This window comes from Pipistrellus kuhlii, unplaced genomic scaffold (assembly GCF_014108245.1).
Source record: "Pipistrellus kuhlii isolate mPipKuh1 unplaced genomic scaffold, mPipKuh1.p scaffold_m20_p_2, whole genome shotgun sequence".
NCBI classification, from domain to species: domain Eukaryota; kingdom Metazoa; phylum Chordata; class Mammalia; order Chiroptera; family Vespertilionidae; genus Pipistrellus; species Pipistrellus kuhlii.
The window spans coordinates 161,323,639-161,467,817 of record NW_023425515.1 but is presented as its reverse complement, the minus strand read 5'-3'; the positions used below and the strand labels follow the sequence as shown (position 1 = coordinate 161,467,817).

At 41.6% G+C, this 144,179-nt stretch overlaps 3 protein-coding genes across 9 annotated transcripts in view; 2 read left to right on the top strand and 1 right to left on the bottom strand.

The window, feature by feature from the left end:
- AGBL4 (AGBL carboxypeptidase 4) overlaps positions 1 to 21,104 on the top strand; it is a 915,072-nt gene extending 893,968 nt beyond the window's left edge. The window contains exons 12-13 of one of the 2 annotated variants that reach the window (XM_045584580.1): positions 9,893 to 9,989; positions 20,887 to 21,104. In XM_045584580.1, coding sequence (XP_045440536.1) covers positions 9,893 to 9,989; positions 20,887 to 20,968 — 179 coding nt within the window. In that variant the 3' untranslated portion in view covers positions 20,969 to 21,104. Of the gene's footprint in view, positions 1 to 9,892; positions 9,990 to 14,724; positions 16,376 to 20,886 lie in introns of those variants that run through there. The other variant, XM_036445875.2, reaches the window with a different exon arrangement.
- A 21,112-nt stretch (positions 21,105 to 42,216) lies between these two features.
- SPATA6 (spermatogenesis associated 6) lies at positions 42,217 to 98,481 on the top strand. Of its 5 annotated transcripts, none has more exons than XM_036444813.2 (14): positions 42,217 to 42,468; positions 49,733 to 49,870; positions 51,424 to 51,472; positions 59,005 to 59,046; positions 60,192 to 60,316; positions 66,088 to 66,168; positions 71,317 to 71,610; positions 75,739 to 75,826; positions 79,118 to 79,158; positions 83,101 to 83,288; positions 86,681 to 86,732; positions 92,524 to 92,615; positions 95,137 to 96,124; positions 96,363 to 98,481. In XM_036444813.2, the coding sequence occupies exons 1-13, from the start codon at positions 42,418 to 42,420 to the stop codon at positions 95,315 to 95,317; spliced, it is 1,422 nt and encodes a 473-aa protein (XP_036300706.1). In that variant the 5' UTR covers positions 42,217 to 42,417; the 3' UTR covers positions 95,318 to 96,124; positions 96,363 to 98,481. The 5 variants fall into 5 exon arrangements, with proteins under 5 accessions (XP_036300706.1, XP_036300703.1, XP_036300707.1 ...); XM_036444810.2 differs by having other exon boundaries at positions 42,218 to 42,468; positions 86,681 to 86,780; XM_036444814.2 differs by having other exon boundaries at positions 42,219 to 42,468; positions 83,104 to 83,288.
- A 20,306-nt stretch (positions 98,482 to 118,787) lies between these two features.
- On the bottom strand, positions 118,788 to 143,002 carry SLC5A9 (solute carrier family 5 member 9). 2 transcript variants are annotated; one of them, XM_036444808.2, is made up of 15 exons: positions 142,686 to 142,992; positions 137,819 to 138,039; positions 136,137 to 136,208; positions 135,043 to 135,147; positions 134,581 to 134,745; positions 133,822 to 133,927; positions 132,981 to 133,061; positions 132,500 to 132,705; positions 132,200 to 132,335; positions 131,333 to 131,440; positions 129,207 to 129,357; positions 127,288 to 127,456; positions 123,067 to 123,282; positions 121,378 to 121,543; positions 118,788 to 119,269 (listed from the first exon to the last, which is right to left on the bottom strand). In XM_036444808.2, exons 2-15 carry the CDS (start codon positions 137,972 to 137,974, stop codon positions 119,061 to 119,063), a joined length of 2,046 nt encoding a protein of 681 aa, XP_036300701.1. In that variant the 5' UTR covers positions 137,975 to 138,039; positions 142,686 to 142,992; the 3' UTR covers positions 118,788 to 119,060. The 2 variants fall into 2 exon arrangements, with proteins under 2 accessions (XP_036300701.1, XP_036300702.1); XM_036444809.2 differs by lacking the exon at positions 123,067 to 123,282 and having other exon boundaries at positions 142,686 to 143,002.
- Positions 143,003 to 144,179: the final 1,177 nt, after the last annotated feature.

Below are 144,179 nucleotides of genomic sequence, written 5' to 3'. Positions count from 1 at the left end.
ACTTTACAGATCAGAATAGTAGGCTTCCCCAATGATCAGCTCCTCTCCCAAAGCCACTGGTGATCATATCTTTGTTGTCATATCTTTCTGTATTTTAAAAAAATTATTTTTCTCAGTGTCTATATGATTGTTGTTTGTTTATCATTCTCTCTCTCTCTCTCTCTCTCTCTCTCTCTCTCTCTCTCTCTCTTTTGTGTGTATGTATGTCTCTGAGAGCTTCTGTCTTTATGTGTTATTTTTCTTTGTGTGCCTCTCTCTCTGCCTTTCCCTCTTTTTCTAATTCACTCTCCCCACCCCAATTCTGTCTCTTTATCTCCAGTTCTGATTAGACAAATGACTCAGGGATGAGGCCAGTCTCTGCCCGGTGGCGAGGCTAATTGATGACTGCCATAGAATTGCCTAAGTGCGGGACTCTGGTCATTAGCAAGAGATGAGCTGCCTTGGTCTACAACTAGGAAACCTTTGAAATTCTGCATCTAAATCACTATTCTTCTAACTGCTGCTGGTGATGCTAATTAGCCGTGTTAATTGGATGTTTTGATATTTGAAGAGCAAAGCATTCCAACTTCTTTCTCCAGAAGCCAAAATTATTCATGAACTTGGCATCAGCCTTAGCTCTCTTTCCACAGTGGGCACAGCCAAGGGTAAGGGGTAGGGGAAGTGGTTATTCTGAGGAGTGTCTTGCCTGTTCCTGCAGGGAGGGAAGTCTTGGTAGCTGGCTGTGGTGAAATCACATGGTGGACATGATTCCCCTTTTCATAATGTCTACTAGACTATGAGCCCATGAGAGGAGCTAATCATATCCAATTTATCTCTGTATCTTCAAGACTAAGCACAGTGCCAGGAACACAGTAGGTATTCATAATTGTTGAATAAAATTGAGATGGCTAATCTAATACCAAGAAGGGGTAAATGACTTGTTTAACATCACTGAGAAACCTGGTGGCAGAGATGAGTCTGACCCCAGGCCAGAGCTTCTGTAGGCATATTTGTAAATCATATATCTCTGGGCACCAAATTGCAGCTGATTGAGGGTTTTTAGGTTTCAGTGCATCCTGTGTGATATAATGTAGGGGCAGGGCTACTTCCAGATCTCTGCCTCTAATACTATGCCCTTTCCCTCAGAAAGCCCAGGGGCATGTGTGCTCAACCTCAAGAAGCTCATTGGCCTTCTGCAATCTCACAAGAGTCACCAATGTCCCAGCCCAGATGTCTTTTTTTTTTTTTTTTTTTTTTGGCAACCCATTGCTATTATCAGATATTGAAAGATAACCTATCATGGCCTTAGGCCTGGAGTATAGAAAGGTGAGGCATATCAAATGCTGTGCTCAAGGATGACAGATTGAGACACAGATCCAGTCAGATGCCTCTCAATGTCCATGATGGCCAACGTGCGCTGACTAAAGGAGTTGGTTGAATGACTGAGTGGAGGAACTTGGGGAAATAGAGGCGTAAAGATACCCAGGCCCTGGGTAGTGTAGCTCAGCATTTTAGCATCAACCCAGGAACCAAGAGGCCACCTGTTTGATTCCTGATCAAGGTATATGCCCACGGTATATGCTGCAAAGGCAGCTGACCAATGATGTTTCTTTATCATTGATGTTTCTATCTATCTCCCTTTCCCTCTCTAAAAATTTAATAAAAACATTTTTTTAAAAAAAGATACCTATGCAATCTTATATTACAAGGTAGAAAGCTGCAGGTATCACGAAAGAGGAATGGAATTCAGAAAAAGAGGAGCGTGGTCAAGGAACAGGTTTCAAAAATATCCTAAAGGAGGTGGAGATGCCCAGGCTGAGCCTTGAAGGATGACCAGGACTGAGGCCAAGGTGGTGAGAGAGCACAGCACAAACTAAGGGTACAGGCTCTGTCAACAGTTATACAGCAAATGTCCACTCAGCATCCACTGGGTGATAGTGCCAGGGACAGTGAGGGGCTGTTGGGATACTGAGCTGCCTGCCCAGATAGAAAAAAGGCAGAAAGGAGTGTGTGTGTGTGTGTGTGTGTGTGTGTGTGTGTGTGTGTGTATTGGGATAAATGGGAGAGGACAGCTATAGGATAAGGAGAGGGGTCAGGAAGAGACTATTAAGTTGGTTAGGCCTCGTCCAGAATATTCAAGGATCTAAGCTCTTAGATCACGTTAGGACTTTCTTCTCTCCCCGCTATAAAAGCTGTTTGATGTGGAAGGAAGGAGAACGAGCAGTGCTTTCCCATAACGTTCTTATTTAATCTTCTCAACCACTTTGAAGTAGGTCTGTGTATCCTAGTTTTACAAATAAGTAGGCCAAGTTTAAGTAACTTTAGTGGTGGATCTTTGTGACTCAAAAGTCCTTGATTTTTTTTTAATGCTATACCATGCTGACCAGACAGTTTGCACCTTCTACACTTCGTGCCCTGGTTTGTGTGTGTGTGTGTGTGTGTGTGTGTGTGTGTGTGTGTGCGCGCGTGTATGCATACATGTGCCTACTAACATTGGCCTGCATGCAGGTACCAACTGGGGGCCAAATGAGATGCTGATTACTTCCGTCCAATTAATGCTCTGTTCATTTTTGCTGTCTCCTTGTGATTAGAATTAATTGCTGCTGATTACAGTGTGTGGAAGAGAAGGACGGTCATCAGCAGTTTCACTTGGTGGATAGAAACATTATAATGCAAAACAAAACTGGTTCCTGAGGACCTGAATTAAGAAATTCTCTCTGTTGGGGAAAGATTAGGCATTCTGTGACCAAAATCAATATCCTATGACCCTGTCCAGGTAGAGGACAACCTGTCCCTGTTCTGTTCCTCAGAAAAGAGAAAGAAATGAGGCAATATATTTATTTTGAAAGCTGATTGTGTATCGTTACTTTATGCCTTCGCAAATCTCTCCTTCATCTGTAAAATTAGGATGTTTCAATTTCTCTGGTTGCAAGTGACAGAAAAACCAACTCAAACTGACTTAAGCAAAAGAGGGATTAACTAGTTGACATAATTTTAAAGTCCAAATGAATACTGGTGAAAGGCATGCCTGGATCAAGAGAATCAAAATGTGTCATTAGGACTTGGTCTCTAGCTGCCTCCTAAGTTTTGGGTCCTTTTTCTGACAGTCTCTTCCTCCACCCCAACCCCAGGAAAGAAAAAAGGCAGCCAGAAGCCCCTGGTGGATGGATATCCCATTCTCCACACAAGTTCCAAGACTGAGTCTCACTGGGCTCTGGCCATACCCTACAACTCCTTGTGGCAAGGAGAATTCAGTGCTCTGATTGGCCAGGATAAGGTCCAACTCTATCCCCATCCAAACCTTGGGTGGGGTCAGCTCCTTCTGAACCACAGGGACTGGGATTGGGGCTCACTATGGGAAAAGTGGAGTGTTGGGAAAGGGGAATAGATTAAGAATGGGAAACAAAACAGGTGTCTATTGTTGGTCCCTTCCTGCTCAGATATTTTAGGACTTTCTAGGCCAGCAGTTCTCAACCTTTCTAATGCTTTGACCCTTTAATACAGTTCCTCATGTTGTGGTGACCCCCATAAAATTATTTTTGTTGCCACTTCATAACTGGAATTTTGTTACTGTTAATGAATCATAATGTAAATATCTGTGTTATCCGATGGTTTTAGGCGACCCTGCTAGCGGTTCTCACCACCCTCTCAGTCAAGCTCTCAGCCACCTCTCCTGTTTCACCTTCTTCCCCTCCACCAGATACTGGGTATCTGCTAGACACTGGTGCTCCCCCCCACCCTGGAATGTTTGGAAATGTCTATAGGCACTTTTGATTGTCACACTAGGTGGGTGGTTCTGCTGGCATCTAGTTGGAAGATGCCAGGATGCTATTAAACATCATCCAATGTCAGCAGTGTTTGGACTATCAGCATCTTGAGGGCATAGCTGGCCTGGGGTGTTTTTCCCCCCACTCTATATACCCAATGTACATATTCTATATAACTATTACATGGCCTAACATATATAAAGTGCTTGCTAAGTGCCTATTGAATAAATAAGTGAATAACAAATAATGAATGAATGACAATAACCTGCCTAATGTGGTCTGGAGTCTAAAACTCCCCCAAGGTCAACCCATCCAGACACAGGCATGTTATACCTGAGGCCAGGTCTCTATCTGTTCTAGCCCAGTGAGTCCCCAACCTGATTTTCCTTTCAAATACCCCATGAGTGATAGGCACCACCTTCATGCCTGTTAAAGCTGCCCATCTTTGGCATGGTTGGAAAAGCTCTGCTCTGCTCCAGGGAAACTTCTGGGGAAGAGTAGAGCAAGAGTGAGAGTGAGAGCAGGAGACGGGGGGAGGGAGAGAATTAGAACTAGAGATCACTTAGGTCAACCACAGTCAATTTTACAGGAGCAGAAACTGAGTCACACAGCCTGGAAGGGACCTGCAAGGCCTTATCCCTGAGCATCCAGAAAACAGAATTTTAAAAACAATTTCTTCATCTTCCCTCCATTTCTCCCTCTGCTCCTCTCTTTCTCCCTTCTTCCCTTATCTTTCCCCCACTCCCACCTGCCTGATTGATTTGTTTGTTCTCTCTGTGCCCTCTGTTCATAATCCTAACATGTGCTAAATGGTGCTGGAAATAAGTTTGAATAACTGGCACACGCTTGTCCTTGAAAAGGTCATGTTTTGTTGGAAATGACAGGTTCATAAATAACAATGATAATAAAAAGAGCTGCTGCTCGCCAGCACTGTGCTTTGGATACATAATTTCTGATCAACACAATTTCTGTGAGGTAGGCATCATTATCCATTTCAGAGATGAAAACACTGAGGCTCAGAGAAGATAAGTAGCTTGTCCAGAGTCACACAGCTAATCATGCAGGCCTTGTTCATGCTCACCACCATGAGTATGTACACACTCATTTCTGGGCTTCTTTCTGAAAGCCCCTACCCCTTTTGAGCTACACGTCACATGTCAAAGAGGAGGTCTCCCTCCGGTCAGTCTGTCTCTCCCTTCCTCTGTCTGTCCTCTCTGCCTCTCCCTGTTGCTGTCTCTATTTTAGCTTGCTGCAGCTCATATACTGTCTGTCCTCTCTCCCTAAGTTTCCCTGCTTTTTTTTTCTTTTCCCTTTCTGTCTCATCCTCTGCCTTTCTCTCTTTCTCTCCTCTCTTTCCCCCCCTCCCCCTGCCTACATTTGTATCTTCCTCTCTCACTGCAGTTTGATTCTCTGTTATTCACTTCCTATGTTTATCTCTGTCCCTCACTCCATTTCTCTCCAGTTTTCAAGTCTAAGTTTCTCTCAGCCATTCTGATTATTTTTCTCTCCTTATCTTTCTGCTGCACCCTGATCACTCTCTCTTTGTGTCTTCCTGGCTGTTTGCATCTCTTTCTCTTTTGGTCTCTGCCTCTGCCTATCTCATTTGGTCTCTCTCTCTCTCTCTCTCTCTCTCTCTCTCTCTCTCTCTCTCTCTCTCTCTCTCTCTCTCTCTCCTCACCTCGAGGGCATCTCAGGACTTGCCTGCAACTGGAAAGGACTCCACAACTCCATCTGCAGCCTCCACACCTCCACACCACACTCGAGGGAAAGATTCATCTGTTTAATCATGCACCTGTCCAACACCGTGGGAGGATGAGTAAGGGAGGCAGAGACAAAAGATATTTCACTGTCGCATTGTTCTTCAGGCGAGAGGCTCCTACACAGGTGCCTCTTAATATTCCAGCAGTGCCATCAGCCTTACCAAAGAGAAATCACTTCTTCTCGGCCTACCCCTCTGCAGAGCTAATCAATCTCCGTTAATAATGATCGTCTGTTGCTGGCACAGGGAGGAATGTGAACAGAGAAAGAATTCTAGGTGGGGGTCTCCAAACAGGGAGCAGGTAGGAGTTAACATTTTTTTTTTTATATGGAGGCAGGATAATGGCAAGGAAAGACCTACATGAAGACAGAGACTGTCCATTTTTTCTCTTCATGTATCCCAGCTCTTAGAACCTTGTGTGGTGTATAGAAGACACATACTAAATATATGAATGAATTAATAAATTGGGCAAATGAACGAATGAATGAATTGGTTTCAATTTTCCTTGTGCCAATACTTGCTGTGTTTCAGTGCACAAGTCAGTTTTGATTTCTCACCTGCAAAACGGGGATAATAACCATGTCCGCCCTCAGCACCCAATGTGGGAGAGAGGAGAGTCCCAGCAGAGCCCCCCTGCTTCCCTGATTCAAGGGCCCTGATCCCGCCTGACATCCTTGCCTGCCATCTGCAAAAAGCAGATCAGGAGCTACATGGGAATCTGAGGAGGCTGACATATCCCGCTCACAGGCCATCCTGAGATTTTTCTTGGCCATGAAGAGTTGGGAGTTTCCACCCCAATTTTTTTCTGGCTTAATTCTGCAGTATATTGAAAGGGTTCCAGCCAAGAGAGTTATTGTCTTCTCTTTGCCTGGATCTTAAATCTTTGTTGAAAGACAGCTTGTTTAAATTGGAAGTATTCCATCACTCTCTCCCTATCTCCCACTCACATCCCATTTCTTGACTCAGATCGGGCCATTGCAGTAAATAACCTGGAGTGAGGCCCTCAGGGGTTGAGGAATACGTAATGTGGATGGTGAGAGAAAGAAGTCTGACTCAAGCAACTCCCACCTTCAAAACACTGTCCTTTAAACTGGGCTTATTGAAAATGACCAGTGCCCCACAAAGGGATGGAGCAGCCCGGCTCCTTTTCTTTTCTTTCTTTCTTTTTTTTTTTTTTTTAAGAGTTGACTTAAAAAAAAATATATATATATAGATATATATATTATTGATGTTTTTATAGAGAGGAGGAGAGAGCAATAGAGAGCTAGAAACGTCGATGAGAGAGAAACATCAACCAGCTGCCTCTTGCACACCCCCCACCCGGGATGTGCCCACAACCAATGTACATGTCCCTGATTGGAATAGAACCTGGGACCTCTCAGTCCGCAGACCGACGCTCTACCACTGGGCCAAACCAGTTTCAGCCCAGCTCCTTCTCTTGTGGAGCTCAAGAGGACTTGTTTACACGGTGCCTTCCATGGTGGCTTCAGGTCTGTCTGTCACTGTGGGCTGGGGCGGAAAGGTCAGGCTTACCTCTTCCCCATTCATTTTTTTATTCCGTCAACACCCATATGTTAGTCTCACACTTCATCACAACAGCCTTGTGAGGCAGGCATCACTGTTTCCCTTTACAGATGAGTAAACTGAGGCTCAGGAGATTGGCTCGCTTATGTGAGGTCCCACAGTGCTCTAGTTCCCCTAGACTTAGTGTTTAAAACAAAAGCTATTCTCTTGTGTTGTCTGTGGCTCAGAAATTTTGGAAGGACTCAGCTGAGTGGTTCCAGCTTGGAGCCTTTGGTAGAAATGCCGTTAGACAATGTCTGGAGCTCAAAGAGCAGAGTGCTGCTGGAACTATGGACATATTTCTATCATAGTCTCTCACATAGCCTCAGGGCCTCTTCCTGCAGGCCCACCTTGGGATTGGGCTTCCTCACAGCATGGCAGCCTCAGGATTGCTTGCATAGTGGTTCAGGACCTCAGAGGAAGTATCCCAGTAAGCAAGGGGTAGGCTACATCACCTTTGATGACCTTGCCTCAGAAGTTCCACAGCGTCTGCCATTTGTTTTTATTACAAATGAGTCACAAGCCCACCTGCATTCAAAGGCAGGAGACATAGACCATATCTCTCAGTGGAAGGAGTGTCAAGGTTATAGCATATTGATAGAATAGCATCTGAGATGGAGCTACTATTGCAGACGTCTTTGGGAAATACAATCTGTCGTGCATAGCATGTGGCAGAGCCAGGATTTGGATTAGATACATCTGATTCCAAAACTTCTGCTGCAACTCTTCTACCCAGTCCTCAGTCCTTGCGGACCTCTCCTCCTTGCTGAGCCCCTGTAGCTCCTACTGTTAGCACACATAAGCATGACTTGCTCTCCTTAAGCTGCCAGCTGCCTCTGTGGGCCCTGGCCACCGTGAGGCTGCCTTCAGGGTCTGCTGGTTAGAGAGGCCATGCCAGCTTGTGAACTTTTTAAAGAAGGGGACAGAGAAAGCCGGTCAGATCCAAAAGAGGAAAGCAGGTGGCAGCCCCAGAGCACAGCGGGCGGGCGGCAAAGCGCCTGTCATAAACAGCTCATCCTGTGTTTTTCCTTCTCCCACCAGGCACTGGCCTGGGATGACTCAGCCCTTGACAGGAAAGGTGCTTTCAAGTTGGGAAAGAGCCCAGGGTTGTGGAAAGCTCGCAGTTCTGCAGGCAGACACTCCTGATTTTAGTCCTGACTCCAGCATCGCTGGTTATATGGCCTTGGACACGTCCTTCCCCTCCCAGAAAATACCTTCCTCACTGGGTTGCTTTGATGATCAAAATGCATATGTAAACCAAGTACCCAGTGCAGTGCCAGGCACATGCCAGGTGCTCCAGAAATGCCAGTGTTCATGTTCTGGGTCCTACCCAATCCCAACTCAAGGACTTTTTGAAGAAGGTGGAGCAAATTCACCTTCTGCAAAAGCTAATTTAGCTCCAAGACCCTGGATGGCACGGTGGCCGAGAATTCTCCTTGAAATAACAACTACACTGAGTTGTCTGAAGGCTGAGAAGGAATCGGCCCTGTAATCCCTGTGGAGGGAGAGTGGTATAGGAAGACAGAATGGTGTAGGCAGAGACCCGGAAGGGGGAAAGTTCAGTATTCCTGCAGTGTGAAGGGCAAGGAAGGGGGTAGATGTGGGGAGGTAGCAAGCACAAGCCAAGAAAATAATCAGGGACCCAATTATGAAGGATCTTGTAAATAAAGTCCTCAAATTTGAAATTTAAAGGCAATTGGGAGCCATTGAACAGTTTTATTCCGTTGGGTGACATGGTCAAGTCTGTGTTTTAGAATAGCTCCCTGACTACATTGTAGAAAATGGGTGGAGACAGGCAGTCAGGACAGGGTACAATAAGTCAGGGGAAAGGCCATACTGGCCTTGCCTAGGAGGATAGCTGGAGACTGGAGACAAGGGAAAAACTCAGGAGATAGGAGGTCTCATGGAGAATTGGTGGCAGTTTGGATGTTCTGAGCTGAGGGGCATGAGCTAAGTAATAAGTGCTTGGAGTGAAGTCAGTTCAGAAGCCATGGAAATATGGGGCAAGGGGAGAGAAGTGTCATGGAAGGTTTTGCTAAAGAGATATCACCCAATTGAAGATTTGATAGGTATAAATTAGTGAAGGGAAGAGAGAGGAACTTCAGGAAGAGGAAATAGCTCATGTGAAGGCCCAGTACTATGAGATAAAATGCACTGAGCATATATTCTGTGTAGTTGAATAGATGATTACTGTACTAATTTATACTAAAGTGTTAATGGACACTGTGGTCCCTAGGGAGTTTGTATTTTAATATAACTCTAAAGATTTATTATTGGTAGTTTTCAAGGTGGCATGGGGACACTATGTAGGATGAGAGGGTTTTGCCATTATCTCTGTGATTACCAAAGAAGGAGACAGATCTCTGAGGGTCAGGCAGGCCCTGCTCTACATACAACAAAGAGTATCTTGCTCTTGGGTCTTATTATCAGCCTCTTGATATACCTGACGCCACACTATAGAAGCCTAGTTATTCCCAAAGGGACTCACTATATTCTGAAAGCTATGAACACAGTCTTTGGGATAAGACTATTTAGACCCATAACATGGGTCCTCCCCTTCCCAGTTCGGTGGTCCTGGGCAAATTATAACCTCTGTGCATTTGCTTCCTCATCTGTTAAATGAGGAAAATATTAGTATCTACCACTTAAGGTTTTATACAGATTCCAAAGATTGTTTCTACAAAAAGTGTTGAGTAGTGAGTGATACAACTGTTTTTAATATTGTAACCCATTATACTAGAAGATTGTGCAGGTCAGTGGCTGTGTCAGTCTTACTCTGTGTCAGTCTCTTTTCCAAGTTACTCCTTAATGCACCCACTTGCAGATATGAAGCTGGGGCGGAACGTGGCCAGGACGTTTTTGGATTATTATCGGCTGGACCCCATGGCTGAGAAAATGGCGATTCCCATGCCAAGGCTGCGGTAAGTGGCCGAGCAGAGCAGTGTGGTCTGGAGTCCTGCTTTGTGGGCTTCACGTTCAGAGGCAACTTCCCTTAGCCTCTCTCCACCCTCGATTTCCCATCGGTGGCACAGGAAAGAAATCCCAGCCCTGCCACAGAGTGTGTATGGGAAAGAAGAGCTTAACAGAGTATTTCCTGAGTATAAAGTATTATATGGGGCCGGACAATGAGGGGTGGTCACATTTCATGGGAGTCTGTAGGGATGGGCTTACGGGGAGCCGAGTGCAGTCATATTCTAACTTAGTCTGGTGGTACCATTTGCTTCTTCATCTGATTGCTCATCCTCAGCGACTCCTATGTCATCCAGGCTCCTAAAGTGCCTTATCCTTCCATTTCCTCATCCATAAAGTCAGACAGGAGCACTCAGTTGGAAGATTATCATACACATGTCCCTTCGGTGCATGGTAGTCCCCTTCCCTCAAGACACAAAGGTTCAGGGCTGGAGGGGACAATCCCCTGAGAAGGTTCGGCTCAGGCACTCCACTGGGGCAACTTCTTAAGCCAGTGAGGAGAGACGTCAGGAGATGAGTATTCTTCCTGAGGGCTAGATACGAGCGCAAAACACTGGGCATCACCACACTTGCTGGAAGTGAGCCCAGTGAGCATTTGGGCATCTGGATTGTGCAGCCTCTGCCCTACCTCTTGGATTCATTTCCTACTTCCTTTATGGTCCAGCCTCCTTGAAGGACATGAAGATGTATAACTTACTGCTCCTACCAGACCAGTCTTCCCACAGTCCTTGCCTAAGATCTTGACTATGTGCTTGCTGCCTCGGGGCCTTTCCACCTCCCTCCCTGATACACTTCCCTCCTTATCTAATTATTAACAACAACAACAAAAATCCTATAGTGATCATTGTTCTTTATTGAGTGAAGTAATTGCTGTCCCTGATCCTATTTATTAATTCATTGTAGATGTTATATACTCCATATTGCAAATGAGGGAAAGAGAGCTCAGAAAGGTGAAATGAATTGCTTGAGGTCAGAGAATTTTTGTCAGAGCCAGAATCTGATCCTAGACTTGTATGATTCCAAAGCTAGACTGAGGCTCAGCTAAGTTCCACCTGGAAAGTGAGGGTTCAAATTCTCTGAGGCTTATTCTAACTGTGGGGCCTCTCAAAACCTTTCTCTATTTATCTATAAAGTTGGGGTAATAACAATGACCTCTAAAGATGGTTTTAAAGATTATATACAAGCGTGTTTGTGTCTGGCAGCCAATAGATGGTCAATAAATGCTTCCATCTCCTCTGATTTCTACTGTGTTTCCCTGAAAATAAGACATCCTCTGAAAATAAGACCTAACACATGGAAAGATAAGACATCTCCTGAAAATAAGACCTAGCGCAACTTTGGGAGAAAAAATTAATATAAGACACTGTCTTATTTTTGGGGAAACAGGGTAGTTTGCAGTCCCAGATTTCCAAAAGACTCTTCATGGTCTAGATAAGACCCTGGCCTTCTCTGGTTGAGCTGGATGATTTCTCAAGGCCACGGTTAAACAGTGTTGTGAGTCATTAGCCCTGAGCCCCAGCTGCATGACAATGTACTCTGACTCATAGTCAGTCTCAGATTATTCACCAGTCATGGGGCTCTTTGTGCACACACACCTCCCCCCGCACATCCTGGGAGAAGATTACATTTATTTCTTCTCTGTGCTCCCACATTGTCTAGACTGTACTGAGTGTGCATTTTCCTATATTCATTCATTTAGGCAGGCAGTCATCCACTTAGGAAAACAGCACTTTATGCAAGGGCTCTGGGGAAAGGATGAAGCTAAATGTATAAATGATGAAGGCATGACCCTATCTTGGAGGGGCTCACCTCTAGAGAAAAGTACTCAGTTCTTTCTTAAAGGTCATTCTTGATTGGTTAAAGTTCTTAAAATTTTAAAGGTTTATAAAACTCAAAAGAACTCTTAGAATCTTATTTGCAAGTTAATTTGAGGATTCTTTCTCTCAGGTTTTCTCTCAGCCTGAATGAAATTATTTTGATCCTTAACCACTTTTTTCTTGCATGTTGCATTGTATCAGACCCATGGAATGGGGCTGACTGTCAGGAACTTTAGCAATTATCCAGGACCCCTCCTCAGGATATGAATGAGGAAGACGGGCTAGTCAGATGCAAGACTAGAGTCTCCTCAGCATCAGTTTGTGAAGAATTATTTGACTTGGGGAGGGGGTTGAAACCTGGTATAAATGACTCAGGGAAGTTCTCAGCACCCTGATTTCACTGTTCATGGAAGCCCCCTGCCCTGAGCTTTGGAGCCCTCTTTAGAAAACAGTGGGAGAATTCATTCTTCAGAGTTCAAAACCTTGAGGACTTAAAGCAAATGCACCCACCCTTAAATGAAGAAAAACAAAAATAACTCCCTCTCCATCCCCGCACTGCTGACTCATCAAACCATGAATATCCCTTAGCTCTCAACTGGTCAGAAACTCTTTAAAAATGAATTCCCAGGAGGACAGAAGGCTCTGACTTGGGATTTGAATAGTTCCAGTTTCTTGCATTATTTTCCACTCAAGCATCAAATAGCATAAGCAAAAGAGCAGTTCTGGTTCTAAAGGAAAATTACATGTTTTGACTCAAAATCAATCGTTGTTCTCTCTCATCTCTCTGGATAATTAATATAATATGTCAGCTTTGAACCTTGTGCTGACAGAGCATGTCAACACCCCTGGGTCCTAGGCCATCACTAAGAAAGGGTGCCTGAGGATGGCCAACAAGGTAGGCCTAAGAGATCAAGCCTAGAGATGTGGTGTTGATGACCAAAACAGACCCCACACTTGACGGGACCACAGTGACAGTCACAGGGCTAAAGATCAAAATGCACCATCAAGATGCATGAAAGAAAATTAAATAGAAAACATGACCAAGCCAGGTGAGCCTCAGCAAGGAGACAGCTCTGCCCTCAACCCCTATATGCCAGAGCCTATGAGGCAGGAAGGAGGTGGGCTCTTCTTATTATTTTATTTTATTTATTTTATTTATTTATCTATTTATTTATTTATTTATTTATTTATTTATTTTATTGATATTTTACAGAGAGGAAGAGAGAGGGATAGAAAGTTAGAAACATCGATGAGAAAGAATCATCTATCAGCTGCCTCTTGCACACCCCCTACTGGAGATGTGCCTGCAACCAAGGTACATGCCCTTGACCGGAATCGAACCCGGGACCTTTCAGTCTGCAGGCTGAAGCTCTATCCATTGAGCCAAATCAGTTTCGGCATCTTCTCATTATTTTAGAAATGAAGACGAGGAAACTCAGAGAAGGGAAAGGCCTTCTTCAAGGTCACATTGCCTATGAGCAGCATTCTAAGCATGTGCTCCAGGCTTTCAATGGAAACGAAGGTCAAGCTGTGTCTCACCAGGCTAGACAGTCTTGCCATGTTGGCAAGAGCCTTCTGTGAGCAACAGCCAGGCATTCTGGTTGGGACATGGGGTGTTAAAACACGGTGTCCCTTTCGTATGCTACCTCCTCTTGCATTTACCTTACTTCTGAGTCATCAGCAATGAAGGAAAATGGCTCTTCCAAGGTCATAGCATAGAGGACTACAGGAAGACACTTCTTCCGTCCTAATTCAGATACAACAAGAGATTGCCCTCCTCATGCCACTTACCACTTTCTGCCATGCACTATAGTTCTTTATTATTCTGTGTATTTTGTTCAGTTTTCTCCTTTACTAAACTTATGCAGCCCCAAAACAGCATCAATGGCTGACTCATTTTTGGACCATACCTAGCACCAGGCACCCTGCTTTTGTAAGTTACAATTGGCAAGGAATGACAGTAGGTATGTTTACTCATGTTGTTTAATTTAAAGTCACAATGCCCCTCCTGGATTGGAATATTTTATCCCCATTTTACAAATGTAGCTCAGAGAAGTTAAATAACTTTACAAGGTCACATCTCTCATATATAGCAGTCCTAGGAATTCAGTTGAGTTCTGGCTCTGAAGCTCACTCTTTTCACTGGGAATCAATCTTAGTCTGAAGCATGAATGAATGGCACACCAACTTATCAGTCACAACATAAGGCCCTGCATGAGGGAAAATGAAGAAATGTAACAACTTGGTGCCTGCCCACAGGGAGCTCATAGCCTATAGTGTGTGAGCAAACCAGACAGTGGATTATTAACCGAAAAGTGATATTAAGGGTATTGCATTGAGTGCTGCCTGCTGGCTACTGGCTGCTATGACACAGGGGTGAACCAAACACATCTCTGACTTCCAAGAGCTCCCAGTCTGTGGGGAGATGGACCCATCTTGAAATTTCTTAATCAGGCTGTACTAAGAAATATAAAGAGGGCTCTGGATCTCAAATGCTTGTGAAGGGAATGGGTCCTAGGCTCTCTCAAGCCATAACCCTTCTATGTGTCCACCCTCATTTCATTGTGAATGGATAGAATGAGGAAGAATCAAGGTAGAAACGTGGAAGAGTTGAGCTGTAGAAAATTAGATTTCTTCCAGAACCAGAACTATGTGTTCATCCATCCATCCATCCATCCATCTAACCACTATTCATTTAACCATTGTGCTTGCTTTGAACCATGCCCTGGGTTGGGTTCCCAGGACAAGACAAGGCCACTGTTCCCAGGAGGTCCCAGTCCAATGGGGAAGATAGACATGCACACTAATGATTTCTTATGGTGTGTATATGTGCTGTCCTTCTCTCTTTCTGTCATCTACCCCTTTGCAGGAAAGAAAGACCCCCTCCCTACAAGTACCCAATCCGGCGGGGCCTGGCCAGCAGCTATCCCATCAGCAAAGGGGACAAGAAGAGCTCAGTGAACCACAAAGACCCTTCAAACGCTTTTTAAGGACATGAGGTCCTGGGAGGTCTTGTGGAGCATGCATTATCACTAACATTAATCTCCTTCTAGTTTCCAAAAGAAGGGTTGTGGGATAAGGAATTAGCTAGTGAAAAGGAAAGGGGGAAAATGAGAAATTTCATCATTGATTTTCCCTTTTACCAATGGAAAAATCAATTGTAAGGCTTCAGCTTACAGCTCAGGAACAAAACAGGAGATGCAAACCAGGCGAGTACAGTTCCCTTTCCCACCACATAGAGATTCTCACGGGAAGAGAAAAACCTGCACGACCCTTTGAGAGGTTGGTCAGAAGTCTGTGCTCTCTAGCCCTTTCCCTGTTGAAGTTGTACAGTAACCACCTTTGAGAATAAACTCTAGTTGTTTATAGTTTTAGAAAAGCTGCGCCCATATCTACTGATCCAAAGCAACATCAACAACACATGCAACCCAAAGACCCTTGCACTGCTGGGAATAATGGGACAGAGTTTTTGAAATTACAGTGGTCTCAGACATTCAGTCACTTTATCTATGAGTTGTGTGCTCTCTGACTCACCCAAATCCCAGCGTGCAACATTAGAAAACTGATCCAAGAGCTATTTCCCAATGGGCTGGGTGGTTTAATTGAGAATTTAGCTCCAAAGGCAAAAAAAAGTATTGGTCACACAATCTTCAGATTCTGGTGTCACAGATCCAGCCTGGCCACCAAGAGGCAGGCATTTACAGTCTGAAAGGGGGGAAGGCTGATGGCCAGGTAGGGGAGATACAAAAGACAAAAAGATGCTCTCGCAGGCAGGTGGGGGTGGTAAAATAAAACAACAGCAGCAGCAATTCCCAAGGTGAGGCAAGCTTAATGTTGTGCATTTTTCTAAAGAGTCAAGTGCCTTTGTATGATGAATGGGACCCGGAGAGTCTGCTCCCTCCCTGTTGGAGAAGCAGCAGGCTGAGTCACCACGACAGCCTGCTAATTAAAGTGACCTCCCGGAAATGAGGATTAGGAGGTAGGGAGAGGAAGGGAGGCTCCAGGGAGATAGGGCCTTTAGCACAAAGCTCCAGTTAAGCACTTTTTTGCTTTGGGTTGAAGATTTTCTAAGTTGGATGCAAAAAAGTATGAAGAGCAAAGAGTGTTCTTCTTTTGCTTATTGGTTTTCAGAAATTATAACAAACAACCATATGTTTGCTGGCTACAAATGTTGTGTTGTGTATACAGCTTTTCCCCAGGGTGCTCGTTGCCCAGAGGAACACAAATAAAGTGGTTGATGCAGCTCTCCTGTCCCTCTGAGTATTCTTGGCACCTTTCCCTTTAGGTCTTCCATTCCTTTGAGATTCAACCAGACAACCTCACTTTGTGGTCAGGGACTCTATAACCAAGATAAGGAAGAACGATTGAAACTTAACTTTCCAGCAGTTGCCATGTCAGAGTCCTGGAAATTTATTTGACTGCAACCAGCTCAACATGAGGCAACAGGGTGGCAGGCCCTTCAGAAAGGATAGCTTCTCTTGAGGCAGCATAATCTGAGGCAAATTGCATAAAGTAAGGGAGGTGATAGTCCAGATATATTTTCCCCTGGTCAGACTGTTTCTATATGTTGTGGGCCCCACTTTTAAAAATCGCTTTGATTAATTGGATCATAGGCCTCTCAAGCAGCGATTGTGTTCGTAGTTTATAAGCAAAACACATGGAGCCAGGCAACTCTAGGTTTTGATTCTGCATCCTAACACTGGTTCTGTCTCTTAATATCTGGGTGATCTTGGGTATGTTATTGAACCTTTCTGAATCCTAGTTTTCTCACCCATAGGATGACAATAGTAATGTCTATCTCATTATGTAGGCTTAATGAATTTGGGTGTAGGAAATGACAAGAAAAGGTGCTCAATAAATGATAGCTATGCTACTGATAGTATAACTAGGATGAATGAGTTGTCTGTAAATCATTTTCCATTAGAAATGGAAGAGGAGACTGAAGCTGTTTGTCCTTGAGACAAAAACCTAAGAGGGAACAGAAGTAGGAAGGAAAAATGACAATTTGTATTTTGGACATTCTTTTTGTCCAAAAGAAGCAAACAGATTCAGGGAAGTAGTCTTAGTAAGATGGATTTTAGGTCCAAATGAGGAAAACTTTCTAATGAAGAGAGCTGTCAATCATTGGATGAGCTCCCATGGAAACAGGGAGCTCCCCATCACCAGAGGTATGCAAGCAGAGTCTGAATAAACATTTGTCATGGAGGAAATGAGGGACTCTTCTCTAGGGGGATGCTGGATGCTCTGCAGCATTGCCTTCTAGTCTGTAACTCTGAAATGACCTGAGGCAGGAGGTTACATAACTGATGTCAGAGAATGGATTATGCAGTATGAAAAATATCTTTTAATGCTAAATGAGTGTCATAAAATGTCTCTAAATTACAGCATATGGATTCCATGAACATTTAGCATTCCTTTAGTCCAGCAATTTCCAGCTGGTATGCCATGGCACAAGAATTTTAAAACATGCAGTATCTGACTATTTAGTCAGGGGCACTGACCTCTTTTCCCTTAGATTGTCAAATAAAAGAATGACAACAGCCAACACAACAATAGTTGTCTGGTGTGAATGAATCAAAATCATTCCTAATTTGGGGGGGGGGGGGTCAAATCAGCAAAAAGTATAATATAATTTTTGGAGTGCACAGAATTTTATTAATTAGTTTATGTGCACCATGAGGTGAAAAGGGTTGAAATTGCTGCTTTAGAGGAAAAAAATATATGGATATAAGGCCAACTGTAGGATATTTTTGCAATAGTACTGTCTGCTTCTTCACATTGGAAAAGCAGAGCAAAAAAGCCTGAAAAAAAAGAGGGGTTTCAAGTGGACCTCCTGAGACCTTGGCCTGCTCAGCAACTTCCTAGTTTTTCTGGACCAGGTTATACCCATGATCTCAAGTTAGAGGAGAAGGGTTTCAGCACTGAGATGAAGGACAGCACCAACCCAAGGGACTATTGGGATCAAACAGACAATGGATGCAAAGGCCTCTAATGCAATGCCTGGCACACAGTAAATTAGGTCAATACATGTTTGGTAGATGTATGAATTGATGCTCAATGAAGGTTAATCACTCCAGATTTCTATGGTTGGCACTGTTCTTACAACTTAAGAAAATAAGTTGGGGTCCTCTTAGGCAAGCCTCAGAGGTGCCATTGAATTACCTTGAAAGGATAAAGCCCATCCTGTGCCCCTCTCCTATTCAAAGACAATAGGAAAACTAGCTAATGACCCCCTGCTGCTGCTGCTGCTGCAACCAAGCTAACAATATCATCAAGGCTGGAACCCAGCCTCTGCTGTGGCCTTAACACAAGAATGGGGGGTGGGGGGGGGGGCCTCTTGCTTGCTTATTGCAGTTTTTGAGGCTAAACAGACCTTCAGTTCTGTCTCTAAGCCTCTGGACTGATGCCAAAATTAAACAAACAAACAAACAAAACAACAACAACAAAACACACAACCCTAGCATTGTTTATAAAGGGTTATGTGAGAGCAAGGTAGAGGCCCAGCACGTCCCTCCTCCCTCCACCCTTCCTTTTTGTACAGTTGTCTTCTTCTCTCTCCTCAGAACAGTGGTTGGTAGCAGATACTACTACCCTTTATAGCTGCTTGTGGCTCTATCCTGAGAAGGAACTGGGCAGGCGAGATGAGAGACTAGAGCGCCCCCTGCTGGGTATCAGCAAGCAACACTGCCTGGCTTTGTGACATTAAGTATATCTCACCCTGTCTGAAGTTACCCCAGAGCTTCAACTGACTTCAATTTCTTACTCTTTGATACGGTGACACCCCCAGGCAACCTACTCCCAAAGGTACTATGAGGCTATGATGAGAGGATGAAATGGGAAAGTACTTTATTTAAAAAAGCATTTCTCAGTATTTTCTCATAAAGTCCCCACTTGGTCCACTTTTTGCCTTTGACCTGGATTGCCCTGTCACAATCATCCAACAAAATGCATTAAACATCTTGTGTTTGTTAAGCGCTTCCCATTCCTCTCTGCAGCCCTGCTTTCTACCTATCCTTCAAGACCTCCCTTCAGGAAGTCTTCCCTGACCTCCCAGCTCTCACAAATAACTTTTCCTCTGGGCTTTTAAGAGAACTCTTATCTAAACATTCATTTTTTGGGACTTAGAAATGGCTTTGGTATTTCACTTTTCCTGGGTATCAGCTTTGTTTTCCCAACTCAACTTTGCATTGTTTTGGGAGCATGATGATTAGAGATGGCAAAAATCAGTATAATTCACTGCTCAGATCCCAGGGCCCTACAAAGGCCAGGCAGAGGATAACCATTCTGGGGAGTCTTCATGTATTGCTGATGCAACACTGATGGGAATGAGGTGGCTGCTTTAGCAGAATATTTCTGTAAGATGGACATCCCTCCTCTTTCTGCCTTTGGATGTTTCTAAACAAGGGCAACCCCCTGGGCAAAGTGGAACAAATCTAGCTTGCAGGCCCATATACAAAGTTGTCAAACTTTAAAGCTAAATGCATCCATGGGAGAGAGACAAAGAGGGGAGACAGATGAGGAGAGGTTGGGAGAGGGTGACAGATAATTGACTGTGCTGGATCTGAGTGTAAGTGTGCATGTGTGTGTGCATACTAGCCTAGTTGTATTATGTATGAGGCTTTTGTAACTTCTTTATATTTGAGTGTGAAAATGCATGAGTGTGTGTACCAGTATTTGTGAATGCTTTTGTGTGCACATCACTCAGTATTAGATGACAGATCATTGTTGATTCTAAGCATGTTTTCACTTCAACTCCTAGTCAGAGGTCCTAGGTTTCGTTTTTGTTTGAAATTCTATCTTCTCTGTTGACATCTCATCCATATTAATGGGTCACCCCTCTGCCCAGCCTCCCTGGACGGTGCCCAACGGGATGTCAGGGCCACCTCTCCTGCCCAGCCCCAGTGGAGGCTGATGCTAATTCTATCCAGCCAGACCCTTGGTGGACAGCTCACCCAGAGCCCCTTTCCTGACTGCTAGCTGGTGACCTCATGTTCACATCTCTTTCTGGCATCTCTTTGTATTCCTGTTTCTCTCTCTCCTTCTTCACACCCCTCTGGACTACAAGTTAAACCAGCAACTGTGGCGTGGTGTTATGAAGGGAGCGGCTGCTCCCCTTAACACCCCGATACCTTTCCATTCTGCTCCTGGGAGACAGATGCTGTGGTTTCAGATGTTTATTTCTGCTCAGTTTTAGAAGTGCTCACTGAAGGCCTGCTCTCCACTGGGCTGAGCTCTGGGTGGTGGTCAGAATGGTGGGTACACGATTGTGAATAAACACCTCATTGCTCTGGTCCATAGACCAGCTTCAGGAGGCTTGACACTTAGTGTTGAAATGTAAATACACAGGATGGGGACTTTCAAAAATCAAACCTTGTTCATCCTGCTTGCCTTAATTTGTTCTTTAGTAAGTTCACTCATTTATCTATTCATCCTTTCTTTCTTTTGTTCATTTGTTCATCACCCTTAGGCAAGCTATGTGGTGCTAGGAAGAGGGCTAACCCAGAGGCCTGGATGTAAGCCTGATTCAGCTGCTGTCGTATTCCTCCTAGAACTTCAATTTCCTCACCTAAGGATGGAATTAAGAATGATTATCTTCCTAACTCACAGGGTGGCTTCAGGAACATCAAGGAAATGGGTGTAGTGGGGAGAAGGAACATATATTCTCTGCAAACATCCATCCTACAGCCACACAATAGGAAGAGGATAAGGGCTAGGGATGGGGACTCAAAATGATCCGTTAGAAAGAGTTTGAACTGGAAGCAAAATATCTGGAATTTAATCCCAGTCAACTAGCATTTATATAACTTTAGAAAAGTCACTCTCCCTCTGCTTGTTCATTTATAATACGAGCCTATCTAAGTAGGTGATCACTAAGGAATCCTACAGTTGTGCCATTTCGGGGTTCTAGGACTCCTCCCTACCCAGTTGCCTACCCTGCAGGATGGTCTCAAATCTACCTTGAAAAGTATGTCAGGTTGCTATACCCTAATGCTGTGGGCAAGATGTCTAGTTAGTAATTTTTTATTCTCAGCTCAGCAACACTGGTGCCGGCTTCCCAAGGATTCTCTCTGTCCTCAGACCTGACGCTGAACCAGAGACCACTGGAGAGATGAGACCAGCAGGTGACATGGCAAACCTTGCATACAGAAGGTGCAGTGTTGTTGAAATAATTAACATCACTGTGTAGTTGACACCAGGGAACACCCCTGAGCTGGCAGATAGAATAAATAAAGCAATATTTTATCTTAAGTGTTGGTTAACAGTAACACAGAGACTTATGAATTATTTATTATACTAGAGGCCAGGTACATGAAATTTGTGCACTTGGGGTGGGGGAGGGGTGGTCCCTCAGGTTGGCCTACACCCTCTCACAGTCCGGGAGCCCTCAGGGGATGTACAACTGACACAGAGACAGGAGAGGCTCCTGCCATCGCCAATGTGCTTGCCAGCAGTGAGCCCGGCTTCTGTTTGAGCAGCACTCCCCCTATGGGAGCACACTGACTACCAGGGGGAAGGGCCAGTGTAGAGTATCTGCCCCCTGGTGGTCAGCGTGCATCCTAGTGACCAGTCATTCCACTGTTAGGTTGATTTGCATATTAGTCTTTTATTATATAGGATTTCACTGCACAGACCCACTATGCCTGCTCTAGACCCCAAGAGAACAAGGCACACCCTGATTTCAAAGGTGTGCATTGTAAGTTGCTTACCAAACAGCTGGAGGATTAGGTTCTTGACAAGATGCCACAATAGACTCGTGTAGACAGGCATGAGTATGGACTCTGCTATCTGACATATCCAGCTCTCCTGCCACATGATCTTGAGCCACCTCTATAAACCTCAGTTTTCTCAATGACAAAATGGTATTAATTCATTCCTGGCTCACAGGATGTTGGTAAAGAATAAATGACATGATGTGAATAATGTCCCTAGCAAATGGAAGCTACCCTTCAAGGATAACTCTTATTTTTAGTCACATCTACATTACTCAGTCTCAGTACTTCTAAGATAGTCAGTCAATCCAACACACTGGTCTGCACACTGCTCTCCTCGTAAATGAATAATGAGGTAGGTAATAGGGTCTGCCTTCAATAGGTGGTCATTTGTACAGCATTAACTGTGTAATTCTCTCCTCTTGCTATAATATCATCAGTCTTCATTCACTCATTAACTCATTCATTCATTCAGAATGCCTGCCATGGATCTTAGTTTGGGTTCTTCCAAAAGCGAAGAGTAGGACAAGGAACAGAGAGCAAAAAGCTTATTTGTCAGGTGATACCTAGAAGCAGAAGTAAAGGGATAATCAAAAGTGAGACAGAGCAGAGAGAAAATCCAGTAAAGGGTGTGTTAATGATCCCTTACCTCTGAGAGGAAAAGGATCTCAATCCCTCTAGGGACTCGCTTAGAAATGGTGCAAAAACACTCCTTAGAGTTGTTTCCTCATGCAACAAGAAGAGAGTTGAGGGTTACCTTTTGGGGCCTAAATTCCCCTTCACTTCCTGGTTGTTCTTCTGCAAGGCTTATCCCCAAGGCAGTTGAGACCCACCTGATAAGGGATTCTGGCCAAGTGCATGGAACTGTCCATTCTGGCTGTGCTAAAATCACGTGAGCAGAGGAAATGTGAGGCAGGCAGCCTGGGGTTAGCTACACATTGACACAGGATGGTCAGGTGAGGCATGAGTGCTTTGTCTTTGCTGTCCAATGCTGGGAAGTTTGGTAGGAACTCAGTGTCTGAGTCAACTCTGCATCCTAAGAATCTAGAACAGTTCATGCAGAGTTGCACAGCCACTGATTACTTGTTGAGTGAAAGGATGGATGGAGGATGGATGATGGATGGACAGTTGGGCATATGAATGGATAGATGGGCTTTTTACCCATCTAATTTCTACCTAAAAATGTAGGGTGGAGTATGGGGGAGGTTGGATACAGATAGATTTTGATGTATAGGGGTGATCAACATGGGGCAGGTAAGTCATGGAATCCTCCAAAGAAATGAACCTAGAGCTAGATCAAGTGAGCTGGGCCAAATGAGCCATCAGTGCCAGGCCTGTTGACAGTTGTCTTACATTGACCCTCCAGCTTGGAATTAAGTGCAGATAGCAGCCAGAGCTGCAGCTGAACTGAAGTTGCGGAGAAAGAGGTGAGTAGCCTGAAGCTTGGAATCTGAGGACCTCAAATTTAGACTCCCAGGCCTTTGCAGATCTGTGCCCTTGCTGACTCTCTACTTTGACATTGTATGAAAGCTGAGTTTCCTTATAATAATAAGATCATTGGACCAGAAAAAAAGAAGACAAATAGAAAGTGCTTGAGATTTTATACATTTTTAGGCATCTTTTTTATTATATTATAGTTGAAATCTTAAAGGTAGGATTAATTTCTCTAAGTACTATTTCCTTTTTTTTCTTTTTTTTTATTATGAATTGTTTAGAAATTTTAGAAATTTTAAAAATAGAAAAAAGTATAGAGACAATAACTCACACTATTAAGAGATGAATAACTTTTAATGTATTTTTGATATATTTTTAAGAAAAACTGAGGTAATTTATATTTACAGTTTTAGATATTTCCTCCCACTGAGCTCCCCAGGTGGATTGTGTGGTATATAATTTTCATGTATAATTTTCCATGTCATTGAATGTGCTTTGAAAACATTAATTTTAATGATTATATAACATTCTACCATACAGAGAAAACCTAATTTATTTTCCTATTTCCTTCTTCAACATTTTGGTCATTTCCCATTGTTGCTAATATAAATTTTGCTGGTATGAACAGAACTGCAAACTCCTCATATGAAATATGTCCTTTAAACTTTCCTACAAACCTCTGAGGTGAGTACTACACAGATTCTATTTTTGCAAATCGGGAAACTGAACATCAGAGAAGAGTTAAATGATTGGTCAAAGTTCACCGTCTTAGTTTAGGTCCCTAAGAAACAGACCCTGGTAGAAGGACCTAAGTACAAGGGCTTCATTTAAGGCATTGGCATGATTGTTTACCTGGTGAAAGCCACTTGAATTACAGCCTTAGTGTCTAGGAGTAAACATACTAACCCACTTCTTTGTTTAACTCATGAAACAAAACAAAACAAAACAAAAATACCTAGATAAAGGCTTATGCACTAGGGTTGGGTATAGAAGTCTTGGTGTAGATTTCCGCTACACAATGGTTCTGTGCTACTAATTCCCAAAGAGTAGGAAGTTGGGAAAGTGAACTAAGGAAGGTGGGGCAGCCAATGAAATAGTTGTTATTCAGCAAGTTGCTACTATGGACAACCTGAGCTTAGTCCTGTGTAGATGTTGGAGAGCCAGTGGACTCATGTCTCAGAATCATCCCACATGAGGGATTTGGGAGCTGGCATTTTTTCCCAATTCTAATCAGTCTTGGATGAGGCTGCTCCCAAGGATCCTAAGTCCCTATCACTTCTGGACTGCTGGGCGAGTGGGGAAGCAGGCTCTAGCAGCCACATAAATGCAAGTGCCAGCAATCAGAGGTTGGGCAGAATTCCCTGCACGGATGAGGGCAAAGGCATTAAGAATGGGCAATGACCGGGGCTTCTAGGGTCAGCCACATAGCTAGTAACTGTCAGAACTGGGATTTGAATGCAGATGTGCCTAACTCCAGAGTCCTTACTTTGAATGACCTGGCTTTGCAGAGAAACAAACCTTCTTGTGACCTTGGCAAGCCACCTCATCTCTCTGAGCTCCAGGATCAATGGGGATTATTCTGTCTGCCATATCTGACTAAAGCACTGTCATGAGATGACAGCATGGACATGTCAGCACTTTGATGATCAGCAAGGCCATCGTTGGTTCAGCTTTATGGACCATTCCTGTCAGGTGGGTAGGAGTCACAGCAGTCAGACATTCAGAGATTTCCTGGTGATAACTAAAAGAAATTAATAGAAGGTGGGCTGGTTTCCTGAGTTTATTCGAAGTATAGTTTTCTAGATTAATTACATTATCATGCAATGTACACACAGCTCCTTGAAATACAGTTTAAGTCCTTGATGAACTCCGGAGCATTCCATTTTTTCAGGCAAGAGGAAAGCAAATAGGCACAATTGCTCATCTCCATGCACTGACAGTCTCCAGGTCTGGAGTCTCCCAGGAGGGAGCTTAACTGCTCCGTAAGCTTCAAACTCAAGGGCTCCTCAATGCTAAGCTCCTGACAAGCCACATTAAAGTAAAAATGACAAAGATGCCAGTTGACATATGTATTAAATATGCAGATCCTGAAGGAGTTGATGTGGGCTGTTCATGTCAATGAGGCTGCACATGGGAAGTCGGTATTGCTGCAGCTCTCCTGCAGACTGAAATTGAGACCTAAGGATAAGGTCAAGACAAACTGGAGATTTGAACCTTGGTCTGGCTTACTTCAAACCATGACTTCAGAACACTGAAGATGTTTTACAGCTTCACCAAACACTGGAAAACAAATGGGAATTAGTAGCACAGAACCATTCTGCAGCAGAAATCTACACCAAGACTTCTATACCCAACCCAACCCTAGTGCATAAGCCTTTATCTAGGTATTTTTGTTTTGTTTTGTTTTGTTTCATGAGTTAAACAAAGAAGTGGGTTAGTATGTTTACTTCTAGACACTAAGGCTGTAATTCAAGTGGCTTTCACTAGGTAAACAATCATGCCAATGCCTCCAACATCTACTATTGCTAATGCCAGGAAATTTACATATGTTATTAATTAGTTGAGCAACCCTGAAATAGGTACTATTTGTCCCCATTTTATAAATGAGGAGTTGGATACACAAGAGTGATGTGCCCAGGGCCAGCCATATCACTAGTAAGTGGTAGAGAGAGGATTCAAAGCCCAGCCACTTTTACACCAAGGCACTACCCCTATCTCTCTAAATGTCCCCTGGATGCAAAATACTTAAAACTCACAGATTCTGTCAGTAATTCCAGATCATCATCTCTAGCCTAACATCATCCCAGAAAGTCAGATTCATGTAGTCTATTGATTACCAGGCATCTCAAACTGAAACAGAATTTTTGATTTCCACATTTTTTTTTATCCCTGCCCCAAATATCCTCCTCTTATCCATGCAAAATGTTTCTCAGGCCAAACATTTTGTTGCTATTCCTGATGCCTCTTTTTTGATCCTTCATTTCAAATACATTAATAGACCTACAAAATACACCCAAAATCCATCCACCTCTCTCCATCTCCATTAGAGCCAACCATCACCATCTCCAGTCTGTGTGAACGCAAAACGTTACTAAGGATTCTGCTTTCACCTCCTCTCCACTGTAGTCAATTCTCCACAGAAACCAAAGTGCTTTTTTTTTTTACAAAAACATAAATCATATTATCTGCTACAGATTGAATATTTGCTGCCCCCCACCTCAATTCATATGTTGAAATCTAATGCCCAATGGGATGTTATTAGGAGGTGGGCCCTTGGGAGGTGATTGGGTCATGAGGATGGAGCCCCTATGATTGGGATTAGTGCTCTTATAAAAATAGACCCCACAGAGCTCCCTAGTCTCTATCCTCCATGTGAGGACACAGCTATCACTAGAAAGTGCTCACCAGACACCAAATGCTAAAATCCTGATCTTTCACTTCCCTGCCTCTGGAATTATGAGAAATGAATCTGTTTCTAAGCACCCCAGTTTATGGAATTTTATTATAGCGAACCAACTGAAACCTCATTCCCCTGCAGAGAGCCCGTTCTTTTTTCCTGACTACATTTAAACAAACAAACAAACAAAGTTTCAAATGGGTCAATTGAAATTTGCACATCTTAGCTTGGCATCCACAACCTTACATAGCATGGCTTCTAAACACCTCTCAGACCTCTACTCTCCCACAGTCCCCCTGTCCTCTATTCTCCAGACACACTGATCTTCTTCCTGTTTCTCAAACATGCCATATTCATTTGGATTAGGATTATAGCACTAGTGATTCCCTCCCTGATTGCTGCTTATACAAATTCCTTTTAGAAAGCCTTTTCCTGAGCACCTAAACCAAGTGACTGTGGCTCCCTCATGTCCTCCAGCATTTTTGCATACCAAGGTATTCAGACACTGGGCATTACTGCTCTTCTGGTTTCTTTACTGTGATTTCACAAATAAAGTGGACCAGTGTGATGTTCCACATACTGGCCAAACAACCAGGGCCTTTCCAGAGCATATTCTTTTAGCCCTTTTTAATACTTTGCCAAGGAATTTCTAGCATCTTTCCTAATTTCCTGCAGGCCAGTGTGTGTGTGTGTGTGTGTGTGTGTGTGTGTGTACTCAAGACTAAAGGAATCATAAAGTAGCATGTTAGGATTGGCTTTAGGTGTCTCTTCAGGGTGCTAAGTCATCAGTCATAGGTTAATTCCCCCTATTTAATAAAGTATCTCTTATTCAGTCTTATATCCAACCACCCACAAACCCTACTGCACTAGTTCCTTAAGATGCATTCCCAGATGTGCATTCTCAGTCTGTGGTGGTGCACAGTAACCAGGTGAATAATCCTTTTGTCCCCTAATGCTGATCCTTTGAAAAGAATCAATAAGTTAGAAAAACCCTTGTTAGACTCATCAGTAAAAGAAAAGGTGAGAAGATTCAAGTTATCAATATCAGGAATAAAAAAGAGGATATGAGTACAGATCCTAGAAATAATAGAAGAGAAGGAAATGTTATGACTTATTTTCTGTCAATAAATTTGACAAATTAGATGAAATACAAAAATTTTATGGATACATATACTACCAAAGCTTATGCAAGAAAAAAATTTCATACAAATAGTTTTATATCTATAAAGAAATTGAATTTAGCCCTAATTGGTTTGGCTCAGTGGATAGAGTGTCACCTGCAGACTTAAGGGTCCCTGGTTCGATTCTGGTTGAGGACATGAATCTTGGTTGTGGGCATATTCCCAGTAGGGAGTATAAAATTTTAAGTATAAAATTGAATTTATTCTCAAAAACCCTACCATAAATACATTCTAGGACAGGATGGTCCCACTGGTAAATTCAATTAAACATTTGAACAAAGAAATAATATGAAATCTCTACCAAGTCTTCCAGAAAATAGAAGTGGAGCAACACTTCCCAAATCATTTTATGTGGCTAATATTACCCTGATGAAACAAATACGCTTAAGGAAAGAAAACTACAGACCAATCTCTCTTATGAGTACATATATAAATATCCTTAATAACAGTTTAGCAAATCAAATATAGATTTTATAAAAAAGATGAGACATTTGACCAAATCAAGTGTATTCCTGGAATGCCAGCTTGGTTTTAAACATTTCTAATAAGTATAACTAGTTATTTTAGTAGAATAAAAAAGTAAAGTTAAAACCAAAAGATAAAAAACTTCTTAGCAAATTTTCAGCAAACCTAATAAAGGGCATCTATTGTGGATTTTCCCAACAAATAGGCCTAGAACCAATGATAGACCTTCTATGGACATAGGCAAAGCTGAACTACTGGGCGCTTTACTGTAGCATGCCCCATTGTGTTCACTGCTGAATCCCTTCAACAGTTTTTACCTGAAGTAGGTGCTCAGTACATATCTGTTAAATGAGTGAATGAATGGATGGGTGAATGAATGTTTTCAGATGTCTTGTATTGATAAAACTATCAGTATCTCACTTGTCAAAACATGGTACATAGGATAAATCTGAAGGAATTTACAGACATAGCTGAGGTCAGTCTGCTGATGCATGGGTCTCTGAAGTAGCCCAGGGGACTGTATGCATATAAATCTTGCTATGCCTCAGACCCATATTCTTGATGCTAATCCTTTTGTCTGCTTCTGCTAATACTTGTGTAAACTTTATCACTTGATTCCAAAACTTTCTTTAGAGCAAGGATGCTCATACCCACTTAACAGATGAGGTATATGATAGACATGGATTGTTTTTCTTTCCATCCATTTCACTTTGCAGTTATTGTAGTGGTCAGGCTAATGGATGAGATTAACCACACTTTCAACTCAAGAGGTGGCCTTGATTGGTCTAGAACAGGGGTTGGCAAACATTTCTTTAAGGAGAATCAGTTAGTAAATATTTTAGGCTTTGCCAGTCATAAGATATACATCCCCATTATACACAACTCAACCAACGTAGCATGAAAGCAGCTATAGACAGCTCACACACAAATGGACATGGCTGTGTCCTAAATCAACTTGATTTGCAAAAATGTGTGGTAGCTCAGATTTGGTCTGTGCCCATACTTTGTTGACCCTTAGCTTAGAGCAGCTTTTCTTGCCCAGGTTCCTTATTTGAACTACCCAACACAGAAAATTATTTGAATAATATGCTCTCAATTCTCCCAAGCTTGGCAAAGAACTAAAGCAGCGCTCTCAAAGTGTGGTACTCGGTCCTGCAGTATCAGCATCATCTAGGTACTGCACAGAAATCTAGTCCCAGGGCCCACTCCTGAATCAGAAACTCAGGGAGTGGGGCTCAGCAATCTGTTGTTAAAGCCCTCCAGGTCATTCTGGGGCCCACTCAAGTTCAAGAGTCTAGATTAATCAAGAAGAATTATTCCAGCCAAAACCGGTTTGGCTCAGTGGATAGAGCGTCATCCTACGGACTGAAAGGTCCCATGTTCGATTCAGGTCAAGGGCATGTAACTTGGTTGCGGCCACATCCCCAGTAGGAGGCAGCTGGTGGATGTTTCTTTCTCATAGATGTTTCTAGCTTTCTATCCCTCTCCCTTTCTCTCTGTAATAAATCAATAAAATATATTTTTAAAAGAGAAAAAATTATTCTGATTGCCAATAAATGGAATTTTCCTAATCTCAGGTATTGGTTTAGCAGTGACCTATTATGGGAAATTTTTTCAAAATATTTAACAACCAGCATAGCAAGGACACCGACCAATCAGAATAGGTGCCAGACATTCTTAGGGCACCATAACAGGGTTCTGAAGGCCCCTTTTAGATCAGTCACTAAACCTTTCCTTTGGATTAGTCTGCAGGCTTCTAGGAGGCCCAGGTAGAGGAGAGGCATTCCAGGGGGGAGCAGCTATTGTGGGGGGGGGGGGGGGGTGGCAGCTAGCTACCAACTATATGCAAGTCTCATTATTTCACTGTAGCAGTGCATACTATCTGCAAAGCTGTGCTGATTCAATTAGCACAAGCCTCAGCATTTCCCTTCAGTGATTTTAGCAACAATAGCCCCCCGCCACATGTGATATGTATCCATGAAGATGTCAACTGAAAAATGAAGCCCACATGGGAGGCATGCCTGGCTGAAAGGAGAGAAATGGAGAAGTCACTCTACTTCTGGGTGTTCCATTCGCCTGATGCAGTGTGAGTTGAATTTTCCAGCTTTTGTAACTGAAGGCCTTGCATCTGCTGAAACCACTGTAGAGAGGCTCAGAGACATATCACAGGGAAACACGTTTCTGAGGGCCTGAAGGAACTGTCTCCTTTCCTCCTAGAGATTTGGGGAATGCAGCTCCTCCCTTCTTCCGAGGGAACCGCTCAGGCAGCCTTCCCTCAGCAGCACGTTGGGGGCTACCATGCTTGTTTATTAGTGAAATGCATCTGATCAGAGAGGCCTGCCTGACAAGTTCATTACATATCAATTTAATTAGCTGATTTACATTTAATTTACATTTCAATTAATGTCTTTAGCGACAAAACGCCGCCTTAATAGGGTAATTGCCTGTTAGGCAATATGTAAAAGAATAAATAGTCACATTCTGAGGAAGAATTCCTATTTTCAATTTTTTATTACCATAAATAACTGAAATAATTATTGCTCTTAAGGGCCATGTCCTCATTTCCTTCTGGGCCTAATTATAAAGACTTAGTACCTCATTAAACAAAATGGTTTTGGAGCCACAGAAAAACATTACTCGAATCGTGACTCATTAGTTTCGGCAAAAGGGAAAACTGTGATAGTTGTTCTATTTGGAGGACTGGGGGTGACAGTTAATACAGGCAAGCCTTGTCCTCTCTGAGCCACATGTCATGATGGGGTATTGGTCGGGGGTTGCTCAAATAGCCTCTTCTAAGTATTTCTGGAGATGAAGAGTGCATTTACTACCTCTTGAGGCAGACTTTATAGAGCTCTGGATTTTAAGTTCTTGCTTATATTAAGTTAAAGTCTGATCTTCTCCTTGAATCAAGCGTGGGAGGTGCCTGCCAGAGAAGATATTTTACCAGGTGTATAATTATGAGATAACCATTATTGTGTAATAAGAGAGACTGACCACTTAGAATAGACAGGCAAAAAAAAATGAGTTGGAAAGGAGGACAAGTGATCTGATAAATGGAAAGAATAAGACTTTGTATTTTGAAAGTTCAAGAGGAAAAGCTGCCCTTCATTCAACATGAATGGTAGAGGAGGGTAAGGGACAGAGGTTTGGGTCTGAAGAGTCAGACACCAGAGTCACAGTGCAAATATGGCTAGTTGCTCCTTGAAATGTGGCTGGGTGTTTAAGCTGAAAGAGCAAGTACTAAGAATGGAAAACGTTAGGGTCAAAGTGTGGGGTTCCTTTAGGCTAGAGTTATCCTTCCTCAAAGAAACATGACATTCATTAGGGGCAACTTTACTCTGTACTCTGCTGGGCTGTCTTCAACAGTGCCACCACGTGGGAGAAAGATGCAATAGCAGGAGTGGAATGCCCAGTGTTTAATCCTGTCTCTAATACGTAGTATTTGACTGTGAAAGCCTAATAGACCCTGATTTGGATTTGATTCTTAGACAACTGGAAGAATGAAGAGCGTACTTAGGAAAGATACATTGGATTTCCAGAAAATAACTGATCTAAGGGGTGAAGGAAGGGAGAATGTGATTGTTATTGGAAAAAATGTAACCTTATTTGAATGTGTTTATTCCAGTTAGATCACCACTGGTCTTAGCTTTCCCTTCTCTCCAACTCAGAACCAGTTGCTCTGTAAGCCCTTCAGCAATTAAATGATAGGAGTTAGCTCCCTCATTCCACGTTTGCTCATTCCAGAATCACATATCTAGAGCAAACACCATCTTAACTGTTGTTGTTTTTTAATTTATTTTTATTTTAAGGTAAGGTTTTCAGACACCTTAGCCACTCAGGTATAGAAGTTACCAGATTTGTTGATAGCCTTGTAAAGCAGATCCCAAAATCTGAAGGCAAACGACAGAATCAGTCAACACAATGCAGGCTGGAGAAGCTTTCAGGATGGCAGTTACTGGTCCCCACCAGCATGGAAGTCTGGAGCTATTTTTATTCTTCCAAGTATGTTTGATAAGCATAGAGCAATGAGTCTCAGCTCTGGCACAGCTACATAAAAAAATATATAATAATGAAGTAGTACATCCTTTCATCTCTTCAGAAAATTACCTGAAAAGAACTGCAAATGCAAGCTCAGTCAGGCAGGCATGCTGAATTGGTGATTCAAATACTGCCACTAGCTGAGAGCTATGTGTTTTGCTAAACTCTTGTAGAGTTCTAAACAAAATAAAACTGCTCTGAAACTAAAATTAGGCAAAAGTGGCTTTGAGTTTCTATGCGAAATTAAGTTAGTCTGTAAATTCAGATATTTATAAATACGTTTTTCATCTTAAGAATATGTGGAGGGGTGGGGTTTGGGGATGCTGAACACTTCATTATGTATTTCTGAATATTTCCCACTAAGTGCCAGGACAGTAAATTTTAAAAGGCCCACATTTTTTTTTCCTGAAACACATTTAAGATGATAGCATTCACATGGAGAACCATTTATCATCAGTGTTTCCCAAACTTCTCTCATGATGAGAATCACCTGGTGGAGTTGTTAAAATACAGATTTCAACTAAGAAGTGGGATTCAGGAATCTGTATTTAACAACTCCACCTGGTGATTCTCATCATGAGAGAAGTTTGGGAAACACTGATTCTACAGCAATGCAGATTTATCCTCAGTTTCCTCTCCATTTAAAAAAAAAATTATTTATATATATATATATATATATATATATATATATATATATATATATATTATATATATATATATATATATATATTATTGATTTTTTACAGAGAGGAAGAGAGAGGGATATAGAGTTAGAAACATCAATGAGAGAGAATCATCGATTAGCTGCCTCTTGCACAACCCATACTGGGGGTGTGCTAGCAACCAAGATAGATGCCCTTGAGCGGAATCAAACCCGTTATCTTTCAGTCCATAGGCCGACACACTATCCACTGAACCAAACCGGTTTTGGCTTCCTCTCTTTTCAAACCCAATTTCTTTTGGAATTAAGATTTCTGCCCGAAACCCCAGCTCCCAGCCTTCCTTTTGTCAGTGCCCAGTGGCCCAGGGATGTAGGCCTGGTCCAGTTCCTACATCCGAGCTGTTCCTTGTTGGATACATTATTCAGGGCTTCCATGCAAACTGTCACCACACTCTGAAGATCACACAAGCTACTTTTTCTTGGTTGTGGCCCTCTTTATGGATCATGAGAGGGTCCTGCTTATTGACCTTGGGAACAACAGCCTCCCATGTCAGTGTCAACCCCTGTTATTGCAGATGCACTGGTTGGTACTCACTGACCATTCTCTGCTTTATGCAGCTGCTAGAGCCTGCTCTACCCACATGGCAGGTCTGGGAGGACTGGAATTAACACTCTCACCCAATGGCTGATGGGAATGCCTGGATAAAGACGCCAGATTTCTCGCCCTTAGGATGGAATGATTCTCAGGCATATATTCTGCACTGGCTCTCAGTGGGATTAGGCTCCAGTTCCCCACAATGGTGATCTGCATGGCCTCCTTCCTTATCTGATTAGTTTCCTGGGATCACCACCTCAGTAAACCACTTGTACTCAAATAATTGTCTGAGGGTCCTTGGGGAAGCCAAACTAAGACAGGGAAAGCAAAGATTACAGGAATCCTGTTTGCATAGGCCTCCAGAGGAGAAATAGTGACAGGACTTGAACCTGATGGCTGAGCTCAGATTCCAGGCATTTGAATTCTCAAGCGCATTGGATCTCACAGGACGCCCTCGGCAGGATGCACAGGTTTTCAAGGAATTCATCCTACAGGCACGGCCTATAACTCCTGCCAGGATTTTGTTGGTTTGTGGGTTAACAGGAAAGAATTCTGTTTTACACTTGATACTGGATGCTACCATTCAACTGTCTTCCTACTTGGCCCTGGATAGCATGACCCACACTTGTCAAGAATGAATATGAAAATTGGAAAGGGCGTTGACCTTTGGTAAGCTTTGTAAATAACTGTTTTCAGTAGGTTACCCGTCCTCTGAAGCCTGACTGAGGGGCATGTCTGTACTGCCTGGAGAAACTCCTCCTTCAAGGCCCCCGAGAGGGAAAGCAGAGAAGCCAGGATGCAAGTGAAGAAACAGCTAAAGAATGTCAGTAACTCAGCGGAGGTTCAGGTCTCTAGTCTTCTGTCATGGTAGTTGCACCCACTGATAAACAAAGCCACTACGAGGTGAAGTGGAGAATGACTATGGCATCATGGCTGGCCAGCTTCAATAGTTCCTGAGGACACCCTTCACCCCCACCCCATGGGGAAGAGAGAGATTTGGGGCTTTGCTGAGTGGGGGCTGGGTCAGAGGCCTGCGCACTGCCAACTACACTGTGTTCATAGCAGGGCTCGGACACTCTAATCGGATGGAGCCAGGGGCACACTGTGCTTTGGTCAGCACATTCCAAAGCTGCTCTGTAACTTCAAACTAGACAGGGGCCTCTTTTCCTCTTTACAGTTATTGGCAAAGTATCAAGTGTTTTATAGGGCAAATGCTGCCATCCACCCAGCTGTGCTCAGCAGTTCCTGCCAGCGAGGATGTTTCAGTGGGGACTCACACTAGGCTAACTTCAGGCTTAAAAGCCTGCATCTCAATGCAGCTCTTCATGCCCTTTAAATGCTGCAAATCAAAGAGGCACACAGGGAGGGTTGGTAATGGGCAAACTTCCTGCCACAGCGATGAGAATATACCCTTTGTGTGGCAGAACAGCTGGGGTGAAGAGGAAGGAGAACACAGGCAGCTCACCCAGGAGGTCCGAAGCCCCAGTGGACAAGCAAAGGTAGTTTCCCTGGTTCAGGTCAGGCTGGGGAGCTGATGATACCCCAGCTTTACCTGGCATCTCTTCCTCAGGTATCAGCATTATTGCTCCTGCTTCCTCCTCTTCTTCCTCCTGTACCTCCACACATCTGTTCATTCTTTGAGTGTCCGCTATGTGGCAGATGAACAAATTTATTGTATATTCAAGAGGCGTCAGGGTCTTTGACTTGCATTAGCTCCTTCCTCAGTACTGTGTTTGCCTATCACATTTTTCTGTTCATTGCACTAGGAATATTTTCATAGCAATCTTCTAATTTCTGTCACTGGAAGCATTCAACCAATGACTTGATGACCTCTTTGGGTTCTGTGGGGGAACACTTCTTATAATTCTGCTTATAATGATCTAATCCTGATTATAAAGATGTGCTAGAGATAGGGAGAAGGAGATAAAGAGAAAAAAATGGAATGTGATGGGGAGAGATGGAGATAAAGGAAAATAGAGGGGAAGGGAAATAAAAGGGGAGGGAGGTAGAGGAGAATGGGAGAGAACAAAGAGATTGATCAATCATTTCAATCTTATATTCAAAAATGCCCAAATCGAGCTGCATTGTTCTTGTTTTGTGGGTAAATAATTTCTAACTGTGTCTGCCACAAGATATTAATCCCTATTACTGTTTTTCTCCCCGGCTTGCTGAGTCCCAGGTGTTGTTCCAGGTGGTGCCATGGATGAACCATAACTGGTCCACACACCAGTGGTTTTCAACCTGGTTACACAATGGAATCACCTGTAGAGTTTACAATATACAATATAACCTGCAATGGTGGGAATGAAGCCCAGGTAGCTATAGTTTCTAAATTTCTCCAGGTGATTCCATTGAGGATTGAGACCACTAGTTCTCGGTCATGAATACCCTTTTCTCATTTGTGAGATATTCCACTTCTGGCCTCCTCTGACCTAGCAAAGAAGGTCTGTTGGGATGCTTCTAAAACAGCTTTTATTTCCCTATGGAAAGGGACAGGCATGACTTTCTCGTTTGTTGGTACTTCCCACGGTCCCTTTTCCTGATGTGCATTTGGACAACCAGCCTGAAGACAACCACCATGAAGATAAAAAGAAAAATACATCTTTAAAGCAACAACATGCTCACCACAGTGAAATGGGAAGATTGAAAGGCCTGGGCTTGCAAACCAGGTGAGCTTCGGCTGCATCCCCCTCCTGACCACCTCCAGACTTCTTGTTATGAGAGATAATGGAATGACTTTATTTCTTAAGCCATTGGTAATTGAGTTTTCTGTAATTTGCAAGTGAAGGCAATTTGCTTAAGTATTTGGTATTTTTCTATAGTGAAAGCTATTATGATTAAAAAAAGAAAGCACAGCCCACGCTAATGGTCAGAGCTCAGAAAATGAGTGTTCCTAAGATGAAATGTAAAATGGATTTGAGATCAAGTGCTTTTTTGTTGTTGTTGTTGTTGTTTGTTTGTTTGTTTCTACTAGTTGTGTTAGGTTGTTAGTGCTGCCATAACTAATGACAACAGTTTCTGGCTTAAACAACACAATTTTATTTTCCCACAATTTTGGAGGCTCAAAGTTCAGGATCAAGGGGTTGGCAGGGTTGGTTTCTTCTGTGGCCTCTCTCCTTAGCTTGTTGATGGCCATTTTCTCTCTATTTCTTTGCATGTGTGTCTGTGTCCTAATCTCCTCTTCTTATAAGAACACCATTGGATTTAGGGCCCACCCCAGTAACCTCATTTTACCTTAACTACCTCCTTAAAAACCCTATTTCCAAATAGTCACATTTTGAGATAATGGGGGTCAAGACTTCAAACTTAAGAATCTTAGGGGACACACTTCAGCTCATAATCCTTGGGATTAAAATTTGGCCAGGATGTTCATGATTGGTTTAGACCAGTGGTTCCCAATCCTGACTCTAATTACCCAAAGAAATTTTAAAAATATAAATGCCTGTGCCTCTCTCCCAGAGGTACTGATTTCATTGATCTCGATAGGAGCAGATATCTAATTTTAGGTATTGTCAACCATTATTTATCTGAGAGTCATTTACACCCATCACAGAAAAGCTCTTTACTTTATTAAAAGAAAAAAAAATCCCAGAACTTTGAGGGAGAGATGAGAAGCCAATCTTGCTATGATGACAAGGAGCTGAGAGAGGAGCAATGTAAAAGGAGTTCTTCAGTGGAGGGGTCCGGGTGCATATCTATTTTAAAGTCAGAAGAGACTCAGTTTATTACCACTCCTCTTTCCAAAGAAGAAGGAGAAATGAAGACTCTCGATGGCATCATTGACCATGCCCATTTTAGGGAGATTCCCCAGATGGGACATGCGTGGAGGGCAGTCACTGGGTGCCAATACGGCCTTATGTGGTTTTCGTCACACCCTCAATTAGTAGGCCTGAGTTAGTTTTAGGGACTGTTATTACAATTTAATTTTGTTGAAACTGGCAGGTGGAGTAGGAAGGCCTGCCAGGGGCTGTTTATCACTTACTGTGCTAAGAGGCCAGCCCCTGCAGACACTGCAGAGGTGCGTGCGTTTCCCGACAGTGGGGCTTAAAAAGTCCTCTGAGGTCACTGTTTGTGTCATGATTTTTAAATTTGCCATTTCTGTTGGAAAATTAATTCTGAACTAGTTAAAGAAAAGCGCCGTCCGCCTGTTAAACTTCTAACCCACCTGCAGTTTTAACCGAATCAAGTACGGTAGGTTTCCTGTGGCCGCTGTAACAAATTACCACAAAGTTAGTGGCTTAAAACAACACAAATGTATTCTCTTACACTTCTGGAGGTCCGGAGTCTGAAATGAGTCTTCCAGGCAAAAGCCAAATGTTGACAAGGCTGGCTCCTCGGCAGTCTCTGGGGGAGAATCCATTCCTCGCCTTGTCCGGTTTCTAAAGGCTGCCCTTGTCTCTCACTCAGCTCACAGCCCGGATCACATCACCTCTGCTCCCTCTGCCTCCAGGATCACTTCGCCCTCTTTCTGACTCTGACTCCCTCTGGTCCCCTTGTGATGACTAAGGCCCACCTGGATAAAGCAGGATACTCTCTCCATCTCAAGGTCATTAAGTTGATCACATCTGCAAAGTCCTTTTTGCCATAGAAAGTAATATTCACAGATTTGGGGGATTAGAATGTACTCATCTTTTCAAGGCTATTGTTCAGTTTACCATAAATACTCAGTGGCCCAGGTGCTTAAAGCTTGGTAGTTGTAGCATTTACATCAGAATCCTCCTCCTTCCCCCAGAACTTCCTAGTTCCAACACCAGAGGATCCTTCTGCTTTCAGAAATTCTTCCCTGAATGGGTGTGGCTTACAATGCAATGCTGTTGGCTGGTGCCCAGGCCCTTTCTTTCTTGAAAAAAGGGCAGTAGTGTGGAGTCTCAGGGGGCCACCCACTGGGATGGCAGTGATGTCCAATTCGAGCAGATCCAGTTGTAACTAGGGTTCAGAACTTTTATACTCTCTTCCCATGCTCACCTCTTGTTTTTCAGAAGCAAGCTCATCAGGTGTAAGTTCATTTTCTGTGAGGCTGTTATATAAGAAATTGGAAGTGATTCCTCATTGGCTTATTACATCCTAAAACTCAGTGGAATGGCAATCTCATTAGTGTTGATTGAACTAGCATATCTTGTGTAGGGAGACAATATTAATAAAACAAAACATTCTCCTGTGTATTTATTATTATAGTTGCATAATACATTTTAAGCCAAACAATGTTTTCCTCCAAGGGGTACAATTCATGTTGTTCTATATAAGAAAACTCTTACAATATCTTTTCATGCCAAACTATATCAGAAATTTTACAAGTCTTGCTCTTCTTAAACCTTTCACACCTTTCTACAGTCTAGTGGTAGAGGTTTAGAAATAGTTCTACTTTAAAATATGCAGAATCATTCTGAAAATCAAATTAAGTGCAGAAACATGTTTTCAGAAACAAATTTCTATTCAAATGCAAGATCTTAATGACATATGATATATAATATCTATTACTATAATAATTACTGTTGTTATCATGATTATTTGATTGCATTGTATCTTAAATTCATTAGTATGTTTGTGAGTGATGTTATTTAAAGAACAAATAATGAGAGGCAGAACTTTATAGTAGAAAGAAGGCCGCCTTTGGAGTAGGGCAGGCTTGGTTCACATTCCTGCTGTGCCAGGTGCTCTGAGAGCTGGGCAAGTTCATTTCCTCCAAGACCGTTTCTTCACTTGTTAAATGGGGATATAACTATTTACCTTATAGAGATGTGTGAAGTATATAATTATGTATATAAAGTACATTATACAACCCCTGATATATAATGCACCATCACTGAATGGAATTGTTATGTTAATTGCCTTAAAACAAATGAAGGTACTGACAGTCAGAAATCAATTATTTTATGGAGATTGAACATGCATGAGAAAGAGCAGAGGTCTTTAGAAAGGCCTCTGACCAGCTGACTGATAGAGTCTGAGTTCCCATCCTCACTTCAAAAATGCAAAGTAGACGATATAAAAGCAGAAAAATTTTTTTTAAAACCTCTAATTTATTCCTTTAAAATATTCATCAAATGAGGTAGGATTTCTGGGAAAGATTAAGAGCTTACATTTTTTATTAGACTCATGTCCCATAAAATTTTATAGAGGATAAAAGGAGGGGAAGTGCAGAAGCAGTACTATTTCTGTCTTATGTGCTACCTGTGATGATAAAGCTTCCTGAGATATCATTAATTATAATGGTGCCATTCACAATGCTGCTACTCATGCATGTTAGAGTTTTTACCCAAATTCTATTTCTGGGCTTGGAAATCTGCAGCTGAATTTTAGTATGACGTGGGAACTTGAAGGCTAAACAATCTTCAAATTGTTTGCTATGGATCAAATGTGCTCCCTGAATTCATATATTGAAATCCTAATCTCCACTGTGATGATATTTCTAGGTGGGGCCTTTGAGAGGTAATTAGGTCATTAGGATGGAGCCCTCACAAATGGGATGTGCTTTTATAAAATAGATCCCAAGAGTTGCCTTGTCCACTTCTCCACATGAAGACACAAAGGAAAAATGGCCATTCAAGCCCAGAAGAGGGCGCTAATCAGAACCCAACATGCTGTCACCCTGATCCCGACTTCTAGCCTCTAGAAATGTGAGAAATTTATTTCTGTTGTCTATAAGCTACCCGGTCAATGCTATTCTGACACAGTAGCCACCCAAACTGACTAGGACAGGAGCTATGCAGAGGAGTCCAGAAACCTATGAGGGGTTTCCCCAAAAGTTCAAGGCTGAGGGATGAACTTTATGAGCACAGGGTGAGACCACCTGAGGCTTTCCAGTTAGCATCTGCTACAGGGTTGGGAACAGAACAGAATTTCTTGAGATCAAGGCTGCTGAAGAACATTGAAGCTGTGAACCTTCCATTGTGGAGATGTATTTTTTAACACTTTGTTAATACTCCTGGATTCCAAGTGGTATAGAGAAGGGCTGCACCTAACCAGAAAGAACCATGCCCTATACTAAGGTCTGCACTAGACTTGCCTTAACAAAGTCTATAACCAAGCATAACAAAACCTACAGGGGAAACAGACTTTGGAAGTTGAGTCCTATCAAGTTAGAGGGGCTTTAAAAACATCTTGGGTGGTGGCTCAGTGGTGGAACACCAATTTATGAACTAGGAGGTCATAGTTCCATTCTGAGTCAGAGCATATGCCCAGGTTGTGGGCTTGAACCTGGTAGAGGGCATGCAGGAGGCAATCAATTAATGATTCTCTTCCTCAATGAAATCAATCAGAATATATTTTTTTTAAAAACATCTTGGGATTTATACATATTTGCACAAGTTTAAAGTAATCATCCAGTAATTAAACTGCCTACTAAAACATTATTCAGTTGCAATAACAAGTAAATATAATTAAAAAAAAAAAAAAAAGAAACTGCCAAAACTGGTTTGGCTCAGTGGATAGAGCGATGGCCTGCAGACTGAAAGGTTCCATGTTTGATTCTGGTCAAGGGCATTTACCTTGGTTGGGGGCCTATCCCCAGTAGGGGCTCTGCAGGAGGCAGCAGATCAATGTTTCTCTCTCATCGATGTTTCTAACTCTCTATCCCTCTCCCTTCCTCTCTGTAAAAAAATCAATAAAATATATTTTTTAAATAATAAACTATTTTTCAATAGCATAAAGAAAAACTATAGCCCTAACTGGTTTAGCTCAGTGGCTAGAGTGTCGGCCTGCACACCGAATAGTCCCAGATTCAATTCCCGTCAAGGGCATGTACCTTGGTTGCAGGCACATCCCCAGTAGGGGGTGTGCAGGAAGTAGCTGATCCATGTTTTTCACTCATTGATGTTTCTAACTCTCTATCCCTCTTCCTTCTTCTCTGTAAAAAAATCAATAAAATATATTTTTAAAAAAGAAAAATTATAAATACCTAGGAATTAAGTAGCCTCTTTATGCAAGAAACTTGAAACCTCTAGTAAACAGCATAGAATATGAGCTAATAAATGGACAAACATTTTATGTTCTTAGATAGGATGATGTAATATTCCTAAAGATGTCAATTTCCCAAATTAGTCCATAAATTTAATGCATCATAATAAAAATTCCAGCTGGACTGCTTGCGGGACCTGATGAAGGTACTCTAAAAATAAAATGAAGCAATAAAGAATCACAAATAACTAAATCAATCTCATTTTAAAAAGAGAGACTTGCTACACAGGATATTAAGAAGTCATAGTAATAAAGCAGTGTGATACTGTTGCAAGAACGACAGACAGGAGGCTGGAACAGAATAGGAAACTTGAAGACAGAACTTGAAGTAATTCCTATATGACACAGGTGGTGCCACAAAGAAATAAGGGGAAGTTTAGAAAGTTGAGGAGACATTGCTGGGAAATCTAGCTCACTCCGCAGAGGTAAAACAAATCAGAATCCCAGATTCCTATCTATCATCATGTACACAGATTGAGTTTTGACCGGATTCAACATCAAATGTGAAAGGTTAAAACTGTGATTCTGCCTTTGACTTGGGCAAGTCTCTTCTGTTTTCTCAAGATGTCTTTGTAAACTTGATAGTGAAATTCAAAGGAGAACGAATAGTTATCCTTTATATCTGGGGAAAGTGATGCCCACGGTGCTTCCCCACGTTAGAACTCGGGACTCGGGAGTCCAACTGTCTACCTGTCCCCTGTCCCATGCCACACCTATTCTCTCCTTTGTCTGGTTCTGAGCTAGCAGTTTGATGTCACAGAAGGTGACCCAACCTCACCATGACCCTCTGAAGCCCCGCCCCCTCGAGCGGCCCCGCCCACTCCGGCCCCGCCGAGCCCCGCCCCCAGCCGCCCGCCCCAGCGTGGAGGCTCCGGCGCGTCCCCGCCCCGCTGCCCGGCCACGCCCCTCAACCCCGGCTACGCCCCCGGATGCCATGACAACGAGTCTGCGCCCCGCGCACCGCTGCTTCTCGGGCGGGACCCAGGCTGGACCGCGGGCCCCGGCCTGGGGGCCACAGCTGCCACCGCCGCCTTCGTCTCCTCCCCGTCCCCGTCCCGCCCGGCGTCTCCTCTCCTCACTCGGGCCCGCGGCCGGGGTCCCTCCCCGCCGCCCCTCCCCGCGCGGATGCCGAAGGTGAAGGCGCTGCAATGCGCCCTGGCGCTGGAGATCCGCTCCGTGAGTACCGGTGACCTACCCCGCAGCCCCCGGAGTTTACACCGTTCAACTCCGAGAACCCCGAGTCACCCAAACCGCCTTCACTCTCCGAGCCATCCTTAGGTAGCCTAGACCCCAGGCCACCTCCGTCTTCCCACCTCCAACCCTGAGCGCCCTCCCACTCCTGTCACGTAGCGGCCTGGCCCCCCTCAGCGCTCCTCTCTTCAACCCAACTTCCACTTGCAGTTTCTTCCAATCATTTCAATTATTTTCCCCCCACTCCCCCCTCCACCAGCTCAACTTTCCAGTGAGTTGTTTGGGGGCCAGGCTTCTCTTTTCCTTCTCCTGTTCTAGAGAGTGTTATTGGCCCAGCTTGCTTCCCTCCTTTCTGGGAGTTGTGAGGGGGGTAGGGGGGCAGGAGAGTGAGCATTTCTTCCCAAATCGCTTCAGATGGACTTTTTCCAATTTCCACCCTTCTGATTAGGGGCCTTTTATTCTCAGTATTTAAAGTCGAACTCTTACACCCAACCACTGAAGTATGCCATCCTTTCACAAAAAGCACCTTGCCACAGCATCCTCTTCCCTCCCGGAGCCAAGCCCCCTCAGAGATCATTGCAGGCCCCTCCAATCCCCAGACCTTCCGGGCATTCAGAGGCAGCCTTAACTCCTTCCCGTTACTCCAAGAAAGACCTAAAGAGAGAAAATTACCTTTCTCTGAACGCCCTCCGGAGGACCTGCAAGTCCACGCAGTTCCTCCTGCTTTGCCGAATGGACTCCATCCCCTCAACCTGCTGTGCAAATCCAGCCCGGTCCTCCCTCTAGTGCGGGGCTTGGACCTCTCTGTGCCATGAGAAAACTCCCTCCCCCGTTCTCTTTAGAGAACCCCCTCATTCTCTTCAGATGAGAGCTGCCCCTCTCCAAAGAGCTTTTCCATGCCCCAATTTGAGACCTCCAAGCAGTTTGGAACCAAACATGCCTCCTTCGGTTTCTTTTCTCTCCTCCCACCTCTTTGAGTCTTCTTATCTCTCAAATCACTCTTTGATCTCATCAAAACTGGAGTGGGTGAGGAGGGCATTTCAATGTGCAACATCCTTTCCTGGGGTGCTGCACCGCGCAGCCCTCTCTCTTCCTGCACACCCTGCATGCAAGGCTTCTCTTTCCACTTAATCCAACCCCGGCAGCACCCCCCTGTCCTGGCAGTCCCGCCTGAGGCTGCTGCAGCCTAGTCCCAGAAACCTCCTGAGAAGTCACGGGACTGTTTTGGGTCTTTTGTTAGGTCTTAAAGAAGGGAGGCTGGGTGGGGCAGCATGTGAGGCAGGGGTGGAGGAGATCCGTTTCTGGGGCTCTCCATTTGCCTTGAAGCCAGCAGCAGAGATTTTTCCCTCTGCTGCGTTGGGAAACTCCATAGCCCTCGCCTCACATGCTTTCGTTCCCAGAGCTGCCGATCTTTGGATCTTTGGCAAATGTTTTGTAAAGTGAGATTAGTTCAGCAAAAAAATACACAAAGTTCCCTAAACCACTCTTTTCAGGGCAGTTAGCAAAACTCTACAGGCTATATGACTGGCTGCGGCTTCTGCTTGCTAAACCAATGGGGTTTTGCAGCCTGATGAGAGCCCGGGCCTGACTGGCTGGCTGGCTCTGCGTCCCTGCCTTGGCTGATACAGACTTTCTAAGAGGAAGTGCTTGGTTGTGCTGTAACTGATTACTCCTGGAGGAGTCTGAGAAACAAATGTTAGTTCACTCTTCTTCCTCCTCAGTATTGGTTGCACTACACAAAGTGAGTGTCTGTAAAATGGAACTTTGTTGTTCATGGAGGCTTAAGAAATTATGCAGGTGGAAACATTCCTGTTAAATTTTTTTCCCCCCACCAAACTTTTGAGTCACAGAATTTTACATTTTTAAGAAATCTTAGCTATCATTGGATTTATTTCTTTTTACAGATGAGAAAATCATTGAGGCATAGCATGATTATTTTTCTAGAGTTGCACAACTTTTAAGGGGCACATCTGCAACAATGTGTTAAGTTTTCTGACCGGTACAAGCCCTGTTGTTAAATGGCTCTGATGCTCAGAAGGAGCAAAAAAAGGGCCATTAATAACCATACAAATGTTACACTTTTGATTAACTTGGCTTTGATTGAATAGAGGAATTATTGCATCTTTTCTATTTAGATGTTTCTTTTCAATTTAATTGAATTTTTGCATTTATATATGGCATAAAATGATATTCTTTGAGAAGTCTTGATGCCAGCCCTATTCAAACCTATTTCCCATCTTTACTCATCTGCTATAGATAATCATTTTTATTTGTTTTTTATTTATTATTCTAGTATTCCTTTTTGTAATAGAGTCAAGTAAATATACATACCCGTACAATAACCCAACCCATGTTCTTTTTAGTTTCATTTTTTGAACAATAGGTAATATGATACATAAGCTATTCTGCACTTCTTTTTTTTTTACTTATTAAATCCTGAGGATCACTCTACAACTATAAAAGATGGCATTTTTTCCTCAACTTTTTATTGACATTTTTAATAAACATACAGAATAGTTGGAAGAATAGTGAATAACTATATCCCATGACGTATGTCCATTAATTTATTTGCACATACTGTAATGTGTATATATAATAAATATATTTTGCTGAAAAATTTCAAGTAAATTATTGATACCACGACATTTCACTTCTAAATACTTCAGTATACATCTTCTAAAAATAAGGAAATTTTTCTACATAACCACAAGACCATTATCACACACCTAAGAACTTAGTGGTGATTTTTTTTAATATCTAGGCCATACTCAAGTTTCCAGGTTGTCTCAAAAATGAATTGTGTAGTTAATTTTTCATACCAGGATCCAATCAAAGTTTACATGTTGCATTTCCTTATTAAGTATTTTTAATCCATTTTAACATAAAGCAGTCCTACTTTTTCATTACCTTGACATTTCCTTTCTCCCCTCTCTAGACCTCCTCCCCAATGAATTTTGATAAATTCATATGCCTGTAACCATTACTCACATCAAGATTTAAAACACCTCCATCACCCCAGAAAGTTCCCTAATGCCCCTTTAAACCCCATGCAGAGAGAACTAATATTCTGATTTGTCTCTATAGTTTATTAGTACTTGAACTTCATATTCAATGGGGCCACTGTAGTGAGTCATATTTTGTAGCTTCTTTTGGTCAGCATATTCTTAAGATTCATCCATGTTTGTTGTTGTGTTTATCAGTGGTTTGTTCCTTTAGATTGTGGAGTAGTATTCTGTTGTATGCACATATAATAATATGCTTATCTGTTCTCTGTATTGATGATTATTTGGATTGTTAACAGGTTGTGGTTGCCCGGGGTAAAGGTCCTATAAATAATCAGTCTTGTAAAAATCTTTTTGTGTACATTACCTTTTGAAGAGATGGGGGGGTTCAGATATAGAATAGTCTATGTTGTGTTATTGTTTAAATTTTTTGTAGTGACATTTAATTTGCTCCCCAGTTCCTATAAACTAGATATTAGATGTTTTATCTCTCCTTGCCTGTTGAATGTATGGCATTCCATTCTTCTCTCCCCTTATCTGCTCCATGTTTATTTTTGCTGCAGTTTTATATTAGTGGTAATCTCGACGTTTCGAATTGCTCAACAGAGCCATATGACTTGAGAGAAAATATATTGCTAGGAACCAAGTGTGGCTTTTCTCAATGAGTCTGGAAAATGATATGATATGCCAAGTAACTTGTTTTTGAAGAGTAGCAAAATAATATTTCCCATCACACTTTTAATATTTGAAACATCTGTACCATGAAAAATATTTTTTCTTGGCATAGATGCTTTATTATTTGTTTTCTTGGTACAGATGTTTTATTATTCACTAGCTCAGTTTTCATGACATTATTTGGGAAAATGGAAAAAAAAAAATTGGAGATATAAGTGTAAAGCCCAATGCCTGGGCAATGAAACAGACTAATTTGCTTTTCCTGAATAGTGCTAGTTTAGGGTTAGTTTATCTGTATAATTCCAACTTTTCCTTCTCTATACTCACTTCACCCCATTACCTCACTCAAATTATTGATAGCACTGGGGCAAACAGATCTGGGTCCTTTTCAGTCACTACTCAGCTGAATGTGGCCCTTGTCCACGTTTCTGTGGCGTGGTATCTCAGTTTCCCTGCAGTTGGTGGTACATTTACCTGCAATATATAGACTTTAGAAAATGCTTTATAAAATATTTCAAATTTACAGGGGGAAAAAACATGGATAATGTGATTCCCCCCTACCCCAGCCCTGCCCTGCTTCCCCTGCCCCCCCTACCACCACCAATTTAACAAGTAGTAGTATGATTTACATGTTTGATACAGATCTTTGTTTTAAAGGCATACAATGTTACATATCTATTTAAGGCCTCTTTGCACCTCTTCCAGATCTTGTTTTGCTAGATTCAGTGTAATCAGTATCCTGAAGTAGGAGTATGTTCTTTTCATTCAGGTTTTTGTATTTTTACTACATATTTATGTATGTCTAAGTATTACCTACACTATTGATTTGTTTAAAATTTTACACAAATGGAATCATACCGTATGTATCCTCCTACAAACCTGTTTTTGCACTTCACTGTTTTTGAAATTTGTGTGTTGTTTCTTGCAGATCCAGCCCATTTCCTTAATTGCTGTGTAATGCTGTTTTTTTATATGAGTGATTTAATTTTTATGCCCCTGTTGATGAACTTTTAAATGTCAGTGTTTTCGGAATTTTTAATATTACAGTGCTGTAGTGAGTATATTTGTACATATCTCCTGGTGTCCATGTGAAACAGCTCAATGGTATTAAAGCTCAAAATGAAACAGCACAACGGTAGAACTGCATGGCTGTGAGGTGGTCTAGGGTGAGGCAAACTCAGGTATGGCCCCTCTTCTGCTAGACAGCTTCACCCTGCTTGGCTCTTTCCGCTCTGCTCTGGAGACATGGGAGAAATGAAGTCTTCCATCTTTGGAGGAAAGGGAAAGTGTGCTTTCTAAGCCAGAGGTAAGGTGACTTATATAGAGAAGTCCCCATCCCAGTCCCTGAGTGGTCAGTCCTCATGCATATAAGGACTGCAAATCCTCACGTTTTGATTGCTCCAAAATGTGCTGTCCCGATTGGTCAGAATGGAGCTGCTCTGATTGATGGGTAAAGATGCTCTGATTGGATGGTGAAATCTCAGTCCTATTGGTTGAAATACAACTCCAGGAACTCCTTTGTAAGGGCTGGCTCAGACTGTAGGAACACATTGCAGGTGGCAGTTCAATGCAAGCTTCTCTCCAAAGTGCCACTTGTGTGAGAGGCCTCCTTTTAGAAATGGCTAGTGGGTTCTGTTCTTTATTTGATTTTATTTGATTTTCAATCGGAACCAGTTAGCTCATTCATGGTAGATACTTCCGTGCTCTTTCCCCTTCCCCCCAGGGCCCACAGCTGCAATATCATATCTTTGAGCCAGATCATTTACATGTAGAGAAATATATATTTTATTATAAATTATTTTTGTACTTTTTTAAGTTTGTATACTGCTGTGTACAAAGGGCATGAAGTCTTAGTTATTTATTAAATGCAGTAGTCTATTAATATTGCAGGTAATGGTTGTCAGTCTAATAGTGGTAGTTATTACTGAATAAATGCTGTCAGGTACTATGCTAAGAACTTTGTATGTATTGTGTTGATTCCTTTACTGTGTGATTTTAAGTAATTCACCTGTTCTTTCTTAGGGCTTTTTTTGTTTTCATATATGTAAGAAATAAAGCGTGCTCCCAAACTCAGGGGTCCTGGTAGAAAACAAAACATATTCAGGAGCCAGGCAGCAAGGCAAATATCTTTACTTCTGCGCAGAAGGGTGCACACGCACATGGTCTGGGAGCACACGCACACTGAACAGGCTTCCTGCTGGGCTTTTTCATCTTGACCCATGTGACCTGTCTCTTACTCTTGATTGGAGCTCAGGTGCACAGTTTTTTATGATTGGCTAATTCAAAGGAGAGGTTGGCCTTTGCCATTTCAAGATGGTGGCCCCCAGAGGAGCTGCCAAGTCACACAGTCCAAAATGGCCACTGTCTAAACTGTTCTTTGACAGAAAAGATGACTTTTTCATTCTCACAATTCATAAAATATCAAAAGCCAAACAATCTTTGAGCTTCTTCTAAATAATGAAAGTTGGTGTTTTTAGACACACTGATGAGCAAAATAAAATTTCTATCTTCAGGGGATGTATAGTCAAATAAAAGAAGTGAGATGTACCTATTAAATTAAAATACCTGGTGACAATAATTAGGACCTTATGAGCACTACAAAATGCTAAATCTAAAAGATTTACTTGCATATAGTAAATTAATAATCAATATCAGAATTAGATTGAATGAATAATGTTAACTTGTGAATCAAGAGAAGTTTCTCTTTTTGTAAGAAATGATAATTGGTGCAAGCCTTGGAGTAAATTAGGAGATGGGATGAAGTAGTAAGCAATAATAATCCAGATAATGGAAGAAGGTGAGGCAAGAAAGCAATGTGTGTGTTTAGAGAATAAACACACACATTGACCCTATTATGAGGGGATGTTGATAACAGTACTATGTGGGTAGGTTAGATTCAAATTAGGATCCTCAGAGCATGTGTGATCACTGCCACTGCCACAGGGTAGGGACTGCAGAGATCACACTGGATTTGTTAGAAACCCCACATTTTGTGCCTATACTTTCTGTCAACCACAAGGATAATTAAGTGCAATTTTATATTTAAAAACATTTTATTGGACTATAAATGAACAATTCCCTTGCTTTGATACTTGGTCATATTGCTTTTGATGAGGGTGTATATCAGCTGCTATTTAGGGTAAGACAAGTCAACTTCGTGCTTTTTAATGGTGTTTTGTGTGTGTGTTTTCAATAGGATAGAGCTTTATTTCTGCTGATTCTTAATCCTTGTGATTAAATGATGCTGAATAAGTTTATGTCAGCAGTCAGCATAGAGAGAGCTCCTAAGGCTGACTGTTTAGAATTATTAGTGTCTGTCCTAAGAATTACTGCATAAAACTTCAAATATGGCACAGATAACCAAATGGAAAATCATAGATTTCTCAGAGGGATGGAAATTATAAAGGCATTTCCTTTAACTCTGTCAATACTTAGAATCTCCATCTTTTTATTTGTGCATTTTTATTAGCTTAGCAGGCTAGTGTTTTTATGTAATGTTTTGTAAGTCATTTAGGTAGGGCAGATCAGGAAATTTATAAAGCAGTTACATGCATCTACCTAATTTCTTTCAGGTAACTTGTCCAGGAGTAGTGCTGAAAGACAAGGAGGATATCTATCTTAGCATCTGTGTGTTTGGCCAATATAAAAAGACACAATGTGTCCCAGCCACTTTTCCATTGGTCTTCAATGCCAGAATGGTGTTTGAAAAGGTGAGTTCAAATCTCAGATCAAAATGAATAAACAAAAAGTGAAAGTAGTTCCACACTTTGAATAAAATCCCAGAACCCAAACTATTGTTGCTACCATGTACTTTGATTTAATTCAAAGGAAGATTTGTCACATGAATTTGGAGGCTTGAAAATAAATATGTATTATATTATACATGGAATCAATTACCTCTTTTTCCTAATGGATCAGTTCATTTCTAAAATTATCGTAGTGATAAGTATAGCATTCAAAATAATCATTTTAAAATAATCATTTTTATAAAAAAGAGAAAGGAGATGGTAAGAACAGATCATATTTTATTATGGCTGTCTTGTGATACTTCCTTCTAAAAGTCTCATTTCTTCCTTCTCCCAAAACTGCTGCTTTTGGTTATTATCAATCATATTTCTCATTTTAAAAATTTATTTATTTCTCTATTTTTCTCTTTCTGTTTTTCCTTCCCTTCCACCTTCTCTTCCCCTCCTTTCCCCTCCCCTCCCTTCTCTTTCCTTCCATTCCCTTCCCTTTTTTCCTTTTTCCTTTTTTTCACAAATAATTACCCAGTACCTGCTCTGTTGCATGCACTTTTCAAAGCGCTGGGTAGACAACATCTTCCCCCTCTCAGAGTTTTAGCTTAATAGGAGAAATAGACAAAATTAAGTAAACACATAAATAATGTAATTTTAGATAGTGATAAGTGTCATGAAAAGAATAAAGACTGAGGGATTAAGGGGATTATCTACTTTAAACTGATCACAGAAGGCAATTACATTTACGCTGAGCCTCAGTTATGGGACAGTATCAGTTATTTGAAGGTCTAGGCAAGGAAAAACATTCTAGGCAGAGGAATCCTATAAAATAAAAGGCTAATATGCAAATCGACCAAACAGCAGAATGACCGGTAAAACAACCGGTTGATTCACACTGACCACCAGGGGGCAGACACTCAAGGCAGGAGCTGCCCTAGCCGATAGGCCCCAGGCAAGCCAAGGCAGGTGCGAGTGGGGGACCCCTTTATCACATAGCTGGTTGTCCTTCAGAGGGAGGTGACCAGTGGCAGCAGCAGCAGCGGGAGGTCGGGGATGGTGAGCAAGCAGCGCCAGGCTGGCAAAGGTGGGTGCCAGCAGGTCCTCCGATTACCCCACCAATTGCCCCACAGATTGGTCCTGATTGCCAGCAAGCTTAGGGACCCTACCTGTGCACAAATCTTGTGCATTGGGCCTCTAGTAGCAAATATAAAGGCTTCCTGTTGGAAATTATCTTGATAAGTTGGAGGAACACCAAGAAGGCCAATATGATCACGGTAACAAAAGAAAGAGAAGAATGCTAGCAGATGAAGTGTGAGAGGTTGGCAGAGGCTGCGGTAATGTTTGTGAAATCTTTCACAGTGATCATGGAAGCAGAAAAGAAGTGATAGTTCTCTGTAATGTCAAAAGTTTTTTTGTTTTTTTTTTGGTTGGGAAAGAAATATGTTGGGCATGGGAGGGAATAAGTTATAGATATGTGCCTTCACGTCCTTTTTTCCACCCTGTTTCCTCTCCATTCTCTATTCTAGGTGTTCCCTGAAGCAGTAGACCCTGGAGATGTGGTTGCACAACTTGAATGTAAGTTTAATTTTTTAAATCTTGGTTCTAAGACATTTTAGAATCATGCTCTTTAATCCTGAATTGGATAAAAGTTAAAAAGGGTTTAATAAGAATTTTTAAAATTTTGAGCATTTTTTTTTTTAATTTCAGAATATACCTGGAAATAATGATTAAAAAAAAAATACATGTGCTACAGAGAGGCTGGGAATTTTTTTTTTCCCGCCTCCCTGTGGTTGATCTGTAGAAAACAAAAACAGTGGGTAGGAAGAGATCAACCAAAGAACTTATATGCACATATGCATAACCCTTGAACACAGACAATAGTGTGGTGAAGGCCTCAGTGGAGTGGTGGAGGCAGGCTAGAAGAAGTCAGTTAGGGAATAAAAGGAAAATATGTAATATTTTCAACAATAAAGATTAAAAAGAACACTTCTTGAGAACTATTTATTAAGATAATGCAGATTATTTATGATGTAAGAACAGAGATTCATTTTAGGTAGAGCTTTTCCCTGAAGACAAAAATATATCTTTATTCTCAGTGTATTGCAAATCAAAAGAGTAAATAATGAAAAATTGATGTAATGATAGTTTAAAATACATATGTTTTGCCCTAGCTGGTTTGGCTCAGTGGATAGAGCATCAGCCTTTGGATTGAAGGATCTCAGGTTCAATTCCAGCCAAGGGCACATGCCTGGGTTGTGGGCCCGATCCCCAATGGGGACATGCAGGAGGCAGCCAATCAATGATTCTCTCTCTCTCTCCCTCTCCTTCCTCTCTGAAATCAATAATAAAAAAATAAAATACATATGTTTTACATTTTGAATTACATTTAAAGTTAATAAATTATTTGAAAGAGACATTTTCAAGGCTGTGGAGAACAGTAAATTCTTCAAAGTACCAGGAATCAACTGTAAAATGGTATAGCTATTTGTGAGAGCAGTAATGCAAAGGTATACACATGGGGATAAGATATTTGAGCTCTGGGTATGAAATGAAAAGCTCTGTTGTTTATTCCTATAGTTAGAAATGGATTAGAGATCACCAGATGGGTCTAATATGGAACTGTGGTCTAGTATGGAACTGTGGTATAATATGGAACTGTGGTCTAATATGCACCGGTGGATAAAAAGGTAAAAAATATTGGGTATCATTAGTGTCAGTCATCTCCTCCACACCTTCTCCCATCCATACCCCTCTGGGACTTTGACAATGTAGAAACATGGAACCTTGAACCATGCTAGAATCTGGGCATATACAGAGGGATCAGGGGAGCTCATTGCCCTACATTCAGGGAATTTCTAGTTTAGTGACTCTTCTCCAGAGAATTCACAACCTGAATCTTATTTTTTTTTAATAGCTGTTCTATCACTAGGTATTTTGTTTTTCACTGTGACAGACTGGCTAGGTGGAAATTTAGTGCCAGTGGGTATATGACTTTTAATATATCCTGAACATTTTACTCAGTATCTGGGAAATTGTGTATCTTAGAAAGTAAGGAGATAATTATTTTGTTATCCTGAAATTTTTCTGTTATAAAAATATTTATCAATAATTGGATCTAAAAACTAAAACAAGCAAACTGAACAGAAACAGAATTTCCACTTATTCTCTACAGGAATTGTGAGTCACATATATCATTTCCCATTATGTAACATACAAAACTAATGTGTGCGTGTCTGTCTGAAATTCAAAATCCATTAATTATGTTATTAAATATGTTAACTGAAAGCAAGTTGAGTGTGGTCCAAAATGCTCAAGGAGATTCCAGTGTCATCTTAATTGGACAGTTTGGTAAATAGTCTTTATCTGAGGTCTCAGATAAAGCACTTACAACAGTTCTTGGCATACAGTAAACACTTAAAAATGTACCTTTTAATCAGAGGTGTGTTATTATTATTATCGTCATTATTGGAGTACTTACCAGTTCCATTTAACACCTATAAGGAAAAGCCAGAGGCCCAGAATCACCTAAAATACTGGGGAAGTATATGTTTATGATATAGAAAATGATATTAAGTGCTAATGCTATTAAATACATAATAGGGATATTTTACATTCTTAGAGAGGCATTCTCTTTAAGGTTTTAATCCTGGAATTTATCAGAATAAAATTAGTTATAGATAAAACTATACACTAGAAACCATTTTTTTCCTTTTTTTTGTTATTTTTTATGGGAACCATTTTTAGGCAAGAAAGAGAATGAGCCCTAACTGGTTTGGCTCAGTGGATAGAGCGTTGGCCTGCAGACTCAAGGGTCCCGGGTTTGATTCTGATCAAAGGCATGTACCTTGATTGTGGGCACATCCCCGGTGGGGGTGTGCAGGAGGCGGCTGATCGATGATTCTCTCATCGATGTTTCTAACTCTCTATCCCTCTCCCTTTCTCTCTGTAAAAAGTCAATAAAATATATATTTAAAAAAAAAAAGAATAAAAGAAAAAAAAAAGAAAGAGAATGAAAAGTTTCTACATATTTGTTGAAACTGAATTTTCATCCTTTCTCACTGAAGGTTTAGATTCTGTTCTACACACACACACACACACACACACACACACACACACGGTATACTTCTACAAATACACTCCCTAAAAAAGCTGTTCATATGATAAACATAATGCTTGCTCCCTCACTTCTTTCCAGTCACTGCTCTAATTTATTATCATAAAAGAAGGCTTTTTCTCACCAGTGTATTTAAAATAGCATCACCTTTTTGTCAATATCTCAGTCTCCATCTCATTCATTATCTTTAGGGTGTTCCTATTTTCTACACCAGGATATTTTGCAAGTAAAATAGCATGCTTTTATTTTTTATTTTATTTTTAATATATATTTTATTGACTTTTTACAGAAAGGAAGGGAGAGGGATAGAGAGTTAGAAACATCAATGAGAGAGAATATCGACCAGCTACCTCTTGCACCCCCTCCCCCCCCACGGGGGATGTGCCCACAACCAATGTACATGCCCTTGACCAGAATCGAACCTGGGACTTTCAGTCTGCAGGCTGACACTCTATCCACTGAGCCAAACCGGTTTTGGCAAAATAGCATGCTTTTAAAATTTCCACCAAAACAATAGGTATAAAAGGGTACTGCTCAGAGCAAATAGTGAAGAGTGTTCCTCCTGTATTTCTTCTTACTGCTATGTTATTTATTTTTTATTTTCTCTTTCTTTATAATGACAGTTTTATAAGACCAGAAAAATTTCCTCTTTTGTTTGCTATATTTCTAGTGTATATGGAAGTGCTTGGTACATGCTAGATATTTGATATCCAGGGAGTTAAATAAAATTCATAATTAACTGCCTCTCACTATTATTTTTATGAGTGTTTGAACTATCCTATTGAGAGATACCATTTGTAGTGTCATAATTCTTTGTTTAGGTAATATATTTTGTATTTCAAAATTTATAATATAATAGCTGCTCTGGCTTCATTTCCTTCAACATTTGGATAAAAAGGAGATATGATCTTTATTTATATTGCGGTAGATTACTAGGTGTCCCTAGTAGTTTTTCTTGCCTGTAGGGGAAAATGTTGGTTTCATAAGAGCCCCTGCTTTTCAGCTTCTGGGAATGGGTACTTACCTGGTGTTTGGAATATTTAAAATGCTCTCAGGTGGAGAATAAATGCTTGCCTGGATCCTCAGGAGAACTTGTAGGACTTTGTATACATATTTTAAATTCACAATGGCAAGTGCACCCCAACCAATTCATCTTCACCTCTGTAGTTAGGGCAGGTAAATCGGTGTTTAGAAAAAATTATTATTGGTCTTGCTGACACTGAGGGTTAACAGCCTTCTGGCATTCTCTCAAGGTATTTCCTGTAGCTTTCGGTTCACTCCATGTGACTAGGATTTCTGGATTATTGCAGTGAATTTACTTTTAACTCATACTGAAAGTACATGAAAATGAAAGTTCTACAGAGGAAGGAGAAAAATTGTCATTTCTTAGTTACAAGATGAAGGGCAACTATGAGGTTAATTACATTACATGTTCCAGTAGATGTAATTTACATTAATTTAGAGTTGGTTTTCAGCAGCATTTTTTTTTTCTATAAAGCTTTTCATTCAATAATTTAAGGTCTTTCTTCCTAAAGTATTTTTGCCAAAATATAGTTTTTAAATCAAAGGAATAAAATGGGGTTTTTTTTTTTTTATAGAAACTAGGAAAAAGTTTTTCTCAGAAGTTAATCTGTGTTCTTATGATAAAATGTAAACTGAACAAACTCAATTACTTTTCGGGCCTTTTCTTTACAGCCGAGATGTTTCAGTAACAATATAACCTACACTATTTATTCCATTAATTCACTTTGTTTGGCAGTTAATCATTGTGTCCCTGGTAGAATCAGAAGGTATAGAGTATTTTTGTTGCCAGTGGAAATGGGGTCCTTGTGATGTTGGGAGAAAAGCATTTTGGAGACCATGCATGAGAGGATAAGGGGTACTAGCAAGGTTTATTAAAGCTGGAGCAAACACAAAGCACTGCCCCAGGTTCAGCTCTGTCCTGCTGTGACGAAGTCTAGCCCTGTCTTCATTGAGCCCATAGGAAAGGTCAGGGTCCAGAAATTCTGTGCCATTGGTTCAGTTCAGTTCACTGCAGTCTCTGCCTTTATCCAGCTAGCTTAGCATCTGCTCCTGGCTGTTCTTCCATGGTGCCATGTTACCATATCCAGTACTCCGGCTTGCACTTGGAGCATGGTTATAGTTCAAAATGGCTGTGAGGCCCTCATGGCTGCTACATAGAGAGGGGAGAAATAATGTGCAGAAAGATATATAGGTAGGTAGCTAGATAGATACGGATTTGTTGTTCCATTTATTTATGAATTCATTAGTTGATTCTGGTGTGTGCCTGAGGATTAAACCTTCATCCTTGGCATCTCAGGACAATGCTCTAACTAGTAGAGATACCCAACTAGGACTGAAGAATAATCTTTCTAATTACTCTCTAATTTGTCTTTTGGTCATAGAGCATCCTGATTTTTATTTATTTTAACAGTGTATTTGTTTCATCTCTTTCAAAAAAGAATATTTTTCTAAATATTGGGATTATTGTCTTCCAGACTTTAGAAAATACCATTCCATTGTCTTTTTATTTCCTTAGTTTCTATTGTGAAATCATCTATCAATTTTATTATTTCTTTCTCACAGGTATTCTGTTATTTTTCCAATGGTTCCTTTTAATAGCTCATGTCTGTCTTTTCCTATAGCTTTATTTTGATGTGTCCAACTGTATGTGTATGTATGTGTGTGTGTGTGCATTTTAAAATATATTCTGCTTTGTATTTGTATCTTGATATCTTTCTTTGCATACATTTTTAGACATTACCTTTTTGAGTATTCCCTTGCCCCTTTCTCTGCTCTCCTTTGTAAATCCAATTACAGTGTTAGGCCCTCTTACTCTATCTCTTTTCTTCTCCTTTTTCTGTTCTTTAACTTTTGGCTTTCGGTGCTTCTCTCAAAAAAAATTTTTTTTGGTCTCCCAATTCTAAAAATCTCTCTTGGGTCATTTGTAATTTGTTGATAAAACCCATTCACTGTGTTTAATTTTGGGTTATTTTATTTTTGTTAAAATTTTTTCATTCTGTTTATAGTGGTCTTCAGTTAGCTGTTAAACATTCTCAATCTTATATTTTATTTTATTGAGCATATTAAGCATATTTTAAGTCTCAGTCTGATAAACTTTTTTGTTCTTTCTGAATCTCCTGTTTATATGCTTTTATTTTCTGTGATCTCTTTGTTTTTTATCTAAATGCTTATTTTTTTCTACTGACTTGGTCAGTTTTCATTGAATGTCAGACTTTGAATATAAAAATTATAGAAATAATTTGAAACGGAGAATATTTTCCTTCCTGACCTTTACTTGTGGTAAAGACTTGTGATTGTTTTAGCAGATTACTAGGGGGCACAAGCATTTCTGGATTACCTTAATTCAGATAGGATTTTGTATGATTCAGATTTATGCCTCAGTTACTGTCTTAGTATGTTTGGCCTGCTACAACAAATATCATAGACTAGTAGGCTTATAAACAATAGAAATGTATTTCTCCCAGTTCTGAAGTTTGGAAAGTCCCAGATCAAGGCATCAGTAGTTTCCATGTCTAGTGAGGGTCTGTTTTCTATTCATTGTTGGCCATCTTCTCTGTGTGTTCTCATGTGGTGGAAGGAGCAGGAAAGCTCTCTAGGGTCTCTGTTATAAGGACACTAATTCCATTTATGACTTTACTCTAATTATCTCCCAATGGTGCGAACTCCAAATATTACAGTGGGGGTTAGGATTTCAGCATATGAATTTTAGGGGCTACAAATATTCAGTGTATATCTATTTTTAGTTTATTCTTTACTCTTGTGGTTTATCTTTCCAAGATCCAGTTCTATAGTCTAGCTCAGTGGTCGGCAAACTCATTAGACAAAATATCAACAGTACGACGATTGAAATTTCTTTTGAGAGCCAACTTTTTTAAACTTAAACTATATAAGTAGATACATTGTTATTAACTTAATTAGGGTACACGCAAGCTGGCCTTTGCTAAAAACTCAAGAGGCCAAAGAGCCTCATGTGGCTTGCGAGCTGCAGTTTACTGACCACTAATCTAGCTAGTTAATCAGGCCATTGTCTCTGCTCTGTCTTCCCACGGCCGTGGTACTCCAATATGTGTTCCTCTACTTCATGAGATTATTAAAAGCTATGAGAGAACAGAGGATTTTTAAGGCAATGAAAATACTATAAATATTATTTATAATGATGGAAATATGTCATTATACATTTGTCCAAACCCACAAGGAGTTAACAATACGGCAAACTGTGGACTTTGGGCAATTATGATATGGCAGTGTAGGTTCATCCTTGGTAAAAAACAAAATGTAACATTCCCGTGAGTGATGTTGATAATGGGGAGGCTGTGCATGTGTGGGGGCTGGGAATACATGGGAAATCTCTGTAACTCCCTCTCAATTGTGTTGTAAAAGTAAGACTACACTAAAAAAATAATAATAATAAAGTCTTTAAAAAATCAGAAAGAAAACCCCACTGAGAGTGGGGGATTAATCTATATTATAGATTCGTAAAGTCACAAGAAACATATCAACAATATACATATCAACAAGTAGGTCCTCGGGTTACGTCGGAGATCCGTTCCTATGGTGCTATGTAATGTGATTTTCGTTGTAAGTCTGAACCCACCTACATAAGCATCTACCTCACTCACATAGAGCACATACACAGCAGTAATGAAGTGGCACAGTAAAAAAATTTAAAAGAAAGATAACAATTCCTGACCTTTATTTGTGGTAAATAAATAATAAAAAACATAAAGTACATATGTACATAAGTGCAAATGACAAAACTTTTTTTTTATAAATAAATGGGAGATGGTGACATAACCACAAAATGACATATGTTGAATACCATGTAATTCGAGGACCGTCTGTATATGTGTACACACACACACACACACACACACACATACATAGTCTACTCAACAATTACTTTGACTTTTAGATACTTCTATAGTAAAGTAACTAACTTTTGTTTGTTATTAATTTGTTAAACTTTCAGATGATACAGCATTGTTTGAGTTGATTCAACTAGTTCCACCAGGTACTGTATTATATTTGATAAGGTAATTGACATGTGAACCCATTTTAATGAAATGCTTTTTAAATATCTCATATTTTCCTCTTCTTCCCAAATTAAGAACAATGTTGAATTTCTAGTATTCGTCCACTATGTGTAAAATGTCAATAAACCAAAATAATACATATGGAAAGATCGACATAAGTGGCATTTGAACACACTGTTCTAAAATTGAATCAGTAGTAATGATCGAAAGCAAATATCTATAATATACATATATATTATATAATATATATTATAAATATTATATATAATATATATAATATATATAATATATATAATATATATTATAATATAATATATATATATTATTCTAATGTATTTTGTGACTTTCATAAAAATTGACTGTTAGGTTTTTGTGATTTTTCTAAAACTATATGCTTTTTTGATAGTTATCTGTTTTTGTTTATTGACTGCTATTGGGAATTGAGGGAAATAAAATCTTACCTATTTAGCAAACATTACAAATCCCTAGAATAGGTAGAGTTACAATATGGAGGATAGTTTTGTTTCTATTATTGATATCTATGATTATAGAAGAAATCTGTCTTAATCAAGTACTTATTTATGTGAAAAATAGAAAACTTCATTTATTGAAAACTAGTTATTTTAAAAATTTTGAATATTAAATATATATCTAATTCAGATAATCACAAATTCCAGAAAATGTCTCTATATATTTTTTCAATATATAATCTAATAACTTATAGTGGCAGGTGGAAAAGAATGGGAGATAGAAAAATTTATAGAGATTGTAATTAAATTTCAAATCTGTGAATGTCATAGCAACTTAATACATTTACAGAGCTTCTTTTTCTAAGGAACTCACAGGTACTCATTAAATTTAGATGAATATTCTCCCTTCTACAAAAGGAGGAAGGGATAATCAGTAATATGTGCTAAATGTCTGAATAAGGAAATGTGTTACTCTATTGAACATAACTTTAATTTTCTTTTCATATAAAAAACAAACAAACAAACAAACAAAACTATGACCCTGAAGCAGGTATTTCAGTAAGGCATCAGGCATTTATATATTGTACCTGATAATTTGGTTTCTAAATAGAATATTTTGTTAAAATTTGAATCACAGGGTATCTTTCTTGTAGTGGGTGAAACACTGTCTACATATGATGAAAATACACGAGATTTTATGTTCCCGGGTCCAAACCAACTTTCTGGACACCATGATTCAAATCGCCAGGTTACCATGAGGAGGATTTCTGGCCTTCGAGTAAGTGCTTATTATTTTCTTAGTTAATTTGTGATGCAGGATCAATGTTAAAAACCGCCACTGAGCCCTCAATACCTTTACCCCTCCTCCCACCATTCCTGTCTGTCTCTCTGTCTCTCTTCTCTCTTTTGTCTCCTTAAAAGAAAGGCCAATAAACATTTGGAACGATGCTCAATTTCATTAATATTTAAGGAAATCTTAATTAAAACAACTATGTGACTTCATTTGTATAGCCATAAAATGGTAAATTTTAATAAATATCACAATATCAAAAGTGTGAAAAAAAGGAAACTCTAATGCTGCTATGCCACATAAATGGGAACAATCACAATTCAGAATTATCTAGTAAAGGCAAAGATTCTCATAGCCTATGATGTTCTAAATATATATGTTAGAGATATATTTTCACTGTTATACTAAGAGTCTTCTTAGAAATGTTCTTTAATCCACTGTTTATAATAGTGAAAAATTTAAGTGCTCATGAGAAGGAATTTAGCTAGATTAATTACTATACTATGTTCATGTAATGGAAATGTCTACTCTAATAAAAAAGAAACATGCAAATTACCATCACTCCACTATGCTACCAGCCAATCAAAGCGAGTATGCAAATTAACCTGAAAATATGGTGGCAGCCCTCCCCCTGTCTGCTGCTCCAGGCCTGTGGGGGTCCAAGAAGTCTGGTGCCAGCGCCTGAGGCTGGCTACAGCCTGGGAGATGAAGAGGCTGCCTGCCCCCTGATCCCAGGACGCAGACAGCAGCAGAAGCTTCACATCCACCTGCCCCACGTCCTGGGAGGAGACAGAGAAACCAGTCCCAGTGCCTAAGGCTGGCTGCAGCCTGAGAGATGAGAAGCCACCTGCCCAGTGATCTCTTGTCGCAGCCAGCTGGAGAAGTCACCCACACTGCATCCCAGGGAAGATGGAGAAGCTGCCTGCCTGTGGTCCAGGCGCCAGCACCTGCGCTGGCTATGGCGTGGTAGACAAAAAGCCGCCCACTCTGTGGCTGGCTGTGACCTGGGAGAAGGAGAAGCCACCCACCCTGCATCCCGTGTGGCTGCAGCTGGCCGCGGGCTGACCAGAGGGAGGGAAGTCCAGATCCCGGGTGCCTGTGGTCAGCTGGAGGATGGAATCCTATGTCCCAAATGTGGGGCCCAGGCAGAGGTGGTTAGGGGCAATCAAGCCAGCAGGGGAGCAGTTAGGGATAATCAGGGTGGCAGGCAGAAGAAGTTAGGGGCAATCAGGCAGGCAGGCCAGTGGTTAGGAGCCAGCAGTTCTGGATTGTGAGAGGGATGTCTGACTGCCAGTTATCCCCGAGGGGTCCCAGATTGGAGAGGGTACAGGCCGGGCTGAGGGACACTCTTCCCACTCTCCCCCACCCCCCATGCATGAATTTTGTGCACTGGGCCACTAGTATATTTATATTTATAAGCTGCATTACGACAACAGACTCCCCATCCTTCTTCCAACTTCTTTCAGCTTTCATTGGATGATTTCAAAATATTTTCATCCCTTAAAATGTCTTTCTTTTAGAGAAAATGAGAAGAGCCCCTGCTGTTTCAAAGAAGAAAAAAGCAAAAGTTAGCTAACTTGAAATAATTTGGATTTTTTTTTTTTTTACTAACTTTAAATATGTACTAGAGTAATCTGAGAAAGAAGAGAGAGGTAATAGATGAGTCAATGTGTTGAATTAAGTAATTTCTCCTATAGGGGTGAGTTTATGATTGCTCTATCCTAGTAAATAACAACTTCTGCTTGCTGAAAGTATAAACATTGACTAACTAGCAAATCTATGGAAATATACCTCCTTTGGGATATTTTCAGAATCCATTAGACCTTCTTTACTAGGAAAACCTTCAAGAGTGTTTCAGGAACTGTCAAGAAACTTGCAATGAAAAAAGTACCTGATTTTAAATTATGATCTTTTAAAAATAATTTAAAGTGCTGTATTACACCGAACTGGCAATATAAACATAAGAGTGTGGACCATTAACAGTTATCTTTCTTAATTTAATTTGAATTATTTTTACGTATATTCAGAAGATAATGCATTACTAAGGCAATATATAATATGAGCCTTCTGGTTAATGGTAGTATGAAGAGAAAGGTTGGCCAATTCCTCTCTCCACACAAAATAAATATAAAACTGGACAAAATTGTCACAAACAGCAGTTTAAGGATCCTGGAAGCTGACTGGCAAGGTAATTGAGACAAAATAGATCAAGAGTGTTTATGCTTGGTGTGGTGATGACGGTGATGGTGACGGGGGAGGGGGGGGAGGGGGGGGAGCGGGGGGGGATGGGCAGGGATTGAAGAGAGAGAAGAGGGCATAGAAGGGATAAAGGGTGATGGGGAAAAATAAAATAAGAGTGTTTATGCTTGAATAACTGCTAAAGCTTTGGGTTAAAATGGTGGGAGTATGTGGCTTTCTTGCCTGGGACTGCTCCCTCCCCCTATGTGGCCAGAGAGGATTGTGGCTTTACCAAACCTGGGTCTGCGCAGGAAAATCAGCTTTTTTTCCTGCAGGAGTCAGAATTAATTTGGGGCAGAGAGACTGTGATATTGTGATTTATAGTAAATAAATATTTAATGTTCACCCCCTTTCTGGTACAGAGCTCCTAAAACCCTTAGAATTTCTAAGTCATTAGATCATTGTTAATTAGGTGATTTTTTTTTTTTATTTGTTTCAGAGAGAGGAAGGGAGAGGAATAGAGAGAGAAAGAAACATCAATGATGATGAGAGAATCATTGGTTGGCTGTCTCCTGCACACCCCTACTGGGGATTGGAGCCCAAACCCTGGGTATGTGCCCTGACAGGGAATTGAACCCAAGACCTTCTGCTTCATAGGTCAACACAACCACTGAGCCACATTGGCTGGACTTAGGTGATTTCTAGAAAGCCCTAGGTAACCCAAGGAAGAGGATTGGAACTTTCAGCCCCACCCTAGACTTTTAGGGTGGTTAAAGGGGCTGGAGATTGAGTTTAGTTACCAATGGCCAGTGATTTAGTCAATCGTGTCTATGTAACAAGGCTCCATAAATACCCAAAAGGCCTGGGTTCAGAGATCTCCCATATTGGTGAACATGTGGAGAGTGGAGCAGGAAGAGTGATGTGCCCAGCGAAGGCATAGGAGATCTGTATCCCCACATACTCTGCCCTGCAAATATCTTCCATCTAGGTCAGTGGTCGGCGAACTCATTAGTCAACAGAGCCAAATATCAACAGTACAATGATTGAAATTTCCTTTGAGAGCCAAATTTTTTAAACTTAAACTATATAGGTAGGTACATTGTTTTAACTCAACTAGGATACTCCTAAGCTGGCCTTTGCTAAAAACTTAAGGAGCCAGAGACCCATGTGGCTCATGAGCCACAGTTTGCCGACCACTGATGTAGGTGTTCATCTGTATACTTTATATGGTAACAGCAAACTGTTATTCTGAGTTCTGTGAGCAACTTCTAGCACAATAACTTGCCTAGAGTAGGTACATAAATGCCTCTTGATTGAACTGAATGAATGAATTGCATCTGATTTGTAGACTTCATAGAGTGACATTTGAGACGGTGTGATAACTTTATATATCAACTTGATTAGGTTATGGCACCCTGCTGTTTGGTCAAACAGTAGACTAAGTATTACTGTGAGGATATTTGTAGATGTTATTAATATTTCCAATCAGTTTATTTTAAAACTTTGTGGCTGGATCACAAGAATTTGCCAACTTTGTTTGGTTCCACCTCACATTACACAGTGTCACAAAGTATCATATTTTAAAAAGATATTAGCTTGTAAGAACATGTAATAAATTACTTCAAAATGCCACGGGTACTTAATTTTAAAGCGTGCTTTTAACATTTATGTAAAATGTTTTTTGTACTCATTCAATAGAAACTTATCTGGCCACGGTAAAGCTAGTAATAAAACTACTGGTTCGCAATGTGTTAATTACAGGAGATTGCTCTTGATAATGTTGTTGAACCTCATCCAAATAATTGAATGCCTGAAGAGCAAAAACAGAGGTTTCCTGGAGAATACGGAGTCCTGCCTCAAGTATAGAAACACTGCCTGAGCTCCCAGCCTGCTGGTTGGCTTGTGGTATCAACTTTAGCCTGAGTTTACAACGTGCCAGCCTGCCCTATGGGTCTGGGACTTCTCTCTCTCTCTCTCTCTTTCTCTCTCTGGGTTTAATTTACATATTAGAGGAATGCAAATACTTTGTGGTAAGATGGTAGACTATAGTGCTTTTAAAATATGTCCACATATTTTGGGTACTCCTCTATTGAAAAGTTAGCTGAACTCCTTTTATCTGTGCGCTGTACTTCGTGAATCTAACAAATAGAATATGGCAGAAGCATGAGTGTTACACTTCTGAGACAACATCACAGAAGGATCGTGACTTCCTCCTTGCTTTGCTCTTGGATCACACTGTCTGGGGAGAACTGGCTGCCATGTCATGAGGACACTCAGGCAGCCACATGGAGAGGTTTATTTGATGTGGAGCTGAGTCCTTGCTAAAAGTTAGAGAAGAACTGAGGCCTGAAGCTGTGAACAAGCCTTCTCTAGATGCAAACACTTCAGTTCCAGGAAAGCCTTCAGGTAACTGCAGCCCAAAGACATCTTGATTGCAATCTCAAGAGATTGTGAGCCAGAACCACTCAGTTCAGCATCCTACACCTTCCTACCCCATAGAAACTGTGTGAAGTAATAAGTGCTTACTGATGTTTTAAAGTGCTAAGCAATACGTTATCAGTAATAGATAACAAAACATAACGGATGTTATTAATAGTAGATATGTTTGCAGAAAAACAATCCGCTTAATTTTTAGGCAAGTCAGATTTGTTTTTCTGTAGCATGTGTGATGTTTGAAACTTTAAACTTAGTAGGTCAAAGACTAGGCTTGTAGAGGACAAATGTAGGCACCTTTGGTCAGTTTCTGCCTTCTATCTGTATTAGAGAGAAGCCGCACTGAGAACAGAAAATATCTTTAAATGTTTTGGTGAAGGCATAACTTGAATGCTTCCAAATGTTTTCTCAGGTGCTTTGTGACTGTTCCTTTGAATTTCACCATTTGTCTTCTCTTATCTCAAAAAAGTGAATAGATCTGAATGTAAGCTATATTATAGGGGAAAATGTTACCGATTCCTCTTCTTATTTTTGACAACTGCATATCCAGGAGCTATGATTTTTTTTTTTTAACATGAAGAGACTATCGACAGTATTTTTTGATTATGTAATTAGATGTGTTTTTAGTTGTAAAAGCAAAAAGAGCTGAAATTCATGAAGTATTTTTATGTATCTATGACTTTAATATTGTATCGTAGTTTTAAAATCTTTAAAGAAATTTGATAGGGAAATACTTAAAAAATGTATCATTTATTTCATAAAAGTAGTATAATCAACTTGTAAGTGAATCACAAACAGTGAAACTGTTTCCAGCTAACATTTAGCAGCATTATGTTGTCTTTATCTTCAATAGGAAGCCCCTCGCCAGTTTGGCTGTGGATAGAGTATCAGCCTGGACTGAAGGGTCTCAGGTTCGATTCCAGTCAAGGGCACTTACTTAGGTTGCAGGCTCGATCCCTGGCTCTGGTCAGGGCATGTTCAGGAGGCAACCAATCGATGTGTTTCTCTGACATCAATGTTTCTTTCTCTCTGTCTGCCTCCCTCCCTCCCACTCTCTCTAAAAATCAATGGAAAAAATATTCTCGGGTCAGGATTCACAACAACAACAAAACAGTGAAATGTCTAAAAATGCCTCTTTCTCCCCTCAGGGAATTGCTCCAAAGCTGGAATTTTCTACAACCTCAGTGATTACTGAATGTCTGATAAGTTCAAGGAAGTGCCGCACTCAGGTTAGTCATTTAAAGTATTTAATGGTTTAATTTATCTGTTCATATTTATGGGCATTTGGCAAGCAGTATTATTATTAATTTACTGTAGCTGTTTTCACTTTTTTTTTTTTTTTTTTGGTCCATCTTTAGTTTAGGGATAATAATTATCATATGTTTTAGCAGTTTGGTTACATATTTTTTAAACATTTTTAAACTTTATTTTTATTGTTGACATTATTATAGATGTCCCCATTCCTCTTCCCCCACTTTGCCCAACTCCACCCAGCCCCTGCCACCCCTTCCCTCTTGCCATCACCACATTGTCATCTGTGTCCATGGGTTATGTATATATGTTACATATGTTCTTTGGCTAAATCTTAATAAACGTGAGAGTGAAAGGTCTGCTACACATGATAGTTGGTGCAGGATGTTATTAAAAAAACAAACAAAAACTGTATGGGCCTTTCTTTAATGCCAAGAAATGAGGCTGTCAGAAAGATCTTGAGATCAAGACATCCCCGAGAACTAGATTGGAAGCTTCTATAAATCTTACAGAGGCTACAGGTTACTTCAGAAAGTTCCAAGGATACCTTTTAAGCAAATATGACTGAGGTTTCAGTCTGGGATACTGGTGTTTAGTGAATGCGTTTTCTTGAATGTGTCTAATTCCTTAAGGGACTATTCCTCAGTTTGGCGAGGTTACTGTTACTATCAGATCAAGTGAACCTCAGACACTCCAGCCTAAGTACCTTCTATATTTTTGAAAACTGCCTTTAGTGAACTGAGATATCTGGCTCTAATATTCCATTCTGGTCTTGCTCCTTGAATTATCAGGGTCGTCTTGCTACCTTGTCCAGAGGTTATCTCTTAATGCTTAGGCATCACTCCTATGTGGATGCATAATGACCAGGTAACAATGACCAGCCTGTGACGAAGAGCCAGGGATATATAAAGCCCTGAGGGCCCAAGCAGGCAGGACGGGGCCTACGATGGAAAGAGTGAAGTCTTAATTTACTGCTTTATCGGTTTTAGAGTAAATTTGCTGGAGATGATAACTCTGACTTAAACTAAGAAAGGTAAAACATAGTTATAAAATTATCAAAGGGATAGTATCTTATTGAGCAATATATTTAATACATCAGAATTTGGCTATGGTTATTTGTCTTTTTTAAATGCAAGCTGAAACACAGCTGTTAGAGTTCTAGCAGTTTATACTTACTGAATGTAGAGATATGTTTTTGACTTGTTTTTGATATACACACTGCACACTTGTTAGAAGTTGTAAATTGTTAGAAATGTCTTACATGGACTCAGACAACATTTTTCTCTCCACATTAAGATGACATGCCAATTTAGAGGGTGGTTAAAGAAGTCTTTTTCTGTCTGGAGTAAAGCATATACACAGAAAAGCACACATGTTCTAAGAGTACAGCTTGGTGGAAGAGTCCTTTCGAAATGTAAAACTATCTCCAGAGTCTCCCCATTAGTACTTCATTTTCCTCGTAAGCATTTGGGAAGTCTTGTTTTAACATGATTTTTTTACAGAAAGGAAGAGAGAGGGATAGAGAGTTAGAAACATTGATGAGAGAGAGACATCGACCAGCTGCCTCTTGCACACCCCTTACTGGGGATGTGCCTGCAGCCAAGGTACATGCCGTTGACCAGAATCAAACCTGGGACCTTTCAGTCTGAAGGCTGACGCTCTATCCACTGAGCCAAACCAATTTCGGCTAACATGCTATTTCAATATTTATCATTTGTTCTTTATTAAACAGAGATGGAAGAGAATAGGTTTTGGTGTCAGACAGATCTGGGTTCAGGTTTTTCATAGGCTATTTTAAAGATTAAATTGGAAACTTTGCCTGGCACATAATATTTAATGAATTAATTTTGTGGCTGTTACTAGGTTATTTTAAAGATAATTGGTAGAGATCAGAAGATAATAGTTGAAATATAAAATGGAAAACATTGTGTGATAGGCCCAAAGAGTATATACATTTACATTAAAATTATGAATGTTAACAGCCAGAATTATAATCTTATTTGAACTTATTTGAAAATGTAATAAATATACTTTTTAAAAAAGTGAATATTAGTTACAGTTAAAATGTTAACAGCTTTAAAGCATTTTCAGATTCAAATATAAAAATAAGACAAACCACTTTAATTGTTAGGAGAGGTGTCCATAAAATCATAAAAATTATTGAGATTATTGAGGTTTACAATGCTTATAATCTTTATTTCTTTTGGCACATTTCAAATTGAATGTTTTGTCACCAATTAGATTTACTGGGGGGAAAAAAAGTAAGCATATTATTGTGATTTTCTGGAATAAAACTAGTTTTCAACTTTTTTTTTTTTTTAAGCTACTGCAAAGTAGAATTCATTATTAGTTAAATATCAATATATGCTTTACTAATATGTTTGTTAGTCTGCCGTGTCACATAGTTTTTGCTGTGTAAAAAGACATACTGACTTAGTGGCTTAAAACAAAATGTTTCTCACAGTTCTGTGGGGATTGGCTGGTGATTCTTTTGGTCTGGACCGATTAGGCTAGGGCTGAATCATCTGGAATGGCTTCATTCACATCTTTCTCAGTAAGCTGCCTTTTTGGCCCAGGAAGAGACTTCACATTTCTGGCAACTGGCTTTATTTCAGCTGAGGCAATGGCCACAGATACTCATCATGTTGTAGGCTAACTCTGCTCAGTTTGGCTCTACCACATAGTGGCAGGAAGGTTCTTAGGCATAAAAGACAGCAAGTATTTTTCAAGTCTCTCTGAGTCTCATGTGCTATTATGCTGTTGGCCAAAGGAGCAAGCCATTATGTCAGCAGTATAAACAGCACTTGCTTTGCATTTTATTGGCATTAATAGGGTGCATTAAGGAGTGAGGAGAGTTAAGACAACAGGTTTCTATTGTAGATATATTACTATTTGTAACTTCTAGTAGAACTTAACATTTAAAAAATGAAAAGAGAAGGTGGGGTTTATTACTTCAGCTTTGGTATAATCAGAGGTGGATAAGTAGGAACTTTACAGCTTTTCTAAAGTGAATGATCACAGGCTCATCTGGGTCTGGAGGTAAAAGATACTGAAATGTAGGAAGGTCTGGGGAATGAGGTCTAGGGACTGAAGGGCTGAGAGGGCCAATAACAGATTCAGGGAGAATAAACGAAGTAGGTTAAGGAAAACGTTTTGGTGAGCAAGGGATTTCAGAGTTTGGGATGTCATGGGTCTGTATAATGATGAAATCTAAGAAAAGTACTAGAAGATAGTTAAAGCTGAGAAATAGAAAGCCTCAGTTCAAGACCTTAGAAAAATTCATTGCTTGAACATTTTATTAAACCTTAAAGTTCCTTTTATGTGCTACCATCCTTGCCTTTGTGAATCAGTGTGATGTCATAGAGGCAGATGAAATGGGCTAAGGTAGGAAAATTCTGAATTACTTGTTGAAGTCACTGAACAAGGTGGGAGAAGGGCCAAGAGCCAAAAAAGATGAAGAAATATGTTGCTGATGGTTTGTATGAAACTCATGGACTTATTTTTCCAATTAGGAAAATATTTTTTTTCCTCTTTATCTACTTTTAAAGAATATTTTATTTTTCTCCCTTTTATTTCACATTTTTATTTTCTTAGAATAGTTACCTTTAGCAAATAGGGAAGGGTATTAAGAAAGTAGAAAGTGGGGTAGGATTGATGGTTTTCTAAAGTGATTAAAGTTAGGAGGACATTGAAGATTCTAAACTGCCCTAATATTCTCATTTTTTCTAATATTGGAAAGCTCATAATTCTAGAAAGAGAGTGAAGAGGTCTTATTTACTTACTAGAGGCCCAGTTCATGAAATTCATGCACTGGTAGGGTCCGTAACAGGTGCCGGCTGCCAGCTGGGTACTCCCTCCCTTCCCCCCATAGGCACCGCCAGATGACCTCTTGGTAGAGGGGACAATTTGCATACTATGCTTTTATTATATAGGATAACACATCTTTTAATGCATTTATAAGGCAGAGACTAAATAAAATGTTATCTTAATAATGCAAAAAATTTAGAATCACATTTAAAAAAATTTAGACTGATAACTTTTTTTTAGAAGATAGAATGCTAATCATTCCAGTTTATTACATGTCTTTTATACATTTTTACTTTTATAACAAATATGGAACCAGAATTAAATTGGTATGGTTATCCTCCTCCTCCTATATAATAAAAGGGTAATGCGCAAATTGACCAAACAGCAGAACGACCTGTCGCTATGACACGCACTGACCACCAGAGGGAAGACACGTAGCACAGGAGCTGGCCCCTGGTGGTCAGTGTGCTCTCACAGGGAGAGGGCCACTCAACCACAAGCCAGGCTGACAGCTAGGGAGCGCAGCAGCGCTGTGCTAAGGATGTCCCACTGCTAAACGGCACAGGCCAGGCTGAGGGCCCCCCTCCCATCCTGGGACCCCCTCACATTTCTCCCCTCTTCTCCCCCCCCCCCCCCCCGTGCATGAATGTTATGCACCAGGCCTCTAGTGAATTATAAATTTATAGTTTGGTGGAGATCTTAAAATCCTAATCACTTTGTATAATTCAAGTAATATATTTCATGAAAACATGTTCTTCAGATTTTCACATTTATACTTCTATATATTTATAATCATAGCATATGAATAAAACTTATTTTAATAGTTTTCTCAATAAAGATGTCATATCAATTAGACATGTGTATTTGTAATATTAATATAAATCCTCTTAAATTATATAATTACTTGAATACTTAATTATAACCAATAAATCAATGTTAGCATTAACTTTTTTTAGTATACTGAAAAGTAACTTTTCTGACTTTGTTTCCTAGATTTTTCAAATGATTAAATGTTGGGTTTTCTTTTTCATAAAGTATTTGTTAAACTTCGAAGGAAGGTTCACATAGTATTCTTAATTGACTTACAGACAGAGTTTTCTAGGAGAATTTGAGTTTGACCATGGTAGAAACAGAGTCTGCTTTCCTCTCACCTCCAAGTCTTCAGCACAGTGGACTAGACTAGGATATGCACAAATAGGAAAGACTAATCTAATTGGCTTTGATAGATTACACTGCTATAAATTTATTTTAAAAATATATATCTATTTACATTTATCTATCTTTCTTCTACCCAACTACATTTTATTTTCTGTGTTTAGGATAAATATATTTACCATACGACTCCAGTTGAAAAACCACACGGCAGACTGCAATTCAGAACATCAAGATCTCAAAAGAAAAAATCCAAGTCACCTGAGAGAAGTAAATATTGCGTAAATGCAAAAAGCTACGAACAGCCTACGATTTCTTCAAAATCACACTCTCCATCTCCCTACACAAAAAGACGCATGTGTGAGCTATCTGAAGACACCAGGCGGCGGCTGGCCCACTTAAATCTGGGACCCTATGAATTCAAAAAAGAAACAGATAAACCTCCATTTGTGATTAGACATGTACGTGTTCTCTTAAACATTTCCATTTGAAACTGAACTAATCTGCTCTTTCACAAAAATATTATTCTAAGACTTCTTTCAACTTCTAGCCTATGTTAATAATTTTCTTTCCTGAATTGTTAGCCTAGCAATCTAAAATGGAAAATTAACTGGGAATAAAAGAACATTCTTTTGTCAGTTTTTAAACCTGACAAAGATCAAGCTCCACTATGAATGTCATATTAAATTCTCTACCCATTTCCTTTTTTCTTATACTGTATATAGCATAATAATTGTACTGATTGAACTTAGATGTAATTGATGTTAGTACAAAAATGGCAGAACAGAGTTTTAAAAGGGGTCTTAGTTATCTTTATGAAAAGGAAGACCCTCTCCCTAATTTTTCTCCAGCCTTTTAAAAAATTATAATGGAAAGTAAGTTTTCTTTAAAATTACGTTTCCTGTGTAAACTTTAAATAATGAATGGATCTTTGAAGCAGATTGTTATTTTGACAGTGATGGGAAGGCCTTTGAAAATGAAGAGCATTAACTTACGGGTAGCATAGTTCTAATCTTTCTATGCAGAAACCTGCTTTTCATATGATTTACGTATATATTACTGTGATTACATTAGACTTATTTCTGTAGAATTTATAAGTTCTGATAATATTATTTTTTGTGGTGGTTTGTATCAATAATATCCAGATAATGTGTACTTGATGGCAGTTTAGCATTCTTTTAATTTTATATTTGCCCTTAATTGTAAATTAAATTGAAAAGAAAGGACATACTAGGTGGCTATGCACAAAGACAACTGGGAATATTTTGGGGGTTAGCCACATAGAAGTTGTTTAGGGAAATAACTGTTCTTAACATGTTTATTATATTGTTGCTTTTCACATCAGTGTTCAAAATGGAATAATTCTAATATCGCTTGTATAAACCTTGACATTTTTATTAAAGTGATTTTCCTTAGCTTTCTAATGAAAAGAAATGCATACAGTTAGAAAATTGCTTGCTTTATTGTATAGGAAATTGGATTCTTCTAGTTGTATTTATAAATATAGGCATGTCTCTCCCCACCTCCCCATAGTCGTTAATGACTTTAAAAGCACTTAACAAATTGAAAACCAAACCAAATCTTAATTTGTTACATCCATATGCAAATTTTAACACTTCTAGGAAAGACATTATAGTTTTACATATATTGTATGAAATATAGCCTAAAGAATATGGAGCAGTTTCAAGAAATCATTAGTATGCCCCCAAATAGACTGGCACACCATTCTAAAAAAGTTAAACAGCGTTTTTTTCTTTTTCATTTATCAAGAATAGGATTTTATTTATGCAGAGTAAATTTGTTTTCCTATTGTGGTAAAACACATGCAGATTTACCATTTCAGTCCTTTTAAAGCATATAATTTAGTGGCAGTAAGTACATTCATATTGTTCTGCAGCTGTCACAACTGTCTATTTCCAGAACTTCATTATCCTAAACCAAAACCCTGCACTCATTAAACATTCACTTCCCACTCCTCTCTCCCTCCAGTCCCTTGCCACCACTAATCTGACTTATCTGTCTGGCTTTTCCTATCCTGCCATTTCATATAAGTAGAAACATACAATATTGGCATTTTGTGCCTGGTTTTTTAATTTAGAACAATGTTACTGAGTTTTCACCCTTGTTTTAGCATGTGTCAGTATTTGATTCTTTTTTGTATGAATACATAACAAATTTTCTTTATCATCTGTTGATTGGCATTTGGGTGGTGTTTTTTTGTTTGTTTGTTTGTTTTTTGCCTTTTGGTTGTGTGAACGGTGATTTTATGAACATTTGCACAGATGCTTTTGTTTGAATGCCTGTCTTAATTCCTAATGGCTTTAATACCCAGGAGTGAAATTTCTGGGCCATTAGGTAATTCTTCCTTTAACTTGTTGAAGAATTGTCAAACTGTTTCCTACAATGGTTTTATATTCTCACCAGCAATCTATGAGAGTTCCAATTTAGCCACATTCTTAACAATACTTTTTATTTTTCATTTTGTTTTCTTTTTATTAGAACTATCCTAGGGGTTTTGGTATGTTATTATGGTTTAGAGCTGCATTTTCCTAAAGACTAATGATGTTAAGCATCTTCTCATGTGCTTGTTAGCCAATTGTGTATTTTCTTTGGAGAACTTTCCATTCAGATTTTTTGCCCATTTTCAAGTAGGTTGTTTGTCTTTTTGTTGTTCAGTTGTGAGTTTTCTTTATATATTTAGGATTCTAGAACCTTATCAGATATGATTTGTAATTTTTTTTTTCTCATTCTGTGGCTTGTCTTTTTATCCTCATTTAAGTTTTAAAAAACTATGCTAAAATATAAACAATAAATAATGTACTATTTTAACCTTTTAAAATACATTTTTATCGATTTCAGAGAGGAAGGGAGAGGAAGAGAGAGATAGAAACATCAATTATGAGAGAGAGAGATTCATTGATTGGCTGCTTCCTGCACACTCCACACTAGGGATCAAGCCCACAACCCAGGCATATTCCCTGACCAGGAATAGAACCGTGACCTCCGGGTTCATAGGTCGACTTTCAACCATTGAGACATGCTGGCAGGGATATTTTAACCATTTTTAAGTGTACAGTGTAGTGGCATTAACTACATTTATAATATTAGATAACCATCACCACCATCTGTCTCCAGAATTTTTTTCATCTTGCTACATTGAAACTCTGTACCCATTAAACAATGACTCCCCACTCCCCTTTCCATTTAGCCTCTGGCAATTACCATTTCTGCTTTCAGTCTTTTATGATTTTTTTTACTTTGGGTGTCTCATATAAGCGGCTATTGTGAATAATATTGCTGTGTACATAGTGTCATGATATCTGTTCAATCTCATGGTTTCATATCTTTTGGGTAGATACTCAGAAGTGGAATTGCTGGATCATATTACAGTTTTATTTTGAAAAATTTGAAGTATCTCCATACTATTTTCTATAGTAGCTGCATCACTTTATATTCTCACCAAATATGCAAATGGGTTTTAATTTTCTCTCATTATCATAAACGCTTACTATTTTCTGTGGGGGTTTTTTTTTGTTTTGTTTTTTGCTTTATTTGTGTGTGTGTGTATGTTTGTTTGTTTTCTAATAGTAACCCCAATTGGTATGAAGTATTATCTCATTGTGGTTTGAATTTGCGATCCCCTAACAATTAGTGCTGTTGAACATTTTTTTCATATGCTTATTGTTCATTTTTATATTTTTTGGAAAAATGTCTAAGTCCTTTGCCCACTTTTTCCCCCCTCAATATATTTTTTTATTCTCTCCTCCCCTCGCCTCCCCACCCCCATGCTTGTCTCCAAGACCTGAAACTGACAGCCACCATCAGTTAGGCAGTCAGGATCTGGCTGTCGCACTGGAATGGAACCCGTCAGCCACAGCAACCTTTGCCCACTTTTAATTGAGTTTTTAAATTAAGTTGTAGAAGTTTACATATTCTGCATATTAATGCCTACATATTAATATATCACATAATTTGCAAATATTTTCTCCTACAAGAGTCTTCTCACACTCTTGTTTTTGTTCTTTGAAAACTTTAATTCAAAGTTTTTAATATTCTTGCATAAAGCTGTCTTTTTATACACAGATTTATATCACTGACTTTTTATTTTTGGTTAGAAAATTTGGTTGACTGTTACTATTTCTAATTTATAAAGCACTTAGCATGCTGGGCTCTGAACACAGCCAACTAAAGACACTGAATTCAAAATCTATATGCTAAGGAGATAAGTAGCAAATGACTAAACTTGCTTTATAAATGTGGCAAAGTAGATTCCTGTTTTTTAAACTTGGTACTGGAAAGCAAATTAAGCAATGGAGTAATGAATGTATTTCAAATGCATATTTTCATTTCTAAATAGGCTCAAATATATAATTAAAAATTTCTGGAACTTAATATCAGGTTTTTTTTTTTACAAATGAACAACAAAATACCCATCTATGCTCTGACTTTGAAACATGCTGACACTGCCACATTAACCTGAAGATATGTGGTCTGTGTACTTTAGTTGATTTTCTGGTGTCATAGACTGAAAGAAGATTCAAGCTGATGTGGTTTTGTTTTTTTATTTTACTTTGAATTCCTTCTTCTAGGTCGATCCCCCAAGTCCCAGGGCTGATACTTTATTTGGATCTTCTAGCAGAGACTGTGAAAGGGATGGATGGTCCAGGATGCACAATGGTAAGCTACAAGTTCTCTCTCTTCATTGCTTTATTGCCTTGACTACAGTCAAGCCTTTCACTTGGCATCAGTTAACAAAAAAACAATCTTTGCTGTATTGTTGGATGATATGACATAGTGTTATTTTTTTTATAACTTATGGGACACTCATATTGGTACTCTGTAAAATTAATAGAATTTCTGTCTTGCTATAAACCATTCTCCCTCTTTAAGATACAAAATATGTATTAACATTAAAGACTGATCCTTCTTGTAAAAAACAATATCTTGATTTTGTTTTGCTCAACAATTTCTAAATTTATTTAACTATGGAACTCTTCTCACTTTAACATATATTACTAACCTTGGGGAATACCGTAGTAAAGAGTTCATTATAGGTTTTAGACAGACATTTACACATATATTTGAATATTCTATCACTTATTTACAAAATAGAAGTTCTTTAATAAATTCTTAACTACTTTGATAATCAGTTTAGTTATTAAAGAATGAAGATAACATGGTAAATGTTGCCATGTAAACTGCCTTAACACACTGGAATTAAAACATCAGCTCTTATATAACCTAATAATAAACAAACCTGACTGAACCTCCGCTTATGCTCACAGCCAATCAGGAGTGATATGCAATTAACTCAACAAAGAGGATGGTTAATTTGCATACATAGGCGTGCTGAGTGACGGGGGCTGGCGTTCCATCCCACCCCTGGTCTCTCAGGACCTTTGGGCAGCCTGGGAAGGAGGGGCAGGAGCAAAAAGAGGCAGTTCTTGGGGCAGGAAGGAAGCTCTGGGATGGAGCAAAAGGGGCTGGGTCAGAGTGGAAAGGCGGTGCTTGCAGTCAGGGAAAGGAAAGCACATTCTAGCACAAATCTTCGTGCATCAGGCTTCTGGTTATAATATACAAATAATACTTATTATTTATGTTTCTGAAAAGATAACATTCATTAGGTTTAGTCTATAAGAATATATCCTTAAACTTTAGCCCTAGTCCAAATGGTTAGATAAGTATTTTCTTAAGTTTAGTATGAAGATGATTTTTATGAAGGTTAAATAGTATTGAATAATTAGGGATATTTAAGTGTTAATATCTATAGACATTGTCTCGTCAGCTCAACAAGTATTCATCAGCAGCCCTTAAGTTAATTTACTACATATCAACAAAGGCTTAGAGAAAGAAAAATGAGAGAGTGAATAAAATATAATCATGACATGCAGTGAGCTCTATCTCTTTCTCTTTCTAAACTGTAGGGTATAATCTTTTTATTAAGTGGGAAAATGAAACATTCTTCTCTAAGAACATTCAGAGTTTTTGCTCATTTACTTTGCTTTATTTTTTTAGCACTAACAGAGATATATGTGGTAATAAGTCTTTTATACCTATAATGTCAGATTATATGAATTTGGGAACAGATGTTATTATAATCTGTTTCTCCTCTTAGAAGAAATTTATGGGCATGGAAAAATAAGCTTTAAGAACAAGAAAATAAAAAGTAATTTCAATATAGATGTTTATTTGGAAGATGTTTTCGGAAAGCACTTAAATGTCTGATTTTTTTTTTTTTTTTACAGTTATATATTTGCCAAATATCAGACTTAAAGAAAAGTTGAAGGAGTACAAAGACTTCTAATATACCTTTCAGAATCCACACACATTAATATTTTATTTTCTCTCTCCCTCTCTTTATATCTCTTTCTTCCTGCCTTCGTGTGTGTGCGTGCGCCTATGTATAAAATTTTGACAAGGACATCACTATGAAATGAATTGTGTCCCTTCAGAATTTATATGTTGAAGCTCTAACCCCATTGTCATGGTATTTGGACATGGAGCCTTTGGGAGGTAATGAGGTTTAGATGAGGTTATGAGGATGAGGCCCTCTTGTTAACATTAGTGCCCTATAACAAGAGGCACCAAAGATCTTGCTCTTCATCTCTGCCATGTGAAGACACTGCTATAAGGAAGCCATCTTTGAGGCAGAACAAGAACACTTACCAGAACCTGGCTGTGCTGACACCTGGATCTCAGACCTGCAGCCTCCAGAACTATGAGAAAGAAATATCTGTTGTGTAAGCCACCAGTCTGTGATGTTTTGTTATGGAAGTCTGAAGAGACCAAAACAGATATTCAGTTCTGTGATGCAATTCTCAGAGCAGGAAATTAACAGTGATATAAGAAAAGCAACTAACCTATGAACCTAAATCAGATTTTGCTACTAGTCTCAATAATATCCTTATAGCCATAGAAATGCCTCAGCCTATATAGTTCTCAGGTGCCATGTCTCTTTAGTTTACTTTACATAGATCAGTTCCTGATACTTTCTTTGTATTTGACGTTGATAATTTTGATAGGAACAATGAACTGTTACAGAGTTTCTGAGTTTATATTAAAGCTCTAAGTCCTTCCTGCTTAAAGCCAGGATTGGTCCTTTAGGACTGAGTCACATCTACACCTGTTGGGTGAAGGTCAACTATGGAGAATGGATGGATGCAGAGGTTCTCACTTATCGGACTGCTCCCAGTGTGAACAATGACTTTATACAAAGTGGGTTTTCATTTCTATTTTAGATAGTTGTTAAGGAAATGTTTTGATGACTGCCACATGTTTATTTTAACCTGCACTGTTAGTCACTACTTGATATTTGATTAAATTGATTACATATTACATCCATTTGGTTAAGGAATCCACATCTAGTGTCATTTTTGACACGAAGTCACTTCTATTCTGTGTGTTCTTCTTTTATAATAAAGAAATCTAATATTCTTCTATTTGTGGAAGTAGCAACTGGACTAATCCAAGACCTCAGTTCCATTACTTTCAGCTACACAGGCAGTCAGCCTCCTGAAATGTAGAGTAGAAATAATAGTCCTGTACTGTATTAGTCTGCTTAAACTGCCCTAACAAAATACCATGGACAGGGGCTTATCTAATAGAAATTTATTTTGTTACAGTTCTGGAGGCTGGAAAGTCTTAATTTCAAAGTGCTGGCAAGATAGGTTTCATTCCGAGATCTCTTCTCTAGGCTTGTGGGAAGCTGCTATCTCACTGTATGCTCATGTGACCACTCTTCCTGTGTGCATGGAGGAAGAAATGGAGAGAAAGATCACACAGAACATGTGTGCGAGCCAGCTCTCTGATGTCTTGTTTATAAGGCCATTCTTTCTATCCTACAGTGCCTTTCTGCCTCATAATCATAAAAACAGAGGGATAGATAGTAGCAGAAAGCCAAGATGACACCAACTTTTCTTATTTTTGATATGAAATATTTATAATTTTAATTTGTACATCTTTTTTCAGATCATTTCCATCATGGTGGCTACCGACCCAAGGATTATAAGGTATGTGGTATAACTTACAGGATGATGATAATTACCCTTGTTTTCAGGTAAAGCATATAAGTTGAAAATTATCTTAGTAAAAAAAAATGCACTAACAATAATTGTCATATCATGAATGGCATACTGTAAGATACTTAACTAAACAAACTATGGGAAAATCAATAAATTAGCTATTATTAACCCTTCTTTACAAATGAGGAAATGCATCTGTGATAGATTAGATAACTTTCTTAAAGGTCAAACTGGCCTTCTTAAAGGTCAAATATTTAGTAAATAATACTGCTAGAATATAAGCTGCTGTTAAAGTCCTAACACTTAGTGCAATGACTAGAAGTTAACTGTGTTAATAAATGTAATTTCTCCTCTCATTCAATTTTGAACTCAACTCCAGATTATCACTTACCTCACTTCTTCAAAGCTATGTTTGTTAATATTACTGATGACCTTCCCATTGCTAAAATCCGAAGGTTCATTCCCAGTCTTTTCTAACTTGGCATAGCAGCAATATTTGACCCAGTTACTTCCCTTCCTTGAAATATATTCTTTAATTGACTTCCAGAACAACACATTCTCCTATTTCTCCCCCTTCTTTTCTGGTCACTCTTTTGTCTGTTTTCTTTTTGTCTTCCCAGCCTTTCAGTAATGGAGTATTCCCAAAGCGCGGTCTTCAGATGTTTTTTTCTATTACTCTCACTTCCTTGGTGATATCACCTAGTGTCATATTTTTAAATACTATTTATAACTTTATCCTGGACTCTTCTGCTGAACGCCACTCTAATATGTTAGCTGGTTAATAGATTAATAGATATGTGAAAGTAAATAAAACCAGTCTCTTAATATTTCACTCTTCTACCCTTCCAGTTGGAATATTATAACTAATTCATACAAACTCAGCTCTTCTAGTTGATTAGGCCAAAACCTTTGGTGCTATATTTGACATCCAGTCCATTAGCAAATCCTGTTGGCTCTCTCTTCTAAATGCTCTCTACATCTGATTACTTTCCACCTCCATTGTTATCACTTTAGTCCAAGTCAGCATCCTTTCCTTTATTTAGTTGTGATAGTTTTCTAGCTGAATTCCCTGTCATTGCCTTTGGTCCCTCTATTTACTGTTCTTAACACAGTGGCCAAGGGGATCTTATTAAATTTAACAAAAGAAAAAGGGGCATTTTTTCTGCTCAGAATAGAAACCTAAATCCTTAAAACCTACATTTTTGAACTCATCTCATACTGTTTTGTCCAGCCTTGCCGTCTTTCTTGCTGTTTCTACTATATCAGGCATGCCCCCTTGCACTTATTTTTCTCTTTTTTCAGTGTTCTTCCCAAGGACATCTTGTGGTCTTCACTAATGTCTTCAGGCTTTACTCCATAGGTCTTTAGTAAGACGTTCTCTCTATGCAGTCCCCATTTTCTCTCCTACTTGAAATTAACAGCTCCTTCCCTACCTACCCCTCCCATAGCAATCATCAGGAGTTCTTATCTCCTTTCCTGCTTTATTTTCTTGCCATGCTATTTGTCATCCTTTGACATACTGTATATTTTTATCCATTTGTTTTGATGTGTGTGTGTGTTTAGTCTATTTCTTTTTATTCAAATGTAAATTTTACTACTTGGGCAAGAATTTATGAATTTGTTTATCCTAGTTCATTCATTTGTCTCCCAGAACAAATGAAGCAATGAATGAATATTAGGGTTAGAATTCTGTTCTGTTTGACCTCATAGCTTAAACTAGGTTACTATTTATGTATATTTATCTTTTGTTATATATATACCCTATCTAACAAAGAGGGAATATGCAAATGGACCATCACACCATCACAAAATATGGTGGCATCCAGTCCCCTCAGCCTCCCCAGAGTTCCACAGTCCTTTCAGCCTAACCAGGGGGGTGGCAGGCACATGGTGTGGCCAGACCTGCCTTCAACCCCTCAGTTGCCCAGCTGCCCAGGGCTGGCCCAAAATGCAGGAAAGCCTCAGATGGTGGCTGCTCATCCACCCAGGGCCACCTGAGGCTCAGGTAACTAGGGCCGGCCAAGGCTTGTGCTAATGGCAGTGGTAGCAGCAGAAGTGTGATGGGGGTGCCACCTTTCCCTGATTGCTGGGTCACCTCCTGTCCCTAAGGGCTCCTGGACTATGAAAAGGGGCAGGCTGGGCTGAGGCACTCCCCTTACAGTGCATGAATTTTCATGTCCCAGGCCTCTAATATATATATATATATATATATATATATATATATATATATATATATATATATATATATATATCAGGTCTAGTAATAATTAATGTCGTTTTTAAACATTCGTTTAAAATCTTGCTTGGCGTTGACTTGTATTGACATAACCTTCAAACACGTGGTATCTACAGAACGTGTGAAGTGCAATTAACAAGTTTTGCTTGAAAAAGTTTGTGTTTGGTTTGGTTTTTGTTGCAAAACTAGGGCTAAGAAGATGGCGGATGAAGAGCATATTCGGCACTGCATGCTTTACGAGTTCCAATTAGGAAGAAAAGCAAGTGAGGCTGCAAAAAACATCTGTAGTGCTCTTGGTCAAGATGCAGTTAGCGCCAGAAAATGCCAGCGTTGGTTTGAGAAATTTCGCGAGGGAAATTTTTCGTTAGATGACAAGAGTGGTCGAGGCCGTGTGTCCAATTTTGATCAAGAAGCTCTTCAAGCTCTTTTGGTGCAAAATCCTCAAATTACCCAACAAGAGCTTGCGACAACTTTAAACAATTTCCAATCAATTGCGTGCACTTGGCAAAGTCCAAAAGTTTGGAAAATGGGTTCCTCATGAGTTGACCAACAACAACCGTAATCAAAGAGTCACAATTTGCAGTTCGCTCCTCTCTCGTCAAAACCGTTTGCCGTTTTTAGAGCAAATTGTTACCGGAGATGAAGAATGGGTAATGTATGTTAATTTGAAAAGGCGGCCTCAATGGTTGGACAAAAATGAGGCTCCACAGCCCACGCCAAAACCTGACTTGCATGCGAAAAAAGTGATGTTGTGTGTTTGGTGGAATTTTAAAGGAATTCTTCATTATGAACTTTTACCATCTAACCAAACCATTACAAGTGCAGTGTATAGTGCCCAATTGGAAAGGTTAGCCCAAGCTTTAAGAGAAAAAGAACCCGCGCTGATTAATCGGAAGGGCGTAATTCTTCACCACGATAACGCACGACCGCATACTGCAAGAATCACTGCTGAAAAACTGCGCCAGTTGGAATGGGAAGTTCTCCCTCAACCTGCATATTCTCCTGATATTGCCCCTTCCGATTACCATTTGTTTCGTTCTTTGCAAAACTTTCTTCTTGGAAAAAAATTTAATAATGAAGAATGCCTCAAAAATGCATTATCCGAATTTTTTGCATCAAAATCACAAGAATTTTACAACAGAGAGATTAAAATGCTTCCTGAGCGTTGGGCACAAGTAGTAGAAAACAACGGCAACTATATTGTTGATTAAATTTTGTTGTATTGTTTAAATAAATTCGATTTAAAAAAGTATGAGGAAACGACATTAATTATTACTAGACCTAATATATATATATATATATATATATATATGTGTGTGTGTGTGTGTGTGTATGTGTATGTGTATGTGTATGTATATATGTATATTTGTGTGTATGTATGTATTATGTGTGTATGTGTGTGTGTGTGTATATATATAGATAGATAGATAGATAGATATAGATATATTTATATATATCCCTACCTGTACCTCACCCTTCCTCAAAAGCCTTATAGTAATAACATTTTATAAATTTTAGACATGTGGAATGAACAATCCGGATGCAGTTAATGTTGGCTCTTATAATAAGAATGATTGCTATATTCTGAAATTTACCTTTAAATATAGCAGTGGCATTTTAACTTTTACAAAGGATGTGTGTGTGTGTGTGTGTTTGTATAATGTTGCTATATATTCTGTATACATATTTATATGCAGGTGATCAGGACACCCCATGGCATGGACTTCGATGACTCTTTGGAAAGGTGTGATGAGTATTTGAGCCCAAGATCATGTAGCAAGTCCCGGCATTCAGCAAGGACCTTACTTGTCCATTCGGCACCCTCAACGACGATGAAGCATCCTCCAAGCCCTGTGTTAAACCGAGCTTCTCTCAGGGAAAGGTAATGCTTAATCTCTATTTCTGGACTACTTTTTTGAATAATCATTACTAGAAGAGAAGGTAGCAATAATATATGTGAAGTGATTATTTGTAAAAGTATAATTTTATTTTCAAAGCCTTGAATTGTTTTTATTTAGAACACATTGTATATTGTAATAGTGTGAGATACTCCTCCCCACCCCAGTGCTCTTGAAGTGAGTTTATTATTAGTGGAGTTTAGTAATTAGGATGACTTTAATCCTAATTAAATACTATCCTATATAATAAAAGAGGAATATGTTAATTACGCCCAGAGGCCTGATGATTAACCAAGTAAGGATCATATCATGGATCTGCAGGAGGGTGGGGCAGCAAACTACAAGCGGGTGGTGAAATGCTATAGGATGGGGCTGGGCAGCAAGCAAGTGGGAGGTGGAGAGTTACAGGAGGGGGTAGGGCAGCGAGTTCTGATGGGGAGGTCGGGGGAGCTATAGGAGGGTGGCAGTGACCTACTGGGGCACAGATTCATGAGCAGGGCTACTAGTAGTTCATAAAAGTGAAAAATAGAGTGTGTGATAGTTTGCTTTTAGTAGATTCATATGTATATAAATATGTATAAAAATAGCATACATATTTTGGTGATAATAATGATGTATATATTGCTGGTATTTGGTAACTAGTTTCCTCAAATAACCTCCTTCCAACTCCCCAAGAGAATCTTAATCATGTAAAAATTCTAGCACTTCCTCTAAAAAAAAAACCTTTGCAACCAAAGTTAGCTGCTAGTTATAATTTTAATGTGAAAGAAATAATTTCTCTTCATCTGTTTTTTGTTATTATTGTTGTTGAATCCAAGTTGGGAATTGCTTGCCTCTCTCACCAATAGTAACATAGAAAACAATAGCTGTCACATTAAAAAACAACAACCCAACCCTTAGTTTAGTGGAACTTCATTCTCAAACTTAATTAGTTTCAGAAGGCTGTTGGAGAAGCTATTTGCTCAAAAATCAAATCGGTTTTCCCATTAGAAAAAATGTAAATTGAATTAATCCATTCCAGACCCACAAATGATTTCCTCCTTTAACTTTTCTTAGACACAATGCATTCCTTCCTAATGCACTGTTTAATCTATAAATAAATACCCCTTTTCTTAAATTTATCAAACCACCTCCTACTAGCCTTAAACATTTCAGCACTTGTTCCAGAGGTGTCTTTCAGGTCAGCATGCAGCATCTTTGCTTGTTCACATATCACTGCTTCTGAAATGCTGTCACTGTATGCTGGATAGAGGTTCTAGAAGGAAATGAGTGAGTCTAATATTAAACATTACTTAACTATGACTTGAGGAAGGTTGAGGTTAGTTTTGAATTTATCTAAAACAGTAAAATTTTGGGGGGATGGACTTTCACTAAGGTTATACACCTGTGCTTTGAGTGTATTTTCTAAAAAATATATAGATTTAGTCTTTTATTCTTTAGTGCACTCAGTACCACATCTTTAAATATGAGACATTTCTGATCTGGCTTTTCAGGTCATTCAGCAGGATATTTATGGATGTTTATACAATCCATTGGAATTTAAACTGCTATAAATGTAGGTTATATATATCCCAGAGAAAAAATTGGGAGTATGACAAAACATACAGCTATAGGAATTTGGGTAAATAGCCATTAAAATTAATTAAGTTTTCTCTAACATTGCTGTAAAATGCTGACTCCTTAATCATGTATATGAATAAACAGATGTTTAAAACTCTTATCAGTGACTCTAAGCAAATTAATTTTTTATTTATTGTGAAAGGTTTTTTTTGTTTGTTTGTGTGTGTTTTTTGTTTTTGTTTTTGTTTTTGCTTTAAGCACATTTTAAAACACCTCCAATAGAGTTTCACACCATAAAATGGTTTTAATTTGATGTGTTACAGTTCAGAAGCAGTTTTCCCTCAAAGTATAAATGTTAATATTATGGCAGCCTTTGTATTAGGATGTAGAATTATTACTGAAATCAGACTGAGAAATACTAGCAAATCGAATTTAAGAGGAACTGATTTTCTTTTACATCATGCTTACGGTTTTGATTTTTGTAAGTGGAACAAAATATTGTTAGACAGTTATTCCTTGTACCACAGCACAGACTAGTGGATCCTCTCATGGTATCTTTGGAGGTACTATGGGGTCCTGTTGGAGCTACATATGGATCTCAGATTTTCAAAATGCATACATATGTAGCAAGTAAGGTCTGCCAGGATATTTGTAGAGATGCAGTAATACTTCCTTTTTAAAGTGCAGGAGGTTAAAATTTAGATGTAGTTGATCATCGATTGTAGATTACATTCTTTACAACAGTTTATGAAAATCATTTATCTTGCTTAATAGTCTATACTCTGAGTAAATATATAAAATTGTAACTTTAAGAACAAACTGGGAGATTAAAAGGCAAAATTTCAAGCAACCAATTAACATTTTAGTATTCATTCCTTTATAAAGGATTTACCGATGGCATTTTATGCACATGCACTATAATCAGATCGAGAAATTTTCATTGTTACTTATACAGCTTAATTATATTAATGCCAGATTTGAGTTTGGTCAGGGATATAAGAAAGAGGAATGGTTGCTTTATTTCTTCAACATTTTCAATTTCAACATTCAGACTCTAATAAAAGATACTTGTCTTCCTTATTTTTCAATATTTACTTTTTCAAAAATGCGTTTACATCATAGTGGAGACTAGACACATGATACCATCTGTATTGGGATGGGATCATTCAATTTTTATGTTCCCCTGTATTTTTTATTTATTTGTTTATTGTGGTATAACTGACATACAACATTATGTTGCTTTCAGATGTATAACATGATGATTCAATATTTGAAATGTTCCCCTGTGGTCTGAAGGAGTAAAAACATGATTGGATTATAAACAACATTTTTAATCTATTGTAAATATTTTGTTTCATTTCATAAGATGTTTTATTCTGTATGCAGAAAGGAATTTCTTCCACATAGTTTGAGTATGATTCAATTACTAGAAAATAAGAACCAATTTTAAATGCACTCTACATTGAATTATTGTTCTAACATGAAAATTTATATTCTTTATGTAGAGACAAAGCTTTAAAGAATTAAGTATGTAAATTATTAGAATGGTCAGATATATGGGTATGTTACTACAAGGCGAGTCAAAGTTTATTATTAAGTCTATTGAATATATTGTGAGTGCTTAATACTATAGCTGAGAATTAACCTGAGTTTATATCTGCCTCTTAGGCTTGGTTGAAAGAAGAAAAATGTTACTTAATCTTTATATATTATCATATAGGGATAAGAAAAAAATGACTTCCTCTGTCTGTCATTTGGGAAGATTTTTTTTTCTCATCTTCTGACTACAAGTCACCTTTGTTTTTTATGCCTACAGATTCCATTCTGATTGGTGTTCAACTTCAAACTGCGATGAGATCCATGACCGGGTAAAAAATGTCTTGAAATCACATCAGGCTCATCAAAGACATTTTTATGTTAGTTTCTAAAATATTCCCTTGAAGGCTTTTTATAACTGGGCATATAAACCACAACAGAAAGCTAAAGTTTGCAATATTTAATCATTGGGAAGGAAAATATACAACCTCCATAACTAACTTCCTGCCTGACCTGAGTCATGCAAAATGTTTGACACAAATCATCTGCACTACAAACAAAAATCAGGGATTATTATATCATAAAGAGTCAGTAAATAGTGACTTTATGATAACTTTTTTCACATCCTTCAAAATACAGAAACTCTTCTTTTTTGGGCTAGTTCAAAACAATTCCATGTCCTACCAATAGATTTGATTCTAAATGGTAAATTAAGGAGAGGGTAAGAAAAAACATAATTTGAAGAAGCCACCCATCTAATTTTTATGCTAGTTAAATGTTTAAAAAAGGAAAAGAGCAGAGCAGATCTACCAAGTTTGATATTGGGGAACATCAAGTGAGAATATTTTTTGAGATGAGGCAAAAATGTATACATGAATGACAATATTGAAATAATTACTATATATTCTTTTTTGTGTTTGATTCCTTTTCCATTTATTAGTTTTAAAAACAATCATCCTGAGTGTTATGTAGGGCATTAAACTCAGTCCTGGAGACATAACTGGATTATGTGACATTTTACATATTTTGAGGCTATGTCATTGGTTGGATATAGATTTTAGACTGTGATGAGAACATTTTGTTGTGCAATGTCTCTCTTTATCTCTAGAATTATTTTAATGTGTTTTATCTGATGTTAGTGTGTTTTATCTGATGTTAGTCTAGTTATAGCGACATTAATTTTTGGCTAATATATGCAAAGTCCATATTTTTCCATCCTTTGCTTTTTATCATTAGACTTAAAGTACATATCTTATAAAAGCACATAAAATCTTTCCCAAGAATGAAAATCCAGAATTTTTATGTCAATTGATGGGGCTTTCATTTGGATTAACAAGTGTTTTTTGCCATTCATTTTTTTTTTTTACCAACTTGTTATTAATTTTTTTACTATTCTGTCATTGGTTACCCTAAAGATTTCAACATGCATACTGACAAATTATTTTGTTGTTGAGTTCCCCAATCATAGTAGGGCCTGAAAATATTAACTCTTTTTAATCCACCTCCTTTTTGTATGTCTATTACCATGCCTTTTAAATTCTACATATATGAAAGAGACAAATTTTGTTTATTCATTTAAGCTTATATTTACCATTTCTATTATTCTTCATTCTTGTCAGTAATTTCATGTTCCCATCTAGATTCTAGAATCATTTCCCTTTTGCTTGAAGAATTCCCTATATGACACTTATGTTTATGTCATTCTCCTGGCTGAGTTCTGTTTTCCTTTGTTTGAAAATATCTTGATTTTTATTTTATGTAATAAAATTCTAAGTTAGTAGTTTTCTTTGGTATGTTAAAGAAGATATCCCATTATCTTCTGGCTTCTTCTGTCTCTGTTGAAAACTCAGTTGTTATTGAAATGATGTGATGTTTTCCCACCCTCTGCTACATTTAAGATTTGGCCTTCAACTTTGTGTTTAGTAAGCTTACCATTATATACCTAAGTGTGGTTTTGTTGGATGAATTTTGTGTTAAGTTTTTAGAGCTTCTCAAACTTGCAGGTTACCTTTCATCAGTTTAAGGTGCAAGAACAAAATTAGCACAAATCTCTTTATTCTTCTTCACAATTTCACAGACAGAAGATGGTTCTTACTATAGATCTTAGCGACCTCAGCATATGATTTTTTTCTTTCCTTATTAAGTCAAGAGTTACACCTTTCACTTAAAGGAAGCACTTGACAGCTTCTCTATGGTATATTCACATTGCCAGCATCACAGGGTTACTTGAACACAAGCTCTGTGATACTGCACTGCCATCTGATAACTTAGACAGCTACTAAGCTACTAGCAGGCTAGTAGCATAGACAGTTTAGGTGCACTGGACAAAGGAGTGATTCACATTCTGAATGGAATGGAGTAGATGGCATGAGATTTCAACATGCTACTCAGAATGATATGTAATTTAAAACTCATGAGTTGTTTTTTTCTGGAATTCTCCATTCTGCAGTCTTGTACTGTTATTATACAAGGGTAATTGAAACTATGGAAATTCTGGACTATACTCTTCTAGCATACCTTCATAAAAAATTTAACTAGATATCAGCTTGAAAGAATTTGGGTCTAATTTTCATATAGGACAGTGATCAGCAAACTCATTAGTCAACAGAGCCAAATATTAACAGTACGACAAATGAAATTTCTTTTGAGAGCCAAATTTTTAAAACTTAAACTTCTTCTAATGCCACTTCTTCAAAATAGACTTGCCCAGGCTATATTTTGCGGAAGAGCCACACTCAAGGGGCCAAAGAGCCGCATGTGGCTCCCGAGCTGCAGTTTGCTGACCACGTATATAGGAGAATGATCTAATGGCCTGGGATAGAGGTTTTGATTTCATAGTCCAGTTTATTTGCATTCTAGGAGGCAGTATAATGTAAATCAAGTTAGATCTGGATTTAAGTTTCAGTTCTGCCTCTTAGTTTGTATCTTTGGCAATTTTTAAATTTTTTTTTTTTTTTTTTTAGTTTCAATATATTTGATGTGGTTATTGAAGGTTTAAATGACATCCATATAAAAAGTACCTCAGTCCTAGATGTCTTGTAGGTATGCAACAAATATTGCTGCTGCCCATCATTTTCTGTATTTGCATGTTGGTAAGTGGGAATGTGGATGAGGAATAAAGGGTGAATCACTTCTCTATGTCCTAGGAATGTATTTTCTGACACTGACAAGAATGATACATCTCTTTAAATGTTTGCTTGATCCATAGTAAGCTATAATAAGATGTGATGTTTTGGCCTCTTTGTTTTTATATAACCTGACCTTTTAACAAACAGACTATACAAGGACTCTTATAAGAGATGTGTATGTGCTGAATATATATATCTCCTATCTAATAAAGAAGGAATATGCTAATTGACCCTCATGCTGTCACAAAAGATAGCAATGCCCACAGCCAATAAGGAGTAAATATGCTAATTGACTGTTCCACTCTCAAAGATGGTGGCACCCACAGCCAATAAGGAGGGAATATGCTAATTGATTGCCCCACCCTCAAACATGGCAGCACCCACAGCCACAAGATGGTGGTGCACAGTCCCCTCAGTCCTCCAGCTTCCCAGGGCTGGCCAGAGGCACAGGCAAGCCTTGGATGGTGGATGTCCAGCTACCCAGGGCCACCCAAGGCTCAGGTAATCAGGGCCAGCCAAGGCTTGTGCTGCTGGCAATGGCAGCAGCCAAGGTGTGATGGGGCATCTCCTTCCCCTGATCACCAGGTTGCCTTCCACTCTGAGGGCTCCCAGACTGTGAGGGGTGTAGGTAAGGCTGAGGGACCTCCATCCAGTGCATGAATTTTCATGCATTGGGCCTCTAGTATGTGTATGTGTGTGTGTGTGTTGCAAAATTGAATCTTAAACTCAGATGGGAATAACTATGAAGGTCATCTAGTCTTTTTTGTTTCTCAGGGCAGAATTCCCCTCCATGAAATCCTTGATCTAAATGGGTATCAGTGCTCTGCAGTAATTTTACTTCCTCTTAAGATAGTCATTCTATTCTTAGAATGCTTCATTAATTAGAAAGTTTTCCCTTATTTTCTTTATTTTGTCTTTTATTATGTCTCCTAATGATTCTTTGGTCCTTTCTATCCATAGAGTTTCATGGAATAGCAGTGTTGTTCTACACGTATGCAGGAATCCTGTCTTAGTTATCTTTCTGTCCTCAGAGTCTAGAATAGTAACTACCCAGCTAAAAATATGGGTCTTGTTTAATAAATAATCTTGGCTCAGATTTTTTAAAAGATACTTTTTGTATTTTTTTTTCATATATAAACATTTAAAATTTAGTCAATGTTTTTATTACAATGTCAAATTAATTTTTCAACTATACTAGTATTTATAAAATTAAAGAGTATTGTCATTCATTAGAATTTTTTAATTAATATTTACATTAGTTCTTGCAACATATTTGTTGAGATTGAAAACATTACTTTTTTTTATTTCGTTCACTTTTTTGTAGTGTCCTTTGTATTCATGATAGCCAATTACATTTCCTGTGATAATAGAGTGAATGCTTCACTTTGTTGATTTATCAAACTGGGCAAAAATAACTAACATCTAGTAGATATATGCTATCTAAGAAAAAAGATCTAAAAACTAGTAATAAGAAAAGGTTGAAAATAAAAGGACAAATATATACCATTCAAGCACTAACTAAAAGAAAGCCATTGTAGCTATATGAATAATAAACCAAAAATAAGGAGGGGGGGCATTAGTAGAATTAAAAGAGTTACTTTGAAAGGATAAAAGGTTTTAATTCACCTAGAAAATTTAATAACTCTAAATATATTCACATTTTCTGTTACTCTTTTTTATTTTTTTAAATATATTTTATTGCTTTTTTACAGAGAGGAAAGAGGAGGGATAGAGAGTTAGAAATGTCAGATGAGAGATGTTTAGCTGCCTCCTGCATACCCCCGACTGGGGATGTGCCCGCAACCAAGGCACATGTTCCTGACGGGAATCGGACCCAGGACCCTTCAGTCCAGAGGCCGACACTCTAACCACTGAGCCAAACCAGTTAGGGCTTCTGTTATTCTTTTTACTTATTGTTCACATTTTTACCAGAATGCTTTCTTCACAATTTCATACTCTCAGCAAAATTTAAAAATTATTTTCTTCATAATCTATTTTCAGTTGATTTCTTACATAAAATGAATTCCTTATTAACACTAATTTTTATAGCAACCTATTTATGCTTATAAGTTCCTTTTGTCATCAGTTTTCTCTATTTTTATTCTAGTTTGAGTAGGTAATAGGGTATTGGCCAGTCAGTGAGAAAGATATTTGATACTAAATTATGTAAATGCCATACATTAAGATAATAATTACTATTAAGGATATAGTTTACAAAGCTATCTCTTTATGATCCTACTAGAAGCCTGCTGCACAGATTTGTGCACCAGTGGGGTCCCCCGGCCTGGCCTGTGCCCTCTCACAATCCAGGACCCCTCAAAGGATATTGGACTGCCAGTTTTGACCCAATCCCTTCAGGCCAGGCTGAGGGACCCCACCATGCACAAATCCATGCATTGGACCTCTAGTATGCATATATCTTTGGTTAATCTCGTCCCGTCCTCCTTATCCCCCCTTCCTCCTGAGATTCATCAATTTGTTCCATGTTTCCATGACTGTGTGTTGAGTGTCTGCCCCTGGTGGTCAGTGTGCACCATAGCTACTAGTCGAACAGTAGAACAGTTGCTTAGGCATATATATATATATATATATATATATATATATATATATATATATATATATTTCTTGTGCTCTTGAATGTGTCTGAACAAGCTTCTTATACAAGGAGTTGCCATGCCATGTGACATAACAATGTGTAAGATATTACTACACATCTTAGTTCATATCTTCATACACAGTATCCTTTCACTTGTTGATTCAAGAAACATCTACTAGGTGTCCAGTCTTTGATAAATAGTATTAGCAAAAATATAATAAAATTATGTTAGTCTTACAGAACAGAAAATAAATTCTGACTTACCCTTTTATTTCTTTCCTAAGATGTCCAAACATTTAATTCAATTTCTTAGAATGGGAGAGGAGGAGAGCATTTCCCAAAGAGATGTGTGTCATTTTAATTATAAAATGAATTAATGAAAATCTTTATACTTTTCAGGATGAGAGAGAACTAGAGAAGGAAGACGAACTGGAAATGAAAAGAGGTCTTTACTACAGAGACTATGCCTATGACAGTGATCCCGAGTACAGGTATGAACTTGGTTACTTCTCTATAGAGAGTTCTTTCTCATAATTGGTACAAAAATAGCTTGCTTCTTAATCTGCTAGATTTGTGGGAAATTTAGACTCAAATTAGCAATTATTAATTATTTTTATATATTTAAAATATTTAACTATGAAAAATCTCATTGAAATATTTTAATGTTTGCATTAAAGAAACTTTTCAATGAAAGCAAATACTGTCAATGAATGGTGATACTCTCAACCTACTTAAAGTTTTAGTTTATTTGGCTTCTCTGTAAATCCACATATCCAGGGTTTATTTTAGGCTTTATTATATATCCATGCTTAGCTGTATGTCTTCCATCACCTTTGAGTATGAAATTAATTAGGAAGAAATCTTTTACTTCCAATATTATGGGATTTGGGGGTTAGTATGGGGGGAAATCTACTCCCCATGTAGACTTCCTTCTCAATTTTATATTTCCTCTCTTTTACAAAGTTTTAGATAGCTGTGGTAGCCTTACCCATTTCCATGGCCCTGGGATCTCTTTCCTCCTTTTAGCACCTCCTATGTCTGTCTCAGTTCTCTTCAGAGCTTCTGGCAGCATCATCCTGTTTGAGAATAGTCCTAATTAAAGACCAGACATAAGGTGATGCTTCAAATAGATGGGAGTTGGCCATAAAAAGAGAGAAGGATAAAAGCAATTTGAACTTCATGTTTAGAATATAATTTGGCCTTTTATACCTGTCAATTAAAATTGTAGCTATGTTGTTCTTTTAAGGAATTAGCTATTGATATAAACTGTTTTCTGTTTGCTTATGCATCTTTTTCCATTTACTAACAGTAGGAATATGTTCAATATAAATGCTTTAAGTATGAAATTATTTATAACAGAATCTCAATCTGAGTAATTTAAATTTTACAAATATATTTTTAGGTATCACAGGGTTGAGTATAGTTTTTATTTTTTCTCCATTGGTCACTATCTGATTAATAAGATGTGACAAATAGTCAAAAAGCTACCTTCAGTATTAACAAATGGAAGAAAAAAAATCTAATACATAGACTTAAAATGTCCTGCATAACTAAGAATAAAGATAAAGAATGCTATTATGAACATTTCGTACATGGTCCACTTGTGCAAGAATTTGGCTGGGGAATCTAGCAGTTGAATTACTGGGTTGAAGTTGCATATTTAAGCTTACTGGATCATGCCTGTTTTCCAAAGAGAGTGTGTACATGTTTTCACTGCATCATCACTGACACTACCAAGCTCTGAAATGGTAATACAGCCACTTCATGCCCCTTTTCATGGTCCTTCATACAGTGTTCAGGTGGGAAGATTGACTTCAGGCAAAATAGCAAATACATCTTTAGACAACTCCAAGAGTTTCTATTTCACAGTTGACAATGGAGGTAACATCATGGAACTGATAAGTTAGGGAAGAAATTGTTTGTGTGAAATGTGATTGTAGATACATATATGAAGAAAATATTTATAGAATTTAATAGTCAGGACATATAATTTTATATGGTACAAACTTCATGATCTCTAGCATGCCTAAGAGGGCTTACATATAACAAGTACTTAATTTATTGAAGTAGCTCAGTGCCAAAAAACTTAGTCTTTGAAAAAGCCAGCATTTTATTTTTAGCAGATACTGTGGTGATCCCAGAACTTAATTTTTTTTTATATTAAAATTATAACTTTGGTATGTTTTCAAAAAAATACTTTTGAGCCTTCAGAAAAACTACAACTATTTTATAGCTTTCTGTGTTTTTTTTTTCCTTCAAAACTCTTAAATTGACAGTAAGTCCTATCACTTCAAATACTCCCTCTTCTGTTTCCAAAAGTGGTTTATGTTGAGTCTAATTTTCTGTTCCCCACTGAGGACAGCAGCAGCCTGGCACAGTAAAAAGGGCTCAGAGCCACTGACATACCACCCCTTCCATATCACCATCTGCAAGCTGAGTGGTCATAGGAAGTCACTGCATTTCACTGAGTCTCAGTTTCTAGTTACTAACTTCAGAGGATGTCAGTTAATATGTAAATATTGATACATATAAAATACTCAGTAGTCCCATGCCTCATAATTAATAACTTCCGTGTGTCAGTTAAAAACTACGCTAGGCACCTTACATACACTCTCTTTAATTTTTAAAGCAATAACTGCAAAAATAGTGTCAAGGAAGATGAGACTCTGGATGATTAAATAAGTGGTCCAAGGTCCCCAGCCTCTAATGGATTAAATGTGAATCAGCGACAGGTCTGTCTGACTCTCGTAACTGGCGCTCCGCTTCACCACACCTCACTTACCTCTCTTCTCTGAATTCCTTTCAAACTCTGTCTCTCAGACACTATTTTCATTTTAGTGTTCAGTAATTTGTTTTCAAGCAAACAGTGTCACTCTAGGCACAGGCCTTATTGTCTTTAATTTTCTAGCCCAGAGTATACACACCTGTGAAGTACTTCATTAACATTTGATTTAGACAGTTGTGCCTCTGGTCTAGTCTCACTATTGTAATCTCATGTATTCTTTTTTATAGCTCATGTCAGCGGCCACGTGGCACTCTCCAAATGGATGATGGTGAATACTGGTCCAACAGGGCAGCCTCTTACAAAGGAAAGTCCCACCGACCCATCTTTGAGAACAGCATGGACAAGATATACAGGAACTTATACAAAAAGGCCTGTGGTTCTGTTTCTCATACACAGGAAAGCTTCTGAGATCATCCACAATGAACTGTATGAGTGTCCATGTCAACTTCAATGAAAGCGTTTGATGTGATCAATATCTGTATTCCTTTCTTTTTTACACAGGTGGCTCTCATTGAGTGCAGTAGTTAGACTCAAATACATCCATTTCTTCAAATGGTACATTCTCATAGGCAAGCCTTTTTTTTAATCACAGAAAAGAGTGCTGTGTTCCAGAAGTCAGAGCTCTGCAACACAATCTCAAAGCCCAGTGTGACTGAGAGGAGGACAGTCACATGTCATCTCAGTCACTGTCTGAAAACCCAAGACTGGATTCGCTCTAAAAATGTTTTGCCTTAATCACCTTGTAATTTTCATGTACTTAACTGGTTATCTTGTCTGAGCAAGATTTAATTAATATTAACTCCCTTTTCTTACTAATGAGCAAAATAATATCCTGTGTAGAAATGAATTTCCCAGGAGTTTTAACCAGCATTTTCTACTTTTTCTCCTTCGAAAAGTCTATTTATATTTCTTAACTCACAGGAAATCACTTTTTTTTTTAAAGATTTTATAATCACTCTCTTCTCTAAAAGAAGTTTCTAAGTTGCCTAAATTGCAGAACAGCTACCTAGGAAGCAGAGCCCATGTGTGACCCACAATCTGAATAACTTATTTTTAAAGATATAATTCTTTGTCTGATTTTCTCCTAGAGCCATGTCTTTGGTACAAACTGAATCAGAAAATAGCCTCTGTTAGCAAACATGTAGAGACTCATGGATTATATTAACTAATTTATTTAAAGTTTTCATAGGTATCAAATGACCCAAGAAAGTCGTAGTATCGATATTTTATTTTATTTTTTAAATATATTTTATTGATTTTATACAGAGAGGAAGGGAGAGAGAGAGTTAGAAACATGGATGAGAGAGAGTCATCGATCAGCTGCCTCTTGCACACCCCCTACTGGGGATATGCCCGCAACCAAGGTACATGCCCTTGACCGGTATCGAACCCGGGACCCTTCAGTCCCCAAGCCGACACTCTATCCAAAGAGCCAAACCGGTCCCGGCAGTAGTATCCATATTTTAAAGGCCACTTGGAACCAAAATGAAAGTAAAATATTACAGCAGAACTCTTTGTAGTAGGCACTGGAAAGTCTGTTGGTTGATAAAATTAGCTCCTTCCCCAACCCCCAAACACACACTTGTGAGGCCAGCGACTCTCTGAGGATAGGAAGAACTCAGTTACCTCTCCTTCACAAGAGTGAATGGAGGGAAAGCAGAGAAAGATTGACTTGTCTTACAAGCTTGCAATTGACTTCAAGATAGTGTTTTCTCATTGACTCTGTCTCTTGTTAATTCTACAGCTATGATTTAAAAAGAGAAAAATTGACTTGAGCTTCATTTAAATTGAAATTAACTTGTAAAAGTGGGTGACTTATTTTTGTATTAGGATAAAATATAATGTTGGCAATCTAATAATAGGACTTTTTAATTTCATGTTAAGAATGTTTTAGTATGACTAGAACTTCATGCTAAGAATGTTAATATCATGTTAAGAATGTTTTACTAGTAATACAGCAGTGTGATATGTCAGAAAATGCATCAGAGATAGAAGCCAGTAGTCCTCGGCTCTCGTCCTTTCTGCAATTTTCTAGTGGAATCTCTTTAATTCCCTGGTCCTTAGTTTCCATCAGCTATCAAGTGAAGAGAATACAATAGATAAGCATTTTCTGAGCCAGGTCCTGTGGACCACAGTTTTAGGAAATGGTTGTAGAAATGTAAATACCAGTATTGCGTTGGTCATATTAGTTTGGGAAATTTTGTGCACTATATTTATCCTCCCCCAAACATACAGAGTCACGGGTAGGATGACAGGAGTGGAAGGGGAGGCAGTTAATGCTGAATCAGCCATTGCAGGCTGGGGCTGTCCTGCTAAAACTTGGACATGTGTTCATCATAGTCATAGGAAACACTAGTGTATTAGAGGTGCTAAGAAATGCTGGCATAAACCTCTTTTGCTCTAACATCGTTACTTATTGGTGTTCACTAACTATTTATTGCAGTAATCCAGAATTTTCTCAACAAAGTTAGGCATGTAATAGTATCTGTTGTCATGGCCATTTCCCCCCTCGTATTCTGTCTTAACCTCTCCCACACCCTCTCAATGTCACCCACAGGTGCATGTGGACACCAGCGGAGGAAATGACGGACTAGGTACCCCTGGTATCAGGTTATATAATGACATTTTGTACAATAACATTTTTATAGTCAACATTGAATAATGCTTTTAAAAAATTATATCCTCAGTGAAATTTAGGTCTGTTTTTTTTTCTTTTTGTGTGTGTGTGTGTGTGTGGAAACAAATGAAAAACTTGCCCATTTAAAAGTTGCTGCTTGCTAAAAAGAACAAATAAGAACTTCAAAGAAAATGTTTTGCTATCATAGAATATCTCTCAAGTGAATAAATACTACAGAAATTACTTATTATACCTATAGCTGCCATCGACTTTGACAAAGGCCACAAAAAGTGGTCTTCGGGAAGCTTCGGGAAGTGATGTTCTGAAAGCCACATCCTCTCATATTTAGATACGTGGCATCTGTGCTAAGTGTCTGATTACTTCTGTCAATTTAACTAAAAAAAAAAAAAAATGAATGATAGTAAACTGAGTCTTCCCTGGTTCCACTAGTTTTTATATAACTTTGTTAAATCATTTATCCTTCTTAGACCTCAGTTTCCTTAACTATAAGTTGCTGAAGGAGTTACTTAGAATGATCTTTAAATGTTCCAACATTTCTATAATCGTATAATCGATTACTGTGGAGGATAAGGAAGTGCTAGGAAACAGTAGTGTTAAATATTTGTGTGCAAGTTTTGGGGAGGAGACAGATATTCAAAAAGTGAATTTTGCTGTATTTCTATGGATCACCTCTGGAAAGGTACTGAACGTGAGTTAGTGTGACAAGTCAGGGTTCTTGGACTCTAAGAGCTTACCTTGACTACTCACAGAGGTCAGGCAAATAAACAATTGTGGTATAAAATCTTGGATTTCCTCATTTTTACTGTATCATATTCTTTGTAGGTTCTCATAGACAAATATTTTTTCATTTTTGTATCATTTTGTAGCCCTAGCACCGCAATCTGGACATATCTTTATTATAACGACTGATAAACAGAAACTGAATTATCAATGACTTTCTCATGTGTCCTTTCTTATTGTTCTAGGTTTGCCTCTGCATTTGTGTCACATAGTAGGTATACAGTGTTTGCTGAGTAACTGCATGAAAAAAATACAGGAAGGCCCACTAAAAACAATACAAAGCATAACTCTATCTGGATATGAAAAATAAGATGTCCCACCCTGGCCAGGTGGCTCGGTTGGCTGCAGCAGCATCCCATACACCAAAAGGTTGCAGGGTCAGTTCTTGGTCAGGGCACATAACTAGGTTACAGTTTCAATCCCCAATTAGGGTGCATATGAGAGGCAACCCACTGATGTTTCTATCTCACATTGACATTCATCTATGTCTGTCTGTCTATCTCTCTCTGTTCCTCTTTCTCTCATTAATTAAAAACATATCCTCGGGTGAGAAAGGGAAGAAAGGAAGGAAGGAAGGAAGGAAGGAAGGAAGGAAGGAAGGAAGGGAGGGAGGGAGGGAGGGAGGGAGGGAGGGAGGGAGGGAGGGAGGGAGGGAGGGAGGGAGGGAGGGAAGGGAAAGAAAAGGAAGGAAGGAAGGAAGGAAGGAAGGAAGGAAGGAAGGAAGGAAGGAAGGAAGGAAGGAAGGAAGGAAGGAAGGAAGGAAGGAAGGACGCCATGAAAATACTGTTGCTAGCAACTAGTTTATACTTGTAGCCAAGGAGATAAAATTGCTAAAGACAAGACAAAATCTTAGTTGTGCCTTGGTCATCAAGTTCCTCAGGTAAGAGAGTTTGTGTTTCTGTGTGAAATCTATTTTTTAGAAGAGTATTCTTAAGATAAAAAGAAGTCGATATATCAACCTGCCTTTTTGTTTGTGTTACTTGACTAACCCACTAAGGCACATGTGTCAAACACAAGGCCCGCGGGCCAAATCCGTCCCGCCAGGCCTTGCAATGTGGCCCGCACCGCGCTGTCATCACTGCACTCTGCTGTGTTTCCATCACAATGACAGTTTATGACTGTTCAGTAAACCATTCGGCCCGCGATTTAGGCTGGATTTTAGATTTTGGCCCCTTCTCTGATTGAGTTCGACACCACTGCACTAAGGTATAAGGCATCCAGGGCCAGCTCCTAAACTGCTGCTCAGAGGGTGATAAGTACAGGGTTAGGCAATGGACCAAGAAAGCAATTGCTTGCAATTGTTCCTAGAACCTTATGTTCCAATGGAGTCTAAATCCCTTCTATGAAATGCAAATGTCTTGGTTCCCAAATGAGCCTTAAACATTTTTTTCCCAGTGTCTTATCTTCTGTCACTCACAAAGCCTTAGTACATCTTTGACTGAGCAAATGAATCCTCTATCTTCCAGCATTCAGATGTAAACAACCTACTTAATCTAGAAACTGTTGCTCTCGATTAATTAAGAATTAGTAGGATAAATAAGGTATTTATATGAATATGTAAGCAAAACTGTCTCGATGAAATGCAGTTGTTGTTTTTTTTCTTTTTCCACTTTTACAAATATCTTAATCTTAATCTCAGTAGGTAGCATTCAAACTGTGAAAAATGACATAAATGAGCCTGGTGTAAGAGTATGTATCCTGCTTTAATTTGTATCGAATATGAATGTATGCAGCGTTTTTGAAGGGACATTTTTTTTACTTCCTATCCCCACCTTCATGTCATCTTTAGTTTTTCAAACAAGAGAATTAAAAGTAACATTTATTAAAGATCACCATTTGTGCTTGGTGATTTACATACATTATTTTATTGATCTTCACAACCACTCTGAGTAATCTCAGTGTTATAGACTCAGTAATGAAGGATCAAACTGGTGTGGTTGGCCAGTCAATGGTAAACTTGGATTTGAATCTCACCCCAACTCTGCCTCTCAACCAGAGAAGTGGTTAAAAATACTCAGCTTGTGATCGTTCATAGGTTTGTAAATGATGAAGCTAGCTAGTATCTCTTCAGAGAGAACCTCAGACTACATTGCAAACTGAAATCACATTAATGCTGTAAAACCTGGGGCAGATTTCCAACATTCTAACACTAAAAATAAATAAAGAGATCATTTTGTGAACTAGGTTGGAAATTGGTGGAAGGGTATGAAAGGAATATCACTGAAAATGTATCTGACTCGTGATTTCATGGTTACCAGAGTGGATGTATGGGGTAGTGGCAGGTGAAGGATTCATGATGCCCTTTCTGTGGAGCCCTAGTTATTCTCTTTGAGTAACTGCACATTCCTATAGAACAAATTTTTTAAAAATATATACATTTTTAATTCTAACCTGAGGATATGCCTTCGCTGATGACAGAGAGAGACATGACAGAGAAGCATCAATAGGTTGCCTCCAAAACTCACCCCCACAGGGTATTTACAGGGAATGAAGCCTGAAACCTAGGTGTGTCCTTATCAGGTATCAAACCCATAACTTTTTGATGTACGGAATGATGCTCCAACTAATAGCCACGTAATTGGGGCAGTACTAGATTTTTAACAGCTTTATTGGGAGTTTAATTGATATACAAATAATTGTATAAACTTAATATGTACATTTTGATGAATTTGGACACTTGCAAACTCCTGTGATACCATCATCACAATCAAGGTAATTGAGTGCCTCCCAGAGTTTCCTTATGTTCCATTTTTGTTTGTGAATTATAAGCACCATGCTGTAAAGTATTCCATAGGATTTACTCAACTTATGTAACTGAAACTGTGCTATTATTAACACACTAGAGGCCCGGTGCATGAAATTTATGCACTCAGGGAGAGGGGTTCCTGGCCTGCCCCTTCTCGCAGTCTGAGAACTCTCGAGGGATGTCCAAATGATGGCTTAGGCTGGTGGGGAGTGGGCCTAAGCTGTCAGTCAGACATCCTTAGCACTGCTGTGGAGGCAGGAGAGGCTCCTGCCACTGCACTCCACTCACCAGCCATGAGCCTGGCTTCTGGCTGAGCAGTGCTCCCCCTGTGGGAGTGCACTGACCACCAGGGGGCAGCTCCTGCATTCTGCGTCGGTGGTCAGTGTGCATCATAGTGACTGGTCGTTCCACTGTTTGGTCGATTTGCATATTAGCTTTTTATTATATAGGATAAAAGTGATTTTAAACCCTTATCAGATACATGGTTTGCAAATATTTTCTACCATGCTATAGTTGACTTTGAATTCTGTTGATTGTTTCCTTTGTTGTGCACGAGCTTTTTAATTTAATATGATTCCCCTTATCTATCTTTGCTTTTGTTGCTTGTGCTTTTGGTGTCATACCCAATAAATCATTGCCTAGTGTCAAGAAACCTTTCCCTAAGTTTTCTTTCAGGAGTTTTATAGTTTCAGGTCTCACATTAATCTTCAATTTCTTAGAGTTGATTTTTGTGTATAGTGGAAGTAAAGTAAAGGTCCAATTTCTTTTTCTTTTTTTTTAATGTGGCTATCCAGTTTTACTTATACCATTTTTTGGGAAGAGATTATTCTTTCTTAGAATCCTTGTCAAAGATCATTTGATTGTATATATATGCTGCTTTTTTCCTGGGTTTTCTATTCTGTTTCATTGCTCTATGTCAATCTTTTTGTTTTATTACTATGGCTTTGTAATTTAGTTTGAAAATAGGAGTAATACCTCCAACAGTGTTCCTCTTTCTTAAGATCACTTTGGTTATTCTGGATTTTTTGTAGCTATACATGAACTTTATGATTTTTTTCTATTTCTATAAAAATTGTCATTGGGATTGTGATAGGCATAGCAATGAAGTGATCTATAGATCACTTTGAGTATTATGTACATTTTAACAAGCCACATGATAGCTACAAAAAAAAAACATATAGAAGATATAAAAAAGAAAATGAATCAATGAATATCACTACAAAAGAAAAAAATCTACCAAACGCAAAGTAAAGAGAGCAATAGAAGATTTACAGGAACAAAGAATTAAAAAACAGAAAAACAAAATGGCTAAAGTAAGCCCTCTTCTATCAATAATTACCTTAAGTGTGAATGATTTAAACTCCAAAAGACATAGAATGGCTGAAGGGATAATAACCAAGACCCAACTATATACTATCTATAAGACTAACTTTATATACCCTGTTTCCCTGAAAATAAGACAGTGTCTTATATTAATTTTTTTCTCCCAAAGTTGTGGTAGGTCTTATTTTCAGCAGATGTCTTATCTTTCCATGCGCTAGGTCTTATTTTCGGAAGATGTCTTATTTTCGGGGAAACACGGTATAAGGACACCCAAGCTCAAAGTGAATAAATGACAAAATGGTATTCCATGCAAATAGTAAATGTTGTGGGGTCGAACCCTGGGTTCAAAATAAGACCACCGGAGGCTAATAATTTATTTTAAAAAAGCAAACAAGAATTTATTGAACTGGCCAGGGCAGCCGCAAGAGTACCACACGCAGGCGGACTCTACACAACTGCACTGCTTTAGGGGCAGGTAGTTATTTTTAAAGGTTCTGAGAAGGAAAAACCCCATTCTGTAACAAACTGTTGTTTGGAATTTTCTGCTGTTCTTCCCAGACAAAATGTTGCTTTCTAGTTTGCTTTAGCCCGTTTGAAGAATGATGAAGATAAACTTAGCTGTCTGACCTTGTAGGCCAGAGATCAGATATGCCCACAATATCAATACCATGCCAGGTGCATTTTTTTTTTTAATTGGATAGAACAGCATTGTTTTCGAGGCCAGCATCGAGACTTGAAATAAAAGCTGCCTCAACATCACTACATTTCTGTTGCAATAAAAGTTTAAAGTTTAGCTTTCTGATTTTATGATCTAGTTCAGAAATAAGATGCAAGAAAACCTTTAATGTCTTTTGAACATACATAATAGAATTGAGAATAAGCATATTCTATTAGAAGCTTCCTTTTATCAATAAAACTCATTCTTCACCTGAGCTTTTGTTTGGGTAATTGATTTTTAATAAAATTAGTGATATATGCAAACAAAATAGTGAGAAAGTATGCCATGCCAGCACAGCCATGGGTTCAGCAAGCCTAAGGGAGGGCCAGCGAAGGATGAAGAAAAGACAGACAAAGAGAATAAGTTGAGTCTAGGTCCATGGTCCACAAACTGCAGCTCGGGAGCCACATGCGGCTCTTTGGCCCCTTGAGTGTGGCTCTTCCACAAAACACCATAGCCTGGGAAAGTCTATTTGGAAGAAGTGGCATTAGAACAAGTTTAAGTTTTAAAAATTTGGCTCTTAAAAGAAATTTCAATCATTGTACTATTGATATTGGCTCTGTTGACTAATGAGTTTGCCGACCACTGGTCTAGGCTGATTTTCTGTGCCTGGCTGAGATAACAGAACAGATCCAGACTGCAAGCTAATTCTTCATTTTATTGTCAGAGGTAAACAAGATAGTGGTCACCATAGTTACAATGTTCTTATAAGTTTCACTTGTTTTGGCAGCACTTGTTTTGGCAGCACTTGCTGCACCTCCCACAACCCATTAGGTTCCCAGGAAGGATCTAAGGAGTGTCATAAGGTCAAACTTAATTATGCTAAGAGGACTGTGCTATCTTAAGTTGGGACTAGTTTTCAGCTCTGCCAGCAGGTCAGTCTGAGGCTTAACCCTATAACCTCTCCCTATAAAAGAATTTTTATATATGTATTTTCAGAAAGTTCTATTTCTCACAACATTGTGCAGTAGAAAAAGCACCTCTTCACAACTTTTCTGAACCTCATTTTTTACTACCTGTGAAATAGGGTGTTAATAAACATTGCCCTCCACTCCTCAGAGAAGTATTAGAATTGAGTAGGAAAATAAATTTGGACACTCTTTGACATACATTAGTTACTATTGTAATTGCTTTTTGGAACTGATCTGGGAAAATGAATTTGCAATGTGAAAGATATTCCATCTGGTTCTAGAGTTGACCAGACCTTAGATTTATTTCCTTATATTTGTTATCTCTGTGTTACTTAACCTTTCTGATCTTATTTTTTCACTTGAAAAATGAAAATTATTTTCATAGTGTTGTGATCATTTAGAGTCAATGCATGTGGAGCACCTTGTACAATGCATGGCATTCAATAAAGAGTAACTAAAACTAAAATTCTAAGTCAATATAGAGGGAATATTCTGAAAGACCAGAGGATCTGATTGAGGGAAAATGGAAGATGAGCTGTGAACAAATGTAAAAATATTCAAAATTATTTTAAAATATGAGACCAAGTTAGTTAGATTTTTGGTATAGCTTTTAAATTTACTAGTTATTTAATGTATGTAGGTTGTATAGAATTATGGGGATATATCTGTGTTTGAATTCTGTACTGTGGTGGTATCTGAAGGTATGAAATTTTAATTTTATCATTCATGAAATGGGAATGATACCTACCTAGGATTGTTACTATAAAACATATAATAGGTAAATGAACCAAGTGACTAGCATTGTACCTGACAAGAAGTATATGCTTAAAGATGATTTAGTACCCTTCCCCTGTCATTGTTTTGTGCCTAAACCTACCCAGGCAGAGACACTGCTCAGCCCCTACCCTGTATCTCTCTGGAAGAGGTTTCTGTAGAGTTTACAACTGACATTAAGTCATGATTTCAGTCTCTGAGGATGTTATCCTTTTAAATCTTGCATGTGATGTCTCTCACTTGTGAAGGTATTATATTGGGTCGGCAACTAAGTACTTGCGGATTTTTAAAAGAAAATCAAAGACAATTTTTTCATGGAACTAAATAACTTTATTCTGTAATGTATTGCCCATTTTGATCAATGACCTTTTACCATCTTTCAGGCAGCATCATAATCCCACGTTCAAAAAACTTCTGGTTTTTATTAGCAAAAAACTGAATCAGGTACGATTTGACATCATCATCATTATTGAAATTTTTACCATTCAAGGAGTTTTGTAAAGATCGAAACAAAAAGTAATCAGATGGTGCAAGGTCAGGACTATATGGTGGATGTGGCAAAACATCCCAACCAAGCTCCATTAATTTTTGCCGAGTGACCAAAGATGTGTGTGGCCTTGCATTGTCATGATGGAATACAACACCTTTTCGATTTGTCAATTCGGGCCGCTTTTCTTCAACTGCATTGTTTAATTTCGTTAGTTGTTCAATGTAGACATCAGAATTGATCGTTCGGTTGGGTGGTAAGAGTTCAAAGTAGACAATTCCTTTGTAATCCCACCAAACTGATAACAAAACCTTCTTTTGATGAATATCAGCTTTTGATGTTGTTTGAGTTGGTTCACCTGGCCTGCTCCACGATCTTTTCCGCTTGATATTGTTGTAAACAACCCATTTTTCATCGCCAGTTATCAGTCGTTTTAAAAATGGATCATTTTCATTATGTTTCTTTAGCAAATCACAGCTGCTAATGCGTTGCGTTAACTGTGATTCTTTCAGTTCGTGAGGAACCCATGTATCGAGTTTTTGAACATAGCCAAGTTGTTTTAAGTGATTTTCAATGCATGTATGTGATACATGAAGCTTCTCTGCAATCTCACGTGTTGTACTGTGACAGTCCGAATTGATTATTGCTTTGATTAGGGCGTCATCAACTTCAACTGGACGACCAGAGCGTTTTTCATCTTTGAGTGAAAAATCACCAGAACGAAATTTGGCAAACCAATTTTGACACTGCCGTTCTTTTAAGGCTTCGTCACCATAAACAGCACATAACTTTTTATGAGCTTGCAATGCGTTTTTCCCTTGTGGAAATAAAAAAGCAAAATATGACGAAAATGTTCCTTTTGATTTTCCATTTTTCAACAAACGCCAAACGAAAACTACAAAACAGATCAAAAAACTTTTTTCACTGATTAACAGCTGAATAGCCAACTACCAAATAACAAAATGTGTTTTACATTTGTACTACGTCTGCAAACCTAAAAATTCAACTGAAGCCATATGTGTGTGAAACCCGCAATTACTTAGCTGCCGACCCAATATTAAAAATAAAACTGAATTTAATTTGAGGGTATATCCTGTCAAATCAGTTTTGACATAGAAAGTTTATTTTGAACTCTTTATCATATTTTACAACACATTCTTTTGATTTGGGGGATGTGAGAGACGGAAGTTGGTAGATCATTCTAAGTCAATGGAGGTGATCCTAGAATATGTTGGCCAGAGGAACAGCCCTGTAGCTCCTAAGAATTTGACATGACTGTGACTGAGCAATCACCACCTTTTTCAGAAGAGTATACTGTTTGACACCAGTCACAGAGATCTGCATACAGCTGTGCTGTTAAAATGGGGATATGTTTTGAGGAATTCATCTTTAGGCACTTTCATTCTTATGTGACTGTAGAGTGCATTTACACAAACCTAGATGGTGCAGCCCAAGGCACACCTAGGTTATTTGATATAAGCCTGTATAGCATGTGAAAAACAACACGAGATTAAATCAAGCACAAGCTAAAATTATGTCATTGAGAGGTGAAACATGGGATGTGTGAGGCTGCTGCTGGTGTAACATGGCATACTGTTTTATAGCCAACTTTTTATTGTGAGTAGAAAGAGTCCAGTCTAAAATAATGATAAATAGTATTATAGTAAATACATTTACCAGTAACATAGTCATTTCTGTAATCACCTAGTATTAGTTACTGTGCATCATTGCATGTGCTGTACTTTTTTTAAAGTAGACCCATCTCATGTTTACTAGGTGATTCTTTAGAAGTTTTAGACGAAAGATTTTTAAATTACATAATTTTTCTCTAGAGATCTCAACCTAAGATATAAAGTAAAAATACATAAATAAATGAAATTTAAAATACATTTATATACTTTTTGGAAACTGGTAGCTAATCCTATATAATAAAAGCCTAACATACTATGTGTCTGGTAATCCAGTTGGCCATTCAACCAATCAAAGTGTAATATGCTAATAATATGCTAAGGCCGCTCAACTGATTGCTATGATGTGCACTGACCACCAAAGGCAGTCAGTCAACTGGTCAACCAGTCGCTATAATGTGCACTGACCACCAGGGGAAAGACACTCTGACTGGTAAGTTAGCTTGTTGCTGGGTTCTGGCCAATCAAGGCTGAGCTAGATGCATACATCCCCTGGAGCCCTCCCATGGTCTCTTGTCCTTCCCTGGCCCCAGTAGTGTACTAGTGGGGTACCTTGGTCTTGTCTGTGCCCTCACAAAATCCAGGACCCTTTACAGGATATCAGATAGCCTGTTTTGGCTCGAAGGCAGAATGACTGGTTGTTGTGACACGCACTGACCATCAGGAGATAGACGCTCAATGCAGGAGCTGCCCCCTGGTGGTCAGTGTGCTCCCACAGGGGGAGCACCACTCAGCCAGAAGCCAGGCTCATGGCTGGCAAGTGCAGCAGCTTCTGCCTCTGCAACAGTGCTAAGGATGTCTGACTGCCAGCTTAGGTCCATTGCCCACAGGCCTAAGCTATCAGTTGGGCTCCCAGACTGTGAGAGGGTGCAGGCTGGGCTGAGGGGATCCATCCCTGAGTGCAGGAATTTCATGCACCAGGCATCTAATAAGTATTATATTTTATCTATTGCATCTAACTGTACATAAATTATTCATTGCCCAGAAAATGGCCTACTGGTTAAATACACAGCTTCTGAAATCACATGCCAGATTCAAATCCCACTTTAACCACTTAGCAACTGTGTGACCTTTTCTCACCTGTAAAATGGAAATAATGGTGCCAATCCTATGGGATCAATATGAAGTTTAAATTACTTATCAAACACAAAATACTTAAAACAATGCTCAGCACATAGTAAGGGCTCCATGAATGATAATATTTACAATGATGATGATGATGATGATGTATCTGGCATGTTATCTATTGGACTCATCTGAAATGTATGTTTTCTGAAACAATTGTACATCCCTTTGTACCCCATTTTTAATAATATTCTATTGCTAATAATATTCTGTTTTAATATTCTGTTATACTGAAGAAGAATCTACCACTCTACTCAGCAAGAACATGTTAAAAACATTTTGCATTTTCCTTAAGGATAGAAACAATATGCTTTCCTGCTTCTCCTTTGTGGCCCAGCAGTTGTTTGCATATGATATTTCTGCAACTGTGCTGCATAAAGAATGTGTTTTGGCATAGAAGCTGCATAATTTGGAGAGCTTTTTGTTGATAATCTTAAACAAAAACAGTCAAACTCATTTCGGTTCCACTGGAAACCCAAGGAGGGGAATTGTTTTTGCCAAATGAGAGAAAAGGTGCCAGTTTTTGAATTAGGAAGTGTTTTCAAGTGTTTATGTTGAGAAAATGGAAAGAAAAGAACATTTGACTTTAGTGAATTTTTGTCTAGTAAACATTTAAAGCCTTGGAGACAATTCCTTTTAATTTTTATGATAAATAGTATTTTGTATTTTGCATAGGCCTTAACATTTCCAAGCATTTTTACATAAGTTATTGTCTTTCTCCTTAGCATGTTTGTGAATTATTTATTGCAGGAAAATGTAATCTGATGTTTTACAAATGAGAAAATTAAAATTTTGAGTGTCTCTTGCAGGTGACATGGTGGATGTGTAAGTGGCTGAACTAGGACTTAAAGCTAAATATTAGTATTTTCTTATTACACTCTAGAACTTCTTCCTACTGTTGTTTGATTTTCTTTAGGTATTAGATTTTAAAAGGTGATTCTTGATTCTCAGTGATAAAGTCACTTCTGTATTTGGAGGCAGCTTGTTTTCTATGATTCACAATTTTCATATGTTTGCGAATACCTCCAACCATTTGCTTTTCTGCTTCCGGCTCTGTCCTACCTGTTGACCAGTTTGCCTACTTATTAACACTTCCCTGTTCCACTGATACTCACCATCCTGTGACTTGTCTGCAGCTCTCCCAGCAAGGCTTAATCATGAACTTCCATGGGATTGAAAGCACTCAGGGATCTGGTTACCACAAATGATTGGACTCAGGTGCAAAGCTGCTGGTGAAGCTTTGGTTGTGCTCCAGTTCAGTGGTTCCGAATCCTGACTGGTCAGAGTCGCTCATGTGAAAAATGGCTTCCTCACTCAACCTGCAGAGATCCTGCCTGAGGAAGACCATTTACCTATGTTTTAAGTCTCTCTTCAGGTGATTGTGATGTTGGTCCATGTTGGGGAAACCCAGAGTCTGTTCCTATATGGCTTCCTCTGTAGTAAGGGAGCATAAAGAGCATGTAGGGTTTTTTGTGTTTTCCTGATTTAAATTTCTCCTTTTAAAATATTTTTACCTTCTTAACTTCTTCATCTTATTTTTTAGATTATATTTTAGGTGCAAAATATCTTGATCTCCAAGGAGGATGATGACTGGTTCTTGATTTCCATATGAATTATATATATCTTCTTGGTGGTTCACGGTTAACCTTTAAATACCAGGGTTTTATCTTTCTCTTTTCTTCTCAACAGTTTTCAGGTCATTTACAAATGTATTCATTAAACAAGCCTACTATGAAGCAAACATGGCTAGTGGCATTGGGCAAATATAAAATAAGACAAAACCTGGACCTCACACTTTATAATACAGTGTATTGTAAAGCGGGAAGTGTATTGTGGATGTATACAACATAATAAGTATACAGAGATGTTTGGGTGAGCGCAGAGAGAGCATGAAAGAGGAAGCAATCACCTAGTGAAGGAAGGAAGACTTCACAAAGGAATCAGCCTTTCATCTTAAGGGATGATTTTGCCAAGAGAAGAGAGCCGGGCATCAGAGTTTGTTCGTGCAAGCAGCACAGTGAACTCAAGGAACCACGGGAAGTCTGGGATGTTTCCAGTAGGAAGGTGAGCGGTGAAGTTGGGGGCCTAAAAGGAGGGTGGAATGTATGTTGAAATCACATTTCAACAAAAGGTCCTCCTTCAGACTCCTTAATTATAGGATTGAATTGTATCATCATGTCTAAAGAACTACATGATCAATAGTGCCACTTCATTCACATAGTATAGCTGATGTTCCGAAGGTCGTATTAAGACCAAGGATAAGGGTTTTGTATTCTGTTTCTCATATTTGAGCATATTTCTTTGAGCACTTGTGTGTCCAACACTGTAGATGACATAAAAAAAAAGACTCTTAAATGTTCTCACTGACTTTTCAGTTCAGTTTAGCAAGTGACATAAGTACTTGAAAAGACCACAGAAGAGATACAACATAGGCATTCATTCCTAAGTGCTGGAGTCCATGAGTAATAAGAATTCAAAAGTTGGGGAGAACCAAAGCCATTTATAAGAAAAGATTTCCTGTATACAGAGGAGGAATGAGGTCAATCTGAAGAATGGGTTGGATTGGAATAGGTGAGTAAGGAGAAAAGTACTTTAATTGTGGGAAATTGAGCAATGGCCTACAGGTGTGAAATGACAGGCTGACATGTGCTTGAGGGCACCACTGCCTGGAGCCAGAGTCTCCTGTAGGGGAGAATATCAGTGAGTACTGGCCATAAATATAGCTTCTAAATGAAATGAAACCTTTGTAAAGCCTCGAAAGCAAGGCTGTTCCTGAATTTATTTTGATCCACCTTAAAGATCTCACATAAAACTCAGAACTCAACTGAACTTTACAAAGTAAATATTTTGTGCTAGAAGAGTATTTCCTGGCATTAAGATACTTTCAAACACTAAAACCCTCGCCAGAGATTTTCCAGCTTAAACTCGTGCTGGAAACAGAGCACAACTGTCTCATTTCATCTGCTGGACGCAGTGTTTCCTTCATTGTCCGCCTATTCCAGGAACCTTAGGGAAAATTCCTTCTGGCCTCGGGTGAGAATAAAGTTACATACATAGGGCCACTATAACTCAGACGTGAAAGGCTTAATATAAAAACGTTTTCTGATAAACTTAAAATCACTGTTATTTTATATCAGCTTCTCTAGGTAAATATTTCAGCTTTAACTGGACTTTTCAAGTGTTATTTTTTTATGTTAAAAAGCAATAGTGCAAAAAGATAAAAAGACAAAAAAGCAATAGTGCGCCACAACATTGGAAGATTTATACGTAGAAGTACTCATATAAAAGTAAAAACGTAACTTGGTAATATGTGTGTATATTTTATTGCGATTTTCTATTCATTTCTACAACATTGTTAGTTTTTTTTACAAATTGGTTATCTTACTACTTTAATGTTAATATAAACACATTTCCTTTTCTAAAAGGATGCATAAATGTATTTTTAAGGGTTATCTAATGTTGCATGGATATCCTGTGGAGTAATTTCTCTGTGGTTAGGCAATTAGGTTGTTTCCTAATTGTGTGTGTCTATTAATTCCTTAAACTGAGGATAGCGTGTTCACTCCGAAGGTGGGTTCTGTGATCTGCTTTTGCAGCACGCAGGCAGAAAATGGGGGCAGAGGGTGCCTCCCCCTCCCTGCTTGTTTGTACCCGAACTCTCCACTGTTTACGCACGTTTTAGCCTCTCTGCCATTTTCCGAAGCTTTATTTGTCTCACTTACTTTTTTGGATTGGATAAGGTTTAAATATAAAATCCATCTGCGGAGCATATTGTATATTCACATTGAAGGCTAAAACCCATTTTCAATTAAAACTTTGTTCAGCACTCATAGTTCACTTTGTCCTGTTTTTATTATGAAACACTTCAGTCTTCTTCCGAAAACCCATATGTCTTGTATGTTTCAAGATGTTCCTTGTTGCTCACGAGAACCAGTTTCTTTCTGCCATCGGCTCGCGGCCATATGCTCCGGCTGTTCATCTTGCCTCCCTGCCCGGCGTTGGTGTAGGCAGCATCTTGTACGCAGCGCAAGTCAGTTTATCCCTTCTCTTTAATAGGACTCGTCAGAAGTCGAGTAGCACACTGGACACGTGGAAGGGTCCTCGGGCTGGCGAGGTCATATGTGACTATAAAGGAGGTGGCCTGTCCAAGTTCCTAATGTTCATAAGACATGAGAGGGAAATGTGTCCAGGGAGACCTGAAGTCTTGCCAGATGTAAGGGAGTACAATGAAGGTACTATTGGTGCTGCTTGGCAATCACACACGCTGTCAATTGCAGTTCTTCTGTATTGAACTATAAACCGGATGTGAAGATGGGGGAGGGAAAGGAGGTGTAAAAACTAGATTCTCTTAATTTCAGCAACACACCACCATGCTGGTATCCGAAAGCATTCTGCAGGATTGTCCACACCATGTGAGTGATTTTTGAGATAACATGTGCTGTACTTCATGTCAGAGATGAACTAATTGAAAAAATAATGATGTTTAAGTTGCATCTGAATCAGAAGAGGCAGTGCCCTCTGATGGCATTAGAAAGTTTTTGACTTTCCAAAATTAATAAAAATTGTCAGTCACAGTAGGCTTGACATTCGCATAGTATAAAGTCCCTCAAGAGTAAAACCATCACCTTCCTGACCCTGAGTTCTGAATCCCTGAATTCCTCAAATAATTGTTACACTTTGAACATTTGTTCTTTTAACTGAGCTCTAAACGTCTCACATATTTCCTAACCTCCCCAGAACTGAAGACACTGAGCTTATCATAATGCCCGTTGGTGGCTCTGGTACCTGAATGAATGTCGTTCAATGCTTTAGCAGGTGTGAATAGGGCTGCTGAGGGGAGTGTGTGCCAGCCTGGCTGCCTTCGTGCCAATCTGGCTCTGTTTTGTTCTGTTTTTATTTATTTATTTATTTACTTACTTACTTACTTACTTATTTATTTTTAGCATTTATGCTACTTTGCTGTTTGTTCTTCCCTTGCTGACAATGGACACATCTCATTATTTCAGAATTTCTTTTTCCTCTTAAAATTTTTGGTTTATGGTTTAGAGTAGGCTCGATCTAAATAACTGTGAGGGGCCTTGTAAGAACTGCTGTGATGCCGTCATCTGTGATTGTTAGGAGTTTTGTTTGCTTCTTCTTCCAACTGGGGGGATGAACGCATCGTGTCCGCAGAGGATAAATGTGGCTGTTTCTCCCAAGGTCAGTTGTCAAACATTTAAGGGTAAAATGACTTCAGCCTATTGTTCTAATTTCATGTATTTTTTAATATGAGAGAATCATAAGTCATTGGGACTGCATCGGGGTTGCTTTACATGAGAATTTGCTGTGTCATACAACTTCCACCCCGGATTGACTAGAATGGGGTCTTGGATATGGCGTCACATAACCTACGATGCAAGACGTACTACTACGCCAACACGGACATGAGGATTTACTTTATTTACACTCCCAGTGTTTTCTCTCTAAAATGGAAACCATTCTTCTACCACACCACAAATGAAAGATCTGAAATATAGGGCATTGTATATTCTGTGAAGTCATTTTAAAATAGGCTACTGGTTTCTTATTCCTTTCTAATACGTCACCCTAATTTCAACAAATACAGGGAAGTTTCTACAAACATTTGAGCTGGGCTGCGCAGGGATTTCAGCAGGCAGAGATGTATAGGATGGTGCAGGCAGAGAGCAGCCAGATCAAAGGTAGAGGATGTCCTGGAAGTAGAGACAACCTGTCGTACCATAATTAAGTCTTGTAACAACCGAGGAGTGGACACAGTGTAGGGTAGTAAGAGCCTGCTGAGTCCAATCAGCCTGTTGCAGGAGTTGTGCACCACTGTGTGAGGTCATGGCAAGGTGTTGAATCAGACTATGCTTCCATCACCTTCTCTGAGAAAGAGAAAATAACACCCAGCCCCAGGGCGTCATTCACATTGTACACAGGGTCCCACCTGTCTCAGGTGGGTGGGGAGGGTTAATCAAGGTAATGCATAGAAACACTCAGCACGATGGCCGGCACAGTGCTCAAGACCATCAGCTACTGTTATTCATGCAGCCACATTTTAAAGACTGAATCCATTTGAAATCCCTCTGATTTGTAAAGGTTTATGCATCTCTACCCTCATTAAGCAATCCGTGTTCTGAGAGTAATTTGAGTACAAAGCAAGATGCACTTTGCCTAATGTACCGGGCTTCAAATTTGTTGTGAAAGAAGTATACAAAGACAGAAACAAATAAACCAAATCAAAAGAAAACAAGCAAAAAATTAAATCCCTTCGAAAGGTTTTGAATGAGCAATTTTTTTTTTTTTTTTTTTTTTTTTGGTCCCTGGTTTTGGGATCATTCAATCTGTGCTAATGCATATAAGTCTCACATATATTTATTTTTATTAGTAAAACCTGTCTTCTGTGGCCATCCAGTGTTTTCATGGGGAACTTTTTCTAGCACTGTTTTTGTGACCTTGGAGTTTATAGAGGTTTATTTTTCTTACCCCTTTGTATCCAGAAGCTGGGAAGTTGAGAATGGATTGGCTGATTAGAACAACAGACCTCAACATAGGACAGCCATGAATTTGCCTGAAGGGGGAGAAACATGGCTAGGGGACAGTGATTATTACCAGACTCCCAATGTCAGCAAACCCTTCAAGGATGTGGCAGAGAGAGAATAAGACACACAAGGCTTAATGGTTTCTGCTCTGAGGGTCTTTAGGCAGCTGGGATGGAATTATTTGCTGAATGCACAGTCATTATTTTGTTTGTGTATTGTTGTGGGTTTTTTTTGTTTTGTTTTGTTGTTTTTTGTTACTTGTCCAACTGGATTGATTGGAGCCTGTTAACACTCTATTTTCTAAAACAAAAAATAGCTATCAGCCACTCACCAGTCCACAGGAGAAGACAAAGACTAGAGGTTTGGTTAGGAGCTGTCTGTGGAGATCCAGTCAGCAGACTGGGGATGACAGTGAGTGCTACGACTAGCCAAGGTCAGAGGAGCGTGGCTGGCCACTTAGACCCCTCACAGGTGGGATTCGAACTCTGAGATGGAGTCGAGTGTGCATGCTGTTTATTAGGGAGGGCCCTGCATCCATCCCAGTGGGAGGAAGGACACAGGATTGGGCGGAAGGAGAAGGTGAGCTGTGACATAGGCCTGATGGCAGCCTGGGCCAGGCTCTCAGGGCCTCGAGCTAAAATGGCCCACCAACGTCGTCTCACATTAGATGAAAGAGCCTCCTCTTTATACTTACTAGTCACTGGATATGGGCTGCCCTTGGAGGGGTGAGACCTCGGGAAGGTGGCGGTGCAGCCGCGGGAATCCCCGAAGGGCTGAAGGCTGAAGGCTGAAGGCTGTCTCCCCACAGAACTGCCTGCAGCAGAGACAGGTCCTCTGCCCTCCCTTCTTCCCCTGCAAGTTCTGTTATAACCCAGGATCCAAGCCAGTTCCCGGAAGCCTGCCTGGACAAAGAGCTTCGCCCTTTCCTTTTCCCTTTCCCTGTTCCCCATAAAATAAAGTCCTAGGTAACTCACTACCCAAAATTACTTACCCTCGGGGCAACACCATCACCTCTAACAAAAACATAGATCTAATGCTAGTTCGGTGAGGCAGGCTGTTGCCTCAAGCAGGGATTATAAGGCTGTGTATACAGCCCTGACCTCTTCACCAAGCAGAAGACAGAAATCTTGCCTGTCAGAGAGGCTGTCGAGAGAAATCCTGACCTGGACCAGGAGGAAAAAGAGGTGAACTAGCTGACTCCTGAGACTCCCTCCCATTTTGGATGCATATAATTCTAAAATGTATGTGCAAATCATACTGAGAGGTGGCGTTTGTATTCCAGTCAGGGTATGGAGAACGCTGGTGGTTTTTTTTTTTTTTTCTTTTTTCTTTTTTTTCTTTTCTTTTCTTTTTCAAGTGAAGCTTGTAGATTTTATGTAAGATCACACACAGTAAAAATCTGACATTTCTGCTTTGTGAGTCCGGGCTAAAGCTGAGATTTGATTTCAAAATATGAAAGTAAACTGTAACCAGCTCCATTTAAGTACCTGGGACTTATGTTTATATAGAACCTTTAAAGTGCTCCCGGCTTCTCACTCCGGAGAAAGAAGAAATTACAGCAATCCCACCGAGGGCCGGACGTCTGGAGAGGCAGCTATTCTAGGTTAATGGGAAACTGACACTCTCGCCCAGGCTTCGGAGCTGTGTCCACCCCTTCCAACCACTGTGAACTCTCACACCCGGGGACACAGTCCCGGGCCTCACAGATTAAATTGAGTGCTCTGTGCCCCAGCTCAGTTGCAAATCACTTTCAAAGATATTTCTTTGCAGTCTTTTTAAGAGCACCATTTGTTTTTAAACATTGCTTTTGCACAGTCCAAACCTACTACTTCTTAATGTTATTATTGCTCCTGGCAAACCCATTTCAATTCTCTGAAAACATCTTTGCAGTGTTTTTCTATTTGCACTGTTTCCACTCAAGCGGGCGGGCATGTGGCTGGCTTTCCCTGCACCCCTCCACTCCCACCCACCCCCAGCCCCAAGGGGACAGATGTAGAAATGAATCAGCACATGGTGTCAGCATTGGAAGGCTTCTTGGATTTCATCTAATAGAATTTAAACCTTGCACTCTCTTATTAAGGATGCCGAAATTGAGTTATGAATAGGAAGGTGGGGGAAGGGTGTCAAAGAACAACTTAGAGCAAAATTAAGCTAGGACACGAGCACCCTCAAGTTATAATAGACTCTCTTATTTGGTTTCCTCAGAAGCAGTACATAAAACCAGATGCCAGTTTGCAGTTTATTTGGAAGGAGGTCCAGGAGACAACACAGGAGAGAGGGGTATGAGACAGGGAAGGGAAAGCCGCTACTCAGATGTGGTCATGAGCAGTCTAACTGGGCAGCTAGGGCTCAGTCCCCCGAGAACTTCTGGGCTGCTCCCAGGCTCTGAATCCCCAGCGTTTCCAGACTATTCTCTGCAGGCAGCCAGGTTTGTCTCCAGCCAGAGAAAGCCCTCAGAGGAGAGTTGCAAGGGCTTCAGCAGGAAGTTGCCAACACAGGATTGGTGAGTGCCCGGGGACATAAGTGGGGCGGCCACAGCCGCTGCTACAGTGGTCAATGCCCATTCTTTCCTGCCCTGGGTGGTAAAGCTTACTGTCTCAGAGATGAGGGGCATGATGTATATGAGAACAGTGAATGGATAGGGTAGGTATTTGCAAATGAGTAAATATCCCTTTTTTGTGGGAACCCTGCATGCACTTTTGCACGCCCTGTCCTACCTTGTATGACTCCTCCTAGAAAACTCCTAGTCATCCTCCAAAGTCCAGTTCCAATCTGACCTTTCCTGATTCCCGAGGAAAAACCAGTGTCCCTCCCCTTTGCTCTGACAGCATGCTGTGCTCACTCTAAAATATCACATCTATGCATGTCGGGCCTCCTGTGTGTACCTCACCTGCTACTTACTAAATGTAGTAATAACAGCTGCTGTTCATTGAGCACTTTAATTATGTGCCAGGTGCTTTTTAAAGAACTTTCTGTGAATTAAGTTATTTGAGTCTCTCAACTCTGAAGTTAACTGCAATTGCAGAGAGAGAGGCTAAACTACTTTGCCAATATGATATAGTTAGCAAGTGGCAGAGCTAAGATTTAGGTCCAGAAGTCTAGGTTTCCAAGTCCCTGCTCTTAACCATGGCAGAGAACAGGCTGCCTTTGACTGGGGTAAAGCAGGGAGCCCAAGGACTAAACCCTGGGCATTTTGCTAGCAAGGTCTCAGGCTTAAGTGAGGAAACGTCACTTATGGGAACCTGAAACAGGAACATGACACAAGCTGTGTTTTCACAAAGATCACTCTTGCTATAGGGCATCTGGTGGCTTGGGAGATAAGAAATTGAGAACAGAGATAACAGTTAAGAGACTAGTGAGGCAATCAAGGGAAGAGGCGAGGAAATCCCAAATTTATCAGGGAACCTTGTCCCCGAGCGAGCCCCTGCTGACCTCCCAGCCACAGCCACTCCCAGCACGGCAGGGCTGCCACTCTCGGGTGTGCAGGTGGGGCCCTGCACAGATGCACCTGGGCAAGAGGTCATGGAGGGGCGGGCATGCAGCCCAAGCTCTGGGTGCCTCCTGTGAACCCCTGGTGAGGAGTCACGTGCACCCAGAAGGAAGGGCACCATTGTTCTCGCACACAGAGAGGACAGATGGACTAGCCATGGCCCAGCCCAGGGACTCAACAATCCAGACATTTTCCACTACTTTTTGCTTCTTGTCTGTGGCATGATTTTTCCTCAGGTCCTCAAGGCCATAGAGATGAGCACATGTTTGGAGATGAGAGCGGGAAGAGGCAGATTGGAGTAGTTAATGCCAAGGAGAGTTCCTTACCCCAGGCGCCCTGCCCCAAGCACCACCTGTCATCATGCTTACACCCCACCCGGCCCTCACTCCTGCGGGCCTGACGCCACCACAGTGGAAGTGGAAGGTCCTTCTGTTCTGAGTACATGCCTGCCAGGAATAGCTGATGGGGATTGGGAACCAGTGATGTAAAGGAAGGAGAAGGGGGAAAAGAAAGGGATATGGGTGAGCAAAGATGCACATGAATTTCTGCAACTTGCTCGCTATTTCTTTTCTTGTATCCTCCCATTTCTCACCTCAAGACACATGTTGAGTAAATGCCTCTGAGAAGACTCACCAAGAAGGCGACACAGCATTTTGGAGGTAAGACTTTAAGGCAATGCAATGGTGAGAAAGCTGGAGCCAGGAGACCAGGAGGATCCCGCTGTGTGGCCCTGGGCAGGCCCAGCCCTCTCTCTGGGCCTCCATGTCACCATTGGCCACGCAAAGAGGTTGGGTCAGGGGCTCTCCAGGAGTCCTGCAGTCTCAGCCTGGGTAGTCTGCAGTCTGGACAGCAAGGTGGGCGGCGGGCCTGTCTGTGACCGGCCAGGCTGGGCCTTGTTTCATGTCTCGGGTGAAGCCAGGTCTGAGAAGTCAGGCAAAGTAGCCCCAGAGGAAGACGTTGATGGCCAGCAGGAGGACAGCATTGATGTCGCAGACGCGTCTCCAGAGCGGCTCCTCCTCAATGCTGGTCAGCTTCAGCTCTAGCGCGGCCTTCTCTGCGGGGCTCAGGGCTGGCTGCGGGGCCCCAGAGAGCCCACAGAACCAGCCCCAGAGCAGCTTTCCCCAGGACCTGCGAGGGGCTGAGGGACCAAGGAAAGAGGGGGAGGGAAGCAGGAGGGAGCGGCAAGGCCAGGTCGAAAAGGAGAGTGATGAGAGAGCAGGGGAGAGAAAGAGGGGAGAAACAGACAGACAAAAAAGGGTGAGGTGCACAGAAAGGGGAGCCATGGAACAATTACCTTAGTCCTTTCTACTAGCCACAGCCTGGTGCTGAGCTGGGACTTCACTGAGCTCTGACGCTGGCCAGGTACCATTATGGGGAGTTTTAAAAAATAGTTGATAAATTGGTCAAGAAGTTTGGATCTTGAAAATACAAAAAGAGCCCTAACTGTTTTGGCTCAGTGGCTAGAGCGTCGGCCTGAGAACTGAAGGGTCCCAGGTTTGATTCCCGTCAAGGGCATGTACCTTGGTTGCGGGCACATCCCCAGTAGGGGGTGTGCAAGAGGTAACTGATTGATGTTTCTCTCTCATTGATGTTTCTAATTCTCTATTCTTCTCCCTTCCTCTCTGAAAAAATCAATAAAATATATATTTTTTAAAAGAAAATACAAAAAGCAGTTTTGATATTAGGTGTCAGGAGAACTCATATCCTGGAGCTTATGATGTCATAACCTCTAGGCAAGTGGCTGTTTCTGTAGTCAGGGTCCTAAGCAAAGCTGAAGGGTGGAGGCTTCTCAGGCCTCAGGGAAGCTCAGGACTCTGAGAACCCGGCAAAGACCTGGGAGCCAAGTGGCGTAGCTGCCAGCTGTGTGGGGCCAACAACTGGGGCTTGGATAACGCTATCTATGCTTTAAACTTGCTGGAATTATTAAAAGTTTGTCACATCGGCGGCTGGGGATGGAATGAAGATGCTTTTTGAAGCCCCGATGGTAAGCTCTTGCCTACCCTGATGGGCGAGGGCAGCCTCTGAAGGCACCCCAACCCCAGCCAGCACTGGGCTCCTCTATCTGAGGCAGGAGGTACATTGAGGACTTAAACTTCATTAACATTTTAACTCATCAGGGAAAGAGAAATTGACTTGGGGCTTTAAATTGCAAACTAATTTACCACTTCTGGCATTAGTTTTTCTGTGGGAATTTTACACTTTGGGAAATCTCTCTGGTGTCACTAAATCAGAATACCTTAACATTGGTATTTAAGAGCACTGCAGGGAGGTCATAGTCACATTGCATCTAAACCAGCTGCAGTATGTCCTATGTCAACTTCTAATTTCGACACTGTGTGGTCTTAGAGTACACTGAATTCATATATATCCTAACACTTTCAGGAACAGACTGTCGAACCTCAGAGGGAAGGCAGGGGTGGATGGGAAGAGATCAACCAATGAACTTGTATGCATATATGCATAACCCATGTACAAAGACAATGGGGTGCTGAGGGCCTGGGGTGGGGGTTAAGAGTAGGCTGAGGTCAATGAGGGGCAAAGGGGGACATACGTAATGCCTTCAACAATAAAGATTTAAAAAATTAAAAATTAAAAATAATAGAATCTCCAGGAGGCAGTATTTGTGGGCCCATCAGCAGCTCAGGAGGACACAGTGCGGACCCATCTGCTCTCTTCCTGTGAAGATGACCATGGTTTTGTGTGATTCTAGGCAGATTATTAAGCCCAATAGGAAATAAATAATAAAATGGGTGTGTGTGGGGAGGAGGGGGGCTGTTTCTTTGCCAAACCTAAGGCTTTCTTCCAAGTGGATGGAACTCAATTAATATCACGCCCTCTGATTTGATTTTCTGCCCATAGATTCATTCAGCTCGGGAGAGGAGACTGGAACTTTCTGTTGGCAGGCTTGGGGAGGATAACAAGGGCTCACTTGGTTACCTCCCACCCTCCTCCTGGGCAGTGCAGTGCTCATGGGTAGGTGACGGATGGGCCCTCTGTCTAATGCTGGGGTTCAATGTCAGGAAGTGCACCTCCCCATGGATAGAAACCAGATCTTTCCACCTGCACTTTATCAGAAATGAGGGCAATACTTTGGCTCTCATCTGCCTTACTTGTCTTATTCTTCACGTTGTTTTATAGCCATGTGGGAAGGGAGGAAACATATTGTATGGCGTCTTAGGGCACCTGTGACCCAGGATCTGTCCCCATCACTCCTCTGTGATAGCACCCAGCACACCCTCAGCCTACCTCCGTGCTGCTCCGGGCTCTCGCTGGGGTTCTGGGTCCCTCCGAGTCCTGCAGGGTGCACATCAGGTGGCATTTCCATCTCTGATGTTCCTGGTGTGTCTCCGTGGGCTTCCTTCTCCAGCTCAGGGCGGGGGCGGTTCCGTGTCCACCACGTCAGGCGAGCGAGCTGGAGGGAAGGGAAACGCTGTCTTGACTCAGTTCCCTCTGAAGGGAAGTCATGACATAAAATTAGAGGGGCCTCCCCTGGAAGAACCTCAGAGCAGTGAGTGGTGCCAGGAGCAAGCACAGAGCTGGGAGGCGAGGCTTGGATATTAGCTTGGCCTCCACTTCCTTTGGAAACCTGCTCTGCCTGAGCCATGCCAGGTATTGAAAACACACTATGTCAGGTGCAGGGAGGCAGGCACCCCATGACAAAAGGCTTCCAAGATCAGGCTAGGAGTTGATTTCTCTTAAAAGCACAATGCAATGGAGAGTCACTGTAGACACAGGGAAGAGACGCAGAGTCCTGGGATTCAGGAAAAATTGAAGGGATCCAGTTAGAGCCTGTTGCAAAAGTGAAGCAAGAAATAAAGCGAGCTGCCCTCTCTCTCCCCTGCCCGGCTCACCTGTGAATGACCCGCTTATTTGTAGAAATTAGTGCCACCAGGGTAAAAGGTTGTAATCTCTAAGGCATCGCACAGGTAAGGGGTGTTAATGCTGATTTCCACTTAATGTTTCAGGGCCCAGCTTCTGGTATGGGCTCTGTTATGGGTAAATTATGTCCCTCTGCCCAAATGCCGTGTTTAAGTACTTCAGAATGAGACATGCTTGAAGATAGGGTCTTTAAAGAGGTAATTAAGGTTAAGTGAGGTGTTTAGAGTGGCCCCAATCCAATAAGACTAGTGTCATTATGAGAAAAGATTAGGATACAGACAGGCACAGGGAAGGCCATTGAAGACAGAGTGGGAGGAGGCCAAGGAGGGAGGCCTCAGAGGAAACGACCCTATAGCACCTCCATCTCAGGCTTCTGGCCTCCAGAACTGTGATAAAAGACATTCCTGTTGTGTAAGCCACCCAGGCTTGTGTGGTACCTTGTTATGGCAGCTGGAGCTAATGAATGCTCTTTTGCTCAAAAGAAAAGAAAAAAAAAGATTTCAGAACTGAAGCCTGGGCCTCATGTCCAAGGACAGGTAGTTAAATGGTCAGCATGGGAGAGGGGAGAACTCCCAGTTAAGCTCTTACTCCGGTGGACTCTGTTTCTTTTCTCACATATTGTTTCTTGGCTCTTCAACCAATCCCTATGCATTCTTCTAGATCCAACTCAAAGTGGCCTTGGCAGGAGCTCTCCCAGGGCTGACTGCCTCTCCTCTGTGCTCAGCCTTGAGACTGGTCCTTCTGCTTTCCTTCTTGGTAGAGCAACTGTTTATGTGGGTGTCTGTGCCCCCCGTACACCCCGCTGTGGACAGATGCCATGGGAGACCATTCATCGTTGTAACTCCAACACAGGCTTGGCACGTACTAGATGCTCACTGAGTAATTTTTCAATTGAACGAATTACTTTTCAGTTGGGAATGAATAACCTAATGAGCTCCCTGTCCCTGGGACATCTGCATGGCAACAGGTAGGATCATCACCCAATGGGGTGAAACTCGGCGGTGGGCATGGGGAAGCGTTTGGGGGGAAGGGAGTTGGCATGAGTGCTCCACTTGCCTCTTCCTCGGGGATGGCAGTTGTACAGAGGCTGACGGCGACCATGACGATGGCAGTGAGGCCACAGAGGAGGAGGGCAAAGTAGAGGTAGTGGAAGTCCTTGAGCATAGCTGGCCTCTGGTCCACCTCCCCGCAGGCTGGGGCTGGGTAGGAGAACTCCAGGATCATGCGCAGGAACCCTACCACCAGGCCAAACATGAGGCCCCAGAAGGCTCCCTGTGGAGAGAGGGCAGACCATGGAGGGGTGAGATTCAGATGGGAGGCCCTAGGAAGATTAAAACCACTCTCCCCCCAAACCTCTCCTCAACTGGTTGTCACTGTGTTCGCAAGTCCATAGGTGTGATTTAATGCTAAAGCTTTGCCCTGATGTTAAGGCAAACAGAGTGGGGTTTAGGAAATAACGCGAGTTCCTAGTCAGATGGACCAGGATTTGGATCCTGGATCAATTCCAAAATAACGGATGCAGTGATTCAGCTTCTCTGACTCAGAGTTTTCTCATGTGCAACAATAGGAGAAATGAATAAGTACTACATGTAGATGCTTAAACTTTAAGCAGAATGGGATGTGATTTTAGCCGAAACCGGTTTGGCTCAGTGGTAGAGCGTCGGTCTGGGGACTAAGAGGTCTCAGGTTTGATTAATAAAATATATTAAAAAAAAAAAAAGAAAAGAATCGGATGTGATTTTGTAATAAGCAAGGAATAACTTTCTGTTATGGTAAGTGAGAAATCAGAGTTGCTTCTATTTTTTCCATGTTTTTTGTTTTATATATATATATATATATATATATATATATATATATATATATATACACACACACACACACACACACACACACACACAAAAGAAAGCTCTGGTATCTCCTATGTCTTCTTTATAACACTATTCAACCCTAACCTATGCTTCCTTATGTATGAATTGTATTTTTAAAATTGAGAAGTCAATCTGGATTTCAAAAATTCTGCAATGAGCAGAAGCATCCATAGTTCAATTGAGTTTTGCTGTGCACCACGACTATCAGCAGGGAGATCGGACCTCTGCTAATAGAAGGCATCAGTGGACACCTTCCTTCATAGTCCATGAGGAGAGGCATTCCTATGATCTCCTTGGTCTTGACCTTAGGCTCTCACATGGCTCCTGTGGAGTCCTGTCCATGACATCCTTTTCTTCCTGACCCCAGATCTGGGGTGTATAGCCAGCAGATCTGTTTTTTTTTTTCTCAACTGTTCTGGGGAGTAATCAGGGTTATAGTCCTCCTACCTCGAGCCCCTCCCAGGCTTCTGTTTCATGAATAACACATGTGTAACACTCCTGCAAGTTCACACTTCATTTCATCATCATTGCTATATTTTTGCCTAAATATAAACCTTATTAATGTTAGGGATGAAACCGAGCCTAGAGATCTTCTAATCTGTCTTGAGCTTCTACACACTGTTCCTTCTGTCTGAAATACTCATCCCCCTCCCATTAATCCCTCATGTCTCAGCTCAGATGTGCTTCCTCCAGGAAAGCTTCCCTGACCTCCTCCAAGGTATCTTATAAGTGAGATCAGTGGTTGGCAAACTGCGGCTCTCAAGCCACATGTGGCTTTTTGGCCCCTTGAGTGTGGCTCTTCCACAAAATACTACGTGCGGGCGCACATGTGCAGTACAATTAAAACTTCCTGGCATATGCGCAGAAGTTTGTTTTTGGCCTGAGCAAGTCTATTTTGAAGAAGTGGCATTAGAACACTCAAGGGGTCAAAGAGTTGCATGCGGCTCTTGAGCTGCGGTTTGCCGACCACTGGGTTAGGTGTTCCTGTTCTTTACTATCCTAGCAGCCACTATTCTTTCTTCTTATTGTGTACTGAGTTATATTTCCTCCTGTCTGGCCTAGTGATGGCACACCTATATGAACCTTGTAAATATAGTATCCCAGCTTTATAAATGTTTTTTTTCCCCCCCTTTGTACTAGGGTGCTGTTCTCAGAATGTCCACAAGAGGGTATTGGGATTAAAAATGGCACCAGAGTACGGTAAGTAGATGCTACACAGACATGCTCCCAGGACCAAATTGTAATTGCAATTAAAATGCAAAAATAAATCCTGAATAATCAACTGAAGACTAGCTGGAGAGAACCAAGGATGGAAAGTGGAGACCAAATAGAAATTATAGAAAGGGCAGTGGTATGAAAGGGCTGGACTGGCTTCCACAGACAGCAGCTGAAGTTCTGGAGAAATATCTCAGTAGGGGGTTGCCACTGAGAACTCTGGGGTCTAATCCACAAACTGGGTCCCCCATCAGAGAGCACCAGAACTGAGAAAGGTGCCCACAAAACACCTGGCTGTGAAAAGCAGCAGGGTTGCTGTCTGCCAGGGAGTGATGGCTGGATATGCAGGCATCCTCTTAAAGGGCCAATGCACAAAATTTCACATGAAGCCACTCTCTTTGTGCTCCAGCAGAAGAAGGACAGAGTGGACTGAAGCTGTGTAAGCAGAAGCCAGGGTTGGGGGCTCTGGGGTTAGAGTTCAGAAGGTAGACACTCCGGTTTCCTGTGCTGAATCATTCCCTCATGCTGAGAAGGTCATCTTTCTCTGGCAGACCTTTGCTATCCAGGAACTTTTTGCCTGGGGATAAGGCAATTGACTCATTCTATTGGAAAACCTCTTGCCCCACAGTGTAGAGTTTCTGGGGCCCATTTAGGGATTGAGAATAACAATTAGCCTCCAGGCAGAAGCAATTGTTCCATACTATTGGAAAACCCCTTTCCACACCTGTGGATGATTGCTTGAGGGCTACTCAAGATCAAATGCAATCAGTCTGCAGACAGAGGCGGGTCTCTGGAGGCAATGAGTCTTTGCCTGATCTAAGTATTCATAAACAGTGTTTGATATTATCCTGCTCCAGAGATTGAGAGCAGATCTACCTAATACACAGCCACAAACCCAAACAGGCAGTCAAAATGGAGAGACAAAAAACAAAACAAAACAACAACAAAAAACAACAACAAACAAACATACCAAAAAAACCCTCAAATGAAAGAAAATGAGGATTCTCCAGAAGAGGAGATAAATGAAATGAAGATAAGAAATTCTTCTGATATAGAGTTCAGAATAATGATGGTAAAGATGCTCAATAGCATGAGAAAAGATAGTAACTATGAAAAAAGAATAGTTGGAAATAAAGAATGATATAACACTAGTAAAGAATACATTGGAAGGATTACACAGAAGATTAGAGGAGGTTGAGGATCAGATCAGTGAATTAGAAGAAATGGTAGAAAAAAATCACTCAATCAGAGAACCAAAAAGAAAAAATAATGTAAAACCAGGAGAACAGCTTAAGGGAGCTGTGGGACAACATAAAACATAACAATATTCACATAATAGTTGTACCAAAAGAGGAAAAAAGGGAGCAAGGGGTAGAAAACTTCCATAACCTGGTGAAGGAAAAGTCACACAAGTTCAGGAGAAACACAGAGTCCTGAGCAAGAAGAACCCAAATAGGCTCACACCCAGATACATCATAATTAAAATGCCAAACATGCCAAAACCGGTTTGGCTCAGTGGATAGAGCCTCAGCCTATGGACTGAAAGATCCCAGGTTTGATTCCGGTCAAGGGCATGTACATGGTTGCAGGCACATCCCCAGTAGGGGGTGCGCAGGAGGCAGCTGGTCAATGACTCTCTCTCTCATGGATGTTTCTAGCTCTCTATCTCTCTCCCTTCCTCTCTGTAAAAAAATCAATAAAATATTTCAAAAAAAATGCCAAACATGAAAGACAACAAGAATATCTTAAAGGCATCAAAAGAAACACAATTTGTTACCTACAAAGGAGCTCCCATAAGGCTGACAGCTGATTTCTCGTCAGAAACTGTACAGGCTAGATGAAATGGCATGAAGTACTCAAGGTAATGGAAAGCAATGATCTGAAATCAAGATTACTCTATCCAGCAAGGCTATCATTCAAAATAGATGGTGAAATAAAGAGCTTCCCAGACAAAAAAAAAAGGGGTGGGGGGTGGGGTGGGGGACTAAAGGAATTCATCACCACCAAGACAGCATTACAAGAAATGCTAAAGGGACTGCTGTTATGAGAAGAAATAGAGAAACCTCAAGATTGATCAATGTTTATTGAGTGCATGAATGACTATATCAATAGACCAGATGCTATGGATGGGCAGGGGGAAGTTGGTTTGTGCAAGGTCACAGAGAGGCCAGAATATGTGAACTGCTGTACTCACAGGCTCTGTGACCCTCTTGCAGAAGATGGCCAGCAGGAAAAGGGCAGTGACGGGTGGGGCCAGGTAGCTGGTGACAGACTGGATGTAGTCGAAGAGCTGGCCACTGTTGGAGCTTTGGATGATGGGGATCCAGAGGATGCTGATGACGACCAGGAACACCACAAACACTCTGCCAGGAGGGCACGGGGTGCTGTGAGGAGCCCTTGGGTGCCAGAGCGTGGGGTGGGGTGAAGGTGATGCTTGGAAACCAGGAGGAGAGATAGGGGTGGGGTGGAATGCATGCTTGTTGAATCAGATAATGTTAGGAGACTAGAATCCCAAAGGATGAGAGTTTAGAAATTTAGACTCTTAAAATCCCAGAATATCAGAATTCTAGAACCTAAGAGATCAAGGCTTTTTAAATAGACCTGCTCTTCAGTGAGGAATCCATACCTTTCACCCCACCACCCACCTCAGTAAATGGCCTCTGGATCTTTGCTGGGGGTGCCTTTCCTTCTCTTTTTCACCCAAATGCTGAGCATAGCAGCCCCCTTCTCCAGGGTGGCTCCAGTGACTTCTTCCTTCTCTAAGCTTCTCCAACTCTAAGTGTCTCCTCCTTACGCTGCCAGTTAGCTCAGAAAAGAGACTCCACTTTCCTGTCCTGACTCCTCCACAACTGATCCATGATCAGGCCCAGGTCCTCAGCATGCACTCCATGCATGATTTTGCATGTGTGTGACAAGGTTGATGAAAATCTTTTCTTGTATGTGCTGCATGCAATAATGCAAATGGCCAGCAGATGGTACCAGAAACCCACTAGTTGGTGAATTAAGTGTCTAAAACCTGGCAGTTTAGTGGGCAAGTATCAAAAGACACTCTTTTAGAAGTCCCTCAGCACACCAGTCCTTTCCATTTATTTCTTCTCATTTTCTCTTTCTCAGGCCCCCACTAAAGCAGCAGTTACTCAATGACTTCCCTCGCTCATCCTCGCCTCTGCACCTTCTGTCCTGCATCCAGCACCTATGAGCAAGCAGGCAGTGGGACTCTATGGGGCAGCTGTGAGCAGAAGGCACTGTGGTAGAAGAAATAGTGCATATAAAGGCAGGAGGAGGAAAAAAGCAAGTGATCTAAACTCAAAGACCATCTACCCAAAATGGAGAATAAACACATGAGTCCAAAAACCTGAGGTATTTATGGAGCATTAAGTTATGAAGCAACGATTTCAGAAAGGGCCCCTTAACGCTATGTAAACTACAAGCCTGGGGTGAAAAAGAAAAATTAGCCACCATTGTACTCTGAACAGCATGAAGCTGATCCCAACAAGGTAAATGCAAACTCTTTAGCCTGTTGTTTGAGGCTCTGCCTTCTTTGGAGACAAACTTCATACAAATGTCTTCACTGATGCAGGTCCCTCACTGCATTGCCCATGTTTGGGCCTTTCTCGTTAAACTCTTCCACCCTGAGGGCAGGGCCATACAAGTCCTTCCTGTGTCCCCACACAAAGGCATGAACAAGGGGGTCGCTCTGGGTGAGACTGGTGGAGTAAGTGAAAGCCTTTCTGATATCCTGGGATAGCAGCTGGTCCGAAAGACCTGGAGGGCGAGCTGCTTGCTAGCTGCCTCCCATTTATGCAGTTATACGTTTAACTCTGTCAGCTTCTCTCATTGACCCTGCTGACCAATTGCAAGAGAAAGCTGAACAGGCAGGGAAGAGGGGTTTTTTTTTTGTTTTTTTTTTTCCTCCTTGTTCTGGACCGGGAGGACGCGCCCAGAGCAGGGAAGGAAGTACCTGAGGTCTTGGAGGAAGCTGGTGCTAGAACTAGATGCTCTGACTGCCAGTCCGGGGCCCAACCCAGGCACCCTTCCCAGGGCAACCCAGGCAGGGAGCAGAGGGGAAGGGTCTGCCTGCCGGAAGGGGCGCCCGAGGCCGGGCCAGCGCACCTGCCCACCACCATCAGCTCCTGCTCCGTTGCCTTCTTGCGGAAGCGCTGCCACACGTCAATGGCGAACAGCGTGCTGCTGCTGTTGAAGATGGAGGTGAGTGAGCTCATGAGGGCGGCCATGATCACGGCGATCATCAGGCCCCGCAGACCTGGGGAGAGATGAGGTCTCTGTGGACAACAGGCCATGAAGGCCCTGCCGGGCAACGTGGAGGCTGCAGCGCCAGCAGAGCCAGGAGTCTGGGGTGGGAATGGGATGGGGAAGGTGCTGACTGAGGTTCCCACCCAGCAGATAAGGAATCCAGGGCTGGACACTGGGCTCCCGCCACGCCCTGCTGTCTGCTCTGTGGCTTTGGGGGAGCCATGGCCCTCCCCAGGAAGGGGTGTGACAGCCCTAGCATCTCCTGTGGGTGTCAGAGCTGGCCGACACTTGCTAGTGGTCGCTGGTGGGGAGGAGGTGACTGTTACTAAATGTTTTCAGCGTTTTCCTTTTTCATTGAATTGATGCCCTGGCCTGGGAAGCAGAAGCATAGGCTTGTTTCCTGGTTCTGCAGGCAACCAGCTGCGTGACCTTTGAACTGAGTCCTTCATGTTAGGGCCAGTTTTTCCTCCTGCAGCAAGAGGTCTGCTCCACTGATCCCCGAAGTCTCTGCATCTCATGACCAAGCCTCACCCCACGGAGGGATCCCCCACCTGAGTTCACCTCCAGCCTCTACTGCCCTCAGTTCAAATCTTTAGCCACAGCCTGCATGTGTCCCTGGAAGACAAAGGTGTCCCACACCGAGGTCAGCAACTGCCTCTGGGGCCTCTGGTTCTTCCTTTTATTAATAATGTCTTTCTAGCTGAAACCGGTTTGGCTCAATGGATAGAGCATCGGCCTGTGACTGAGAGGTCCCAGGTTCTATTCCGGTCAAGGGCATGTACATTGGTTGCAAGCACATCCCCAGTGGGGGGTGTGCAGGAGGCAGCTGGCCGATGTTTCTCTCTCATCGATGTTTCTAGCTCTCTATCCCTCTCCCTTCCTCACTGTAAAAAATCAATAAAATAAAAAATAATAATAATGTCTTCCTATAATAGTCTCCACACTAGACACCTCAGAGATATCCCAGGCCCCTCCTGGGCTCCCCTCCCACCCACCTCCCTCTGTGGCTGCTTTGTCATCACTGGGCCTCCCCCCTTTCTCTTCTATTTCTTTGATTCATTTCTTATTCTACTGGTGATGAGGGGAGGGGGTAACTCACCTCACCTACTTCCCTTCATAAACCTGCCCTTCTCCCATGTACCCTTTGGTCCCTCAAATACAGTCATCAATCAAGTTCTGCCAATTCTGCCTCCTGTTTATCTTTTAAACCTCTTTTCTCCATCTCTAAAGACACCAACCTGGTCCTAGCCACCATAACCCCTCACCAGGACCACTGAAGGACCTTGTGAATCATCATCCCCTTGCTGCCCTAAGCTGAACCCCAGGCAGAGTGGTCCCTCAGAGCACAAATGCAATGGTGGATGCTGGCCTAACCCACACTCCCTGTCCCCTGACCTCCATTGCTCTAGGTGCGGCCACCACCTCTTCTCCACGATGCTTGTCTCCAGTCCTCCTGCCTCTGAGCCCATAGGGGCCACCTTCAGCCCTGACTTCATGCTCTCTCCCAGCCTCGGGCCTTTGCCCGTGCAGCCCCTCAGTCTGGATGACATCTGCCTCGGCCTCCAGCTGTGTCTGCCTAAGGTGCTCCTCAGACCTCAGTTCCATGTCCTCTCCTCTGAGAAACCTGTCCCTCAGTCCCCCAAAGTGAGCCAAGTGCTCCTGAGGGCTCCCCCAGCCCTACCGTGTCCCCACACTGCTCACACTGTATTTTGGCCTCTGACCCCCTGAGTACCCTGGAGACTGCATGGAGCTGGAGAGCAGGGGCCCGCCCTTTATCCTGCATCTCAGGGACCAGGGCACAGAGCAGTGCCTCATGGATGCCTGTGTGCATGCATGAGTGTGTGTGTGTGTGTATACTGGGAGGGGATGGGGATGGGGATCCTCTCTCTGCCCATGTCCATCCTTACTGCAACCCCTCCTGGGCAGTGGGGATTAGAGGCGGCTGTATGAGGAAGTGACTGGTGGCCGGAGGAAGCAGGACTCACCAATGGGCATGAGAGCTATGACCAGCTTCGGGTAGGCGATGTTGGAGCATCCCACTCGGGCCCCGCAGACTCTTTGGCAGACGTCAGGGTCCACACAGCCCACCTCATCTGCAGAAGAGGTGATGGCAGGGCAGTTAGAGACAAATGATCTAGGGCCTTCTCAGGACAGCCCCATATTTGCCTTCTAACCCAACCAGGAAGGGCTCACTGGGGACTGTGCTGGGCCTGAGGTGGCTGACTGGGTACCAGGATTTACTATGAAACATTTCTCTGCCATATACTGCCCACAAGGCTGGTAGACTCATTAGCTTTAGGCCTTCTATCCTGATAAGAGGCAACTATCCTTGGAAGGCACCAAGAATGCTCTACTGGTCTTTCCCTTATAAAAGCAAGGCAGGATTAAAAATGACATTTGGATGCAAATTTTCTACTTGATAGTTTGGAACACAAATGTGAACATATTACTGGTGACCAGATGTCCTGCTTTTTAACAATAAAAATGCCCCTGTCCTGCGGCATTTTAAAAAAATCAGAAAGAATCTTTCCAAAAATTGGGACTTTTTTTTTTTAAACACCTTGGGACACGGGGCAAATTGTTAAAATCGGGACTGCCCTGCCAAAAGCAGGATGACCGATCACCTTATACTATATGTTCTTTTTGTTTGTTTTCATCCATCTATCAGTTGCCTTCTGTATGTGGCCCAATAGGGGCTTGAACCCACAAACCAGGTATATGTTCTGCCCGGGAATCCAATCGGCAACCTTTTGGTGCACAGGACAATGCTCAACCAACTGAGCCACCCTGGCCGGACAGGACTCCATATTCTTATTAAGGGCTGTGCAACCCCTGCCCACCCCAGCTCTCACCTGGGTACAGGGCCCGGCTGATCATGCCAGGCATGACGATGAAGAACATAGGCAGGATCTTCAGGTAGCCGCCCAGCACGGAGCCCCCCTTGGCGTGGGACAGACTCTTGGCGGAGAGAGACCGCTGTACGATGACCTGAAAGGCACAGCGGAGGCCACAGGTGGGCTCTGACGTGGTCACCGCCTGTGCCCCTGCCGTCGTCCCAGAACAAGTCCCAACCCTCTGCATCCAGACGCCCGGTTTCCCGCAGGGAGCCACCCCCGTTCCAGTGGGCGGGGCCTGCCAGGCTGGGGCATCACCTGGTCCGTGCACCAGCACCAGGTGGCCAGCACCGTGAGCCCGAAAATGAGGCCTGGCCAAGGGATGTCCCCGCTCACAGGGTCCCGGAGCATGTGGAAAGCGTCAGGCCGGGGGAGGTGGCAGCTGGTGTTGGGGACCGTGGCATTGGGGATGGCCAGCCTGTACCGCTGCTCCAGGCCCGGGTACCAGCCTACCTCCTTAAAGCCTGTGGGGGGAGACCTCAGTGAGTGAAGCAGCTCTGAGCTCCAAGAGCCTGTCACAGGCCCCCCAGCTCCCAGTCCAGCGTGGAGTCCCTGGGCTTGGAACTGGCACGAGACATGAAAATGCGGGAGGGCTGTGGGGTGCTGCTGGTTTGGCTCTGAGGGGGGTGTGGCTCTGTGCCCCAAGAAGTCCTGATCAAACCACGGAAGTGACAGGAGCCACACTGGCTGAGGGAGGGAATTAGGGGCAAGGTGGGGTGTAATCAGTTCTCCTCCTTACCCAGAAACATGAGGACCAGGGCTCCCCCCACCATGATGACCGTCTGCAGGGCGTCCGTGTAGATCACAGCCGTGAGGCCCCCTGGGGACCCAAGAAGAGGGCTCATTAGTCTGCACCAAGGTATCCTCTCTGTGCCGGCCCTGAGCGTGCCACGCTGGGGAGGCCAGAGAGGACAGGGTGCCCTCCCAGCAGGTGGGCTTCCTCCATCCCATCTGCCTGGTGGAGGCCAGTCAGTCACGGGTGCTTGGGCCCAGCTCTTCCTACCAACAGCCTCTGCCTGGGCTGCCTGGCCAGAGCCTATTTAATACCCCGAGTCTATCCCTCTGTGTGCTGGTAGCTCTGCCAGGATGCCCTCCCCCATCTGGACGCCCACTTAAATTCCCATCTGCCCAGGCCCACTTGGCCCCCTGCATCCCAGGAGCCAGGCCAGTGCTCTGCAGGAGTGGCTTTATGGCTTCAGTCTGAGCAGCCTAAGGTCTGGTCCAGGTGACAGTGCCCTCATCGCTCCCTCACTTCTGGCTATGGTGGGCTTCCCAGGATCTCTCGTTGCCTCTCCTTTCCTGCCTCTGGGGCTGGCTCTTGCCTCCTGTCCCTGCCCTTGTGTGTCCCTTTCTCTGGTCACTGTGCCTACTGTCATTTCCTCTGCATTTTCCTTCGAGCTTACCTCTCTGTCTGTCTGTCTTGGCTCTTCCTGTTTCTGGTCCTCTGGCCCTCCCTCTGATATCTCTCCTCCAGCCCTCACCACTGTGTCTAGATGGCCTGGTCTTCCCTCTCTGCCTCTCCCCGCCTCTATGTCTCCGCTCCAGCCCTAAACCCCGAGGTGACTTTCCCTCGGCCTTACCTGCAATGGTGTAGACGGCCGTCACCACCAGCAAGACCACCGTGGAGAGGTACAGGTTCCAGCCCAAGGCCATCTGGATGAAGAGGGCTCCGGAGAAGATGTCAGTCTGCAGAGACACAACCAGGAGGTCACCAGCCCCTGGGTGTCCCCTTCCCGCTCAGCAGTGCCAGTTGCTGTCAGCCCTCCTCACACCATGAGGATGAGCCTTCAGCACCATGCTGAGCTGGTGGGGTGGGCTGTGCAGGTGCTGAACAGCCATGGAGGTGTCAGAGCAGAGGCGGTCCCAGTCCATGACTTTTATGAATCTGCTACAGGGCTACAACATGGCAGAGGGCAGGACACATGGATGGGTCACAGGACCCCAGCCTCAAGTCAGTCCCAGAGCTGGCTCTCTGGGCAAATCATGTGACGCAATTTTGTTTTCTAAGTTTAGGTCGATGGAAAAAGAATAAGGACCTTTAAACTGTACCATTCTAGGCAATTAATGCTGGGACTGAATGAAGAGTCAGGGATAGAAAGATGAAAGAAGGAATGATGGACTCTAGATTGTGAGGTCTTTGAATGGAGGACTGTCATTCACTCAACAAACATCATCCATCTGAGGGAGAGCATGCACTGAAGGCACATGGATTCATTCTTCCTTTCTCCCATCCTTCCTTCCTTCCATCCATCAATCCCTCCATCTATTCACCCAGCAATAAGCCGTGCCCTGTACTCAGCATTTTCAGAGACAGGGTGGCCACACTGCAGTGTACTCACTGAAATCTTGGTGAAGATGTAGAGGATGAGGGACAGCACAGACATGTACACCTGGATCCTCTGGCCCCCAAATCGCTTCTTCAGGTACTGCGGCATCGTGACGACGCCGGCTGCGATGTACACAGGGACGAAGACCCAGCCGAGGGCCAGCAGCAGCCAGGTTGCCTGGGAGAGTGGACAGAAGTTGGAGTTCATGTCCTGGATGCAAATGGATGGGTGTCCCCTCGGAGAGGCAATGCCATGTGGAGGCCAGCCCTGAGCAGGAAGTAAGGTACCCGGGGCCTGATCTCAGTCCCGTGTGACTGCCAACGGTCCCTCTATCTCCTCTGGGTCTTGGTTTCTCCATCCATAAAATGGGTTCTCCCCAAGCACATCTGAGGGTCCTCTCAGGGCTAACTCCAGGGGTGGGATGGGGTACAGACCCTCAGTATCCCTGAGAAGCCTCCAGGCCAGCTTCCTTACATTCCATTCGAAGCCGCCCACAGCCAGGCCTCCGGCAGCGCCCGTCCCAGCCAGGCCGATGAACAGGCCGCTGCCCACATTGCTGGACATCAGAGATGCTCCTATCTGCAAGGCACAAGTGGGTCAAGAATCAGGGGCCAGTTTTCAACTGACTCAACCTGGAGTCTACTGTGAGCTTCAGGAGCTGGGACGTGGCAGGGAGAGGGGAACTGGACTCAGAGAATCTGAGATCAGGGGGAGAAGAGAAAATGGGGTAGCAAAGAGAAAGAGGGATGGGACTGACAACTCATGGGTGCCTGCTGTATTGCAGATACCGTGCTAGGCGCTGTATGTATGTTATGTGTGCCAATACACTTGATTCCACAAAGAGTTGGAGGGATGAGTATCAATCTTTCCAAAGAAAGGAAATAATGTTTGAAAAAACAGACAGTGGCTCCAGGCCACCCAGTGAGAATAGCTAAGTAGGAAAGAAGAAAGCCACAGGGAGCAGGTCTACGCAGGGAGAATAAAACACTGACTCAGGCCACGGATCTAAGGGCCCCCAGCAAGAAGGAAGGGGAAACAGAGAAGAGAGGATAAACGGTCAGCTGATGGGGAGCCTAGGTCATAAGGGTGTCAGGATCAGCTCCTGGAGGCTACTGGGGGGTTCACGTCTATGATTTCCCTCATTTAACTGCTTTTTAGTAATAAGCTGATATGTCACCTTCTCAAGAAAGTCTTTGCTGGCCCCACTCCCACTGTCTGAAGGTCGCAGGATTCCTGTGAGCCATCTCGAGACCCCCACTCTGCCCCCCATCCCTCCAGCTCAGCAGTTATGCTGTCTGTGATTCTGTCTGCCCAGTGCCACCCAGCTTTCTAGGACAACATTATGGACCATCATCCTGTAGGTCCACCCTGCGGCCATGAGAGGGCGCCAGTGGATGCTTGTCAGTGGGAGATGTCCAGAACAAGATGACTCAGGTGGCAGATGCATTTGGACAGGAGAGAAGGAGCCCAGAGCCAGGAAACCCACCTGGGGCTGTTTCCTGGGTCCAGGTGGAAGATGCAAAGAGGACTTAGATGTGGGAGAAGGGGAGAGAAGAAGGTCAACTCACTGGCCACCATGTCATGGACCGCCCCGCCAGGAAGTAGCCACCAATGGTGCCTCGGCTTGCTCGAATGGATGACTGGAAAGGAAATGGCCAGAGGTGAGGGTTTCCCTAGATTCTCCAGCCTCTGCCCTCACCCAGATTCCCCGTTCTTGGCCCAGGCTCTGTGGATGCAGAGGAGGGACTGAGGCAGCGTTTTCATCATCTTTATTCTACGTGCCCTTGAGCCTGAGCCTCTCTCTGAGCCTCCGTGCATGTCTCCCAGAACCAGAACCAGAATCAGTGTGAAGACCAAGGAGCCAGTGGAGGGTAGGCAGCCCCCGCCATGGCACAGAGCTACAGGAGCATACAGCTGATTGCTATCGTGCACTGTGGTCCCCTCCATCATCCAAGCTGTGCTTCAGAAATTGAACTGGTGCTTCTGTCTCAGGCGTCCATAGCTTCAGGGAGACAGACCTGTCCCCTCCTTCCCACAGGACTCCTCACCGGGGAGGATAAGTGCAAAGATGTTATTAAGATGCCGCCAGGCCTCTGACTGGGTCTGGAGGGAGAAGCACTGCGGGAGAGGGAGAAAAAGGCAGGAAAAGGGAGGGAATGTAACTGATCTGTCACAAGGCAGTGATGGGCTGTGCAGGGCTGGGGATTGTCCCACCCTTCCTTAGATGTTCCAGTGTCACCTCTGGTCCTCAGGTGGCCAGATGAGCAGACAAATTAATTTCACACGTCAATCACGAGGCCCAAGTCAGGGAGTGACCTGCCCAGCCTCCAAGGAGGGGTGCTGCTCCCTGCTGACCTCTCCCAGAGCCAGGGGTCATCTGTGTGGCCTGGCCTTCCTCCCACCAGCGCTGTTCACCACTTTGCAGATGAGGAAACCAAGGCCCAGAGAGGGATCCTCGCTGCCACAGCCTCGTCAGTGACCACTGAAGCTCCAGGCACCGTCGGCCTCGCAGCAGAGTCTAAAGGTGCTGGAATTTCTCTCGAGTGCTTCCGTGATGACAGCAGCCCTTTATGGCTGCTCTGTGTGCTGGGCACTGAGCCAGATGTCACGGAAGGGTCCTGCCTGCTCTGTACTGTGGTCCTTATTCTCCTTGTCCAACTGAGAAACTGAGGCTCAGAGAAGCCTTGGATGTTCCCAGGGCACGCGGGGATGCTAGTGTGATGTGAGCTCAGGGCTTGCTGACCTCAGAGTCTGCCTCCCTGTGGCACTGAGGCTTAGGGGAACAATGGACACAGAAGGACCGTGGGGTCCGCCTGGCTCCCTCCCCGTGCACACAGGAGCCCGGCTCCTTTAGAAAGCGCTGCTCCCTGCCAAAGCACTAACTAGTGGAGGGTGGGGCAGGCCAGGAGTCAAGCTTCTGAGCTTCCGGGGAGCTGGGAATCTCAGCTCAGCGAAGGGGGAAGGAATAAGGATCAGGGTGGCCAGGGGAGGGTGGGGCAAAGGCAGCAGATGCACAGAGATGGGCGGTCAGAAGAGGGGCTCAGGCCTGGCGTGCCGCTGGCTCGCTGTGACCTCAGGCAAGTCCTCTCTGGCTTCAGGCTGCCTGCCTCTGAAAGGGGATTGATGAGACCCTTCCACCCCAACCCTGTGCTTCCCTGGCCCTCCTTCCCCTGCCCAACCCTGCTCCCAGCCAGAGACAAGTGTGTGGTTCTGCCTCTCCTGCCGGCTCCCAACCTCCACAGCTACTCACCCAGATTCCCACGCCCACAACGAAGACGAAGTAGACGACCAGGACCCCGATGTCGTAGGCGTGCAGGCCGGCCCCGGGGCCCGGTGCTGAGCTCCGAGCTGCCGCAGTCCTCATCCCACTTCCTGAAGCTCCAGGCCCCGGCGCTGCCAGCTCCATGCTTCTCCGTGACAGCCGCTCACCACCCGGCTGGACTTTGAGGCTCTCCTGGCTTCATTCCTTTCCTTTAATGATTAAACAGCCCAGTGCCATCGCTGCTGAGAAAGCTCAGCCCCACTGGCAGGTAAGTCCTGGCACCCTTTCCCCTAACAGCCTCCTCCACCTCTGTGGGCTCTTTCCCTCTCCATCTCCCCCTCCTCCTTCTTCTCCCTTGCCCCTTCCCTCCCTTTCCTCCCTCTCTCTTTCCTTCCTCTCCCCCTCTCTCTTTCCTACCTCTCCCTCTTCCTGCCCCACTACACACACACACACACACATGCACGCAACATACAAGCATAGACAGGCACACACATACACACAGAGAGAGACACATGTAACAAGGCACATATACTCTCTCTCACCACCACCCCCTCAATGTGGAGAAGAGAAAGAGGAAGAGGAGGACAGGAGCAGTGTCTTGGAACCCTGTAGCTGGAAGGACCTTCAGAAGTCAAGTGTCCTAGCTCTTGCTTGTGTGGAGGGGAAACTGTGGCCCAGGGAGGGGCGAGTCACTCAGGGACGTAAAGGCAGACAGAGCTGGACCTTGATCCAGGTTTCTTGGTCACCTGTATGCAACTTTCCTTCTGCCCAGCAGGAGGAGACCAGAGAGAAAGGAGCCTGCTGTGACCCTTGCAAAGCATCCCCCTCATCTGCCCCTGCCTCCAGCCCACCCAGGGTCACCTTTCCTTCTGTTTCCGTGCAGGACCTGAAGCCAGAAGTGCGGCCAGAATGTATACCTCGGCCTACGCTCCGGCCCACGCTGGGACAAAGGAGCTCTCCCAGAAAGAACACAGAGCACCCTGTGCCCCGGCTAGACCATCTGCCCGTGGCCCAGGCGGCCGCTTTCCAGTCCCAGCAGCGGGGCTCAGTGACCTTCAGGGTGATGGAGGGCCGGTTGCTAAGAGACTCTGAGCTTGTGTCCTTGGTCAGCATGGCCTGCGCCCTTCCCACCTCTCAGTGTAAGTGAGTGACTTCCTCCTATGCTGCTCGCGCCCCCCCCCCCCCCCCCCCCCCCCCCCCCCCCCCCCCGCCGCCACACACACCAAGGAAGGGCCATCCTGGTCCTCAGGGTTCCACTACCCACATGCAATGTCCCCTAACCCCATTCTCCAGATGCCTGAGGCTGAGCCCACCCACTGTACTCCCCTCCCCTAGGCCAGCAGGTTTGGATCCACAGCAGCCACGAATCTGTCAGCTAACCAGGCAGTTTAGTATCCAGAGCTCAGGAAGTGCCAGGAGTCAGCAGAAAGGCATTGACATAGTAGGACTAGATATTGCGACACCTATGCCCAGAGCCCAAGGCCTTGCTATATCAGCGAGCCCAGAGCCCCCACTTGAGGCCTCCTGTTGTTGCAAACTAGCAACACTCAGCAGTAGAAAGGGGCTGCCAGAGGCGGGCAGACCTGGAGGGACAGCACAAGAGTGGCTGTGATGGCCAACAGTGTGTAAAAGCATATTAAAACTGGGAACACAGGAAGAATGATGCAAAAGTCAGGCCAAATGGGGCCGGCAGACCTATAAATTAGGCTCCATCAACTCTCAGCAAAGGGCCTTCACGGAAAGCAGCTGAGGATTCAGATGCATTGGCCCTGAGTCACTGAGGAAACATTAATACGACCACCAGGGACTTCTATTGAGAAGGCACACACTGTGAAATCCAGGCGGCAGCATTTCATTCCACATGGTCAGCATTTAGGCAGGTGTTGGCATTCGGCAATGAGGACGCATGTATCCAGGAGCCCCTCTCAGAGAGCTCCTGAGACAAAAGGGTTGATCACGTTGTCATTCCTACCTTGGGTGAGCCCCTGTGGGCCCTGCTCTGTGAGGCAGAGGCGCCAACACGAGCAAGGCCCAGCCCAGTGGGGAGCCAGATGGCACATGGACTGGCACCTTCAGCACGTTCACCCACCCCTGTTTTTAGCTGGGAGCTCAGAAGAGGAGGAGGCAACAGTCCATGTGAGCAGGTTAGGTAGGGCTTAGAGGGAAGGGGTCCTTTGAGCCAGGCCTTAGAAAAGAGTACAACAGATTTGGAAACAGCCTACGTGCCCATCAGCAGATGAGTGGATAAAAAAGCCGAGGTACATTTACACCAGGGAATACTATGCAGCTGTAAAAAGGAGAGGTTTCTTACCCTTTGGAACAGCAGGGAGGGACCTGGGAAGGCACCACGCTAAGTGAAATAAGTCAGTCAGAGAGAGACAAATATCACATGATCTCACTTATTTGTGGAATCTAATGAACAAAATGAAGTGACCAACAAAATAAGACCCGAAGCATGGAGGTATGGAACAGACTGACATATCTCGATGTGGGGTTGGGGGGGACGAAAAGAGATAAACCAAAGAACTTATATACTTATATGCATAGTCCATGGACAAGGGCAACAGAGTAATGAAGGCCTGGGGTAGAGGGTGGGAGGAGAGGGGTAAAGGTGAGGGGGGCGGGATGTGAGCTATCTGTAATATTATCAACAATAAAAAATACATTTTAAAAAAGAGTGTAACAGCAGTGTAACAGGTCCGTAAATGGAAGTTTCTGCCAAGATACAATAACATAAAAATTGAAAAGTGAGCAGCAAATCTGCCCAGGAAGTGCTAAGAGCTAGACTAACAATTATAGAGGCTCTATAATAGGGGTGTCGAACTCAATCAGAGAAGGGGCCAAAATCTAAAATCCAGCCTAAATCGCGGGCCGAATGGTTTACTGAACAGTCATAAACTGTCATTGTGATGGAAACGCAGCGGAGTGCAGTGATGACAGCATGGTGCGGGCCACATTGCAAGGCCTGGCGGGACGGATTTGGCCCGCGGGCCTTGTGTTTGACACATGTGCTCTATAAGGAGGATGTGGAAAAGGGAGAGAGTGTGAGGGCTGGTTGCCCCGGATAGTTTTTTGGAGAGCTTGGTGAGCATCCCGCTCAGCTGGGGTCACTGAGGATGGGGGTGACTCAGCCTGGAGCAGGTAGTGGGACTGACTCGCTGCTTCCAACTGGAGTTGGTGCTTTGGGATTGGGCTGCACCTGGGTTGGGCAAAGAATGTGTAGATGTTTTTTCCGGAGGGAGATGTGTGGACTATTAATAGATGTGAGCCACATGCATAGAAAAGATGGGGTGAGGTTCTTAGATCCTGTCCTACAGGCTATCCAGTAGGGGATTGGGCCTCAGCTGGCAGAACCTGGCCCTGAGCTGCTGGATTCCTGGAGGCTGTGGGATAATGGGCGGGGCTTCAGTGCTGGGGCGGGGCTTCAGTGCTGAGGCGTGGCTGGGCTGGGCTGGGCCCCGACTCCCCTGGATGAGGAGACCTGACTGGCCCACCAGAGAGCCCACAGGGAAGGTCAGCCCGAGGGTGGGAGACCCACACACCAGAGCCATCTGAGGAGCAGCATCGTCTAGTAGGCACATTCCTACCCTTGACTTCTTCTTGCTCAGCACCACAACGCCCATCCGGGTCAGCCTGACCAGGTGAGAGAGAAAGGAAACAAGCTGACAGCGTCTCCTCCTCCCACGGCAGCCAGTCCACCTGCGGGTGGGAACTATGGGAGGAGAAATCTTAACCATAAATGACAATGGAAGAGTAGAATAATGTATGGCACTGGGATTTATACATTTGGGATCACATCTGAGTTGACCGTTTTCAGACAGAATGAAGCCCTAAGGTATGAAACGCTGATGATGGAGGCTTTGCCCTGGAGGTATGAAACGCTGATGATGGAGTGGGCCTCAGCGCCCGAGCTAGAGGAATCCTCACAGTGGATCTGAGTTTTCCACCCGGAAGGAATTCCCCTCCGACGAGGCACCTGGGCATCTGGCAGCCTCCTCCGGCCTCCTGGGCCCAGGAAGAATCCTGGGCAGGCTCAGCTGTACCTGTGGCTACTTGCAAGTTCTTCCTGAAAAACCACTCTACCAATCGCCGCCTCTGAGCACCTCCTCTTCCAGAACAATGGAGGGCAGGGCTAACGTTCACCGCCGTGTGCCAGGAGTAGCAGGTAGGTCAGACCCCACATATAATCGCAATCACACTAATTGTGTGATTGGCCTCATTCTTCCCATCCTGTAGGCGAGGAAGCTCGGGCTCATGGGGGATGTCCCAGAACTATGGGCCTTTAGGTTTGGAATTCAGGCCCAATTCACACTAAAAGCTGTGCTGTCCCACCTACCCTTTTTCCTTAGCCTGATGTTCACGGGAGACAGTGCACACAGCGCATCCTTCTGGAGGTTAGGGTAGGAATGGGCTGTTTTACTCCTTCCAGTGGGGGCTCTGAGCAGGGCACAGAGCTGGTGGGGCTGTGGTAGGAACCTGTGAGCCCTCTCTCCTGCCACCCCAGCCCCCAGCCACGGCTCCTTTGCTGGCAATGACTCTAGCTCTCAGCCTACGTCCAGGTGACACTATTTCTATTTTGTTTTGTGTTTTGTTTGTTTTTTCTACATGGCTGCCTATGCTTCTCTCAGTTTAAAAACGAATGCTCCCATGGTCAAATCACATAGTGGGGAAGGACAGGAGCTCCACATGGACAGGCTGGACGCTCAATGCCAGAGGAAAGGATTATTCCATAGCAGAAGGAGGCTGAGAGAGATGGCAGCAGAGACCTAAGGATGGAGAAAAGAGGGGAAGGAAAAGGAAGAGAGCTGCAGGCTCTTATTACTAAAGCTATGCCTGCCAGACCCATGACCCCTACCTGTGCAGCCTGGTGCCCGGCCTGGGCAAACCTCCTGGGCCCAGTTCTCAGCGACGGGCCCGGCAGCAGCTCCCAGCCTGGTGTGGCGCAGGCCTGGCCTCTGAGGGCTCAAGTGGAGGCTTAGTCCAGCCCTGACCCCTCCTCCAGGGGAGCTGGAGAGAGGCCCTGAGCTCCCACTCCAGCCCCTGGGCCTTGGGTCCTGCAGGACAGTTTTGTTCTTTCACGGGTTCTGTCCTGGGGAAAAGAGAACTCGCTCTGGGCTCAGCGTTCCAGGAACCCCTGGAGGGGTTGGATGAAGACCAAGCTCAGAGTGGGCTGTGGTGGCTGCGGTGGCTGCGGTGGCAGCCCTTGTCCCCAGGGACCTGGGCAAACAGGTTTCTCAAGACAGAGGGGCAGGGCTGACACCAGAAACTTGGCCAATGCCTGCAACTTAGAAGAAGCCTTGGCATCGGGCTGCAGCTCATGCACAGCGTGACTGGCACCCGTGTACACACACATGCTCACACATATGACTGGAAGCTAGTCTAGGAAAAGCTGTGGGCAGGGGTGAACACATAGAATTTCGAATCCAACCAGCTCATGTAGGTGGCTCTGCTCACGGCATCTGAGGGCCTGGGCTGCCATCTTCCCTGTGGATGTCACTTCATGCAGAAGCAGAACGAGTCCAAGAGGAACGGCAAGCCATGGCAGCTGTAGGTCCGGCCGAGGAGCCAGGGGAGCTGTGTGCCTCCAGCACCTCCGTGATCCCTGACCAGGAGTCCCTGGGTCTCCCTGTCACTGTGGGCCCTTTCCTTTCTGGGAAATGGATGCCTGGAATTGTTCCTACAGTGCTGGGAACCAAACCATGCCACAGCCTCCTGCCGCCCCCAGCCTTTGGTACTAAGGGTCAGGGTGGGAGTGGGATCCAGCTGGAGCTGTGATTGAAAAGCAGAAGAAAGTGGGGGCTCAGAATCCACATGCCTGGCACACTGCAGACCCCCACACTGTCATCAAATAAATGAAGGATGCAGCTTACGTCAGTTTCCTCTTTCCCTCTTAAAATAGCTCAAATGCATTCAAATTGTCATTGGCAGAGCCACATACCTTAGCTGAGATGATGATACACACCTAAGTTAAAAGTAGCTTAAACAACAGATTTTGTTCACATCGAAGTCTGAAGTTGAACAGAACAGGACTAGCCTGGTAGTTCACAATATTTTGATGGACTTCAACTCCTTTACCTCACTGCTCCACCATCTTCCCCCTCGGTGTTTAAAAAGGCTGCTCAGACTCCAGCCATTGCCTCTGTATCCCAGTGTACGTTTCCTAGAAATTGTACTTAGTCACATGGTCACTTCTAGCTGCAAGGAAGGATGGGAAATGCTGTCATTATTTTGGGTGATCTCTACTCTGTCAAGAATCTGAATTTTATTTTTGTTGATTAATGGAAAAGAATGGATGCTGGGGAATGCCAGCCATGCTACACTTACTGTCATCACCCATTAGCCCTGATTT

Excerpts from the sequence above, each read along its gene's own strand:
- SPATA6 (XM_036444810.2), top strand. The coding sequence starts at position 42,418 with ATGCCGAAGGTGAAGGCGCTGCAATGCGCCCTGGCGCTGGAGATCCGC. Across the intron at positions 75,827-79,117 it reads ATGGTCCAGGATGCACAATG|ATCATTTCCATCATGGTGGC; the intron begins GTAAGCTACAAG and ends ATCTTTTTTCAG. Across the intron at positions 86,781-92,523 it reads CTCATCAAAGACATTTTTAT|GATGAGAGAGAACTAGAGAA; the intron begins GTTAGTTTCTAA and ends TATACTTTTCAG.
- SLC5A9 (XM_036444808.2), bottom strand. The coding sequence starts at position 137,974 with ATGGAGCTGGCAGCGCCGGGGCCTGGAGCTTCAGGAAGTGGGATGAGG. Across the intron at positions 136,209-137,818 it reads TTGTGGGCGTGGGAATCTGG|TCATCCATTCGAGCAAGCCG; the intron begins GTGAGTAGCTGT and ends TTTCCTTTCCAG. Across the intron at positions 132,336-132,499 it reads GGTGCTGGTGCACGGACCAG|GTCATCGTACAGCGGTCTCT; the intron begins GTGATGCCCCAG and ends TGTGCCTTTCAG.